This window comes from Fringilla coelebs, assembly GCF_963513975.1.
Source record: "Fringilla coelebs genome assembly, chromosome: 1".
Lineage (NCBI taxonomy): Eukaryota > Metazoa > Chordata > Aves > Passeriformes > Fringillidae > Fringilla > Fringilla coelebs.
In genome coordinates this window covers 6,954,252-7,098,430 of record NC_140028.1, presented here as the reverse complement: position 1 = coordinate 7,098,430, position 144,179 = coordinate 6,954,252, and positions in this window count along the sequence as shown.

The following is a 144,179-nucleotide window of genomic DNA, read 5'->3' as shown; positions in this document are numbered from 1 at the left end:
TCTGTGGCCCCATTGCCTGGTCATGCTCAAGCTGTCACTTTTTAAGTTCAAAATTACTGTGCTGCCATAGCCAGTGTCTTAGTATAATACAGGCATATGTTCTGATCTGTTATAGTTGGTTTTTTTATTCCATTCACTGATTCTTGAGAAAAGCAATCAAGTTTGACTGCTGTGATTTCTTTTCTTACAAGCTCACAGAGCTTGTTACTCAGAGATACCATATCTTGTACATGGTTAAGGATTTGGTTTTGTTTCTCTGTTGTGATTTCTTTTTTTCTTTTTTTTTTTCCTGAAACTCATTCTGTTATGTGGAAGGTAATTAAACTTACAAAGCAATAATTACCAAGGTCAAATGCTAGAAGATTGATACCACGTCTGAATCTCTGGAACTACTCCATAACATTTGCAAATAACTGTCAGTAATTCTCTGCATTTATTAGCTAATTAGACAAAATCTTTGAACACATATCAACTGAGCAGCTGACAAAATTTGTAGTTTTCCTTAAATCTGGGGGTTTTTTTGCTTTTATTCTGGAGTAGTCTGTCCAGTTCTAGGTTTCTCAGTTCAAGAGGGACATGGAACTCCTGTAAAAGGTCCAGCAGAGAGCTACAAAGATGATTCAGGGACTGGAGCATCTCCCTGATTGAGGGAGGTGGGCCAGTTTAGCCTGGAGGAGAGATGGCTGAGGGGGAATAATGCAGACAAGGGTCTGAAGGGAGGGTGACAGGAGGGTGGACCAGGTTCTGCCTGGTGGTGTTGAGGCAATGGACAGAAACTGATGCACAGGAAGCTCTACCTGAACATGAGGAAGAACTTTTCATGTTGTGGGTCACCAAGCACGGGAATAGGTTGTCCAGAGAGGGTGTGTAACTTCCCCCACTGGAAAAATTCCAGAGCCATCTGGACATCATCCCTTGCTGTGTGCTTTGGGATGACCCTGCTTGAGCAGGGAGCTCGGACCCAGCTGGTGCCCATGTTCCAACCTTACCCATTCTGTGATTCTGTTATTCCAAGGCCGTGGTCTGTTTTATTGTCAATGACCAGCGTGAGCCTTTGTGAATGGACATGACTTTCCTCTCTTTCCCTCTCCTTTCTCTCCATACCTGGACATATGGATATATACGCATATTAAAGACGCATACATGTATAGATCTAGTACATTTGGGGGAAGAAGGGCTGAAACTGTATTATAGCCTTTGGGCCATCTGAGGCTCATCTACAGTCTTGCTCCTTAGGCAGCTGTGTACAGATAGATAAGTAAAGCACTTATGAAAATCTAAGGCGACATGTCAGGCAAAAGTATCTTTCTGTTACACTTGGAGTTTTCTCCTCTATTTCACAGCTAACTGCAATTGTCTCAGGGGGCTGTCATGAACTTGTGGGCTTAAACTTATTTGCTATGAAAAGGCAAGCAAAAGAAAGAAGTTACATGTAATAGTCCTTTGAAAAATTTGGAACCAATTAACCAAGCAAAGAAATTCCAGCTGAGGCTGTGCGAACCAGAGGATTTCTGTGGCAAAGGGTTTGGAGGACAGTCTTTTATTACTTCTGGTTTATATTCTATACTTTGGTACTCAAGAGTCTTGGATATCAGCTCCATTCTCAGGGGCTCAAAAATACACCTTATCTGAAACTACTCAATTTCCATTTGCTAAGTTTTGTAAACAGGAAATCAACCAGCTGCTGTGACTTCCAGATGACCTTGAAAAACTTGCATTCCTGCATGAATTTAAGCCAAAATCTGGCATGGGAATATGCTCAGAATATGGGCTAAGTTTGAATGAAAACCAGCCAGAAGTTGGCTCAAGACTACTGAAAGCTTTGCAAATTATTTCTGGTTTGTTAGGAGAATGTTGCCCAGCTGTAGTCATCACAGATGCATTGCAACAATTATTACACAAGTGAAAGAGTGTCCTGGGGCTGTGGAAAGATGGAAGGTACCTTTTCATCTGCTATAAAACAGCAGAAGGGGAATCCAAGTTTCACTTAGCAGAGTTCAAATTAGAGAGACTTACTGTTTTCTCACACAGTAGCCCAAAGAAACCCTTCTTTCTGGTTCAACATCTGGTTCCCTCAGATATTTTCTCCAGATGGGTTGCATTTGTATCCAGTGTGTCAACATCAGTCACGTGGCAAATATGTTTTAGACAGTAAGGAGCCCTATGAGAAGGTGTTTTTTTTTCAAAGGGAATAATAATATTTTGTTTGAGAATTGTAGCCTGAATCACTGCATTTTTCTTTTTGCACCCTCCATTGCATAATGTTGTTTATAAAATTTTCATCACACATCATTGTGAAATAGGATGAGGACACTGTTTATCTGTGTGCCTCTGGTTCAAAATCGTCAAATTCTTTCATATTGCCATCGGATATGAAAGGAATCCTCACGTAATTTATTTAATCTTCCTTTTCTATCGTGTTTTCCATGGTATGTTAAAGTGGAATTCTAGCAGTGCTGGTTGTAAGGAAGCTCTGGAGCCACCTGGTCCAGTAGCCTGCTCGGAGCAGGACTTTTGTCAACATCAATGTATCTGGATCAGGCCAGCTGGGCTTGATACACCCAGGTGTGGAAACCTCCAAGGATGGATAAGCACAGCTGTGCTCTCACCTGCTCTTCTGCTGAGCTGCCCTGCAAGTGCTGTGACTCATCCCATTGCCCAGTTTGAATATCCCATGCCAGGCTGTCACCTATTGATTGTTGTGTTCCTGCCACTGTGGACAAGACCTTGGCTCCATCACCTCTGTGGTTTTTCTCCAAGGAGGTGAAAGCAGAGCTCAGGTTGTCCCTTGGCCTCCTTTTCATGAGTGAGAAGTGTGAGCTCCCTGAAGCTCATCCTGTAGGTTGTGGGTCCTGGACTCCCAAAAATTCTCTGTGCAACCTCTCCAGGTTTTTAACATGATAGTCCTGATGTATGCAGTTCCTGTTAGCAATCTTATTCCATGTTTTTGGTGAAACTCTTCTGTGCTGTACTCTTGTCTCTTTGGTTTGGTTGATCAGCTTTTATTTGGGTGAGAGGAGAAAAATGTAAAATATCAGAAAAATGTTGAGAAACCTTTTGGGAATATTCTTTAAAACCCAAGTAGGTTGAAGTTTGAATACTGAAGAAAAAAATCACCAAAGGCACCAAAGCAACAAACAAAACCCCCCAAGCTTTCCCTGTTACTTCTCATCTCTATCTTGCAGGTAAAATTCTACTATCTGATCTAATATTTTGAAATTATGAAAACTTCTGAGCAGAACTTTTGCTTGTCTGTTTTAACAACATTCCAAATAACTACATTAAGTTCAGCATACTGAGGCTGAGTGCAAAGAAAAGTTTCAGCAGTGAAACTTTTAAAAAGAAGTTTTAAAGGCATTTAGACTACACAAAAGCAAGAATTACTTTTCAGTTTCTGCACATAGCAAAGCTGGATGGCTCAAAAGATTGCTTCCAGCATGGACTGCTTCAGGGAATATATGACATTTATCAACTGACACATACCAAGATTCCTCTTCTGTGATTCCTCTTCTCATCTTACAAATGTGCTATTTCTCTCGTATGTACAGGTGCATGAACAAATCTGTATTTTCATGTTTTCAGCTGTAAAAAATTGCTATGGTCGACATTCTTTTAGCTGATTGTGTTCTGAGATGACCTTGTGTGAAGGTACCCCATGGTGACCCCAAAACTAAAGAGCCCCATGAATCACTTTTCCTGTTCACAGCCATAGGACCTTCATTTCTCTCTGGATTTGACTCTGCTCCAAGGAAGACAAAGAAAATATACTAAATTTTTCTTGATCTCTTTTTGTCAGAAAGAAATTAGTCAGCTGAAGGAGAGAGTGCAGAACATCCTGGGCTGGAATTTCCTGTGCTGTTTGCTGATGAGGCCAACAGAGTTATGTCCATGTACCAGCTGATTTTTTGCTTGCATGGTCTTCCATGAAAGTCAGTATGAAATCCCTGTCAGAATCCTTTTGTTTAGATGATGGGATGGTGGATGCTGGGTCAAAAACCAGGGGGAAAAAAAAACAATTAAAAAGTATTGCTGCAGGAGAATGGAAGAAATGCAAAGACTGAGACTGAGAGTGACAACCAAGGTCCTGTCAAAATTTAGAATGTTAATTTCAGGAAGAAACAGAGGGTCCATTAGTTTGTTTTGAAATAACTTGGGGAAAAATGTCTCTCTCTTGTTCAAGCAAAAGCCAGTGCAAAAGGATTCAAAGAGAGACTAGAAAAGCACCAAGCTAAAATGTCTAACTATCTGAGAATTTTTGACATTTAAGCCTTTGTTTTCATTCTAAGTTAGAGTGGAATCAAACATTCTTTTAAGTTTAATGAATAATAAAATGGTCAAAAATATAATTGAGATTCTAAAACATCTTGACAGATTAATTTTTATTTTGTGCATTTCAATCACTTTCACATCATTTCATGGTATGTGATTAATGCTGTTCTATATGTTAATGTAGGTGACTTCTGGAAGTGACTATGTGGCTGTTGAAATAATTATAATAATTATATTCCAAATTATAAAGGACAACTGCTGTTAGTAAAGGTTGAAATATCCTTTTTCCTTTGATGAATCAGTGTCCTCATATGTGGCTTTATTCATCAAAATGTTCAACATTTTAATACAAATTATTTAATTATACCACAAGCAGAAGAATCTTTAATCTAGATGCTCAAGCATTTCACTACAGGAAACAGGAAAGAAATTGATTATCAGATAGTTTGTTCCAGTCACTGTTAACTAGCAGATGGCTTTACATTTTTTTGCTGAGATAAACTCAAAGACTGGAGTAGAGGATGCTGAGGGGATACCTTGGATCTGTCCACAGCTCTCTGACCAGGGGAAGGGGAGGGGCAGGGACTGATCTCTGGTGACAGTGACAGGACCCAAGGGAATGGTTTGAAGTCGTGTCAGGGGAGGTTTAAGTTGAGTATCAGGAAAATGTTCTTCCCCCAGAGGGTGGCTGGGCACTGGAACAGGCTCCCCAGGGCAGTGGTCCCAGCCCCAGAGTTCCAGAAGCACCTGGACAATGCTCTCAGACACATGTGAGATCCTTGGGGTGTCCTGTGCAGGGCCAGGAGCTGGACTTTGATGATCCTGATGGATCCCTTCCAAATCAGGACATTCTATGATTCTGGGATTCTATCTTATATTGCACTGTAGTATGTCAGCAATGATAGATGGCATTATTTCATTATTTTGTGATTCTATAAAATAAGGTAAGAATAAAAAAAAAAAAAAAACATTGAATATGTAGATAAAAATCTGTTATCATTACTCAGAAAGTTATGGTTGCTTTGTTTTCCCCCAGACAACAAATCCCCCAAATAAATATATTAATTATGCTTTCTGAACCTTTTCTCTCCCCCAAATCTTCCAGTAGCTGTATTGGTACATTTTCCTCTGAAAGCAGTAGCAGTCCTGTGAGCATTTCTATGTTGTCCTAAAGGCAGGAAAGGCACATTTAACTAATTCCATTAGAAATTTCTTAAAGTTCATTAAAAAGAAGAGCCCAGAGCCTGCTTAAAATATCAGGGTCCTTCTGCAGAGTAAAATGCAGTGATATATGCAAATCAGCTGACCTTGCAAGGCTGAAGCTGTTGAATGTGCAGTCTCCAATATCTTTGCCTCCTTTTACAACAGTGTAACTTATGCCTAAGGGAACATTTAAAGGGAATGTAAAAATCTGGTTCCCACCAGAGAGAAGAAAAGATGCTCAAAGTAAAATTAGGAGTGTAGAGCTTGCAGAGAGAAAATGGCATTGTTAGGGAAATCATGGCACATTTTAAATAGAAATCAATTCTCAAAAAGAGATTGAAAGATGCTTTAATTTTACTTCAATTTAAAGTTACAAGCACAACATGAAAATGTCTTGCCTATATGTAACAGTTTGAATTCCTGTGGATAGCTCAGGATGATCTGGCCTTTTCAAAACAACCTACCTACAAGTTTTATGACAAATATTATCATTACTGAGATTATGAAGAGATCTTTTCCTATTCTGCTATATTCCACCAGATGAAAGATTTTATTCCCAAAGAATGACAAATGTATAACTATTTCAGTTTTAAATCAATAAGTTCTTTCTTGTTTATCAGAACCCCAGGCAGGCATTTTTTATTTTTACTTCATCCTCAAAGCAGATAAATGGTGAGAAATAAATGTAATACATCTCAGGCTTTTTTTTTTTTTTATTGCTTTACACTTGTTCTTTTTCCTTTTCCACTTCTTCATTCCTTCTTATATTTTACACTGGAGCAGAAACAATCTTCTGAATAATAAAGCAGAATATAATTATGTGAGAACAATTGGTAACCCTACTCTTTTTAAAATAATATATTTATTTTTGAGCCTCTGAAAATGATAGAAGATTCTGTGATGGACATCAGAACTCTTCTACTACTAGTGTTCAGAAGATAAGACTGGAAATCTGTTTATCTTAGGTGGTCTTCCTTGAGCAAAGAGGTTGGGCCAGATGACCTCTGGTGGTCTCTTTCCCAACTCAACCATTCTGTGATTCCATGAATGGACATCCATGGACTGCTTTATTATTGAAGGAAAAAATATTTCAGTGAAGAATGAAAAATCCCATTGCAATATATCCTAACTAGCAGAACTTTAGAGCAAGGATCTAGGATGAAAAATGTCTTAATACAAACCAACACTTTAAATCTCTGCTTTCTTTCAGCTCTAACTAAAACCTTTAGGAACAACTCAAGATTGCTCTGTATTTTTAGGAGAAATTGATTTATGTAACATCGAGTTTTGGAAGTATTTTGTCAATCCTACTTTCTAACCTTTTCCCTCCTCCTCCCTCAATCCTTTCTTCTCAGCAGAAAGTAACTACAATTAGTTGAGTAATATTTTCTCATAGGCATCAACTAAAACCAGGTTAATATCAATTATGGTTTGTATGCTTTTCTGGTAGTTACTATACATGAAAATTAAAATAAGAATCATCTGTAAATTCAGTTTGCTTGGTTTTTCTTGGGGTTTTGGTTTGGTTTAACTAATTCAAAAAAGCAAATGGTCGCTTTTAACAATGGTCATTTCCCTTTGTACTCCCTATGATCAGCAAATTAGGGAGACAACTTTTTACACAGAATCATAGAATGTTTCAGATTGGTAGGGACCTTAGAGATCATCCAGATCCCACTGCCATGCTGTGGTCAGGGATGCCACCCACTGTGAAATCTTTCCCGGGGCCCCATCAAATCTGGCCTTGAGCACTTCCAGGGATGGGGCATCCACAGCTTCTCTGGTGAGCCAGTGCCTCACCAGCCTCACAGTAAAGAACTTATTCCTAACATCTAAGTGAAATATCTCCTCTTTTAGCTCTGAAACCATTTCCCCTTGTCCTATCACTATCTCACTCTAGAAAAAGTCTTCCTCCCTCTTTTTTTGCCACCCAGCCCAATACAGGGGGGTCACTGAGTGCAAACAACTGTCCTAGTGTTTTACCAAAACAAGGTTGGAAAAAATAGAGACCAATAATTTTTCTTAAAAGTTGTGGATGAACCTGAGACACCTCCTGCCAAAAATGCTGATTAGTGGTTTTGTTCTTTTGAGAAACAACTTTCTAAATGCACTTTCACTTCAGCAGTAGCTGTCAGCTCAATTGTGCATCTGAAAAAGAAATTGTCATCCTGCTTTACCCAGATAACTGCGGGATGAAAGAATCAAAAAATGTGAGCATATAATTTAATTTAATTTGCTAGCGTCATGTATTTCACCTCTTTAGAAACTCGTGACTCTATTGTTAATAATCAAGTCATGGGTCTCGACACATCAATAAAATTGAATTAGATAACAAATATTGTAAAACATGGTAAAAACATTAATGTTGAAGTCCAGGGATTCAAAATTATAAGAACTGACCCCTTAACAAAGGCAGTCCTAGACAGAGGCAAACCAGACAATTACAAATAACTAAATTATAATAATTATTGTCCCCTAAAAGTCATGGAATTGCTGCTAAAACCTTGGAGAAAGGATGTGAAAGGAAACAAATTCAATCCTGATTCCAGTCTTTGCTGTTAGTTTTAGTGCAAATTTAAGTATTATAATCCTCAGGAAAAGGATATTTTAATAAAATGTAGGAAGGAGTTGAAAAGCAAGAACAGCATTCCAATAAATAGTAATGAACTGCGGATTTAGATATGCTTTTGTTTTCAGGTGCTTATGCAATTTTCAGGCAATAATTGGAAAACAATGCTATTAAAATTTTTGCAATTTGATGTTTATTTAAAAAAGCTAGAACCAAGCATCTTTCTCTCCTCCCTTGCAAGAAAAATAATTTGGTTCAGATTCTTTACTGCCTTACATAATGTATTTTTCATATTCCTACCTTTCATACTTGCAAAACAAGTGATGCTGGTGTAGCAATGTTATATATTCTTGATGCTAATTTCTTCTGTCTATCAAAAATATTTGAAAAAGTTAAATACCAAATCAATTTGTATCAGAAATTCAGACCTGAATAGCATAGTATAAATGAAAAAAAGTATTTTCATTTCTAAATATCACCTTAGCACAGGATTGAAAGTTTATAATCAACTCAGTCATCTACTGCAATAGGTAGTCTTCTGCCTTCCACAGAATTTGTGCCTTCTTTTACTTCCCGTCTGTGGTGTGTCAGGAGAAATGGAATGAAGGGAAATGGGATGAATTTGGAAGAGAAAATCTTTGAAGAGCATCTGTGAAAGTTTTATTGAGAGAAATATTTTGGCCTAGAATAGTTGATCAGAATCAATCTAATATTCAATAAAAAATTTAAAATATAATTTCAGTGAGAAGAAAAATGCCCCAGAAAGCAGCTATCATTCTTCTAAATCTTTGTACCTGACCTTCCAAACAGTTGATGAAGAGTGCATGTAGAATGAAATCTATGTCTAGCAGCACCAAAACAGAGCACCATTAGGCAGAGATTATATCCATCCTGGTAGCAAACAACATCACTAGATTAATCTTTCCCAAGTATTCAATGACCAAAATGATATTTATGTAACTTACATAGTGCCCTTGCAAAGGGGTTTATAAGTATTCAAATTCTAGATGTTGTCACACAATCCCAGGCCTTTGAGGGCTATAGTGAATATTGATTTGTGTTATGGTGGGTGTGTGGGTGCTGCTTGAGTCACCAGCTGTCCCCATCTGCCCTGAGCACCCCCTTCCCTCTCTCAGAGTGGAACACTCAGTGTCAGGAGACCAAAAGTTCATGGCTTTATCACAACCCCCTTCTTGCTCTGAGTCATGTGTCCACCTGGAAAACTCTGGCTCTCAATCTCCATCTGGGCTTTTAATGAAAAAAAAAAAACTAAAATAATCACTTGCACAGCAGTGTCTCAAATGCCATTATGCATTGTCACAGTCTCCTGCATGTTAAAACAACATTTGCAAGCCCAGCAGGAGCCACTCTGGCAAAATTGCTGAACAGGGCACTTAGGGCCAACCTTGTCCAATCCAGGGCTGCTCCAGTTCCCATGGAAAAGTGCAGGCTGTGACACACTCACTCCTGCCTCACAAAGAGACATGTAAACTCTGAGCATGACTCACACTGACTGGGGTTACACTGTATTTTCCCTCATGGTACATCCCAAAACTATCCTCTTACCTTTTCTCCTCACCTGTGCAGTTCCTTTATTATAAACTCAGTGTGTGACCACAGAACATTTTGTATCACACTCATTCAGAAAGTCTTCCCTACAAAGCTCAAAGACATTCTTTTAAAGAATGAAGTTTCTCTATAAATGCTCTCCCCTTCCTTGCACTTGCTGGCCACCAGGCCATCTCTTTACTCTTTTTTTAAATGTTATTCCTATACTCTTGCTTCTTTTTACTCACATAATTACCTTGTTTTTTAACTCTGTTTATCTTTGTGGCAGCATCCCAGAAGAAATTAGCATGTTTGCATTTGGTACAATTTATCTCATTTGTGTTTGAAGACATTAGAGGCATTCTGTCTAGTTCTTGTCTCTGCTAGTCTCCCAAGGAGCTTCATTTTCCTCCACCCCTTTCTTCTGCTGCAAGGTGAGCCCTCACATCAGCACCAGGAGATGACTTGTATGAGTGCTAGCATAACTCCCAGCACCATCCAAGGTCTGTTCCTGCCTGTGGGGACACATTGGTGTTTAATGACTTGACCTCACCATCATGTGGAGCGAGGGAAAAGAGCCAACAGTGCACCTGGACACTGCATGGCAAGATGCTTTGCTGACTGCATCTGCCCAGCCACCAACTGGGCATCTCGGGGTGCTGCCCACAGCCAGTCCACGTCCCTGAATCCTGTGCATGCCCCTGTTTTCCTGTCAGGAAGACAGAGATGACCTGACCTCAGCTAAGCACAGGTCATGAGCAAACACTGGCAGTGACCCCAGACTCAGTCTTGAGCATCACAATGGTGAGGGCAGCCTCTGGGTTATAATTTAGATTTGTCAAAAACCAGATGAGCCTTTAATGGGAATAGTGCCTGGGCCACCTGTGATGGATTATCACCTTCCTGGCTCGCTCCTGTAGGCTGTGCCTCTGCTGGCAGAGAGAGCCAGCAGGGATTGTCCCTGTGACAGTACTTACAGTGAGGATTGGCTCAGGGGGGTGGTGAGAAGGGCAAGGAAAGACATAAATCTGGATTGTGGAGTGTACCATGCTTTGAACAAACAAAATAACATCTTGGGCTCCAAGAACTGGTGGCTCCAGAGGAGAGCAGATGAGGTGTTGGTGAAAGGGCCAGCACACCTCCAGCAGTGGCCAGTGTTTGGATGATTTGTGGTGGCCTGAAAAGCAGCAGCTGCCAGATGCAGCTGTATTCCCATTTCCTTCGGTCTGCTGGTTTGGGCTGCAGGGTTTCCATTCACAGGGTTCTTTTTTTTTCCTTTCTCCGAGCCACAGGGGAGCTTATCAGATAAAAGAACTTGGTGGAGTGACAAAGATTGATTAACACTGAGGTGGAATGGGATTTTTATTGCTGCCTTCATAAACACCTGAGTGACAGTCAGATGTGTGTGACTGTGGTCTTATCAATAACAGTTTATGTGAGATGGGCTTGAACTGAAACATTTTGCATTTAAACATCTAAATCTCTGGGGACTTGAATCCCAACAATATTAGGTAAAGGAATCAAATGCTGCTGTATTTCAGCACCAGGGAACAGCTGTAATAAACAGGAAGTGTTTCAGAGAGAGATGACAAAAGCTGTGCAACAAGATTTGGGGGCATTCCAAGACATAATTCCCCTTAAATTACAGTCAATATGTGAAATTTTGACTGAGAAAATTAAGGAGGTAGAAGACATACTTCAGATCCTTGGCCCAGTTCTCTTCATCATCTACATTAACATTGGATCTGGGTCTCCAAGGAATACTAAATGAGTTTGCTGACAACCCAAGTTCAGAGGAGCTGTTGAGTCCCTTGAGGGCAGGGAGGCCCTGCAGAGAGAGCTTGACAAATCAGAGAAATGGGGAATCACCAACAGTATGGAGATTAACAAGGGCAACTGTTGGACCCTGCACGTGGGATGGGGAACCTGGATGTACAGACTGACTGGGGAAAGAGGCTGGACAGCAGCTGTGGGACAGGAGCTGGGCAAATTGAACCTGAGCCAGCAGGGCCCTGGCAGCCAGGAGGGCCAACCTTGTCCTGGGGGCATCAGCACAGCAACATCAGCCTGGCAAGGGAGGGGACTGTCCCACTCTGCTCTGCACTGGGGCAGCCTCACCTTGAGTCCTGGGGGCAGTTTTGGGTGCCACAACATAAAGACCTTAAGCCATTAGAGATTGTCTAAAGGAGGACCTCGAGGATGGTGAAGGGTCAGGAGGAGAAGCCATATGAGATGTGATTGAAATAATTTTCTGTGGCTGAAATCATCATCTGTTCAGCCTGGAGAAGAGGAGACTGAGAGGAGACCTCATTGCAGTCTGCAGCATCCTCATGAGGGGAAGCAGAGGGGCAGACACTGATCTCTTCACTCTAGTGACAAGCGCCTTGAGAAAACAGCATGGAGTCAGAAGTTTGGGTTAGAAATCAGGGAAACTTTTCCCCAGAGGGTGGTTGGGCCCTGGAAGAGGCTCCTCAGGGATGTGATCACAGCACCAAGCCTGAAAGAGCTCAAGAAGTGTTTGGACACATGGCTGGATTCTTAGGGTGTCCTATGCAGGACCAGGAGCTGGCCTCAATGATCCTAATGGGTCCCTTTCAACTCAGCACATTCTATGATTCTATCATCTGTTTGTTCTTTTTTTCATGCATCACTTTGTAATGGAGGATTAAAAGGGATGTGATGAAATTACTACTGCTTCTAAAATCTGAATAAGAAAATACCTCCCTGGGGTTTTGGGGAGATCTCTTGTTTATACAATCAAGGCTAAATTTTTTTGGATGAAGCAGATTATCTATTATTATTATTACAGAATAACAAGCTGAAGCCTCACTGGGATCCAAATCCTGATTTTTAATCAAAGACTTGGATAACAAGCAGGCTGCAGGTTTTGCAATTTGGGTTAAGTAGGACCTTGAGAGGGTAAGAAACAGTGCCTGTTTTCATTACTATGTGCCATGTATGGATAAAGGGAGCCACAAGAGACAATTTAGAGGAGTGACTGGTGTTTAATCCATTTTCTGCAGACCTTGGTGAGGCTTTCATCCAATATGGCGTGTCAACAATGAAATTCCTTGGTGGAATTTCTCCTCCTGCTTCTGCCAGCAGAGCCTTTTGTTCATGCTTCTGCCAGTTGCTCACAAGCCTAATTGGGAAGCAAGGGCCTATTTATGATGAAACTGATGTCTCAGATAGGGCTAAGGGAAAATTTCAAAGTTCAAAAGCAGCTGATTGGAGTCAGTTCACATCTCCTCTGTGCTGGATGACAAGAGAAGGATGAAATTTGCATGCACTCATATGGGTGCTTGCACCAAATAAAAAAATTATACCTGCCCTGAGTTCTCAATTGGAGCCAGAAGCTTGTATTGACAAATAAATAAATAAATAAATACAAGTTTTTGGTCTTCCAATTTCTGTGTTGTCTTTCAACTCTTCTGAATGACAAAAAACAGGCTTCTTTTTTTTTTTTAATTTGCCTTTTTTTTTCTTTCACCATATCTTCCAGAGATAATCTTACAGACATAATGTATTATGACAACATAGAAAAAGGCATTCAGTATTTTTAAATCTTTCACAATTCTCAGTTATTTTCCAATGGACACTTAACCAGCTCCTCCAGAAGGATTCATTTCTGACCATGAGGTTGCTCAGTGCTCCCTGACAGATGTGACATTGCAATCCCCCTGTGTCATTTCAGGATGCTGCAGCACCACAGCCTAGACTGGCTCTTAACAGAAACTGTGTTGATGGCATTAGGAACTGGAATAAGCACCAATGTCAGAGGTTAGAAGTGTTCAAACACAAAATTTGGTTAAATCTTAGAAAGAATGAGGAAGCTATAATGTCTTTAAGCTGTTAATAGAAATTTAATTTTTTGGCCATCCTTCAGAAAGTGGATGTCTGATGTTAAATACTTTGGCCTAAAGTGAGATAAACCAAAGTATGTATTCTAAACGATCCCTTGCTCCACTCTTACTATTCTTTTTCTGCCATTAATTTCCATGAAATTTGCTTGCCCAATACTGGAAGATAAGATTCAGATATTGTAGGTAAGACAAGAGGAAATATTAATGTGATTTAGCAAATCTGATTGATGGCAGAATTTTCCATCAAATAACTTATTTGCAAATTGGTGACTTCCTATTTACAGCTGAAATCCATCTGTGAGCAAAAGACCTCAGAGAAGCTTTGTGCCACTTCCATCTCAGTTAAAAAAGCATTTTGAGGACTCTTGTGGGACTAGCAAGATGAATAGGCCATGTTCTGACCTGCTGAGCAGGGGTGAGTTTCATCCTTTCTGACTGGCTAAAATGATTCAAACCTTAAATAAAGCACATATTGACATTGTAAGACACTATTAAGGTCCTCAGTGTACCATGGTGATGAACCATGACCAAAGTACTCCCGGGGTTGTAATAATTCATTACTGAAATAGCTTCCTTCTAATGACTAAGGCTGACTGTGTCAGAGAGCTTGGACTTCTAACCCCAAGGCTTGTTATATAGCATTAAATAAATCTCACTTTCTGTTCATTTACCTACTGTATCAAAGGTCATGAATCATAGCTGACAGCAAGATTTGGATAGGTAACTTTTAACAATCTCCCTGATTCTGGGATGAAGCTGCTGTTAGGCAAGCCTGGTCTTGTACTCCCAAAGGGGTGACAGGTACACATGGATAGTACTGAGAAATTCCTTCCCATTCACAACTAAGCCAATTGTCCTCTAAATGTTTTCCTTGCATTTCTAATTCTTATTTTCTTTGGTATTTTTTCCTTTTCATTTTGGACATAGACAAACTGCTGTTCTTTCACGTGAATGCCAGCTACCAGGGAACACAGTTCATTCTTCCTCAATGTGTTTAAATCCATCGATCTTGAACTTTCTCAAGCTCTGCCAGGAAGTGGCATGATAAGAGATGGAGGGCTCATCCTCCCTCAGGCACCACCACTGGGTATTACCTTTGAGTTGAGGGAGGTGGGAATTAGTTCCATTTAACAAAGTAGAAAGTGGAAGGTGGATGTCTCCCACCCCGGGTCAGTGCTCTAACTCCTGCATTACAAGAGAAAAGCACTTCATGGAGCACTCAAGCTGCTCTTCTAAATCAAAAGTGACAGCTAGCACCTTATGAATATCTCAGATTTTTCAGTGTATATTTCATATGCTGCAGAAATAACCTAGTTTAAAAACACTCTTAGCTTTTACAGGACACTGGTCTTGAAAGAATCAAGACTCATGAGTTTTGATCCTGGTCCATAAACTTTTCCTGCCTGCATACAACCCCTCTGATGTCCTTAAAGTCATTGGCAGAAGTGAACTGCATGTAAACCATCACATACACAACAAATGTGAACCTTCTTGACTAAACTGCCACCATTTGCCTTTGAAATAAACAGGCAAATAACTATTAAAGGTCTTAAATGTTTATTTGCATTTTTCAAAATGTAATAATCTTCATGCAGTGAAACAGATGGACCATGGAAATTCATGCATGAAAATAAATAACCCTTTCTCCACCAGTATCCAGCAATCACAAGGCCCAGTGATCATTGAATTTCTCCTTCTTTCTTGAAATAGCCCTTAAATTAGAGATGACCCAAGGGTTAGGGTTTTTTTGTATGTACTTCATTTCACTTTGCATAAAATTAATTTTAATTAATAATTAAAGAGAAATAAGATTTAGAGAAGACTTTCGAAAATATTTGTAACAAAACATTTTAAGATGTGACACTGATAAAGCAATGAACTGGATTAATGAGTGGAAAAACCAGGATAAAAGAGTAATTTTTCAATATAGCAAGGACTTAAAAATTAACTTCCCTGGCTTTTGTTTAGTTTATTTAGTAATTATCATTACAGGTGGCAAGTTAGAGAATAGTGAAGGTGACAGGAAGGTAAAAGAAGAAAAGAAGCACAGGGGAATACATGACAATAAGAGTTACTTTGCCAAAACAATTTCTGATTTTCTTCACAACTGCAGTGTCCAGTGTAGATCAGATCACTCTGGAAAAAATGTCTGAAGAACTAGACCATCAAACAGTTTCTACTCTTCTTTCCAAAAAAACTGCTAGTTAGAACATGCCATAAAGAGATGAAATAATACAATTATTCTATTTCCTTCAGAGAAAGTTCAATTATTTGAATACTCTAACCATTATGCTCTGACAAAATGTGAACTTTGGAACTCTGTTGGTGGACCCCTCCCAGAAGTTTTTGGTAGCTAACACTTTATTGATTTGACTCCTCAAAATATGTGGGCAGTGGAGTATTTCATTTGAGATTCCATGAGAGTATTGTCAACTCCAGTAACCTACTCAAACCCAGGCTTTCATTTTGGAAAGAAACAATGAAACATTTATATGCTTGTTTAAATGCTAATCTGTTTTTGTTTAGCAGCCAGACCAAAATATTAATTATTCCTACAACCTTACTCAAGGACAAAGATCCTGTTGATGAGCTTCAGAGGGACTTCATCTGACATAAATGGGTTATTAAATGGCAAATGAAATTCTGTGCAGAAAAAAAATAATTAAAATAATAAAGCACAAGGACTTCTTAAATCACTTTTCAAACCTTGCAGCATTCTGGAGTAGCAGCAATGGATGAAGAAACAAGCAAAGACTTTTCTAAAAATCTCTCCTCAATGTTCACCAGCAGTGAAAATGTTTATATTGGAGTGCACAAAGAATAAGGTTGCAGTATTTCAGGTTATGTTTTAGTCCCTGTCTGTGCTCTGCATATTGGCCTGTCCTATCTGATCTCATCTAAGGTACTATGTGGCATTGGTGGAACATTTCTCCAGAAGGACCATTCAAAACAAGAAGGAATTAAAGGAATCAGCAGGATTAATAAAGGATATAGAAAGTCCCCTCAGTGAAAAACAAGAAAAATCATATAAGATCAGGAAGGAAACAAATAAGAATCAACTCCTTCAAAGGAAAAAAAAAATAGAATGAATATTGATTAGAAACTAATTTTTCTGTTTTCCCTGACTGATGTTACAAATAAAGGGTATTACTTCAGCCTACAATGCACCTTTATACCTTTTGACAGACCTAGTAAAAACAGTGATTTAGTGATTTATATGATCAGTCATCCTTTTTTCATGTAACAGTTAATTAAGTTTGTGATTTTTTTCCATAGAAAATCTGGTTAAGATACCCAATCTAACAATATTCTCAAAGAAATGTGGCTCCTTAGACTACACATGTACCAACACCTACAATATCCTAGTTTTTGAAGAGAGAGTATGTGTGATAATGACTGTTTGAAATAATGCATTTGTTCGTAATTGTCTACTGCAAATTTTCAAAATTTCCTTACATGTAAACCTCAAAGCTGGATGTAAGGTTTCAACAAAACACTCCTAGATCTCTTTTTCCTGATCTTGCTCAGAATAGGTTTTTCTCTCATATTTGCTTCTGACTTTTACTGCTCTGAGCATATAATCTAATTACACATCTTGCAGAATATCCCAGTTATATTTTGTGAAAGTAATTAACTGCATTCTTAAATTTTCCACATTCAATCTTTAAGAAAACCAGCTATGGCTCATTATCACTCTTTTCTTCCCTCATATTATCTGGAAATCAGAGGGAGCTTTGCTTTCCCTGACACACATTTGCTGGTCACATTGCTAATGAGCAGAAGACAGTCACTGTCTATTAAGTGAAGAGTTAATTTTCACCAAGACCTTGGTATATAAAACATTCACTAGAGCGTGAATAAATTGCACTTTTAACCAACCACATTTAATAGCAAAACAGTGAACAGACCTGAAATATAAATAATGCTATGGAACACTTGGAAACATTTAATAGTCAGTGAACTATCTTTTACTCCTATCATTAGAGATATAAGAATATCATAGCACCACCTTGCTTTAACTCTACCATAAAATTAATTGTGGTAGAGGTAAATTAATTATCTTTCAACAGACCCCATTTAATTGCTTATAAAACTGGTCTGACTTTCCAGCATTTTAGTAACCTGTATGTCATCATCAAAAGTGCTCAGAATAAATTAGCACTCCATCTTTTTTCTATATCCTTCATATAATCACAAAATTAAAACGAAATAGATGCCCCAATGCATTTTGCCACAAGCAGTAAATGTATCTCAAAAATATACTAGAACAATATACACACATAGGCTCTTTCTTTTAGAAAGAACACATGTTCTGGAATATTCTGACAGTGTTGAATCATTAGGATATTACTCCATAAAGACCACTGTTCTGAACTAAATGATGCTGGGGAACTTGGTAGAGTTTTGAGGTTTAAATGGTTTATGGAATTGGACATTCTTAGAAATTGGAAACAGTCACAGTGGAAAATGAGAGAAGAGAATAGAATAGAATAGAATAGAATAGAATAGAATAGAATAGAATAGAATAGAATAGAATAGAATAGAATAGAATAGAATAGAATAGTTGAGATGAGTTGGAAGGGCTTTCAACAATCATCTTCCTGATGAGTCCAGTGGCCTGATCTATTCAGGACTGATCAAAAGATAAGGCAGGTGGATAAGGCAATTGTCCAAATGCTTCTAAACACTGACAGGCCTTGGGCATTGACCACATCTCTAGGAAACTTTCTTCAGTGCTTTCACCTTCTCTGTGAATAAAAGCTTCCTAATGTCAAGACTGACTCTGCCCTGATGCAGCTTTGAGCTGTTCCCATACATCTTGTCCTGGGACACCAGTGGGGATAGCAGCTGTTCTGCCAGCTATATAGAATAATAAATTCACCAAAATGTATTATTACACAAATAATTGTTCACATTGAGTAGACCTACAAACCCCCTGCCCTTCGTCACCCCCCAGAAAATGAATAATGTGCATAAAATTGTTCTGGATAAACATTTTGTGACCCAAAATCTGGGGGAAAAAATTCTTTTGGAAGACAAAATTTTTGTTTAAGCCCAGTGTAAAACACTAGATGTTGTTTTAGCTTTCTACAACTTTTGGATATTTAAAAATGAAGTCAAAATCTCTTCAAATTACTTTTTTCAAAAACAGGCAAAATTGCCAAATTTCTTTTTTAGATTTCTTTTTTGAGATTTTTTTTTAATTTTTCTGAAAGAACTAATTGAAACTTCTATGACTCTTAAAACTGCCTATTGACTTTCCATAATTACCTCACCATTTCCCTTCTAAGGATTACATAAGTAGGATTAGTCTTTGACCTACATATTTACATAGAGCATGTCTCTGGTTCTAAAGTACTTGAGCCCAAAACCAGAGAGTCTATTTTAATCCAAACTACCTCCTCATTAGGAAATGCAGTACAGGCATTTTGTCTAAAAGCACCTCTATTTAAATGCATTATTCTGATGCTTGTGATTCACTTCTGCCCTCAGTAAATTGTCATATCAACATGAAGTTTTATGACAGGAAACTGCCAAATGCATTATTTAAGGGAGTAACAGAGCTGGCTTTACTGGATTTGCATGGCCAGGTTTTGGATGACTGCAAGGGTGCCTAGTAGCTAAAAACAAACAGCTTTTTTAAAAAGTAGGGAATTGCAACAAATTTTGGACATGAGGCTAAATTTTCATTCTTTTGACAGTAGTAACCTTTAATCAGCGATGCTGCTGCAGCTTTTGAAGCATGGTCAAAAAGAAATGAGGGCACCCTAGCCCTGGCCCTCACCATGCTCCTCATTTCCTTTCTGAAGGCAGCTGGAAGACTAGAATTGCTCAAGCTGACTGTGACAGAATTGCAGAACAGTCTCAGTGGAAGGGACCCATCAAGCCCAACTCTTACGCCCAAGTGAATGGTCAATACAGAGATCAAACCTGTGACCTTAGCACCATGCTCTGACAATGTGATCTAATGTCAGAATACAACCAACCTATTTTCCTTCATCCTTCTGCCTTGATTTTTGAAAACTCAGGAACAAGCTGCTGATCCCTTCTGGTCATCATCAGGATACTCATGTTGTTTCAAATTTCCAGCAATCCCAGGCATAACTCTAGTTATTGTAAGAATGAGGCCACAGCCAACCCTCCTCTAGTCACAACAGAACTCTTACACCCACCTTGCTTTGGCTTCCAGAAACCAGGTGCTCACTTCAGGTGGCACCAGCTCTGGCACTGCAAGTCAAGGAGATAGGCCTGAGTTGCTGAGTGGTTTAAGTGTGCCAGGAGACCAGCCAAGCTGTCTCCTGAGGGGTAGCACTGATATAATTCCATGGAAATCAGCAGTATAATAAGTCCTGGAAACTGGTGCTCATGACCATTGCTGGTGCCAAGTGCACATTTTTCTTACTCCAAAGAGTAGCCACATAATTTTGGAGCAGGTGTTGTTGCAAACCACTACACACAGATAATAGGAAAGCAAAGGAATTCTGTTTATTTAATGTAGGGTATGAGGACCTCACTCTTTGTCCTGTCCATCTCACCCCTGGACTGCCCCTTCCCACTCCCCAGTCTGATAGTGCCTGATGGCACTTTGCAGGCACAGGACCCCAAGGTAACAGAGAAAGAATTTAGCAGGTGCCAAAGATCCTGTCAGGAGAGGGGTGGATTGCTCTGGAATGGTTCAGTCTGACCCGTAAAGAACAATGACAAGAGAATTTCCTACTCCCATCTGTGTGCACAGACAAGGGAACACAAATGCAAACTTGCTCCAGTCATGCCCTATCCACTTCTCAGTGACAGGATATCACTGCGCTGACCCTGTCATATTTCCCTAGAAACCAGACTGACTTTTGTCTGACTCAGTTTATTTGAAGTCTTCCTAAGGAATGGGATTGGCACATGGTAAAGTGCTTGGGACATCTCTGGAAAAACATATCATCACACTAACATAGGTGTCAGGATGAATCATCTCCCACAGAAGGCTTTCCACAGCCCACACACGGCTCAGGTGATGAGCCATGCTCCTCCTTCACTCCGAGTCAGTGCCTCGGCACATGCTCATGGTAACTGCAGGGGCAGAAAGCAGCACAGACAGAGCTGACAGAGCTCTGGGAATGCTGATCAGCTAGGCCTGGGCCTGGCAGCCTCCCCTCTGAGGTTCCACTGCGTCTCTGCTTCTCATCCTGGGGACACAGCTAAGCCATTGTTAATTCCTTTGACTTGTCCTTAGACTCATTCTTTGCACTGCTGTGCTGGAGGCAGAGAAGCTCCTGCCTGTGCCTCACTGATCCTGACTTCCAGCTAAAGTGCTTCCACAGGAGAGCAGGGACTGAGTTCTGAGGATCTGAAGTTGGGTCCCTTCTCTGCAGCATCAGTTTCTGAAGAGTTCATTTTATTCAGCAGAGGTCTTGATGACTTTCACTGTGTGCTCATCACAAAGCAGAGATGGAACACCTAATATTAAGCAAAATTCAATATTAGGGAAGCCACATGAATTTCAACAGAACTAGTAAATCAAATTTGCCTGGCAAGATTTTACTGTGATTTAGTTCCCTTAAGTAAAAAGCATACAACTTCTTCCCACTCCAATTACTTCATTCTCTTTAATTACACGGAGAAAAAACTAAATTCCTTAAATTTTCTTTTAATAAATTGATACTCTAATTTTTTTGGTTTCCAGTTTCTTTTTACATAGTAAAGAAAAAAACACCCTTATATTTTGCTTGTTTTCCTGCCATTTTCCATATCATGTTTTTATTGTCTTTGTTGTTCAGAAATAATCTTGCTATTTTTAATTTTGATTTTTTAATACTTTTTGTTACATGTCTTTTAAAATCTTTTTTTTAATATTATTTTTTTATCAGAAGATGTCTACACAGCATTCAGGATAAGGATTTCTCATTGACTTATGTAGTGACCAGGGTTAAAGAAAGAGAGGACACTTGTATTTTCAGAAGTTATATGTTAGCTGTTGCCAATTGGCTTCAGCTGAACAAGCCAGGAGCCATGGGGGCAGATTTTGAGATATCACCAGGTTCCACTACTGAGAATCTGGACTCCTTTGTGCCCTCTAATTATTTCACAGCACATGTGAAGCTTCACAATGTGATTTGAAATCAAAGCTTTAGTTGTCATGCTAGTACCATCACTGTTTTTTCTTTCCTTTTCCCCCCAGTGGATTTTCACCTCACAGACAGGAAAGTGGGGAGGGGAGCAGGGGAAGAAAAAGGAAAAAAAGATCCTTTTTAATTCTCCATCTGTATGGGGCCACAGAAATGCCTTAAGCTGAACACAACAGCCTGAAAAACGAGTGGGAAGAGATTATCAGAAGTCTGGCAAGAGGAGAATGCAGTTGGTGGTCAGGTGAAGGCTGCTTTGGCGGATAAGCAATTTGTGTGTTATCAGTGCAGGAGAGAGAACAGTAGCTCCCTACACTGAAAGGAGATTAAAAGTAACAATAATCTTTTCTGTACACCATAGGCCAATCTGTTAAATGCAAGGGAAGCTGAGAAGCTGCTTAGAGCTGATGTTTGTTTAATTTTCACCTGCACCCACTTGAACTGTGTAAATGACATGGTGCTTTCCAGAACATATGCACATTTCCATGTGGCACTGGTTTGTGAAACTGTGCCCAGCTAATCTAGCAGTGCAAGATCTGCTGTGAGTATAAAAGAAATCGCCCTTCTCTCACTCTAGGAAGTCTGGTGGTTCCAGAAAAGAATAAGGAAAAGTTATTTGGCTTTTTATTTTGTTGTTGTTGTTGCTCAGGTTTTTTTCCTTTTAAAATCAATAGGAATGGGTAGCTGATAGTAAAAAGGGAGGTGTACTACAGAATAAAGGACAAAGTAAAGGTGACCTCATTTGCCAGAGGAAAAGTTAAGAAACTCAAGCATTGGCTTAGGTTAGACCAAGATAATTAACACCCTTGATGAATCAGTACATCACATGAGCTATTTAGGAAAAAAGAGAATGCTGAAGGAGCACTACAGTCAGGTAGCCAAGACAAGAGTTAGGACACAGGGATACAGGATGGGGTCTTTTTGCTGCTACTGATTTTATATCAGTATATATGTGAATGATTTTATATTAAAAATGTTACTTCCTCTGGCTTGAAAGGTACTAAGTACATATTATTGATATTATTGTACAGAGGTGATGGAATTTTGTTATTCCACTTGCAAGCCATGCAAGCCAGCTTCAAAAACGTGTCTGGATAGGCATCTTAGCTGTGTAAGCAGAACGCTCTCTTCTCTCTGAGGGTCTTTTGTTTGCTAAACAATAGCACAGGGCAGACCCAGGAAACCTTTCTGTTGCTTTCTTTGCCGAGTCACAGCATTTCTCAAAATGCAGGCATGTAAAATGTAAGCCAGCATATACTAATTACTCATAATTTAATAATTACACATTGTCTTTTCTAGCTGAATAATTGATTTCTCATTCCAGCTGTTCTGCTGACTGTGGTCTATGTTACAGTTACTGTTCATAGGCTGCTCACTGTTTTTATCCTGTGGTTATGATGGATGTTGCATGATGGCTTCAGCTCTGTTAATTTTTTTCTTTCTATTTTTGTGTGGGGTTTTTTTTACAACTACTTTTGAATCAAAAGAAATTTTAAGGATTGCACAGTGAAACAGTTGCATGAAGCAGAATTTAACCATCATCCATTAACACAGGATCTGGCATTCATTTCCTCTACAGTATCCAGGTCCCCTTTCTGTCAGTAAATCCTGGTGCAGCTCTGAAGAGGAAATATGTTCCCTGTCACACACATATAGGCAAACATGAATTCTCCTTCCTTTTAAATTAGAAATACATCTTTCTTTATAATCAGCTTAATATACAAGTTTTGTTTCAAATGGAGTCACCAAACACATAATGCTGGATATATTTTCAGTTATAATTTTCCCTCTTTTTCAACATTGTCTCATTAAGAAAAATCTGTGGTTGTTGTCTGGATTTGGATTTTTTTTATTAATAAATCTAGTAAGGCATTCTCTCTGCTTTATGCAAGTTAAACATCTGATACCTGATATATCCTCTTCTTATCTGTGAGTCAAACTCCATGACAATTCCTTTTGTTCATGGTATTCTGACACTTCTTTTCATCCAGGCTGTCATCATCTATTAAATTATCATCTCTATATTCTGGGTATTTTAGTCAAACAGGAAATTCATTCCATGACATGATGAGCTGGAGTCCAGTGGACTGGCTGGCTCATGAGCTCACTTAAAGCATTTCTAAATGGAAATTTTCTGATCTTCTGGCAATTTTTTTTTTCAATTTTCTGTTGTTCCTGTTTTTCAGGAATAAAAAAAAAAAGAAAGTTTCACTCATAAAAATACTTTCTTTTTACAAACCCCAAAAACATTATCTACTTTAAGAAAAGGGAAAAAATGTCAATTTAAGAAATGTGTTTTTAAAATTATGGCTTATTTAAGACAATGGGAAATTTGGATTTACACCTAACACATCAATGACAATAGGAAACTGTTTCTTTAATTATATAGCTGATAGACTTTCTTGTAAAGGAATAACAGAGAATGTGAACTTTATCCTGCTGATTTACACTACAACCACCTTCAGAAATAATTACATTTAACTGTTTTCTGGAATTGCTTGGCTCTTGTCTTGACTCTGCAAAGTAAGCAATGCTGCTCATAGAGAACTTATCAGAGATGTTGGAATTAAACCAGAAGCACTCTGATTCCATCTAACCTTCAGAAAATGCAGGTGCCTGCAGAGTCTGATTTTATATCAACCTTTTAAAACAAGAAATGTGTCTCTTTTTAAAACTAAGAGATCTGAGAGAAAGCTTTTGCTATGGGGCACTATTGCTGAAACCACAGCAAACCAGGGTTAATAAAATGAAGGCACCAAACACAAAAACAAACACACTTGTCACGGTTTGCTCACAATCTCTCCACAGCACTGAAGCCGGGTTGGCCACATGGCCACATTAGCCATTCCATCAAGGTCAAGAATCCCAAATGAGTTGCTATGGGAAACAAATTACTGAGGTGTCAGCTGGAGCTGAAGGTTTAGATATGAGGGAACTTTACCCATTATATGCTTGAAAGATTTCCGTAACAACAGAAGCTGGGCAAGAGCACACTGGTAATAACAAGACTGGGAAAGCAGATGTTTCACTGACCTTTGCTCCGAGCATTTGGACTTCCCATTTGCCAGCGCGCCTGAGTGGACCAGAAAGGAATTGCAAATAAGATGGACTCTCCTGAGGCACAAGTAAATAATTATTTTAAAAATCAGGTATCAAGTCTTGTTTTTAGGGAGACAGGTAAAAGAAACTCAAAAGCTCCTGGAACTACCTGGGACTCATGCCATCCTCTTAAGGATGAGGAGAGACAGCTCACTTTACTACAGCATTAATTTCAGGGGAAGCATTTCAAAGCCAAACACGGGGCAACCTGCCATGGAGTTATACCACCCACCAGTTTAACCCAGTTTTATTTACTCTGCTCTGCTCATTCGCTAAATGGTCACTGTGAACTTGACCTTGGCTGGAATTGTCTACAGAAAGAGAATTGCAAGGACTGGACCTATCCAACGCTGACATTGATCTTTGTGAAGGCAATTTGATAACCTTGACCCCAGGAAGCTTACCTCCAGATCTGCAGGAACTGGAATATTTTCAGTTTCCACCTAGCATTAATTTTGACAAAATAAAAAATATATTCTTAGTTTCATGTAGGTTTGTTCAGAAAAGTTCAGGTAAATCTTTCTCTCCTAGTTTGAGAATGCTGATCCAGCTGTTCACTAAGCAGCTATGGGATGGTTTGCAGACAGTGGTGCTCTCACCAAAAATAAAATCGAGAATCTTGTCTTTATCACATATTTGCCTAAATGTTCTCATCCATTTACCTTTTTTTCCATTGAAGATCTTTACATTATCTATCCAGGAACAGGAAAGGGACTTCTTTTTCTCTAGTGAAATAGAGGAAGAAACATCTGCTCTTGAGGCTCACATTGGATGTGACTAGGCATAATTAATTTCTATTAATGAAGGCATTTTACTACACACACAACAGATAAAAATCTGGCCTACTATTTTCTTGACTTCAGGATATTTTTCCCAGGGACTGTTTTTTCTTCAGACAATTGTTCCTACTAAGGTTTTACATTTGAGGGCTGCTTTTTAAATTTGTTAGAGATGGAGCTGGGAGAAAGAGTTAGGCACAGACTTCTGTTTGTTAATAGTTTGCATCATTTCTACACCCTTAGAATCTTGAAAAGATACATGTTTGGGTAAAATTTCATAAAAGTATTAAAAAAAAAAAAAACCAACAAAAACTAAAGACCTGTGTAGGAGGTCTTCACTTTCCCATAGTACTTGTATCTGTATTTATACATTATAGCTAACACCTCAGTGTTCAGATGACTCTCAATATAAATGTATAACATCAGGATCAGGAGATATATTTTTATAAAGGACAAAGGAACAGGCAGAGAAAATCTTTCCACTTCTGTAATAAGGCATTATTTCTCTCCAAATATTTGTCTCTCTGGCTTTTTCCCTGTGTTATTTGTTGGATTGTAATGATCTAGAGTGAGTTAAAGCTGGATATTACATTTTATCATGGCAGTGACAAAGCTTTGATGTCCTTTTTTTTTGCCTTTGGATTAGATTTTATTGCACTTAAGTATTGTGCAGGAATAACTGAAGGTAATGCCACTGACAGAACTGTGCCAGCAAGATCTGTAAATCAAACCAGAATTTATACACTGTCTGATAGCTCTCTTCAAAACATCTGCCCTGACCTCTAATTTCAAAGAAGGGGTAGTAGGGATTTTTTTTTTTTTTTGGTGCAATTGCAGGTGTGAGTGGCTTTCACATTCTCAGGCAGCATGAAATGAAGCTACACTAATGAGAACAAGGGGATTTCTAAATGGAGAGATGCAGCCTCTGCCTGCAGTAGAAGTTGTTGCCAGTGGGTTTCTTTTTAAGCTTTCTCTAGTTAGTCTGGTGGAGTAAACACAGATATTTCTGGGAATGCTCTGTAGAAGAACTTGAGAATAATCCCCATCTATTTCAGCTGCTGTCCTCAGAGCTAAAGTGCAAGAGCTTCTGCATTAAGGAGCTCTATGCAACTGGAGATTGCTTTGCCAGTCCCTGAAATGCAAATGTCTGGGGGAAATGGAACAGGTGTTCAACTCCACACTCAGCCAGGGCAAAAGTAGAAAAATACCTTAATTGGTGGACCCAGAGAAATAACAGGAAACCAGGAAGCCTAAGCAGAGCAAAGTTTTATTGTTTCTTAGGTGAAGGTGGGTTAGAAATGAATGGTCAATTAAGGTAAAAGAACAAAGATAAGATGCTCTTGAGAGCTGGGATGCTAAGTGAAAATACCTAGAATGTAGGTAACTAATTTTAACAAGAAATGCTACACTAGGCCAGTGTCATTGTAAGAAATCTTGGAACTGCTATCAAAATTACATTTCCTGAATGATTAAATCTATTCTAAGAAAAGTGAGTGCCTTTCTCTCCTAGAAGACAGGAAACTGCTTGATTTATTGAGTCATGTTCAATGCTAATTCAGCACTGGATTTATCAAAAGACATGTCCATCCTGTAGATTATGCCTGTGTTAGATGACCCAATGGCCCAAAATGAGGCAATGTGGGCTTTATGGTCCTGACTTAGAGGTATGAGTAGCTAGAATGGGGTGCCCTTATCTGTGCTGCCCTGGGAAGGGACAAAAGTGGTTTCTTGAAGTGCAGGAGAATAGGACAAAAAAATTAGACACCCTCTCTAATTTTTTCTTATTCCTTTTTTTTTTTTTTTTTTTTTTTACAAAAAAAGATGTGTTTTTTTAACACACCTTGAGTGTGTTAGGCAGCAGATGAGAAAAGAGAAGAAAGTGATGGACAGAAATAAAGAAAAATCACCACCAAAGCAATGAACTGGGTAGATAGGTGAGCAAAAAGAAGTAGAGGAAATGTAGAGAACAAGAGCAGATCCAATCTCACCACATGGCTGGACTGGAGCTAGAAGAAGAATATATGTGTTGTGGATGGTGTATACTTAGAGTGACTGAAGTATGAAAGCATTAAATCATTTGTGCAAAGCCAGATCAACATCAGCACTCAGGAAGATTGTCTCAACCTCAGCAATTTAGGAATCATTCAAGTCTATGATGATAAATCTTGGTCACTCTTAATGTTCCTGTTGTCTTTACATCCATTCTCCTGTAATAAGATGTCTGTTACATTCTGCTTCCCCCCCTTACCTTCTGGCCAATGGACACCCCTTAGCCAGGACTGCTGCCATCCCTCCACTGCATCTTTACCAGCCATGTTACTGAGCAGGGGAAGATCAAAAAATATCATGTAAACATGAGGCTTTCTGTGCTGGAGGAGCCTGGACAGGGTCCATTAAGATCATATCTAACCTCTGTCAGTGTTGAACACCAACATCAGTATTCACAAAGCATAAGAAGTGTTGACAAAGATGAAGCAACTGAACCATAGAGGAACTTTTCCCTTAGCTCCATTAGTCTGTGATTGCCTTTGCAGGCTGTAAGAGTAATGTTTATTATACACATCAAAAGATGAGAGGTTTATTTAGTTGGTTTTGAAGGTCTGATTTTTTTGAACCCATGTAACGGTAATTTGTGACAATTATCATGTATATAAAGACTGTGAAGTTTGTTTTACTTTGAAAAGTACTACCTTACACATTTTGTAGCAAACATACTCCAAGAGAAGATGCAAAATTTTAACAGGGAGAGCTTCTGTGGACTGCAACCTCTGTATATGCCAGGTTTTATGTTTTATTTATTTGGTTATTTATTCTGATAGATTAAATAAAACCTCACTTTTTCTTTTAATAACAGTCAGAAATTGGTTTTTGTCATCACATATATCCCTGCTTCCTTATGATCCATATCCTCTTCCATGTTATTAGTTGTTCTCTTTCAGCCTACTCTTGGTTATCTCAAAATCTGTTTTTGGGGTTAAGGGCATATTTTTCAAAGCTGTTTAGGCTCCTGATTATGCAAATAGGTACTTGCCAGGCTTTTCAGGGACATCTTAAATGTTGAGGAGACTTGCAATTGATCTTAATAATACTTCAGTACTCACCTAATTTGTAAATTTAATTGGGTGCCAAATATCTTTCATAGACTGACCCAAAGTAATCAGAGCTGAGCACAGAAGACCAGAAGTGACATACTTTTTGGACTAGAATATTACAAGACTCAAAGTACTATTTTCTATGTTACTATTTTCTCTTTCCTCCTCCTCACCCTCTTTGAATTCCATCATATGTTTGTGGGGGATTATCTACATCAGATAAAAATGAAAACATAGAAATACAGTTCAAACTGTCCATTCCATTGTGCCTACACTCCCCATGTGTTGAAGCAACACATCATAGAATTGTCTAGATGATAAAAGACCTTTAAATTTCATCCAGTCCAACCACCTTGACATGGGTAGGGACACTCTTGACTAGATCAGGTTGTTTAAAGCCCCACCTGACCTTGAAGACTTCCAGCAATAGAATATTCACAACTTATCTGGGAAACCTCTTCCAGTGTCTCACTACCCCTTTTTGTCTTTTTGTACGTCCAGTCTGGATCTACTCTCTTTCAGTTTAAAACCCCTGCCTCTCCTCTGGTCACTACAGGACCTTGTAAAAGTCTCTCTTGGTCTTTCTTACAGGCCCAGTTTAAGTCTTGAAAGGCTGCAATAAAGTCTAACTGCAGCCTTCTTTTTCCAAACTGAATAATCCCAAATCTTTCAGCCTGTCTTCATAGGAGAGGAGCTTTAGTCCTCTAATGCTGAGTTCTCTGCAGATGCCCCAACAGGTCCATGCTTTTCTTGAGCTGGATGCAGTGCTCCAGGTGAGGTATTATGAGAGCAGAGGAGAATCACCTCCCTCAACCTGCTGTCACACTTGTTTTTATGCAACTCAAGGTATTATTGGTTTTCTGCCTACAAGTGCACATTGTCAGTTTATGTCCAAGCTTCTATCTACCAACATCCCAAGTCCCTTTGCAACCTCTCTATCCATTCATCACCCAGTTTGAACTGGTGCTGATAACTGCCTTGGCCCAGATGCAGGACCTTGCCTTTAGGTTTTTTGAACTTCATGGGGGTCATATGAGCCCACTCTTTAAAAGTAATTCTGGGTGCCATTCTTTCTCAAACCAACCAATTGCACCCCTCAGTGTGAGGGTATCAGCAGAGTTTCTGAGGCTGTACTCAGTCCCACTGTAAGTGTTGTTTGATTTGAAATGTTATTAAATTGTATTGGTCCCAATTCAGTCCCTTGAGTGGTAACATCACTTCTCACCGGTTTCCATTTGGGCATTGAGCAATTGACCACAACTCTTTGAATGCAGCCACTCTGACAATTCCTTATTTACTGAATAGTCCAATCCTGAAATCTGTATTTCTCCTATTTAGCAGAAAGAACGATTTGGGGAACTGTATCAAAAGCCTTACAAAATTCCAGGCAGATAATATCCATAACTCTTCCCTTGTCTACCAATGCAGCCACTCCTTCATAGAAGGCCACTAGATTAGTAAAGCACAATTTGTCCATGCTGTTTCTAATCACCTCCCTGTCTTCCATGTTTCAAAATTTCTTCCAGTGGGCTGACTTCCATACCTCCAGCTGAGCTTGCTTACTTTGAATTTCTTCAGTAGACAAATGAGTAAGACACTATAATTCAGACATAAAAAACACAGTGAAGCCCTTCAGAGTTCTCTTAGGTGGTAAAGTTCCATCTGATCTGTTGCTTTCTATCTTTGCTGAGGAAACTGACAGTACTGAACTTAATTAGATGGGGTACTTTATGTTGCTTGCCAGAGATATCTGCAGGAGTTACACCACACATCAATGGAAAGCAGCCTAGTTTTCTTCCTCCAAACCCCTTAGGTACAGGGAATTTAGTGAAATGATATCTTTCAAGATGAAAGAAGGATTTTCACTGGGGTCATCTCTGCTTTTTGAGAGTTTATTTGGAGATTTGGAAATCACCAGAGGGTTAACCTCATCCTCACCAGGACAAACTGAAAGTGGTAGAGGTTTTTTTGATTGTTTGGTTTGGTATTCTTTTTTTCCTTATCCTACTATAGAGAGGATTATTTGATCATTATGAATGACATTTGCATAAGTATTGTGTTTGGGGTTTTTTTGCCTCTCCTACTGACACAGATCCATGAATTCATAAGCAACTATTTGTTAGAAGACTAACAGGGAGCACTGTTCCCAATTGAGCAAAACAACCTGGAGGTGTGACCAACATGGAGCTCTCTCATGCTTGGTACAAAAATACCAGAATGACCATTCACAAGATTCCTACTACCAAGAAGTATCATGATCAGCCCCTATTAAGAGCTGTGGCTCTCTGAGTTGTCTCCATTAGGATGACTCATGGCCAGCTGTACATTCTTCATTTGTGTTCTGATTGAATGCTGGTCTAGGGGGAAGGAGGGGACGACTCAGAATAAGCACAATCATGATGAGGTCAAACATCCACATTCGGGAATAATTATCTGGTCATTTAGGATGTTACATAAATTATTTGTGGAATTGATACTACACTGACCTCCTGGAAGATTCTTATAAAGTAGCTGATTCAGTTCAAAATCACATTTAAGGTACTTTAATGCATTGTTGACCAAGCATTTTCTTGTTTAGTCAGGTTGATGACAATTTTGCTATACATAATGTACAGAAATATATGATATAAAGGCAAAGTCTACCATCAGTCACCTCTAATCTCAATAAATTACAATGGCTAAGAGTCATAAGTAATGTAGGTGTACATACTATAGTATATATTTGTACATATTGTATATATTCGTTCAGTAAACTATCCTAAACTATCTGTTGTTCTCTTCCTTTTGCAAAAATATAAGGATCTTTCATAGGAGAGTCTGGCAAATAGCAAAACTGATGAATAACCGATAAATTTTCTAATTCATATTTCAAAGGCTGGAAGAAAGGACTTATGTCTCTTAACCCTCTGGCATAATAGCCTTTTCGGCATCTTGACTCAGTTTCCATTCTAACGTATTTGTTAACACAGGACTTACAGCCTGTTTTAAGGAAGCTTGGAAAACGGCTCGCTGTTCCTTGGACCCGGTGTTTCTCTTTTGTTTGTCTAACAGCGCAGACAAAGAGCGCTCGCCGCCCGCCGCCCGGCCGGGGGACAGAGGCGCGATGCGGGCACACCCGCGCTCGGGCCGTGCCGCTGCTCTCGGCGGATCTCGGGTCTCTCTAAAACAAAACTCGTTACTGTGGAAACTGCGGTGGAGTCGTCCCCGCCTACAGAGGCGGCATCAGCTTCCTCGTGCCGCTCAACTCTGCCTGTTCTCCCGTCCCCCGCAGCAGCAAAATCGCTACGGCCCAGGGGAGTGAGGCTCCGAAGCTCCCGCCCGCAGATTTCACACTCGGGGGGCCCAGGGGCGGGGGCCCAGCGGGGGCCGAACCGGGCCGTGGCTGCGCAGCGGAGCCGCCCCACACCGGAGCGGGAGAGGCGGCGCAGCCCCATGCCCTGGCTGTTACCGAGAATGGCAGGACTCACTTCGGCTCCTGTCAGAGCGGCCGGTCCCTCTCTTCTGTCACGGGTGGCGTGACCTCCTCGCTCGCGGAACGGTCTCGGGAGTCCGGGAGCCGCTCCTGCCCTAAAATCTTGGGAAAATCCTGCCACAGATGGAACACAGGAATTGGGAGCGCTTACCCCCTTCCGCTGCAATGGCGCGAGTCCGGCTTTTCTCGGCCGCTCTGTGAAACCTCCGGGAAGTGGGGGCTCCTTTCCCGCCTTCTGCCAGCCTGTGGGAAAGTGGGGATCTCTGCCCCTCATCCTTCAGCCTCTGGGAAGTGGGGATCTCTGCCCCTCATCCTTCAGCCTCTGGGAAGTGGGGATCTCTGCCCCTCATCCTAACAGCCTGTGGGAAGTGGGGATCTCTGCCCCTCATCCTTCCAGCCTGTGGGAAGTGGGGATCTCTGCCCCTCATCCTAACAGCCTGTGGGAAGTGGGGATCTCTGCCCCTCATCCTTCCAGCCTGTGGGAAGTGGGGATCTCTGCCCCTCATCCTTCAGCCTGTGGGAAGTGGGGATCTCTGCCCCTCATCCTTCAGCCTGTGGGGAGTGGGGATCTCTGCCCCTCATCCTTTAGCCTGTGGGAAGTGGGGATCTCTGCCCCTCATCCTTCCAGCCTTTGCGAAGTGAGGATCTCTGCCCCTCATCCTAATAGTCTGTGGGAAGTGAGGATCTCTGCCCCTCATCCTTCCAGCCTTTGGGAAGTGGGGATCTCTGCCCCTCATCCTTCCAGCCTTTGGGAAGTGGGGATCTCTGCCCCTCATCCTTCCAGCCTTTAGGAAGTGGGGCTCTCTCCCTCTCCACCTGCCAGCCTGTGGGAGGTAGAGGCCCTTTTCCCACCAAGGAGCAGGCCAGGCCTCCCCAGGCCAGGCCTCCCCTGGCTGCTCCGTGCCCAGCCTTCCCCAGACCTACTTTCTATTAAAAACTCGTGCGTGTTAAACACGAAATAAACTTTTGTGTTGTAGTTTTGCCCAACCTGGAAATGAAACTCGAGATAATTTTAGTGAGGAGGTGATATAAAAGGGGATCTTCAATGAAGGCCTTCAGGGGTAGTTATGGAAAGATGCCAACAAAAGCCCACACCCCCAGGGGTGAGTACATTTTTATAGGTTTTAAGAAATTAGCATAATTGATAAAAGGCACCAATTAGCAGGACAAGTGGTGATGCAATTCCCCCCAGGTCAAGTCCCTTCTCTGGAGTCAGCACTAGCTGTACTTAGTCCATGAGAAGGGATCTCGAAGTCCATGAGTTGTTCTTGGTCTTGGTTCCCAGGAAGAGCCAAGATAGTAGAGGGCCTTGAACTTACTGGGGCTTGGAGCTCTGGAATTTTTTTTTGTCTTTCTGCTTAGGGAAAGACCATGGAAAAGTACTGGTAAAAAGTAGCTACTAATACAACAGGAGACAGAATTACAAATATATGTATGAAGAATGCAGAGAATGTAATAAAAGAAAAAAAATCAAAACCCAAATGGCATCACTATAAGCCATGTCATTTCTCCATTCCTGGTTGTGGGAACTGGCTTCATAATGAATTAAGATCTTCCAGGTTGTCAAGAGGTTTCTTGTCTTTTCTCTGTGGTTTTTCAATGTTTCTTTTTTTTTTATTTTTCATATTTAAAAAAACCAAAAAAAAACGGTCATAAATGGAGATTAAAATGTGTATAACAGCTGTTTTTCCAGCAGAAAGAAGTAAACTATATTCAGTGCTAGGTCTTATAGTGCAAGTGGTTTAATAAAGAAGACCAGGAAGGGTGAACAGTGTCATACATAAGTCTTGAACTCTTGGAGAAATAAAAATAGGATAGAAAATGAGATCTTAAACAAGAGAGGTTCCTATTGTCTAAATAAAGCAAGACCGGTATAGCAAGCACCAAGTGCAGGAGTAAGTGGGAAGATTATATGTCACATTATTCAAGTGTTAAGGCAATAGACCCTGAAAATTCAGAATGACTAAAGAAGAAGGGAAGTGTTCTAGGAGAAGCTGGTAATTTTGGATCTTAAAAATATTCCTCACAAATAGAAGAATATTAATGGAAAATTATCTTCTCTCTTGGGAAATGTGATCATAAACTGCTGCAGCAAGGGCAAGTAGTTTCTCCCTCTGTTCTGTGGCTAATGACAGAAATATCTGAAAAGTTCACTGAATTGCATAATACGTCATTCGAAATAATTATTTAAACTCTACAATCATTTTAAAAACAAGACTGTCACAGGTTTGTTATATTAGGGGTTTCTTATTGAGTGGAAGAAGTGTATTTGTATTTGAAAAGGTTGCAGAATTTGACTTTTGGATTAATGGAAGGAGTTGTTACCTGCTTTGAAGTGCTTGATCTTTTCGGTGTACTGCAAAATTCAGCTGGAATAAGGCACCAAATCATTCACAAATCTTGAAATATAATATCTTTATTGGCAACAACCACTGAGGGTGACTTTGAGAGTATGATTCTGATTTCATTTGGGCACATCTGTCCTTTAATTACTGTAAAATAACTGCACATAGGTCAGTGAGATTATGTAGAAATATGTGACTTCTGAAAAAGTCATCTTTCAGTTACACTGGAAGTTTCAAATTTTCTAGGATGTTAACTGATGTTAACATTTTATTCTTATTCTAACACCACATACACTGAATAAGTCAAACTTGGGGCTAATTAGCTAGAGGGGGAAAGAGAAGACAGTGTTACTTCATTCTAATTATCTATTTACAGCTCAGCTAATAATTTTTTTTTCCAGAAGGACACAGGCAAACCATTTCCCTCCGTATTTATAAATACAGCAAAAGAAACTCAGGATGAAAGTTATATTGCTATTTTTTTACCTCTATTGTTCTGTAGGCTGATTTAAAACAAAACAAAGCAAAAAGCACACCACAACCTTAATTAGTATATTTATACAGATAACAAACCTATCTTCTTTCAAGAGATTATATAAACAACTTTTTCCTCTAATCTTTGCCTCCTTCTCACAATATCATAAACTATTTATTTATTTTTTAGAGGAAAAAAAGGAGAATAGATCCAGCTAAGGAAACAGATTCATGTTAGGGCAAAAAGAAGCTTAGGAAGTAATTTCTTCTTTGCATTCCTGCAAGCCAGTATTGACATTATACTCCCAAAACCTCACTTTCAAAGCTGTGACTAAAATCCTTGATTACAGTACCCTCTTCTATCAGGAAATTATTTCATTTTTCACATTTCCATTTCCGTGCAGTCAAGCAGGACTACTTATATCTTCCTTCCTGAATTAAGTGTCTTGAAGGTCTCAGGTTAAGGTCCTGTTATATGAACACCATTTAGAATTTGCACTGTGATGAGCTGATTCAAATCACTCCAGTATTCTCCATTCCACCTTTTCTAAGGCGTGCTTAAAACCACAAAAAATTTGCATGAGCAGTTATGCCAATTGATAGTCTGGAAAAAAATGCTGTCCATAATTTCTTTTGAAAGTTGAGTGGTCTTATTTTGAGCTCTGTATTCCTGTGAAGCTAAATGCAATGGTTATTTATTTTTTTGTTTAGTTGATTATAATAATTTCTTTTTTAACTGTTAAACACAGCTATTTCAGCTTAGGGCAAAAATGTGAAAAAAGGTAAAATGGGATCTAGTATCATGACTAAAAGCCAATTCCACCTTTACTTTCCTAAAATACCCCTTGAAATTCAAACATATTTAAATAGAAGAACTGCAATAAAAAGAAGACATGATAATCAGAAAACTGGGCACCTTTTATTAAAGAAATGGGCATGTATTCACTAGTGACGGCTTGTAAATTGAATGATCACAAAACATTTGAACACTGTTTCCTAGTACTGCCTGGATTAATAATGCATTTTCCTTACTCCTCAATGTCTCTTTCAGTAATGGCAGCAAAAATTGAGCCTGACTAGAAACATAATTCAATAAACATATTTTCTTGAAATGGGCAGACTGCTTTTTGGTTTCATTAATGGATTTTTTATTTTATTTTACTGAAGCAATGCATTGGGTTTGAAGAGCACTAATTAAAGAGACAAATGTGAGACTTCTTTTGTACAGAATCACCAGACTAAAGACAGGACAAGAACAATTTCTTCCCTCCAAGTAACAGTTATTAAGTAGTAGAGAATGGAAGGACTGGCAGCACCACTGTGGTTCCCTCATTATGGCTGTTAAGTTAAATATACTTTGAAATCAGATTAGAGTTCATATTTATGTCTTTCATTTAATGCCTTGAGTTGAGATTAATTTTTGTTCTACACATATGCAAACAAAATAATATTACTTATATTTTTTATTGTCCATTTGTTCTTATTATAGTTGTGATTTGCATGGACTTTGGAAAAAGGGCAAAACTTCTCCCTGTGTTCTTGCTTCTGCAAAGAGAAAGCTGGGGAGAAAATGGACAGAGTGAGAGGTGGCTTAATGGTTGGGATGGCTCTTGATCCTGACTCAGGGGAATGGTTTCCTCTGGCTGCCTGTGCTTTGTACAATTCAAAGCTGAAGAGATGCATAAAAATTACCTAAATGGATTAGATCATTATTTGGGTTCGTAGGGTGGTTAGTAAGAATGCTAAGACACAGTTGAAGATAACTTCAGCAGTCATTTTCTATATTCTTTGATTTTCCAGACAAGTTCAACCCCCTATTTAGTGAGTATAATCAACAGGAGAACTGTGTAAAGGAGCTTTTCATGGCTCCTTTAAAGGGTTTCTTATGGTCCTGATGAATTTGTACATCATCACAGAGCTGGAAAATAATTAGCCCACAGGAGGAGTAGTTTCACTGCAGAAGTCGTGGTAATTGAGGCTCCTCCTAGATTTTTACTAGGTTGGTTTTTTGTTGTTGGGTTTTTTTTCCCTTTCCTTCTCTTGTCTCCAGCATACATTGGGAGTTCCAAGTATTTCCTGTCCCAAATTTTAATCCCAGCTGTCTGCTTTCCTCTCTGGCTTTTGCGATATGATTCCATCAATCTCACATTGCCTGCTCTTTGTTTTAGAGATCTCCAGTTATTAAAAAAAAAAATCAGTCTTCTTGTTACCATCTTGTCATATACTATATAAAAGAAGAGAGGGCTTTTAAGGCAAAGTTGCTTCCATGCCTTAACTTTTTTTTCCCTTTTACATGCATTTATTTTTTCACTTCCCGTTAATCCTTCTCACATGGGTTAAAATTTAAAAAAAATTAAAAAAAAAACAAAATTAAAAAACAAAACAATACAAACAAAAACCCCACCAACAACAAAAACAAACAAACAAACAAAACAAAACCCAACCAAACAAAAAGTACTTCTAAACATTTGGGAGAGGTTCTCTACATATTTCATGGCATCTACCAATTCATAAGTCAGATCTCTGGATCACCATGTCTGTAGTTACCAATGTTTTCAGTTACGCATTCCTCAATGACACTCACAACTATTTATTTATTTAGTTAGTTGCTTGAAATAGTCTGTGTCATCTGCTACAATGTTCACCCTTGTATTTGAAAATTCTCCCTCTTCCATGGGGAAAATCCATCTCTGGGTTGCCAAGCCCTTCAATCTCACCTTGATGGTTTGCCAACAAATGGCGCACTGAAAAGCAGCACTGCTGAAGTGGTGCAGCTCTCCAGAGCCCCTAAATACCTCTATGTGATGCATTAAATGTAGCTCAACATCCCTCTGACCCAGAGTTCAGTTCTGCTTCCCTGTCTGGGATCAGGCTGCTCCACAGGGAAGGTGGCCTGGGAGCTGACCTTGGCATGGCAGGCACTGCTGAGGTGGCAGCAATCTTTTATCCTTATCAATTTAGATTCCTTGTGGTCACAGGGAATTCTCATAGAGGAGAAGGAAGGAAAAGCTGTAATTTTATATTCACAGCCAGGGCTTTTCCCAGATCCTGTGCCACTCTGTTGGCTCAGAGACAGATTCTGTTCAGGTAGCCTGGGGTTTGTTCAGAGCACAGCACATCTAACATACCCTTGATTCCTTACAAGCTCAGTCAAACCCCAACATTTTCCCATCTACTTCTATCGAAAATACGTTATAAGATGGATGTGACTCAAAGTTTGCAGCTGCAGAATTTATATCAGATGCTTTGTTTTGGTTTTCTACCAATTCTCTGTGTTTGTACTGATGCAGAGCTTCAGGTGAATACTTGTATCTCTTCTGCATGCTTCTTCTCTTGAATGGATCTTGGTCCTAGACTACACCATATGAATTATGATGTACTATTGTTAAGCCCTGCTACAGTACTGGAAGCTTGCATTATATAAAAAGTCAGGATATTTCTTTGCTTTTTTTAATTAGATACTTTTAACAATATCTATCTTTACTCTGCTGTAAAAGTTCTTTGTTAAAATTTCAGGTCAACAAAAGTGTTTTAAAATAAAGGGGATTAGAAAAAGCATATGTTACTGATGTTTGGAGAAATTTTCCTGTGAAGTTGTTTTTATTTTTATTTTAATAGTCTTCATATAAACCTTTTCTTTAAGCCTCATATTAAAAAAATAGATCTTGCTCTTAGGACTTAGGTTATATGAAAATCAAACCAAATCTTTTGGTGAAATCTATTTTATTGGGCTAAAGAGAGAGACATTGAATTAAAGGGGTTATCTTCAGCCTTGGTAGCAAGGTGTGCAGTGTTGGTTTGGCTTGTTTGTCTCTTTCCCCAGCACACCTGGGTAGGTGGGTACACCACTGGCATTGAGGCAAAGGAGACAATTCCTGCCCTGAGCAAGTGTTCATTCATTCTGTCCCTACACTGCCCCTGCTCCCTCACTACAAGGAAGACATTGAGAGACTGGAGCATGTCCAGGGAAGGGAACAGAGCTGGGGAAGTGTTTGGAGCACAAGTCTGATGAGGAGCTGCTGAGAGAACTGACTGGGCTTAGCCTGAAGAAAGGGATGCTCAGGGGAAAGCTTACCACTCTCTCCAGCTCCATGAGAGGAGAGTGTAGCAGGACTGATTATCAGGTTTCCTTTCCATTATTTCTGTGTAGCCTCAGTATGCTTCAACGGCAGCGTTTCCCACAGTTATTTGGAGCTTCTTCTTCAAATCTCAGCTGGCATCAGAAAAAGTAGAGAAAGGAGGACAGATTTCAAAAGCAAAGCTTCTGTAGCTATAATAGTTTTGTTCCAGTTCTAGAATAGATGAAGTAAAGCCTAGAACAGATCATCATCTATTTGTAGCCTCAACTTTAAGTATCACACAATCTCTTGATAAACTCTTTCCTTTTTTTTCATATTTGAGAAAAAGTAGAGCTGCTTCAGTTTTTTGGGTGCAAGATTTTGTTTTTCTTTTTTTTTTTTTTTTTTTTTTGGTAAAACTCTGACTCCCAAAGCTCAATAAGGTTTCAAACAGAGTCGCCTTTAGGACCCAGACAAAATCTAGGATAAAGAAAGATGTCAGTGACATTTTGCCACTTGCTCATTAGTTTTCATGGTCTTTCACAGTATTTTCTTGAAATTTCTAAAACGAGGACCTAAAACTGCTGCTAACACCTCCAGTCAATTCACTCTGATCTTGTAATCAAACAAGGCTGCAGAGAACCTGCCAGGCAATTTTTCTGTAAAGTGTTTGAACCTTGCAGGCATATTTCTAGTGCCAAAAATCATTACAGGATTGAAAACCTCTTAGTCAGGTACAATCAAGTGTGAATCTTAGTCTCTGGGTATATAAATTTTTACATTTAAGGCATGTTAGTGTTAACAACTTGACAGCTTGTCTGAAACAATTAATTTTTTAAACCAAAGGATCTCTCCTGTCATAACTTTTTACCATTATCATAGAAGTGTTTGAGTAGAGCTTGACAGCAAACCATCCATTTTCTTTAAAGTAAATGGCACAATGATGATGATGATGATGATTGCAATTATATTATTCACTGTGTGAAACAGGCACCGAATTTTGACTAACTTCTTCCAGATTTACTTCCTTTTAGTAATAACATGTTTAAAAATTATTTTTCTACACTTTAGTATTTTCCTGTTGAAAAAATCCTGCTGATACTTTATATGTGTGTAATCAATGTGCACATATTTATTCCAAATTTAACAGATAATCAACACTTTTCTAGAATGAAATTGTGCCATCTTGCTAAAAACTTTTCCCATCACTGTCTGGTTAAATATCAATAATAATAAGAATAAATACATCTGGAGCTATTGTGAGGTAGCCCTTTGCAACCTTCACTATTCTAGAAATGAGAGTGACACTTTGAGGCACTATCAGCTGGCTGGACATCTGTTGGGATCTAATAGGAAACTGATAGAAAGAAATAAATATAAAATCAGTTTTCATTTATTAAGATATGTAAGGTTTCACTTTATTTTAGATTTGCCCAATGTTGTTAACCTGAATTCAGAGGTCACTGGAGATTCTGTAAGACAACACCCCCCTAAAAGTGGACAATTAATTCCACTGACTTACTGGATTTAAAGTGGATGGAGCACAGAGATGCTGATGCTGTGCATTCCTGTGCCACTGTGCCAGTCTACAGCTGTTTTCTGTGAATATCTTTGTACCCATTTCTGTAAAGTCCATTCAGTCCCATTTTCCCTTTGCCAATTTACTCCCTGTTGCACCCCAAAGTCTTTTTCTGACTGTTCCCGTTCTCCAGTCTTCCTGTCATATCTGTATTGACAGTCCTTTGGGCTGTTCTTGCCTCCTTCAAAATCTGGCTTGAGAGGAAGAAACAGCTTGAATTAATTAAATGCTCACATCCTTTTTTTTGGCTGGATTGACTTTCAGTCATATTAAATTAATTAACATCTGTGGACTCCCACTGTCTCTTACACACACAATTCTTTTAGGGTGCCCAATATGCCGTGATTGGAATCACTGTGCCCATTTTTTGTGGGTCAGAAGTTTCTTTCATGACTGACAACTAAAAGTTAGAGAGGGCTTTGGTGACAAACACAAGCTAAGAGCTTCTCTCTTCTCCTCTATCACTCTATCTCTCTTACTGATGGCTGTAACTATTGGTTCAGGATGATTTCAGTGGCCTTGAGATCAGCAAAATTTATCTCTGACAGCACTGAGATGTGAATTATTATTGATGCTAAGGCAGACCATGTGTTTGTAGGGAGCTTGTTTCAGGCTTTCACCACTGTAACGATGAAAGAGATGTCAGACAGTATGATTTCTGCTGCATCCTAAGTTCCCTAATTGTTTATCATATTAACCTTGGGTGATCTTGCAATCTTCTGTCTGCACCATTAATCAGCTGACATCATCCTTTGTTCTGAAAGGACATTATCAAATCCAAAGACCAGAATACAACTCCAATGAGAAGGGCAGTGGGGCTTGGTGACCTGAGAAAGGAGATTAAAAAGACCTTTACTTTTTATCTTTGCCATATAACCTCAGATGAGTCACTCCCATCTTTGGATTGTTCAGTCTTTTGTCTGATGGAGAATTTTCTGAGCTGCTCTGCATGCTTGGCACCCAGGCTGTGGTTGCTCTGGATTTACTACTGTTAAAACCAGGAGCTTGCCCAGGCTGGGTCCATTCCAGCTCCAAGTTATCACCAGAAGGCACCTGTGGACAGGCAGACACTCAAATTACACTGCAGACCTAAACAACATCCACGTCATCTCAATGTATTTTAGGAAATATTGTTAGCCAACAACTAATCCTAAATGATTTTCAGTGGGAGGATTGCAAAAAACAGGTTGCTCAAAGGTTTACGGAATTTTAGTTTAGGCAATTTGGGCTGTATTTTTGACTGTTAGGTGGGGCTTTTGTGTTGTGTTTGGGTTTTTTTGGTTTTTTGTTTGTTTGGTTGGGTTTTTTTGGTTTTGTTTTGTTTTGTTTTGTTTTGGGGTTTTTTTTGTTTGGTTTTTGTTTTGGTTTGTTTTTTGTGTGGTTTGCATTCCTTTCCCCCTCACCCCCAGCTGAAAATGGTCACGTTTGTAATATCAGCTCATATTTGATGGGAAGTAAAGTTGAAGTTCAGTGAAGTCAGGCTAATGAAATACTTTTGCCATGGACTGTTCTGCAGAATGATAAACATATAAGAGGGAAAATTGCACTGGAATGACAAAAGCATTGTACTTATGAAATGCAAATGATTTATGTAATACTCAAAGCAATATTTCAATAATCCTCACTTGGTGAATGAACTGGTTTTATTGTGGGATGAACTTAATGAAAGGTGAAACAGATGTATACCTAGACAGAGATCAATTATTTGATTTCAGCTGCAAATACAATACCTTTCATAAATGGTTTGAATTCACTGGATCCCTGGGTTAAACTGATGGATGTTTACTTTGTGTATCAGTAACACAATCTTTTCCAGACAATGATGGATATGATTAAATGGCCTAGGGCTCTATTGGAACCAGACACAAAATATTCCTCCAAATTCTCTTTAGGGGATGAAGCAGTGGGGCTCAGAATATTTGATATGGCCACTGACTGTTACTCAGCACTGCTCTGTCAGATATAAAATGGGTCTTTGTGCTCCCCAAACTGTCGCTTTGGATACATCAGGAATGCTGAAACTTGTGCCAAAAATCACTCCTGGGGGCTGCATCTGAGAGCCTTCCAGAGAGGGTCAGCCTAGGTAATTGTATGCCTGCACACGGCCCAGGCTTTGTGTAGGGGTTTGGCTGAGTCTGACCTGAGTTTGGGGAATTTGGGACCATCAGCAGCAGGTCTGTAGGGTGTTTGGGATCATCTCAGAGCTATGCTTGAGCTACTCAGCAGTATGAACAGCAAGAAATGTCTCTTGAGGTATAAGATTTAAAAAAAAACGAAAAACAAATGCCTAAAAAACCTAAAAAAAAAAAAAAAATTCTGAAATCATACCAAAACTGCTGACATAAGAGAATAAATGCAAAAAATTCCTTATGTTGACTTCAAAATTACCAATTTATCTGACAATTGGTTTAATTTGGGGTGATTTGAGTCTATTACAGATGCTAATTTATGCTCTGGGCCTGAGCTCAGCACTGTGCCCAGCGAGAGCCCTGCAGCTCAGATTTTGTGCAGCCGTAAGCTCCTCACTGCCCGAGTACAAGAGGACTCGTGCTGTCAGCACCTCCTAAGCAGCTGCTTTTCAAACTGAGCTGTTTGCTACCAATGACCTTCAGTCCTTCAAAAACACAAACACCTGTCCCCTGCTCAGAGTGGAAAAAAAAAAAAAAAAGGAAAAAAAGGGAGAAAAAAGGAAACCAAGAGAAGGTAGACAGAAGACTATGCACATCTTGATGGAAATCTTTTATTTATTTATATTTTTCAATTAATACATTCCTAACTACTGCTACAGGTCTGAACCTCTATTCAGGCAGAGTGAGGCTAGCAAGATATTCATAAGATAATGCTTACTGAGGAAAAACTCTATTAGAAAACTATTCAGCTATGTTGATGTGGTGAATGGAAGAGTTTTATTCCATTAGCATGCATTCAACAAAGAGAAGTTAATTAGTTTTGAGAACTTCTGATATTTCAGTAAAACTTTGGACTAATTTTCAGTTGGATTTTTTTGCCTTCTGGGGATCCTGTCAGTATTTTCAATTAACAGATTTCCCCACACAATCTCTGCAAAGAAATGGTGTTAGAAATAGAGGAGAGCAAGGACTGCATTTTTCATTTCATAGGAAATACACAATTCCTTTCTTGTTATAAAAAGCAGGAAAAAAAAAAGAAAACAGTCAAGTTTTGGATATAAATTAATTAAAATAATTCTGAACCAAGTTATACAAATAAATTCTCTGTAGTAGTTTTTGTATTAGAACTGAAATGGGGAATCACTGCAACTGCCCCATTCTACCCCATAGTAAACAACATTCAAAGATATCTCTCATTCCTTCTTCTACCAAACAAGTGTTTCCATATAACTCTTAAAAAATCACAAGAATTATCAATATTTCTGGGAAAATCCTTCATCCTTTGGTTTTTAAGTACTTGTAAGGGTGTACGTGACCTTTAGGCTTTGCTCTAGTATTAATTAAACAGATTTTTTTGAAAACATGAAGACTTTTTACTGTAGTATGTGTAACCAGAACCTACAGTCCACAGTGAAAAAATGTGTTTTGTCTTTCTTTGCAGGAGAAACGTGATGTTCTGTTTAAGATGGTATGTGAGTAATAGATGCTTATGTTCTATTTCAGCATTATACATTTATCTACAGTAAACATGAATTTGGTCTGTTATATTAAATGATGGCACACAAATGCATCAAAGAAATGGATTTTTGTCAGCCCTGTGCCTAATGTCAGGATTGTTAGTGATGTGTAAGGACTGGCTGAATGATCCCCAGGTCTGGTACACAGGAATTCTTGGTGCAGAGAAAAAATACGTGTTCAGATTGCTTTTATTTGTGTTTACAGTCAGCTAACAGTACTCAGAGGCTGCAGCTATACTGGGCTGTTTCTGTATTGTTTTATCTATCCTGCAACATTGAGTCATCTCTTGAGAAGAATCTGTTATTCTCAAGACATGGCTTTCATTTAATTATGATTGTGCCACCATAAAAATCTTGATTTGTTCACAAAAATCACTTTCTCTATCCTTGTTTCCTCTTCCTCAATGACCACGAGCTTGCTTCAGCTCTAAGATTTGTGAATCTCATTTTCTTTTTTTCTTCTTTCTTTGATTTTTTCTTCTGCAGACAATTATCTCAACCTTCTCTCTTCTTGCCTTCAGGGCTTAAATTCACTAAAATCTTCCTCCCTTTCAACTGAGTGCTTGCAGCAATGATCAAACCAATCATAGCTCCCAGTTTTCTGTACTCTACTGTACTCTAAAATTAGTGTGTTGGGTCTTATGATTTTTTTTTAATGTCCTTTGTATTTCTATGCAGTCAAAAAAATGCTGGCCAGTTCTTCTGAATTTCTTCTATCATATGCACATCACTCTGAGGTCTCACTTTTTCCAGGACTGTGCTTTAAAAGGATTCTAAAATGCATATTTGTAAAGATTTTTACCTATGGTATTGTCTAATTTCAGGTTATGGAAACTTTAGAACAGTCAAGGAAGGACTGTAGTTTCTATTTGAGATCTGAGCCTCCATAAAACAATTATTTACTGGGTATCTGAAATCGTCCTTGAGTTCTCTTGGGCACTTCTCAGCTGCTCTGTTTCAGCTTCCTTCCTCCAGGGATGAACTGTTCCTGGCTTTTTACAGAATCTAATGAATCCAGGCATTACCTTGAAAGAAAATATATAGGCTTTCTTCAGTGGAAAGCACAGACAGCTTTTAGTGTGGGTTCAAGATTTAAAAAAAATAACCTTTTGCATAATTGTTATGGTTTTTAAACATCCCACACTAATATTATCTCAATCAGTAGAAATAATAGAGTTTATTTATTTCATTTGGAATAATCTATTAGAGCTATAATGTTTCTTTTCATAATTAATACTAGCTTCTCAGTTAAATATTATGGTAAACAGCTGTAGATTAAGCTGCTTTATATATATTTTATATTCTCTTACCATTTTTGAAGAAAAATTCTGCTGTTGACAGCAACAACAATAAAAGAAGATAGGAGTCACACTGTATATAGCAATTGTTTTATTTTGATCTGCAGGTTTGTGTGGTGTGTGGTGGAAGACAGCAATGGAGGAATAGATATTAAAAGAGAAAATATTTATAGGATTGTTAGCAAAAAAAATTAAATAAACTCCAATATCAGATCAAGCAACATAATGCAAAGTCAGTTTGGGGGATTATCATGCGAAATGTCAAATCTGATATTCCAATAATAGGAATCCTTCAGTTAAAGCAGATCAAAAAGTCTGCAACAAATCTTTTTTGACAGAGTTTTAAACAGATCTTTAATAAAAATTGTCTTGTACAGAACTTTTTAATTTTCTGGGACAAATCTCACACATAGAAGCTGGCAACAGAATCTTGCAGCAGCTTTGTTTAAGTTCTCTCATACTGGTGTGATTCCCTGCAAGGGCACAAAGACACCATTCCCAGGGTGCTTTCAGAGAATGAAACACACAGGATGCAACATCTCCCTTCACAGAGCACAGACACATTATATGAGTCAAATTCACACTGAAAAACAAACAAAAAATTGGTCTAAGGCACCTATTACAGTAAATATCATGTGCCTTTAATTGCATTTAAATTAAATAGATAATAATTTTAAAAGCTTTCAAGTTATCTCTGATAAAAATTATTGCCAATTATTTATATTTTTTTAAAAACCCAAACTTTTGCATCCTATACTAGAATTTGTTGTCAAATAAATAGACAAAGAAAGAGAACACACAAGATTTTTTGCACCAACTCTGAATGACTTTTGGTTGGTATAATAATATTATAGAAGGCTTTAGAAGAAGAAGGGAGGATAATTTCTATTTCTATTTCTATGAGGTGATTGGTATAGATTTCTTTTTTTAACCAACTTTTCTTTAATGCTGGATATTATGATAAATGAGCTAGAATAATTGTCTAATTAAATTCCATTCTCAATACAGTGCTTGTATCTATTTCTGTTGAGAACATATCTGTCTTCCTAGAGGACAGGCTTGGAATTGTTACTCAAAATATCTTGGTTTGGGCTAGAATTTATTTTTAATTTCTCCTCATCCTTAACAATGAGAAATATCTAGTTGCCTGTAGTTATATTTTATAAATGTTTAAGTCTTTACATTTCTAAATGTAGGTATTTATATTCATATTTAGAAACTTAAGGTTTAGGCTTCCAAGTCTGGAACTTTTGGCAATGAAGGTTTCAGTCAATTCAAAATACAAACCATGCCAGGAGCAGCTTGTTTCTACCAGACAGGTTGCCACCTGGAAATAAGAAGATAAATCCATAGATTTTGATGTGATTCTTGTTGATCATTTGATATTATTGCAAGAAATTTTGTGGTCTGTAATTACACACATTCATCAAACAGCAAAATTATGGAGGAAACTGAAGGTGGTTTTATGTCAACAAGTTCAAATCCAGAATTGTTACCATGATGGTGTGGGGTTATAGTCACACTACTGCCATCACAAGAGGGTCTGTATGCAAGCATTCATGGTTCTTACACACTGCACTGAGATTTCTCTGCTCTTATGGGTGTAACAAGTTGATCCCTATTACTGAGGGCAACTCCATGTCCCTTCTTACTTGGTCCTTCTTCCTCTGCTAATTGGGAAGCATGAGAAATCCTTCAGACCTGTGTGTGTGGTGGGGTGAGAGAAAGTGAGATTGGATTACTCCCAAAATGTCAGGTGTTTTAATTCAGGTTTAACTCAGAGTCACATACCCGTACTAGTAATATTTCAGAAATGTTTTGTGCTGTGATTTTGGCCCAGTGCAGCAGCACCTTCCCAAAGGGTTACTGGATGAGATTTAGCAATTAGACTATTCCAGGGATCCCAGCAGGCAGGTTTCAAGTGTTGAGCTCTTTTGGGTGACTGACAGGTCATTAACATGGATGCAGGACTCCTTGCCAGCTTACCTCAGTGTCTGGGAATGCTTCAGGGTACACATAGGTTATTGATGTAGATGTATCTACAGCATGCAGAGATTTCTCCCTGGATTTCAGATACCTTCCCACCAATAATTTTAGTGAAATGTATGTGTTTCAGTGGAATACAGCAATAACTAATTAAATAAGTTTAAAAAAAGAAGGAGAGAGGGAAAGAAAAGAGAAAAATAGTAACTTCTTCGAATATCAAATATTCTTCAACAATGGTAAAATCATTAACTAGACCCATTTTTAATATTAAAACAGAAATTACACTTTTAAAAAATTAATAATTTTTTTGCAGACTTCTGATTAAGGTGGATATTAGGGAGTTATTATGCCCCCAAATGCTGTGAAAATTGGAACCAGTTACACATCTTTGGTAAACTGGGAAAACAGAGACCTAGTGACTGTCTTTGAGAAATGAGATAATTCTCTTGTGTTACTTTACTTTTCAGGATTTTTTTTTTTTGTTTACTCTAATCCTTTGGGTACATGAGGTAAGGAGACATTTTCTGTGTTGTGGTAGAGGAAAAACCACTTATGTATGACCTACCACAATGTGGAGTCCCAGAAATGTGAAATATGTTTTTGGATTATTGGAATTACTCTATGCAAAGGGATTTCCAGATTTTCAAAAGTTTTTCTCGACAACATTACCAGCTGTCCTGGGATGGCTTTGTGATGCTGAATTGTAACCCCATTTCTCTGTTTATCCCAGAAATAAGTTCTGCACCTTTAAGATTGGTTCTGAGAGTGAAGGGGAGGAGAAGAAGCACCGGTTTGTTTGCAGAAACTGCACTCATTCCCCCCATCCTGCTCCTGGACTGTCTTGTCTGCAGCACAGACAGCAGGAGAGAGCTCTCCTTTGCTTTTAGTTGTTTTTATTTTTTTAGCTAGCTGAGGTAGAGGAGTTCCCCAGACCATGGCTTTTCTTTTTCTTTGGAACTGATTAGCCTTGGCCTGGACCAAAAACCTAGAAAAACACTGGGAGCTCACACCTATGGCCCACCAGGGCCTGGGCTGTGGAATTTTCCAGCCAGAGGGACTGATAAGAGACTGAGTGAGCTGAGCTGCACCCCAAAAAAAGGACTCTCTCTGAATTTGCCATCTCTTCAGAACAGCAAGACGTTCCATTGTTTAGTATTATTCATTTTTCCATGTTTTTGAGCACTTTTCTTGTCAAATAAACAGTTTTTTCCACTTTTCTTGAAGGAGGTTTATCTCCCAAACAGGTGGGGTGAAGGACGGCTGAATTTTGCCCTTTAGGAAAACATATCTCTGGAAGTTCTTTCCAAATTTGTCCCAAAACCAGGACACCAACATATATCAAAAAAGAATATTGGTCAAAACCAGTAAGTATCTGTTTTTTCTGACAATTTCTCACCAGTCTGAGTGGAATTCCAAAAGTCTGAGACTTTTTTCCCAGCTCCCATTGAGAGTCGTCCATTTGGTAGCAGTTATTTAATTTGTTCTGGGCTGCTTTCCTTTCATGTTACCTAAGCTTCTTGGAAACCCTCTGGGCTGAGTAAATCACTATCTTAGTGCTGGCAAATACATATCTCAATATATGGAAACAGACGAGGTATAATTTATTTTAGTTTTTTACTTTCCACCCTAGAAAAAGAATGTGTGAAAAGTACAGTGTGAACAGAAGTTCATGGGTGGAAATAACCTTAAATTGGCAGCTGTTGTTATTTTAATCTGTTGATGCTTCTCTACTGGGGAAAAGGCTACTTGACTGATGCTATGAGCAAAGTAGATAATGATTGTAAAACAAAGCACAAATTAACTGTAATAAAAGTTATTATTTCACTTGTGACAAAATGCAGGATTTCTGGGCATACATCCATTGTTCATTATATTAGGTGCTGTACAAACACAGGCCTACTCACTGGCCTCTATTTTTAAGGTTTCCAGTTCTTAGAAATGTATTTATCTTTTTTCATCTGTGCAAAGGGAAGGCTAACATGAGGCATGAGGCTTTGTCAATACAAAGGAGCAAGTCAAATTAGGAACAGACAGCTCATTGTGCTGAATCGGTGGAGACAGAAGCCACGTGATAAATCTTTATGCTCCAATTTTTACCTCTTGCCCTTGAGATCCTCATTATAATCAGGGGGTGGTAGAGCATCATGCTTTAGGGATACACCAATCTGCCCAGAAATAGCTGAAGGATTCCCATATGACACTTTAATGTCTTCTGCAGGTATCTTTATACCGCTGTAGACATCACTAATGTCTTTAGTATTAGTGTAATGGGTCCCTAGGGGGCTTAGTAAAGACATTACATGGTCCTGTAGCATATTAAGAAATTTGTCAATTGGCACATGTTCTGATAAAGCAAATAACATCTGTAATATATTCCAAAACATCACTGCCAAATATGAGAAAATCAATAATCTCAGGAGTCTTATTCAGTGGCTCTGGAAAGCCTGGGTGTTCCTGTTATGAACTGTGAGGCAGCAGTTAATTTTCAGCAGTGTGCTGGTTGCTGGGTAGTTTTTTTGTCTCCTTAAACACCTCTTCCTCAGCCCCTGCTCTTTCTGTGTGCATTGAACACAGCAGATGCTTCATTACAGTCCTGTGTCACCAAAGGCTCCTTCTCTGTTCAGAAATTTTGTCCCATGTTTGTCAGGGATTTGTTTTAACAGCAGAATAAACTGAATTAAGGCGAAGCTGGGTTTGTTGCTACCTAATCTCCTTCATTTTGTCCTGCTGTCAAGGCCTTTGTTTGTCTGTCTTCCCTCACTCTCTTGCTTTCTGAGGCTGTGAATCTGCTGTGCTTACAAATCATTCCATAGAACACCTCTCCCAGGATAAGGCAACTGAAGTGAAAGTGATGCCTGAAAACCAAGACTTAGAGAAGCATACTCTTCAGTACAGATGCGTTTGTGAGATTGGAGCAAAATAACAGAGAATAGTTGAGCTCAGAAAGGACTTCTGGAGCTCATCTTGTCTAAGTCCTTTATTCCAACAAGTTCAAAAGAGCCATGTCTCTCTTTCTAGACAAGGCTTTCCAAGTCATATATGAATGCAAAATACGTTGACATGGCTGCGATGCGTCAGAAAACTAAAATCCTGCATATACGTAGGGTAAAACCCTCAAGTACTAAGGTAATGCTTCTGAGAAAATAAAGGTTAAAATAGTTACTCGCATTTCTAAGGTAAGAAATCTCCCAACCAATCTTCCAATTTTTTTTCAAAGGCATATAAACATTACTCTCCTGATTTTTCAGGTAGGAATCTAAAGTTATGAACATTTGTGAGAAACATATTCTGGGAGCCTTAATTCACAGAAGAACATGGAATAGGAAAAAATTTAATAGCTCAGCCATCAACCCTCTTCAGGGTATCCCATACATGTATATGTTGTCTACTCTAAAGGAGGAGACCCCTTGGTATCTGCATAGTAGAGTCTCATTTGAGCCTACCAACAATTTTTCTCACTCAGTGGGTTTATTTTCTCATTCCTTCTCCTTTTGTCCTGGCTCTGCACTGTGGCTGAGGTTTCATTAGCATTTTAATAAGTGAGGCTAAATTAATAGCATGAGTTTCTTGTCTCAGAGCTCTCATTGCTTCCAAGTATAGCCCTGACACATGGTTTGGGCTGGTCACTCTTGAGTGCCAGCAGCTGAGAATAGGACTGAGAAGTGAAAGTTCACTCTTTTTCTAAAAGCATCAGTGCAGGTTCCATGTCATTAAACTTCAATCAAAGTCTCAGTCTTATTAGCAACCATGATCAAATTCCTATGATCTCAGCTTGTCTTTTGAGACAGAATATCACTTCACCATTTTTCTGAGAGACATAATGCTCATAACTGTATTTTTTTTTCAAAAATGTGTATTTTCTTGTAGTTTCATTGCTGTTTCTTTCAGAATGTGACTCTCTTCTGGTCCTTTAGAAAGTCTTTTTATTCAAGACTTTAATTTTTTCCTGCCATGGCTTAGGAACAATTTTATTTTCGTTATTACTACAAGGTAGTCTTAAGTGCCATTCTCAAGAAAAGGAAAAACAACATCAAGAAAAAAAAAACAGGGAAGCATTCGCTTTAATGCTGTCCTGAGCAAAGAAACATTGAACTGTTCTGCCAATTTGAGTTGTAAAGAGACGGGCTTGAAAACCTCAGTTTGTATTTTGCGTGTGTCAGACACTGACTGTTGCTTCTTACCTCTAAGCATCTTCTAATCACTGCTTTTTGGTTGCCTTTGCTTCTCTAACCTATGTGAAGAATAAATTGAACAGTATCAGGAAAACTTTCTGTTTAGTCACTCAACTGTTAGAATGGTCCTTGCTATGATTTTAGCTTTGGACAACTGGGACCATCTGAATAAATTTTTGAGCATGGTTTAGTAGCTTTCTTGGATCTGAAAAGTTTCCTAAATACGTTTGGAATTAGCTATACAATTTTAGAGTTTAATGACATGGATGCATCTGACTCTGTGACAGATGGTTTCAGTATCAGAAGATCATCCTGGAAATGTTTAATTTACTAATACTTGCATCTCTTTAGAGATTTATTTTTGTCTCTGGCAATTATGTCTCCAGAGGCCTATGGAGTTTTTTGTTATAATTTTTATCCATTTTGATATAATGCACAAAATTTTACTAACTGATCATTACACAGAAAAAATTAATCAGTTGAAAAGTAAACTAGTATGCCAAGAAACTTTCAGTCCAGAAATCTAAGAAAATTAGAGTGGGAAGAGATGATGGAGAAGAATGATTTGGGACGGTGAAGAACAGGGATATGAAAATAGTACAGCCTAAATTCTTAAGCCTCAGTCATACAGACATTTAATTATGTATCTTTATTACCACTGTGAAGTTTATGTTGTACGACAGAGCCTTATTTGGTGCTCAGAAGACATGAATTCCAGAAAATCAATGGTAGAATAAATCCCTCCTGGATTCTAGGAGGGAGTCACTTTGGATTATTTGCATTTTGTTTGGTATATTTTCACAAAGACAAAGCGTGCTGTAGGTGTTAAGATTATAAACTGAGGTTTGAAATACACAGGTTCTATTTCTTGCTTCACTGTAGATTTTCTTTCTGACCATCAGCATTAGTTACTGTGCAGCATGGAAGAAAATGCAGGTAGGTACTTGGAAAAACAGATAAAGCACTCAAAAGAAGGCATTAAGGTGAATAGTTTCTCCAAATAACCAAAGAAAGAATGTGATTTCTGAGAGATGATGCATCTAAAGCTGTGCAAAAAAAGGTAAGAGAGAGGAGTGTACTTAGTTTTGTTGAGCTTAGGTTCGAAATTAGGTTTGCACAAATGGGGACTTCTGCCTGCTTAGGATTCAGACACATCATCTCCTGAAAACAGACGGTTGAATGGATAAAAGTGTTTCTCCTTAAAAGATGACTGGAGGAAATAGCAGGGAAAATACCTGCTCAACTTATTTCAGAATTTGGAACCAAGGATATTTCTGAGTCCCAAAGCAGGAAGAGGTCCAAGAAGAACTGCTTCATCATCTCTCCAGGGAGTGTGTTAAAGAATGTACCTAAGACATCACCAGTCTGATTGCAGGACACACCTGGAAAAGAGAGTGATACAATCAGAATGGGAATCTGTATCTAAATTCTCTTTAAGTCCCAATTTAGATAGGCTGTGAGGTATCAGAAACCCTTGCTTTGTGTTTCCTGTGTAAATGGGGATGGCAGCCTTTCTCAGGGAGATTGTTTAATATCCACCTCTCAAAAAGTTTTCTGAAGAAATACAGGCCCCATGAAAACCCAAGTCTACTCCTACCTGATCATGCTAAGAACAAGTTTGTCCTCTTTCAGCCTTACTACTTTTCATATCCCACAATTATGTCCACCTTTCTTTGTGGAAGCTTTCATTTTCACTGCTCCATTCATTGTGTCAACTGATGTGTAACAATGCCCTCTCCACTTTTGCTCCACACTTGTTGGCTCTGTGGTTGACTTGAACTATGCTTCTTCCACAGCAACCCAACTTGCATCTATAGAGTTAGACTCAGTCATTAAGTCAAAGAAGCAACAATGAATGAGGCATCAGGACCTATTCCAGGTTTTTTGACTTCTCCAAGGGGCCTTACTCTTGCTTTGGTCAGGCTTACCATTCTCTTTATCACTGAACTCATTTCAGGATATGATCTTTGTGCTCCAATGAAGCACCTAGAAAGTTTTACAGACCAGTGCAGTACCAGAAACAATTTTGACTCCTGCAGACACTTGTTTGAGTACCTACTGTGAAACAAACTTGAAGTGATGAAAACCAAAACCAGCATATAAGGAGTGTCTGATAATCACTTTTTTAGACACATTTCTCAGTCAATAAATTTGTGAGAAGATGTTTATTTGCCTTCAGGTAAGAAGTTCACAATACTCCCAGATCACACCGTGTAAGAATTTGACTAGGAATCCTGCTTTGTTTGTCTGGAAACATCTGCTGAAATGTCATATTTTGCATGAAATGCAAAGCCAAACCAAGATGCACATCTGTAGTTCTCACTACAGAACTTTGCACTCCCAGCAAAAAATACAGCTAGGACTACAACATTATGGCCAGAGTCCAGGTTTTGTTAATACATTGTGGCAATGAAAATTATTTTTTGAGTTCCATTGCTTACAGGATATTATGCAGCATTACTGAAGATTATTAGGTGGAAGCAGGTGAAATTACTCTTATGTTTTGGTACCCTCAAATGAATTATAAGTATATAATGTATACGAAACATTATTTTGATTATTAAATTAACTTAATTGAAGTTTTTATATAAAGATAAGGAAAAAGAAAGTAATCAGAGAAGGAATGTAGAGCTTTTCTCATTAAGATTTGCTGAAAACCAAAAGAACCCCAGTAATGTAGAAAAGTTGTTCCAAAGAAATCAACTTCTTTGATCTATACCTTCACAGTCTTTTTTTATCATTTGGTGGGTATGGTATTGATAACGTCTTTGGTAAGCTGTGCTCAAATTTGATTCTGTCTTGTCCATGGAGGCCAGAGTGGCACTGATGAAATATAGAAAGAAGGCAATGGGGAAAAACAAATAATGGAGGGAGTCCAGTTTCCACTGCACTGATTTTCTCTTAGAGTGCATAAAGGTTAAAATGAAGAGGTAGAATACTGCCCTCCTGAAAAAAACCCCAAAACCTAGAAGTAACTAAAGTTCTGGATGCAATATAAGAAATGGCATCAGGATGCAACTTGTGGTGCAATGCAAGAATTTGTCTCCCACCTTCATCTCTCTCCAGTTTTTTCGTCAGTGGCACATCAAAGGCACCATCAAAGCCTTAGGATTTAATGGGGAGGAACATCAAAAATAGGTAATTTATCACCCTTCTAATTACCAGATGTTATTTTGATTTCACAGAGAGCACAGAGAATTGGTTGCCCAGTTTTCTTATCACTGTTGTTATTGGCTCTGTGGAAAAGCACTTTGGTCTATCGTTTCTTATTTCTTTTTTCTATTTTCTATTTTGAATGTAAAAACATTTTGTATGGTACAACCTATTACTGATTAATCTCTATAAGAAACAAATATGTTCATTTCATATGTAACTGGACATTCCCTTTAAAATCCATCAGCTCCCAGGATGTTCACTTGATAACATTTGGTCAGGAAACCATTCTCCCTGCATAATACCCCCAGCTGAATATCACTGAAACCTCAAGCACAAAAGCGAATGCCTTTGTTAGAAAACTGTACAAACTTTGGCATAAAAACAAGAAAATAACCCCAAAATATTTCATCCAACACTGCAATTCAGAGGGGAGAAAAAAAGAAAAAAAAAAAGCCATTAGCAGGAATGATTGTGTGTTCAGGACCGCTTACTTCATTGGAAAGTAAAATGGGCCATATCCAGCTCACCAAGCGTGTGGAATATATATCAAACATTAGAGCCTGACATCCTCTATTGTCCTGGTTGATGAGAGCATGTGTTTGAACAGAAAGGTCATGCCCAGTCATGTGTGCTGAGTGTTTAGCTGGTAATGCAAAGTCAACACTTTTTTTCCCCTTCCTTCTCTCTTTGTTTAGGTAGTAGAATACTGACACAATACTGAGGGCTGCCTTCATTTAAAATTATCATGTGCAGAATCTTTAAAGTTATTTAGATTCTGCTTCATTGCAAAACTTTTCCTAACAATGTGTAATCTTTAAGTATTCCTTTGTTAGCAGTGTCCATCTGTCAGTAATAGTTTTGCTGATGTACTTCCAGACCCAAAGAAAATCTCTGATGAAGGGCAGAAGATATTTCTAGACTTCATATACATCTGCATGTCTGCTTTTGAATCATCCTTACCTACATGCATTTCTGTCACTTATACAAAGAGAGAAGTGAAAAGCAAGGATGGAAGAAGTGAATAATATTTCCTTCAAGTGATAATAGGTAAGAAGTCAGAGAAACAAATGTTTTTTCTCTTCACCCTAAATATTTCTGTCTCTTTACAAAATACATGACCACTAAACATTGCCAGGCATATAACCCTTTCGGCAGGAGAACTTTTTATCCCAGAAGTAGGGAAAATGGTGAGAGTTGACATTTGAGACACTATGATCAAATTGAGAGACCATTTGATTTCTGATGGAGCAGAAATTCTATTTTCTTCAATAACAAGTGTTAGATTCAATAAGTGATTATGACCTTAAGCAGTTCCAGTTCTGTCACTGATGCTTGAATAATTCCATGTCCTTATTTCCCCTCCTGTGTTTTGATCATCTCTTCTGCTCAAAAGGTGCATCTAGACTCCCCTGTATTAATTATGAGTACAAAATTTAGTATAATAAAGTTTATGACTTCTAAAATCACAATTTCACATAATATTTGTGATTATAAAAATGATAAATATTATAAAAACCTTACCATTATCTTGATGTTGGAGCCCATCAAAGCAATGCAGAATATGGAAAACAAAGCTTTGGCCTTGGCACTTTTAATAAAAGTTAAAATTATAATTCAAATCTTTCTAGAAAATGTTTATTTAATTCATTTACTAAGATATCTTTCCATGCAAAAGTCATTAGGAAACTTGTATCACCCTTCAGCCTGTTTGGGGTAATATAGTGGTCTCTTTATCTTCTAGCAATTGCCATCTGTCACCAGAATGTTTTCCCTAGAAAAACAGGAAAATGAAATTTATTATTTGAAATATCAGATAGCAAAGTACTGTGTTGTGTTCCATACATTCAGTAGCCACAGTTTTGAAAACACTTGAAAGATTCAACACTTGTGGAGGAAATAGGATCTTGTCCAAAGCTTCAGTTAAAAGAAAACAATTAAATCTCATGGTGGTGAACACTGCTGATTAGCTGTTCTTTCTTCAAGTTAGTTTTCAGAAATAAAACGTGTAATGCAGATGTTCTCTGTGTGATGGGACGGGAAAATTACTTATGTATAAATCTGACACAACCATTGACTATCAGATATTTCAAGTGTAAGGTATCACAAAGGAAGGATTAGATATCTTTTTAAGGTACTTGAATAGCATACCTAGTTATTTAAGATAAATATTTCATGGCTTGACCATTCTTTGATATTATGGAATGGTGACCTGTGATCCACAAACCATTTTTACACTGGATTTTTCTGTCTGGAGCACTCTCAGAACCATACATTGAAAATAGGAGCCAAGTGTTGGAGACTAATTACTAATTAGGTCAGTTCCAGAAGGCTCAGATCTAATCCTTATGCTGCTGTATGTGTTTCCTGTTCATGTAGACCACTAAACAAAGGATTTAGCCATATCCTCTCAATCTACTTCTGTACAAGATTTGCTTTGCAGCAATCTCAGAGCCTTTGGCAGGAAATGTAGAGTTGGTATTGCTCCTTTCACCTAACCATTTATCCAGCAAAATTTCCTAAACATTTTTTTCTTTCTGTGAACCAGCAAGGGATTTCCCTTGTTTCCTGCTTCTATACAATTTGTGGTCTTATATGTCCTTTTGGCTTTGTTTTTTTTTTTTTTTTCTCCTCTATTTAATGCTTCTGGGCTGCATGCAGAAATCTGTAACAGAAAGAGTCCTGTTTGAAAGCCTCTGGCCTCTTCTGAGCCACAGGTAGGCTCCTCATGAAGGCATAGGGTAAAAAACTTTTCCTTAAAGAGAAAAATCTGAAATAAAAAACTTTTCCTTAAAGAGAAAAAGCTGAAATATGTTCTTGGCACATTTTTTGTCAACACTAAGTTTTGTGCAACTCTTTAATAAGTGTGCTCAGATGAATATATCTGCCTGTTAGCTGAAAGTTTGTGCACCTTGGAAGCAGAGAACAATCAAGCTACTATAATAGCAAAAATAACACCAGCATATATTTATATTTGCTCCAGAATTCAGTGTATTTTAAAATTCTGCTACTATGATTTCTTTTTGGAAGCAAACAGGACAATCTGTTCATCACTGCAGAATGAATTTACTAGGCATAAAATGATCCAAAATGGCTTCTCAAATCAAGACAAAACCACTTTCATCTTTTTCATCTATAAATATCACTAAGACCCCGTCAGCTCTCGTGCAGGAGACTTATGTCAAAATGAAATATTTAATATCACAGATTTGACTCTAAGATAAAAATAAATGACAAAAAATGTACATAAGCTTTTATTTTTATAACAGGAGGCTGTAAAAGAGTGAAGATTGCTGAAGAAGTAATCGTTCTAGCTTTGACATCTTTTCCATGGTTCCTTTGGTATGTTCTTATTCTTATTGACAAATATTGAAAAAGAATGAAGATATCTGAAGAAGTAAACTTTCTTGTTCTGATAGCTTTTCCATGTTTCCTTTGGTATGTTCTTACTCTTATTGACAAATATTAAAGAAGATCCAATTAGCAGTAGAATATTCCTGAATCAGGAAAGGCCATCTAACAAGCCCACACTTGGCAACAGAAAGGTGAATGTTCATCCAATTCTATAGGAAGAGAATTTTTAAAAGAAAAATTACTCTTCAAACTGCAGTTACTAGGTAGAGGTGCTGGAGTGTGTCCAAAGAAGAGCAATGAGGCTGCTGAAGGGTTTATAGCACAAGTCTGATGAAGAGCAGATGAAGGAGCTGGGGGTATTTAGCCTGGATACTCAGGGGAGACCTTATCACTACCTACAACTCCATGACAGGCAGTACTCGAGTGAAAACAGTCTCATGTTACACCAGCAAAGGTTTAGATTGGACATTCAAAACAAATGTTCACTGAAAGTGTTGTCAAGGACCAGAACAGGCTGCTCAGGAAAGTTGTGCAGTCACCATCCCTGGATATATTTTAAAGATATGTAGATGTGGCACTTAGGGACATGGTGTAGTGGTGACTTAGCAGTGTTAAGTTATTGGTTGAACTCAATTATCCTAGAAGTTTTTTCCAACCTAAACAATTCTATGATTCTGTGATTTATACTGTCTTTGATCAGGTCAAAGTCTAGGGAAAGGTGCTGATCAAAACAGGATATCGTAGGTTTCCAAAATCATCGCTGGAAACCATAGCCCCCATTAAAAGGAAAAATGTATCTCTGTAGGGCAAAAGGAGAGTTTTTTTCTATGTTCCTAATTAAGTTGTACAAACTCCTAATTGAAAACAAAGGAAGGAAAATGAAGAATTCAAGTCCTTAATTTCTATCTATGCCAATTATGGCCGTCTTCTGTTACTCATTTGACTTGTATTAATATTTTCTTATTGAGCTCAGTCATTAAATTCAGTGAGACTACATTACGAGGCACTTCTGTCTGAATAAGGGTGATGTATTTTGTCCAGTGGATTAATTTCCAGAACAGCATACTTCTCTTAAAGGGAAGCAGAATTTACCAGCTGGATTAATAAAGGAATGAGGCCAAAAACTTCAGTTCAAGCAGAGCTATCAACTAAAGCTTCATACAATGACACACATCACAACTCAGGAGGGGTTTTGAAAACAGGCAGTAGAAGGTAAAAAGGGGAACAGCTTTATGGCTTGAGCCTGGAGACTAAGACAGTAACTGAATCAAATCAAATACTGAAATAAATTTTCTCTTGATTAATTGTTCTCATCTAAAGTCCTTAAAGAGCTTCTGGCGATGAACAAATCTCAGCATGCACATAGTCTGCATGAGTGCAGAAAGTGTCTTATACTGAATTGTTGACATGAATCTTCGAACCAAGATGATTCACAAATTAGACAAGGAATTGAAATAGGAATTTGGGCTTTGCAGGGACAATTCACCATGTGTGTGACTCAAACTGTTCTCATATCTGTGTTGCCAAGGGCTATATCTGTCACAGATAGTGAGGCAGGCTTTCTCCAATAGGACAAACTTTGGTCATTTTATATTTTGGTCTATATTTTATATATATATATATATATATATATATATATATATATATATATATATATATATATATATATATATTTATATTATATTTTGGTCTATATATTTATATATATTTATATATATATTTATATATATTTATATATAAATATATTTATATTTATATTTTGGTCTATATTTTATATATATATATATATTGCTGCAGACATAGTTAAGTATTTTAGATGGATGATTTTACAATTACAGAATAATTTATTTATTGAATTCAGCTGTGAAAGGAGCCCCATTTTAAGCATAGTTGCCTGCCACCTGTTCAATGGAAATTCTCCCATTGTCTTTGGTCAATACTGAGTAAAAGTGTCTAGAAATACTATTGCTTTCACATACAGAGGGTTCAAGCTTTCTTTCTTCATAAAAATGACATAAGACCATGGAAGGCAGATTGGGGAAAAAAATATTCATGCTATGCTACATCAATATTCAGGTGATGTAAAGTTACAGACAGTAGAATATCAACTGATATTTTATAGTTAACAGAGAAAAATAAATTCCTTCAGATGTTTGAATTCAATTATCTAGGGTGCATAAAAATTGTTGTTGTTGTTAGCAGTAGTAGTAGTGTTGTAGTAGTAGCAGTAATAGAGGTATTAATTTTCTATAAGTGTCTGTTTCTGTTTAATGACTAGGGAGAGCAGAGGAGTGGTTTAACAGTTTGAGTCAGTGAGATGAATCTTACACTAGTGCTGAAGATGCTGTTGATCAACCAGGGCTCACAGGCAGGAGATGTGCTAACATATTCAAAGATATAATTATTCCTTAATATGATCTAAAATAATTTTAGAACCATGAAAGTTGGAAAAGACCTCCAAGATCATTGAGTCCCACCTTTGATGAAAAACACCTTGTCAGCTAAGCCCTAGCACTGGCTGCCACTTCCAATCATTTCTTGAACACTTCCAGGGATGGTGATTCCATCACTGTGCCAGGCAGCCTGTTCCAATGCTTAACCACCCTTTCAGTGAAGAAATTCTTCCTGGTGCCCAGCCTGAACCTAGAACCTCCCCTTGAGGTTATGTCCTCTTGTCTCAGTACCAGTTTCCTGACAAAAGAAACCAACACCTACCTGGTTATAATCATCTTCCAGGGAGGTGTAGAGAGCAATAAAGTCTCCCCTGAGCCTCCTTTCCTCCAGACTAAACATCCCCAGCTCCCTCAGCTGCTCCTCATCAGACTTGTGCTTCAGACCCTTCCCCAGCTCTGTTCCTTTTTCTGGACATGCTCCAGCACCTCAGTATCTTCCCCGCAGTGAGTGGGCCAAAACTGAATCCAATCCTTTTTCACTGGGTCACTTTCCAGCCCCTCTGCCCCCAGCCTGGAGCACTGCAGGGGGTTGTTGTGACCCAAGGACATGACCTGGCATTTTGCCTTGTTGAACCTCACACAGTTGGCCTTGGACCATTGACTCAGCCTGTCTAGACCTCTCTGCAGAGCCCTCCTGCCCTCCAGCAGACCAACACTCCTTCTGAACTTAGCGTCATCCATGAACTGATGGAGAGTGCATTGATCCCCTTGTACACTTCATCCACAAAGACATTAATCAAGAGTACCCACTACTGAGCTCTTGGGAACCCCACTGGTGACCAGCCACCAAAAGGATGTAGCACCATTCATCACCACTCTCTGGGCCCGGACCTCCAAATATATAAATAATTAATGGTAAAGAATAAAGCCTTTTAAAAAAATTTGTGCAGAACACATCTCAAAACTGTGACAGTCAAAAAGCACTGCACTTTTTGATGACTGTGATAACTGAATCTTTTCCCCCTAATTCAGCATCTCTAGGAGTGATTGCAAAGGCAATGAACAAAGGTCAGCCAGTCTGATTCCTCCAACTTTAGGGGAAAAAAAAAAAAAGGGAGATCTGTTTCATATTTTCATTTTGTCAAGGAGTAAAATCTGATATCCCTGAGAAGTGGCAGGACCATTATTGATTCATTTACTAAGTAATCTCATATAGCAATGTTACACAGAATAAAGTGCTCTTTGGTGGCCTAAACCCCTATTTTTGAGCAAAACAAACCACAAATCTGATAGTATAAATAGAGGTAGGGAACTACCATATGTTTCTTTGCTTTAAATAGTCCTTTATGTGGATGGTAGTGTTTCATAATAAAGTCAAAGTTTTCTGTGTGGAAAAAAAAAGGAAAAAAATAAAAAGCTTTCAAGGAAGCAACCTCCCTTGACAAAGACCAGTCACAAAGAAGAGAGAAAAAAAAAGACCTGACACAATCTTTTTCTTAGCCTCCTTACTTATATCTGGTTTTAAAAAGATTATTTTAATTACCTACCTCTGTTAACATGAGATATCTTAATACAGGAAGATTCATTTATCCCACATACTATCCATTCATCTAGCCTAAATTTTCCCTTCCCTATAATACCTTCCAAAGGATGCAGAGTAAATGGGTTCTTGGTAATATGATCTAATAAAATAGTGTATATGAGAATATTGTGAGCAGATTATTTTTCAATTAAATTATCTTTCCATTAGAAGCATATCTGCTGAATATTTTTCACCTTGGCTTTAATGTGCTTCATATATTTATTTAATGAAGATATGAATGACAGTGCATTCATTCTAAATTTCAGTTTTCATAATGGAGTGGCCTTTTCAGACCTCAGCAGGACCCATAATTTCCTGTGCTGAGGGCTGTACAAACATGCAAAATGGAGATTGCTCTTGCTCTGATTAATTTATTATCTAAGAGATAAGCCAGACGTAGGATACACCTACATGGGCTCTTGCCCTCTAAGCAGACATGAGCTCATTCTATTTGCATCCAAAGCAGATGGAAATTTTGTCTGCCTGTGCTCCACATTAACTGGAAGCCTTGTGAATACAAATAACATGTGTTGAGCCCCAGCTACTGAGTGCTGATGAAAGATGTTATATCTTAACTTGTGTTTAGGGTTTCCCAGGACACCTCTCGAGCACAGGTAAAGTGAGCTCTAGTCTTCTGAACATTATTGTATAGACAACTCTGAAGAATACAAGATGGCAATGTGGAAGAGAGCAATATGATTTTTGGAGATGTCTGGATGGGTAAGAAAAAGGACAGGAATGGCAGTTGCTTGGAGAAGGACTGAGTAACTGCAGATTCAGATACAAAACCAGTCCAAGGCAGAATCAGTGTGCCTGTGTCTGCTAGAGTTAGTTATGACTGAGAGTCATTTAACTCTTGGAGTGATCATTTAACTGTCTAATAATTAGCTTTATTAACTCAGCTACTCATTTATATTCCCTCTGGAGAGAATGAACAAAGGCAGACACTCCCAGAGAAGTTACCTGTCCACTCACCTCAGACACTTAAATAACAATGGACTGAGTGGGTGTGGCTTTTCTCTCCCCTCCTGACTACTGATAAAAAGACTGCACTTTCATTTTTACATTACAGAACTGCTTCCCCTTGATTTTGAAATGCTTAACGTTACCTTGGATTGGCTAAGTCTCTGTTCTGACCTGAAACTGCCTTCAGCTGATACAGGACATTGTTTTCATTCTCCTTCAATAACCTTATTTTCTGGATTTTTTTCCTTATTTTCTGCTGCTCTGCTCTGTAGATTTCCAGTCACCAACCCCACTCCTAAGGAAATATAAAAAGAGGGAAGAAAAAATAAAAAAAGAATGAGAGAAAAATAGAAGTGATTACAAATCCATTTTACACTCACCCTCACCCAAGCTGAAATTATCCTGTTCACTGAGGCACAGGTGGTGATTTTCCTAACTTGATTTGGTCATTAAAAATCCTCTAGCTGCTTCAATACTTTCTCCCTGAGGCCCCTATCAGCACTCTCTTCTCCAGTGATTAGAACAGAGCCGATTGGCCTTCTGAACTTATTACAACCCTTTTTCTAATGATCTCATAATGACTGCAAACCTGAGCCCAGCAACCTGACAGATAATGATGTCAATTATGCAAAACAGAAATGAAGGCTTTGAATCTAATAGACTGTATCAGGGGGAGTAGGGGGAGGAAGCTTATTTATAGTTTCACTGAATAACTGTCATATTTCAAATATGTCAGTAAAAGTTAATAAAGGGGAGGTTGGAAACACACAAAGAGATGCTGGTTACAAGACCTTTGATAGATTTTAAAAAGGGGGTAAGTTCTTCTTTCCTTTTTCTCTAAGTCTTATGATTGTTTTTGACTCTTGTGCTAATCCAGTGAGATTTTACCATTTTAGTCCTCTCTTACTTTTTTCCAGTGGAATTCCTTTGGAGAATCCCAAAGGTCTCTAGGTATGTCTACAGTAAATGTCAGTGAATTTGGTTTTAGTTAACACTTATCAGTAAAATCACACTCTAATAATTTAACAATGAGGAATTATCTTATTTAAATTATTTGTAAGTATCTGCTATTATTGTTATTGTTATGTGTTTATTTGTTTTTTATTCTTTATTATGCTCTAATCACACACAAGGTTTCCCATTCCTCTTTGTGGTGAAAAACAACCTCAGCTCTGTGGCATGTTGCTTTAAAAAGTCACCACTCATGGATTAAAATATGAGAAAGAATTTTGGACACAACTAAGAACAATTTAGCTTTCATCCTTAAATAACAAAAATTTGTTTTGCTGTCTTGGAAAGCTCCTGTATCTGTGTGAGAGCAGTGCTTATATGAGGTATGCCATGGAGCTCAGTTTGTGTTAGGACATCTCATCACACAGCCAATGAAATAAATGGATTCCATGTCCCAGCCCAGATTTCTCCTTACTAATTGGCATTGTCCTGTTCCAGTTATTCCCACCTTTCCATGATCCTCAGGCAACAGTAACCTCCTAACTCATAATTGTAATGGTATTTTGACACCCCCTAGTGAGCTGTTCTTTTCAGAGCTCAAAGATTAAAACACCACAGAATCATAGAACCTCTGAGACCATCAAGTCCGATGAACAAACACTAAGCCAAGTCCCCAGATGCCAAATCCACAGGGGTTTTGAACACTTCCAGGGAAGATGATTCCACCACTTCCCTGTCCAATCTGTTCCAATGCCACCACTCTTTTTTCAGTGAAGATTTTTTTTCCTAAGATCCAGTCTAAACTCCTGGTGCAGGTTGCGGCTGTTTCCTCTCATCCTCTCACTTTTTACTTCGGAGAAGAGACTGACGCTCCACAGTTCTAAAATGTAATTATTGTTTTGAAAATATGAATCTGTCCCAGAGTAGGTAAAAATTTGTAGGTTCAGGACATTCTGTGTGATTTCTTGGGTGAGAAACCAGGGTCTGCACAAAGAAGTTTTAGAGACACAAAGAAATCAGTGATATGGAGCGTGGCATTGTGTGGTGGGAATAATGGCATTACAGAAGAAGGAATGTGCTTTGTAGTGGTGTTTCAGTATGAGGCTGGACCTGAGAAATGTGGAAATTACATCTTTTTTTTCCCTACTTTAATATGACCAGAGGCAGCAATCTTTCAAACTGACATGCTACATTGCCCTTTCTAAAAAGCAGTGATAATACTGCAGTCAGTTCCAGGAGTGGGAATAAAAAGTGTCTGTAATCAATGCAAATAGATGCATAATATTCTGCAGGTCTGATACAGTACATAATGCAATTGACAAGAGAGCTCTTATTGATTTCCACAATGTTAGCCCAAACCTTGGCTGGCAGAGATGTATCCCAAAAAATCATTCAAACTTGGTTATTTTTCTCACATTAGGAAAAAAAATAAACACATGGATTTTTCAAAATCAGATACTTTCCATAAGGCTCTAGGATCCAATAATTTGTAGTGAATCATGAGTAGTCTTTATATAATTTATTGCAACATGTTTGCAGATGAATATTTAGATGGTGTTATTTATAGTAGCATAGGAAATGTGCTTGCAATGATCTCAGTATTTACCGGTAGAGAGAGATGGTGAGAAATCCTGCACAGGGGCAAACTCAGAAATTGGAACCGAAAAAAAGTTCTACAAACTTCAAGTTGAAATAAATATCATCTCACCATAAATGTCAGATTTTTCTTTACAGTGGTGCTACTCTGCCATCCAGGATTTAGCAGGAAATGTGACAGTCTCCATCACTGACACACCACTCTCAGGAGGTATTTATTACCTGGAGAGAAGCCTCTCTTTACTCTGACTGATCACAATTCTACTCTGTGCCAGCCCCACCTTGTGACACTGAGGAGAATGTCCAAGTCACGTGACTTCCAGAATCAATCACCAAAAGAAAAGCAATAAACAAACAAAAAAAAAAACCCCAAACCCCAAAACATCGAAGAGAAGGAAGAGATGAAAAATGCCAACCCTGAGATTTTAAGTTGTATTTTGATGCTGGAACAAGAATACCATGAGTCATGGCTATTTCTCTCCTGCATTGTCAGTAAAATGGAAATTTAATGTTTCTTTCTCTGGATTTTTCCCAGAGATTAATGGGTGTTGTAAATCCTTAGATCATTTCACTGAGCTGATGGATTTTTGCATATGCTGCCCACAAGTCATCCATTAATAAAACAAACAAACAAGCAAAATGTAATTCATTTTTCTGTTACACAACTTGTATGTACATACAGGTAATAACAAAGCATTTTTTTTATCCAAAAAATATTTCCTTACTATTAGATCTCTTTAAACTAAGAATATTTTTATTCTCTGCTTGATCTCTGAAGTTATCCCATGCTCCCTACGTGATACCTCCCCCAAGACTTGGGCATTGGTAGGATGTCCCATGATCAAGGGAGATAATTTACCCCTTATTAGTGTCAGCAGTGGGACAGATTATAAATATTGAAGAACTTATTTTTAGAGACCACTTCTAGAGTAAATAACTGAATGGGGCATCATAGATATAATATTTAGCTTCTGTTGTGATTTTTTTTTTTTTCACAAATAGAAAACCATTTCATTTTCTTTTGATTTTTTTTCCTTTTTTTGGTACTTGTAAATAGGGCTAAGATTCCAGAGATATTCTTGGTTAGAAACCATCAAATTACTGCTCAGATTTGCACTCCAGCACAGTGGTACAAATGTTTTGTGCTCTTGTAGTGCATGTTCCTGTCTGATTTGCCCTTCACTACAGCTTCTTAGTGTAATAAGCACACTGATCCAGAAGACACTTGGTTGGATTGTAGTGCTTTGGATTTGATAACAATTTTATTTTCTGCAAGAGATACTGTGGAGCAGTCCCACATTAAAAAAACTTTCCATTGAATGCCCCAGTGAAATGACAAATTATGGCACACAAAATACCCATTGTAGTGCTTCAAATTCAAAGATATTTAATTTCCATCCTACATTTAATTGATTATTTAATATTAGCACTTTATGCTGGGGATATGTTGAGAATGGTATTGACAGTGAAGAAACAAAAGATACATCTGTAATACCAATACTTTTATTTTCTCTGCATGCGGTTACATATTATGTGATGGGCAGGAATATTACTCTTTCTGTCCAGAGAAAAGCTATATAGCAATAGTTATTAAAGAGCAACAGGGCAAATAGATATCACCTACTGAACGTGTCTGGCATTTTCATATTGTTGTAAAAGAAAAGCAAACTCTTAGGTACCAGGTATAAGTAACACTCTAGTTCAGCTTCTGTGCCTACTCCACTTAAAGTTTTATTTCCTGCTGTAAGAGTTTTTCCTTTGGAAAATTACACAGAATTATTTGTTTTCTTACAAGCTAAAAATTCTATCTATGAGTGTGTGACTAACCCAGATGTGGTTTTCTTACCATTTAAAAAAAACCCCAGAGTTGATTATTATTTTTTTTCTCTTTATGCCCATGACTCTTAAAGTAAAAGCCTACTTTTTTCTGCACTTTAGAAATACATGTCAAAATAAAAACAACCCTGAAGAGTTTACAATGCGAAGATAAAACAAAACACAGCAGGCAAATATGACAGACAGATGGTGGGAACACAAGGTTTCAAGAGGACAATCACTCCCCGTGTCATATGCAACAGTCGTGACCCACCAGCTGCCTACCTGCTGTCAGGATTTTCATAGATACCCTCAGAGAGACCAGAAAAGGAAAAGAAGTGAGGTGGATATTGGCTGGAATTACAAAAACACTTCAGGTGGAATTCTGGAATGTTATCATATCTCATGGTTTGGCAAAGCCCTTGGATGTATGAATAAGTAGGGTTGTGCATTCACCTTTCATCCTGCTGATCATCCATGGACTGCCTGACCTCATGGCTTTTGTTTTTCTTGCCCCCCAATAACACGACAGGATGAAGGATGTAAGCATTGCAAATATAACTCCCTGAAATTTCTTATTTGTCATTCATATAAAAGACATCTGGACATGGAAAATTGGAGCCTTTTAAGCAGCAGCTGACACAACCGTGAAACTTGGGGAGGTAAAATACACCACATTCAGTGCTGCTCAATCACCACGTGGTCCTTGTTATTTCCCACCCATGGCAAATCCAGGCTTTCTTGTGTGTAAAAAAAACCCCAAAACACCTAAAGGTTCATAGATGTGAATGCACTTCAGGGCCTAGGTGTTTGTACAGCTGCTTGTGCAGTGCCAGCACAGCCCCAACCCTGGCTGGGCAACCTCAGTGGCACCCCAGCACTCAGGTCGTCACCCAGTCCTCCAGGATGACCTTTGAGACTTGGACAAAATGTGTGGGACTTAAAACAATTTGTGGTTGAGAGTGTCTCCCTCCATTTGTCAATGATGACAATGAATTTCCTTTCCACATGCTTGCCAGCAGCTAATTATTTCCTCCCTCTTCCAGACCACAGTGAGAAATTATACCTTAAGCCACAAATAACAGCAAATCTTTAAAACAAAAGGGAAGCTGGTGACCACAAGTTCTGGTGTGGCTTTGCCTAGTGAGGTGATAACTTTCTGAGACAGGATGCCCTCTGAGGGCTGATTTTCATGACAGTTGATTACTTACTGATGCAATGGAAGTGAAAAAAAGGATCAGAACAGGCACATGAAAATGTCCTGTGTCTGCTCGTGCAGCTTTCTCACACACCCTGAGGTTACAAAGGAAACTGTCACTTGCACAACCCTCCTGTTGGGAAATATTCTAGCAGTATAAAGCAAAGATTTGAGAAAAGTATTTTGAAAACCATGAAAAAACAGTGAAGGAGGAACTGGAGAATTCTGTTATTTCCACCACCATTTAAAAGTTCAAAGATCAGATAATCTAATCCTAAATTTGCCCTGGAAAGCATTTGTTTGGGTTTTTGTTGTTGTTGTTGTTGGTTTTGGGTTTTTTTGTTTGTTTGTTTTTTCCTGGGAGATAAATACCATATTTTATGTCATCTAAAAAACTGAGGGGAAAAAAGTCACTATTGACAGGATAATAAATAAAAAATGTCATGTCTCAAGTCTTCCTGGATCTACAAAAAAAGAGTGAAGGGAAGGACAAAACACTGAAGAGAATATCATGATAGTGAAGAAAAAGCAAAGATGGTTTGGTGGGATCTCTGGAGGTCCTTTAATCCAACTTCCTACTTCATGTGGGACTGCTGTTCTTCACAGATTGGCAAAGGCTTGCTTAGACAAATCTGGAAGACTGCTAGGGAGAAAGATTCCACAAGGATGGCTGTTTGATCTGAGAAGCTGACGTGTGTTATGTTCTTCATTTCATGAGCATGGCCACCGTTTCCAAAGGGAAGGTGGGGCTGTGTGGAGCTGCTCCAGGCGCCAGAGCTGAGGTGCCCCTGCAGCCCCTGGGGGTCCGTGGGGCAGCAGGGAAGGATCAGGGGGATGCCTGAAGGAAGCTGTGCCCCTGTGGGAAGCCTGTGCCAGAGCAGGCTCCTGGCAGGACCTGTGGCCCATGGGAGGATCCCACACGGGATTTTCTGGCAGGACACCCACAGTAGGGCAGGGTGCTCCCGAGGGACCCACACCAGGGCAGTAAAGAACTGCAGCCCATGGAAAGACTCGTGTTGGAGCAGTTTGTGAGGGACTCTATCCTGCGAAAAACTCCGTGATGAAGCTGGGCAAGAGTGTGAAGGAGAGGCAGAGCTGAGGCGTTATGAGTGACCACAACCCCATTCCTAGTTCCACTGTGCCATTCCAGGAAAGGAGGTAGGAGCCTTGGGAATAAAGGTGAACCTGGGAAGAAGGGAGAGATTGAGGAGAGGTGTTCTTAAATTTGTTCTTATTTCTCATTATCCTACTCTGATTTCGATTGGCAGTAAATTGAATTAATCTTCCCCGATTCAAGTCTCTTTTTTCCATGATGGTAACTGGTTAACAATCTCCCTGTCCTTGTCTCAACCCATGAGCTTTTTATTGTGTTCTCTGCCCCTGTTCTGTTGCTGGAAGGAGAAAAATAGAGCAGCTGGTTGGATATCTGATGTTCAACCAAGGTTAGCCCAAAACAGAACCAAAGTGCAGATAAATAACCAAAGTACTGTCCAGAAATAACCAGTAATCTGAATTCTTTATTTTTAAAATAATTTAATCTCTAATTTTTGTAAAAGACTATAGTCTTCAAAGAAAAACAAAATTTAAAAAAAAGGAAACAAACAAATCCTCCTTTAACAATAATAAGGGAGCATTTCCTATGCTGTGCATATTTGGCAGTGGGACTGGGATAAATGGATCCTTCAGTTAAATGAAATAATACATGGTTTGCTGCATCTGTGAATTAGCTGCATAAAGATAACTGAGGCAGGTAAATGCTGAATAAAACTGGATGGTGTACATTAGAGAGCCAATTGCATCTGTTAGAAAATAGCCTTTCTATTAGGCTGCCCACTAGGCACTGGTGCCAAGACAGCACTTGAAATGAATGGTTGCAGATCCTAATTTGTTAACTGATATGGATATGGATATGCTGGAAGCAATGGAAATATGTTGATTTGGAGTAGTTAGCAAGGAATAACCAATGCCTTAAAACAGAAACATTATTCTGGAAATGCTGAACATCTGTGTTCTCCCTGTGACTACCACAGTCAAGATGAAATTTTCTTAATCTAATTCCCAGGATGTATTTAAATTGGAAAATTAGACCTTCCATCTACTCCATATGTGCCTAAATGTCAAACTTTGAAACCTACAGCTTTTTAGATAGTTAAGGGTATGACACACTCTGGTTTGAGCCAGGATCTCAGCACAAGAATTTGTCCAAATTAATGGAGATTTAAGGAAATTCCTTTGCCATTTTCACTCAGATGTCCTTAGTGAAACTCATCCTAGGTGAGTCATCCAGGGTGATTGACCTGTACCCTCTAAAGAAATTTGGTTTGCTATCAATAGCATTTTTTCATTCACAATTTCACTATGAGACACAGCGTGGCCATTCCTGTCGCAACCTTGCTTGCAAACCCTCATTTTTCTCTTTTATGAAGCATCAGGTTCCTACAGCAACTTTTGTTCCTAAATAGAACTGACTTAGATTGCTAAGGTGGAACAGAAAGTCACAGAGAACAAGTACCTGGGAATTATTAGATGTCTCTTAAAATTAAAAGTTGAGCAAAGTCATTTTCTGGCCGTAGGGGAGAGGCCCTGATACAAACATATATGTATCCTTACCTTTAAATTAATTCCACTGCAAGGCTGTGAGAAGCCTGGCTCCATTCTCCTGATCACCTCCTCATAATCTCCTGGTTGTCAGGTCCTTTTCAGCTGTCGCTTCTCCAGAATGAGCAGCCTCCAGTCCCTCAGCCTCACTGGCCAATCCTCCAATCCTGACCATCTCAGCTCTCCCCACTGAACTTTTCCCAGTTTGTAGATGTTTTTCTTGTCTGAGGGAAGACAAAAGTAGACACAGCGTTGTAGATGCAGGCTAAAATGTGAGCTGATTCCATGTTCTTTATTAGTCAAAACGGTGATCCTAGCCTACACCTCAATAGAGTTCAAGTTTGGGTTGCTCTAGCTTGCTGGGGAAAGATGTAAACTGGCAAATAACAGATCACCTGTGCTGGATACCTCTGCTAAAGACTTCTCTCTACATGGACTGCAGAGAGCAGTAGAGACTGTAAAGTCTGGCAGTTTGGTTTAGTTTAGTAGTGGTGGCAAAATATTCAATGGTTAAGGACAAGGAAGATGAATATCATACTTGTAGACTGCTCTGTAATTTCCAGTCAAAATTGATTCTTCAAGTACAAAGTTGAGCCAGCAACTGAAGGCTCCTAATGGCACATTTTGTGCTTGGTCTATTGCAAGAATGAGGAGACCATTAGTTTGCAGTGTTGTCAAGACAGGAACCTTTCACTGAGATGAAGTTGATGTGGAAACAAAAAGAATATTTTCTCTTTTTCCTTCAACCAAGGAACTTTGACTTTCAATTGATGATTCACAAAGGACTTTGTGTGTCCAATGAGAGGGAGGGACAGAAGGAAAACCCAGATTAGCAGAGTATCACTTATAATTTATGAGATATTTTTCAAAACTGAGGCTACAGGTTTAAAGATCTGAAAAAAGAAAACTCACAGAAATAAAATTAAAGAAAGAAAATGAAAGCTAGCGTTTCCTGAAGTAAGATAGATCTTTGCAGAAGGTGGGCATCATGTACTGCTAACCTGTAGATGTGGAGTACCCCAGTCTAAATCCCTAATACAATCTCTTGCCACTACATTTTTTTCTTCCATTCTGTGTGTTTTAAAATTTTCTGCTCTAGTCCAAGGATGCATATTCATCCACCTCCTGAATATGGTCACCACCAGCTCTTAAGGCTCAGAGAACACTGTCAGCTCTCAAAACACTACAATTTTCTGTAATGAAAAGGTTCCATGAACCACCTGGGAACCATTTACCATGGCTCCATGAACCATAAACACCACTTGGATTTCAGTCAGAGAATCAATAATCTGTATCATTGTATCTTCTGATATATCTGGCCCTGATTCAGAAATATTTCTAAATTTATGATTTGTTAGACATCAGTGGTCTTGAAGATTGTTTTTAAGGTGGAGTGATTTGCTTAATAATGGTCCCTTTTTTTGTGTGTAATTGAAGGGGGTTTTTTAAAATTTTTTTTTATTTTTTTTAAGATTCACTCTGCTGGTTTCATTTTGCTTCAATTTTCTTTTTGATATAATTTCTTCCACTTTTTGTGAGTAGACTTAAAGAATAAATTTATATGTCTAAAGTTAATAAAGACTTGATTCTGCAGTTGACAGGAAAAAAAAGTTCAAACTTGTGTTACAACTTCATTTTGTTAAAAATCACAATTAAACATGTGGAGACCTCTAAACATTCAGTCATTTTATGGAACAAAGGACCTCAAAATCTTTTGAAATAAAATCCTACCCATCCATTTAGTGTTTAAAAATAGGAATTAACCTCTCATTTTATTTAGATGTGTTTTGAAATACACATTACCTATTTATCAAAACAATATGACCTACAAACTTTGCTTAAGAGACCTCTCTTCTCATCCACTCTTTCTGTGTAAAGTCTTTTCTATCCCTATGTTTCACTCATTTACTCTTCAGTCCAGCCTTCAGTCTTCACTGTCTTGTTTCATCTTTGCAATTGTTTTCACTCCAAATCAGAAAATAAGCCAGCCACCCAGCAAGTCTTGGATTTCTAGCTGAATGCTTCCATTCCTGGAGCCAGATTTGTTCACTCTCAAGACAATCAAACTCACTCGGCTCTAAAAATCATCAGTCTGAAGTAGCAAGGGTGTTAATTACTTTCAGTATTTGTTGGAGGCTATTAAGAAATTAATAAATTAAACTTGATCATGTTTCCAGGAAATGCTACAGTGCTGATTAAGTACTTGTTAAAATAAGAAACGTAGATGAGGCATTTCCATATAATTAATCTTTACTACTCCTCATTTCTTCCTTATATATTGACCAAGATATGTTTTCTGAAAGCAGGATTCAAGCCTAGGAAGAGTAATGGCACAATATCTGGAACTGAGCTAAGCACTTTGCCTGTAGAAATGTTGTATGTGTATCTTTGTGACACACTGTAGGCAGAGACTTGGGGAACACAGGATTAATCATTTTTTATTCTCAAGTCTGCACCTTGATGAGAGATATTCAGCCTAGCAATACAAGAGCCAATCAGTTTTGCCTAAAGTCAGATTTCCACCTACACAAACCCCCTTCACTGAACCTGTGCTGCACTTCAGCATCTCACCACACGTGTAAGCGAAGACCTGCACACTTATCTCAGCTATATCCTTAACTCAGGAAAATGACTTTGTTCCCACAAAAACCTTGATATTAACAGATAAGAATACAAATTCCTTTCTGAAATAAACTAGAATTTTGGGTTTTACCTAGCTCTGATTAAGTCTTGGTGAAAGGTTTGTTTCTAGCTATGAAGTCATGGATTTGTTTCCAGTCCTGCTGCGATCCTATTCAACCTGTCAGATAAAAGCAGCATCAGAATACTTAGTGGAAAGCTTTGCTACCAGCAAATAACAGCCTGGTTATGGCCTAGTGATTCACACTGATGTATTGAGAGGTCTTAGATCTTCTGTCAAGCTTCATTTACAGTGAAAATGAGCCAATGACTCTTGTCTATTTTCCTTCCCAGGCTATCAGAGCAGTCATCTCCTGACCATGTTTGTTATCCCTAGGGAAGGGCACAATTACGCTGATAATCACTTTCTTGATTCAGTCTGACATGCAATTTCTCTTCTTCTCCAAATCCAACAAGTCCTTTTTTAAATACACTTCTTCCAAAACAAGCTTAAGGATTATATCTCCCACACAGAGACAGGCATTGCCTGACTGATCCTGGACCTAATGAACATGCCTTTGAACCAACTGAAAAAAATGAAAATTGATCCTTTCCAAGATGGTGGCATTACCTTCATTGTGGTAATTTCTCTTATTTCCATCTCCTTGCCTTTCCTGGGATTTGCCTGTTAGAAAGAGAAGTGCCTCACGTCAAGGATGACTCACTTCCTGTAGGGCACCTCGACAGCTGTAGTGACAAAAATAATAGTTAAGCAATAACTGCTAATGAGCACTGCTGGTGTGGGAGTTTTATTATTGTGTTAACTTTAATAAATAGAAACCGTTTAAATTAGTTCCACAGAAATTATTTTGATAGAAAGTTTTTTTTTTTTGACTGAAGGCCCTTTCATGGAATGGGACTTCTTCCTTTGGGGTGAAAAATAGAAACACAAGCAGAATCTGTTTAGTTCCTGAAGAAAGGAACCTCAGAAGCTCTGTCTGACATAATTGCATTTGCAATCAAAAGAAAATTGATTTGTAAACATAGAGGCATATGTACTGCACATGCATACATGTTATTCATTCATTCATTTGTTCATTCTTCCTGTCTGTCTGTCTGGTTCTGGGGGTTGGGGTAGAGAGTGAACAAAATTTGAGAGTCTGAGTTCCCTTTATTTTTAATTAAACAATTTACTACAAAAATTTTAAATATCTGACTCAGCTGAGGTACTGAATGTTGTTGCATTGCTTTGTATAATCAATAACATGCATATCTATATATATGTGTGTGTGTGTGTGTCTATATTTGTACTTAGTGAAGTCAAATTTGGTTGGTTTTCCTCTAATACAGAGGTTTTCCTCTAATGTGCAGATATGATACCAGCTTTTATGTCCCTCTGAACAACCTGTTCTAGGCAGGGTTGTCCTTGCCCATTGAAGAGGGCCTGGAACTGGATGATCTTTAAGATCCTTTCCAATGGATCTAGGTTTCTGTATCCATTCTGCCATAATTTCCTGTACTGGACTGGAGTGAAGAAAATTATTTAGCTGTAACAGATTCAGCTTGTTCAAAATGTTGGTGGCAGCCTGCACAGTCAGTTCTGAACTTCATAAACCCTCACCCTGCAAGCATAACTTAATTTTAAAGCCCCAAAGAAAGACTTGGTTGACACCATGGGGATTTCACTTCGTTTTTGAGCTGAAACTACACAAAATATCCATGAAGAGATATTCATCTTTGCATTAATTTAAAACTTCCTCCATGTTCCATTATGACTCCACAAAGACTCATTATTTCCAAGGTGACCCTACTTTTAATTTGGGTTTTTCAATCCAAATAGAAAACCTGGAAAAACTTTAGTGATTAATGGTTGGCTTAACTGTAAGAAGACATAAATGTCCCAAACCTATTAATTCCTCTTTTTCTTTTATTTGCAGTCACTGGATCACGCGTACATGAACTAAGCACATTTTGATTTTTCCCTCTTTCTGCTTTTCTGCACCAAACCAGCAGCTGTATTGAGGGGGATTGCTGTCTCTCTAATATAAGTTGTTTATGAAGCACATATCAGACCTCAATTTCTACCTCTGTAGTTTGTAGAAAACCTATTTTATGGAGATGACAGTTTATTTGAAGACTTAAAGGTAGTGTGTGGGATACACTGAGCTTTGAAGTCCAGACCCTGAAGGACAGACTTATAAATGGTTTGTAACCAGCAGTTTTGCTCACAATTCAGACCATTTAACAGCTCAGCACGAGAAGGGCCATGTAGTAAGGCCGGGGTAATTTGTTGCAGACGCCCGAGATTAAAGTTTTGATTTATGAAATATGTCCTTCCTTCAGTTGCTCCTAGAAGACTTCTAGCTATTGTAAATGTGCCTTACTGGATTAGGCTGTAATGATTAAAATTCTGTCTTCCACTGAAAGTAAGTGCTTAAAACTGAATATGAAATGATGTACTTAAAATTTTTGGTATGAAAATTCAATGATAATCACACTTTACAGCATAAAACTACAGGGCCCGATTAAGTTTGACATTAGCACCAACTCTAACAAGACATTACCAAGGAAAATAACACACTCAAATCAGATGATTCAGCTCTTGCCACGTTAAAGAAGTAATAAGCTTCTAATATCTTTACTGCAAGACATAGCAAAAAATAGAAAAGTGTCTTTCCTGTCAGATGTTTTAATATAAAATCAAAACAGATAAAAAAGAGTGGAAATGTAGCTTAAGCAGAAGCAAAGCAAGAGTAGCCAGAGGCTGACCTACATTTGAAAAGTGAAAGAACCCAACAGCAATGCTCACTGTGGCTCCAAGAACGCAATTTCAAGTATTTTCCATGGTATCCTACGAAGTGCTGATGATCCAGCCTGAATCTGTGCAGCAGCTGCTGCAGTGGTCTATGGGAATTATCTGCAATAAGTCCAAGGGGAGGTTGAGAATGTGCCCTCTGAGGAGCTGAATCCTTCTCACCTCCCAGTGGACAGCAAATCCTTCTTACTCTGCTCCCTACGCCCAGTGTACCACGGGGCAATGGAGTTGCCTTGTTATTTTCCCACTCTCTGAGCAGCATTACTTTGTAATGAACCTCAATCAGACTTCATGATTTTTGCAAGTCTATTAGTCAGAGAACCTGCTTTATCTTTCCCCCTTGTAATGGGATTTGCAAAGCAATTATACATCGCCGTCTCAGTTGATGTGCCTTGGACTAAAACCTTACACATGACTAAATTAGTTTATCACAGTAACACACACACTCTATAACACACCTCTGCTATCTGTCACAACAGACAAAGAAATTAAAGAAAAAGAAAAAACTGGGAAGTTCCTAACTGTTGCTGCTGTAGCCATTTCCTAAGTCATTTGCAATTAATTCTTTTAAGGGTGAGAATAACCTCTGCTCTCATCCACAAATCTCCAAGTACATTTGAAAGGTTGGCAATGTGTTGATGATTCTTCTTTATGAAATAACTGAGGAAAATTGAATTATTTTCTACATAAAGGAAGAAATTCTAAGTTCTGGGCAAGCATTGGGGCCAGCTCCACGCTCAGTAATTGACTGCACCTGCAGTGCAGGGGAGAGATGGGACAAAGACGACCTGCAGAGCCAGTGTTTGTGCCAGAGTGACTTTACACACTAAAAATGTCAAGAAAGATGCTTTGTAGAGCAGTTACTGGGTTTAAATGGAACTAAAAGGGCTGCTGACTAAACTGATAATGGGTTTTATGAGTGCACATGAAAATATATACATGCAGTTAAAGAGTAGTTTAAAGATTTTTTTACTACTCCTTGTTCCTGTCAGTGAGAAAACAAAAAAAACCCAAACAGTTACTGTCAAAAAAAAATGAAATTCATCTTATGCTGTTATCCAGTTCAGTGAAATGTCTGCAGAGCAGGTTGCTGAGGTCCACAGGGATCAGGAATGCAGAAGGGAATATATCCATGAATGATCGACAGATCAGAGATGTTGAGTCCCAGCTAGAAACCTCAGAATTACAGAAGAGCCAAACCAGATAGAACTTTGATCCTCACTTTGTTATTACTCAGAGACTCTAAATGTCTACTGCAAAATGCAAAGCTTTTTAAAATTATGGTTTTTTCCTCTTTTTTTTTTGGGGGGGGGAGGGGGGGTTTGGTCAGTTGCTTGGATTTGAAGAGGCAAAGAGGATGAGAATGGCTTTAATTTTATACTGTTTGAAGGTCCAGATGTGGTAACTTCCCAATCAGTGTATTTTCCCCAGTATTTTGCCCTGCTCTCTCTGTTGATCTTATCTAATGCTACTGTACATCTGTTCTCTTTGGTTTTTTTCACTCCAAGCTGGCAGGATTTGTTTCTCTTCCAGCATGCCAAGTTAAAAAAATAATCCTGCATTGGGTATAAAATGCACTCCCATGAGATCAACCCTTTTCTAATGAAGTCAGATGTTTTAGTTTTTTCATATACCAGATCATTTACTCTGAGATAATATAAATTTACAACTGGAATCACAGTTGACACCTGGCAGTGCACTAAACAACACGGGGCTTCCAATCTACATCATTAGTTGCTCATGCTTTGCTGAATCTCTCCTCATTAAACTCCAAATCCTGTCTCCAGCGAAGTCTCAGCAGCTTGTTGGTCACTGGGGAGTTCCTTCTGAAATAAAGAAGTAGGGACACCACAAATGCCACAAAAATCGAAGGCTGCAGCAGCTGTGCCTCTAGTTTCCTCTATTCCTGGCAGAAAAAGCTTGATGATGTGCATGATGGTGGATTCATCATTTACACTTTCCATTTCCCTTATTTGCAGCAAATCCCTGATGCACGTTGGCAGACTCGGGCTCTGAAGATGAGTTGGAGATGCTCATTACACACACAGCCTCCTCCAATCAGCAGAGATATGTTAGCTGTGGTTCTGGAACAGCTATCAGTTCCCACAGAGATAAGGACCAAAGGGATATACTTCCAAAGCTATAAAACCAAAGTAATTTGATAGTGAGCCATAGAAAAAGAGTTCTGGAATCAAGCTGCAGAAATCTGCTTTCCTGCCTCACTGCCTTACAAATTACCTGTGGACATTATACATCTACAACTCAACCATGGGACAAATCTGGGGGACATTCCTAGAGGCTTGGTACTGTTTTGGTACATGTTTCGTGGCCATGGAAAGAAACAGATGATATTTTATTTGAATTTAGCCCCATGCTGGGTAGGCCTAGTTAGCTTTGTGGTCTCGTATTTGTCACTGGTGACTGTTTCTCAGAGCAGACCTTGCAGTAGCATTGAATCATTTCTTGCATCTGAGACAAGTTATTGGCTTAGATGGGAGGTAGCTGTGCCATGACACATCCAGCAGAACTTTTCACTGTGCACAGTGTGTTGCTAGATGAGGTTTACATAAAGGAATATTAAGGAACTGCTTATGAAGGGATATAAAAGAACTACTTATGTCAGTATCAACTACAGGCTAAGAAGCATCTTTCCAGCTCAAGCTCTCTCTGGTGTTTTGTACCCCTGGGCAGATACAAGAGAAATAACAGCAGAAATTAAATTTGATGAGATTTATTTAATATATCCAAGTAATTCATGTTCACAGTGAAAAAGGTATTTGTATAGAAATATAAAACCAACAAAAATTATTAGGCAGTGATTCCTAAAGAAAGAATCGGGTCTGGAGTGCATAGAGGGGAAAATCTGAAAGTGTTTTCAGTAGCAATGGAGCTGCTCGAGGACTAAAACTCTCACTTGTTACCCTGGTCACCTTCAACCTTGAAAAACTCATCTTTGCAGCAGGAAAAATTGGAGATGTTAAGTGTAGACAGATTTTAAAAGTGAAGAGAATGGTACTTTGGATTTAGCAAGGAACCCATGAAGTGTAGGAGAGATGTTTTATGTATATGTTAGTGTATTGAAGTACAGGTTGTGAGGAATTAACACACTCTTGTAACATTCAGCAATGGCATTCAACATAAAAAAATCAACATTCCTATACTTATAAAGGCTGAATTAAATCTCTCTGGACTTGTTTTCACTTCTAAAAGAATAGTGTGAGTACTAAATTAGTTTGTGGTGGGGAAAAAAAAGCAACAGATAAGGAAAAAGAGTAGTTGGAAAGCTAATATTACTTCTGATACTAAAAGAAACAGACTGGGTTTCAATCAGTGTTCTGCAAGTTCCCTGGGAATAAAATAAGTACATCTATCAGACCCATGAATGCTAAGAAAATGAAGATTTGCACATGAGTTCATTGAAATTTTTTAGGAATCTGTGTACTGAGAAAATGTGGATGAAGTTGGTAGGTCAGCTTGACTGCTGGAAAAAAAATGGTTGCAGACAAAAATCCTTTTTTTTTTACCCCTTATATTTATTGGTTTTAGAATCAAAATATTATCTGCTAAGAAGAAGAAAGGAAGGCTGTTCTCGGAGTTTGATGCAAGTTTTGCTTTTGTTACGTCTTAAGAATTCTTGAAATTGTTGCGTAAGATGAATTTCATTTTTTGTCTACCTGAGATACCTGTATTATTGCTCCTGACAGGAAAAAGCAGGTTTTCATCACTTTGGGAATGAAAATAAGGCCTTGGACTGAGCATGGCAATGGCATGTCCATGGAAATGTCATAGTCTTATCTTTGTTCACATTTGCTCTGTCTTCTGTTTCTCTTTGTTGTGAAAACAACCAAAAATATTAAGACCTTTGTTTAATGGGCTTTACACAGAATAGTTTGAATGGGAATATTTTGCTTTGCAAGAGGATGAAAACAACATGGAATGAGAGCTGCCTGAGAAAATCTAACAGACATGATTTTATTGGTGAATAGCTGTGAGCTATTGATGACTGGGTAATAAATAAGGCAGACAATGTAAGTAATTGTACTTGTTTTGGCTGGCATAATGTTGATTTTTTCACTGTAGCTCATATGGTGCCGTGTTTTGGGTTTGTGACCAAAACAGTGGGGCTGAGCTGCCTACTGGGTTATATGACAACAGTAAACCATTAAGATACCAAACAAAAACAGTGGAGCAGAACTGCTGCAAGGACTGAGCAGGGAGCTTTGCTTGCATGGTACCCTTTCAGTCATCTTTTGTTCCCATCAGTTTTCTATTCAGCATTTTCCACCCAACTTTGTGGAGTACTCAGTGTCTTGTGGCTGGTTCCAGCCCAGCTCTTGATGAATAGCAGAGCCATCTGAAATGCTCATTACACACAAAGTGACAAAGATTATAGTTTTGAAAACCTGTGGTGGCAACTGATGCATTCTCTTTCAGCTATTTCTATTGTTGCTGTTCCTGTCAATAAAATGGACTCCTATTGTGACATTTCTTTCCTTTTTCCATCCATCTTTGTCTTAAAAATGGCAGTTAGAGTCCTTACATGTCACAGTCTCTACTAAGAAGTTGAAATAACCTCCTATGGATACTGAGATTTAACTGCCTACTATGGCAGGCTTTTAAAATAAAAAGAACCCCAGATAGAAGCACAGGTTTCTGAAGAGAAGCTTTGTTCAAAGTAAAGTTATGCAAGACTTCAAGTTTTATACTTTGGATCAGATTTGAAAACAAACGCTAACAAGGGAAACTGAAGAAAGTGAAGCATCATGAGGTCTTTGTAATCGTAACCAAAGGAGTATGCAAGGAATGAATTTGTCTCTTGCTTTCTGTAGAAAATGTCTCTCTTGAAATTGATACATCCTCGAGAGACTTTTCCATAAAATTTAGGAGCTACTTTGTAGTTAAATTACTGGTGCAAACTTTCAATAAGGAAATACAAGTATCCAGTATGAATAGCAACCTGACACTCTCCAGACTCGTAGTGTCTGTAATAATGGTGTAAATAAAGCTTAAACCTTTTTTTGCTGAGGCCTGTCACAGCCTGAATGATGGTATCATGCTAATGCAATCAAAATTGCTATTTTGACTTTTTTTAACTTTCCAGGACAGAAAATATTGATTCAGTTCCATACATACTGAAGAGTTATAACTGTACCCACATGAGGTCCCCATTCCTTGGCTCCAGGAACCAGTGTAAGTGGATGCAGGAACAAGGAAGAAATAACTTTTTCTTGAACGAAATGGGAAGGAGGAAGATCTAGAGCTTCACAAGATGGTTCTCTAACCCTTAAATCTCTTCCAACTTCTAGAGAAGTCAGTATAGTTTTTGCTTTTGGTTTCCTCATAAGGTTTTCTTGTCCTGTGTTATTAAATTATAACTTTAGGACGTATTTTAGGTCTTCATATTCTTGACCCTGGTAATAGATTCTGAGTGCAACCATTCAAAATTGTTATCAATAACAGTCTCTGGTGACTGTAGAGCACGGTCAGTATGAAACTGCTTTAGTAAAGAGAGTTACACCATCTGTTCTCATCTCCCAGAGGATAATGTTTTCCACAGAAGAACTTTCTCTGCATAAATGGTGTGTCAGAAACATAAAGTAACAGCCAGTCCAAGTCAGTTAATTCAGACTATATTCCAGTGGAACTGGGATTAGAGATGTGATTGTCTGATTGAAAATGTCGGGACATTATCACAGTTTTTAGGTAAAGGGTGAGTAAGGGTCACAACCTACAGCTCACTAATGGCAGCACTATGGATAAAATATCTAGAATACAGAAGCCATGTAGAAACAAGATGTTGACATAGTCAAAGACACAAACCAAACCTTCAGTCTGAGTTAATTAGGATTTCTGTTTACATAATTTCATGGGACTAGCAGTACTGTGCTCGCCTCAGATTTGGAGAGTGCATATGAGCCAGAACCTTTCATTTCTGTGTGTCCTTTTTACTGTAATCAGATTTTTTCTTCTATGTCTGAGAAAGGTGTTTCCTTTTAAATAACCTATTTGAATCAGAGAAAGGGAGAAAAAGTCACACCAGGCATGTGAAGAACACATGTTAGGTGTTAAAGGTATGTTAAATAAAACAATAATGAGGAAAGAAAAGTATAGTTCACTAAAGCACTTGGCTGATTTCTTTCTCTATCCAACTTTGAAAACTGTTGTAGATAACAGTTCTGCATTTGAAAAATATTTTTGAAAATAATTTGAAAATAATTTTGCTACTGATTCTGGTGGTTTGGGCTCTATGGTCTGCTCACTGCTAACAGTATCTTTTGTGATTTTGTTATCTCTGCCTTGCCCTGTGTGCAGTTGCATGAAAGACCTTTAAAGCTCTGCCGTGGAGCTTGGGCTCAGTAATGAATAAGTGAGGTTTTGACATTTGTGTGCCAATATGACAGACAAAACTGCAGCCATTGGATGTGAAGGCTTCCTCCACCTGTGAGCTGCTCTTGCTCCTGAGCACATACCCTTTATTCATACACTTCTTACTGAACCCCCTATCTAGAGTTTTTAGGAACCCTCTTACAAATAATCTCTGCTTCAAGGACTCATCTTTGTTTTCACTAATGTCCCTCATTATTCATTCTTCTTCAACTTATCTTACCTTCAAATGCATTCTTAGTGTAGTTTCGTATTTCCTTGCTTCTTTATAATGGTGGCTTAGCTAATAATAGCTGGGCTGAGTAGTTGGACACCCTCCCCAGTATTAACTTGGTTTTAGTTTTAGGTGACTCTTCAGGACCATTCTCTTTCTTATACCTGTTTCATCTGTTGACATCATTGCAACCTAAGAACCTTAAGTGGTGATAGTAAGAAGGGAGAAATAAAATTGTTTATTCTGTATAATCAGATTTCTGATATTCTTGTTCATTCATTAGAAGTACCCAGAGTCCCAAAAATGACAGCAAAGTTTTTGTGGTTTTTACCTTGTACAAACGTATAACTCCTAAATTCTTTTTCATGTGGCTGGTTGGCTGCAGTGCTGGGGTGTGCCTGTTTGTTTTGGGTTTGGCTTGGTTTGGGTGTTTTTTGTGGTTTGAAACAGCTGAAGAAAAAAGTAAGGAAAGTGACAGAATAAGTAAGGAAGTGACAAAAATTTGCATTTAAATGCAAGTTTTGTCATATGGCTGCTAAGGCCCAAAGTCCTCTTACTTCACTCTTCATAAGCCTAACAAGGGAGAGATGAATTTATGGACCATGGAAACACAACAGCAGCTTCCTTATGGTTTCCTTACATATTCTTTATCCATTGTGCAATCAAAATACCTTCTTGCCTTCCACGAGCATCAAAATGTTTTGCCATTGTTTACCTAGGACTGTTCATCTGGAAAAATTCCTTGGTTATCTGAAAAAATGTGATTCTTTCCTCAACGTTATCTTTCCCCAGAAACATCTGACACTCATGTCACAGCATTTTTATAGGTCAAGAATCAACAAATTACCTTAACCATGGAATTAAATTGACTCTAATTAACTATTTGGCTCAGTCCCTACAAAGCCAATGAACCACAAGTATGTACTTTACAGTTAAGGACACACTCAAAAACTTCTCTCAATCAGGGACAGAGTTAATGATGCTTTTTTTACTCTCACAGTAAAAAAAAATGCTGTTTCCATAAATCATGTGATTAGACAGCACCTTTATTCCTTCTTTAATAACTAGAAAAAACAGGAATGCTTCCTTTTTTTTTTTTTTTTTAAATTTCCGTATACTTTAACATGTGGAACGCTCTTTTTGTAACTGAAGAGATGAATTACTGTAGAGACATTGATCCTGCTTAATTTCCCTGCAGATTCAACACACTTTGTTCTTTAAACAAATATCTCCTTTGAGCTGAGAAATGGCACATGCATTGTTATTAAACTGCCACTGCTCGTGCAGTCACTGCAGTATTTTTCAGGTCCTTGGCCTTGGGACATCTCTATGGATAACACATTTGGTTATCATTTTAACATTTGAGCTACTTACCCCATAAGAGGATATCTGCTGCAGCATCATGATCTAGGAACAGGGAACATTTTCACAGTTCATAAACAATTATATGTGTCTCTTGCTAAGCATTATCACCTTAGGGTATTTGGATACCTAATTTTTTATTATTCTTGCTGTTGTTTTCTTCTCAGAAAGGCAATCACCATGCTTAAAAGGCATAATTAAAAAATAATAATAATGCAACTCTTCTGCCAGAACTTGACTGGCAACAAGAACTAGGTTCTAATGTGAAGAAATATTAACACACTCATTAGAGTCTCCACACAGAAAAATGAGAGCTAAAATAACATTTCTGATGCTCAGTGACCTAGTTTTCCCCAGTCTCAAAATTAATTAGTATAAGAAACAATATTTGTATTAAATGAAGAAAACATACCACAACCAAGATAGCTAAGCAAGGCAAGCTCTAATCATAAAATAAAAGAATTTTAAGGGTTGGAAAGGATGTTAAGGATCATCTTGTCCTAACCCCTCCATGACAGACATCTCCCACTAGACCAGCTTGCTCAAGGCTTTATCCAGCCTGGTCTTGAACCCTGCTGTGGCTGGGATTCATAAAGTCCAAGTGCACCATTTTTCAGTCTTTATCCCTTGGGAAGCAACACTTCTGAAGCCTTCTGTTTTTGCACCAAACAGTAAGTCTATAGTGATCTTCTGAAGCCACATTTAAAAACACCACAGCTGCAAAACTGGCAGAATCCTGTGGGAGAGAGTCATGGATGGAAGAAGGGTCCCAGGAGAGTTGATTGATTTTTAGGTATCACCCTCCAATCTCAAGGACAAAAATCATAATATAAAGGAAGGCAAGCAAAGGCAGCAGGAATTCTGTGTGGATGAAGAAGGAGTTCCTAAAAATGCATCATATAAAAAGGAACCATAAAAGAGGTGGGAAAGGAGACAGGTTATCCTGGAGGAATGTAAGGGGCATTGGCAGCAGTTGGGAAAGCCAAAGCTCAGGTGGAGAGATGTAATAAAAAGATTAGAGAAAAGGTGGATCTGCTGCTAAGGGAGCAGGATACCCAATGACAAAGAACAAGGAATTCAGTGGCTTTTCTAACCAATCCTGTACTGATAAGACAGATTCAGGAAACCCCAGACACTGAGAGCAGCAGAAACATCTGGAATAAGGAAAACCAGCACCTGGTGGAAGAAGATCAAGTCATGTCAGGGAAATAGCCATACAATAGCTCACACTATTCACTAGGTAACAGGACACAGCTGTTGGTGCTGGGGCAGGTCAGTGATGTCAGTGAGATACCACTGTTGGCCATATTTGAAAGCCTGTCAGAAAAAAAAAGCTATGGGAAAAAGAAAATGTCAGTCCTAACCTCAGTAACAGAAAATTAGTATCCAAGGAACTGCAGGCTGGTCTCCTCACTTCGTTTCCTGGAAAGGTGATGGAGTGACTGATTCTGGAAGCCATTTCCAAACGTGTGAAGGACAAGGAGGTGACTGGGAGGAGTCATGGAGGATGTATGGTAGGGAAATCATGCTGCTACAGGGAACAATACCATTTAACCTCTCCATGGCTTACATGATGGGATAGAACACACCTGGAGTGGATCTGCAGAAGGTACAAAGCAGGAGCAGATGATCCACGAGGCAGCTGTGCAGATGGTCAGAGGGACCTTGACAGGCTGGAGAGAGAGCCTTATGGAGTACAATAACAGAAAATGCAGGTTCCTGAACCTAGGAATACCTACACAGGCTTCCTTGTAAGTGGTATAGGGAGGTTTCTGGAAGGTGTGGAGTTTTGTAAGGGACTTGGACTTCTTTAGCATTAAAGGAACCTGAGACTTCAGTTGCTACAGTTGGTTTGCCCAAACACCTGGGTTCTATTTGTGAAACTAGCAGATTTTAAATTGGATCAGAAATGAAGGAAAAGAGAGAAGGATTCGCTGCTTTAGGACTTTGTGCAACAGAATTCTCCACGTTGTTTAATTTGTACTAAATCTCACAGCTTTATAAGTGACTTTAAATTAGCCAGCTGTTGTTTCCTGTTGAGCACTATCAGAAAGTGTCTGATGGCTTAATAAATCCAAATTTTCTCTGAATCGGTTTAAGGAGATAGAGATATTCATTTGCAAAGTTTGCTGTATATTTGTCAAGTAATTGGTAGAACTTATTGAGCAATGGGGTGTTTTTTTCCTATCAGCGGAAGAAAAACTCCTCCTCCATATCTGGTTGTGCCACAATTTCCTTGCACTATTTCTTTGTCACCCTAAAGAGGAAAAGCAAAAAGAAAGCACAGGATTCTGTCCAAAACCAGAAAGACAAAGCACTGAAGCCCTTCATAGAATCAGGGAGATGCTGTTCCAAGGTTAACTTTCTGATATATACAGATCTGAACATGTGTGTGTATCTATAAATTGTACATTGCAGAAAATTTAGTAAGAGAGTTTAGACATATCATAGCTTTCAGTTATACTTTAACGATGTTGAAGCTGGCAGCAGAATTTCTATTGGCTTCTGTGGTGCCATAATGTTATTCATAAACAGGAAAATAATTTTCCTGGAAAGGGAGGGAAACAAATTTTTTTCTCATTTCTTCATAAGGATGAATATGTGAAAAGATATGTGAAGGTATTAAATTTTATTTAACATTTTCTTTCATTTTGGGATTTCCTGAACCAAGAACAATCCCTTCCCACCCCAAATCTATTGTATTGATGTCTCCTAGTCTTAATGAATCTTAAAGTAGTACAGATTAGTGCATGAGAGTGTAAAAACCTTGAGCTATATCCAATAAAAATGCAAATATGATAAAAAGAACTTACTAAGAATTTAGGCACCTACTTACTTGCATCAAAGAATCATTTGCACATCTGGCCTTTTCTCCTTATCCTACACATTTCTCTTGTTTGGACCATTTTTTAGTTTTCACTAAAAATTCCCAAACTCGTTTCCTGAGCTAGTTTGGAGGTGGCATGCACAGTAAACTCTTTAGATAGATGCCTAAGCTGCCCCTTGAAGGTACTATATTCCAAGGCAATGCAGTTGTCGTAGAATAAATTATTAGGGTTTGGTTGTTTGGGTTTGATTTCTTTTTTTTTTGTTTGGTTGATGTAATTATTGATGGTTGCTTTTTCTTGGTAAATTTTTTTTCTTGACCAGTTGATTAGCTCAAACGTAAAAATTCTAGCTCAAATTTAAAAATAGAGGGAGTGAAAGTCAATCTGGATGTTTAAGTTTGCTTATCATTCTAGTCTCTGTCAACAGCACTCAGAATTAATTATTATTGATATTCTGAAAATTTCAAAACCTCTAAATCACCAAAAATGCAAATGATAATTCACATTTAGAAACATTTTTGTGTCCTTTCTGTACTTCAGTGTCTTACACTTCAATGAGAGTCACAATCTCCTCATTCTGAACTGAAATTTGCTAAAACATGATTAAGCCTCAAGTCTCTTCCCACCATTCTTTACCAGGAAGTTCATTGAAAGGTATTATTAATCCTCCTTTCTGATTCTTGTTATGTACCTGAGATTCTTGCCCCTTCTTTTCTCTCTGTATGGGTTTTTCTTCATCTAACCATATTGCAAACACTACTTAAATTAGTATTTTACACATTAACTTCTTTACCAAACAATTTGTATATTCCTTCTATATTCCTGAAGTTTTGTAAAAGTAGATTTCTGATATCTGTAGCCTTCTGGCTCTGTGTTTCAAGTCTGTCTCTAATAAAATTCCTGTCTCTAATAAAGTGCCCATTGCAGCTGATGCTTTTCCTGTACCTTTTGCTGGTATGGATTGTCTGAAGTGTTTTAATTCTGTTGTTAATCAAAACCTCTTGACATTTCCACAGGAGGTTCACTATTTTACATCACTTCCCTTTTAATGAAACTTCTTTGTCCTTTATAGCTGTGAGATATTATCCCTCTAGATGTTTGAAATTGAAAATTAAGTTTTAAAGATATTTGCAGGGATAAAAAAAAGAATGACAGGCACATAATGCACAGGCTGATCATATAGACATCCTTTGCCAAAGAAACAGGTTGACAAATGTCTGTTTTGAAAATGAAAAGATAAAAAATTCATATCAACATCATAACTTTTTCAATAAACCTGAATTAATATTTTCAATACAGCTTAAAATGTGCATAAACAGTAGCTGGCATTTCATTGGAAAACTTGAGACATGTAAATTATTATGTGAATTTTATATATATAGTTGAATTTCCTTTTTTTTCCTTTTTTAACTCATCTTAAGGTAGACATTTAAAATGAGTTGGATACATTGCATTCTAGAAGTGGGCATTTAAAACTTCACATAAGCAGTTTTGGTTGCTGAAACATCAGTTTCTTGTGTCATTTGATATTCTTATGGGTATCCAAAAGATTTGTGTGGGGATGACAGACGTGCACAGGACTCAGGACAATCCCTTGTGTTTTTCTGGTGCAATGTATGGAAGTTGGGCATTTCTAAGGGGACACTGGATGCCCATGTTCAGTCAATGAAATCCTGCTGCAGGGGGAGGGGTTGAGCTTGAGGCTCAGACATCTCAATGAGGTGTCTTCAATTCAGGTGTCTGATGTGAGCCAAGCACCTCAACTCCCACCATCCTCAGCAGAGATTTAACAAGTGCAGTCACTGAAGCCTTAGAGATAAATGTAGCTGTAATTGGGGGATATCTCAATTTTTCTATCTGATTTCTGTCCCAAGCGTCTCTGTTTGCATGACAGATGCTTAAAGTTTGATCAGATGAATTTTCAGTTGCACCACAGAGCTGTTGTATACTTCTCATGATCTAGGTGAGGTTGTTTTTCCCCTGTGTCCTCACAAAGGAAGCCAGTTGAAAGGCTGGACAAGAGGTAATGGTAACCTAGAAAAGGGTCAATTTAGATTAGATGTAAGAGAGAATTTTTTTTACAATGAAGGGGGTGAAACAATGGAAGAGATTGCCTAGAAAGGTGAGGGGTGGCCTGTCTCTGGAAACATTCAAGGTCAGTTTGGATGGGGCTTTGAGCAATCTGATTGAGTTGAAGGTGTCCATTCTCATTGCAGGGACCTTGGACTAGATAACCTTTAAATATCCCTTTCAATACAATCTACTCTACATTTCTATCAACACTTCTCAAGTCTTTATATATGTTTATTTATATATATATATGTTTATATGTTTTGATTATTGAAGTTACCTTCGCTATGATGCCTTCAACACAGCTGTCAAGGGCTACAATTCTATTGCCTAGAGACTTAATGAGGAGACAATACTTGTGTTCTCTCTCTTGGAAGGTGCTTCATACCTTGTGTCTTAGATATCAAACTTTTCAGGGCAGGGCTGCCTCCTTGTGCAGCACTGGTTGGCAGGAGGGGCTATTTGAATAACACTGAATATTGGTTTGAGTATTGTTAACCTTCAGTGTTGTTAAAAAAAGTGGTTTAAATTAAAAGGTTTTTGCTTTCATCAAGGTTCTTTAAACTATAGAAAAAAGTTCAGCTGTTTGGTAGTAGTAATGAATTATCATACCTTACAAGTAGAGAAAACAAAAAAGAATATAGAATAGCTGTGCTGGCAAATCCAATAATGAACATGTATTTATTGAGAATTATTGCATATTGTTTTTCCCAAGGAGTCTACAGAAATCTCACAGAACCTACAGCTGTAATCCATTTTCTGTTGATCCTTCTGTTTTTGGTGCTCTGTATTCCCACCTTTCCTTTCATGGATGCCTAATGATGCCTCTTGCTGGCTGCTGGCTTTGAAGTGGAATACATTTGTTCAGCAGCTTTGCTATTCACCTCCTCTGTAATGCAATAGGATACTTTGGTGTGGGATACTTTTAGCTTTCCACCTTTATGAGATCTGTGGCTTGGCTGATAAACTGCAAGCAATGACTTCATTACATGCCTTTTCATCTTGTGTGTGCTTTTTCATCAGGGTGCCCTGGCATTCAGCTGGGCTGGAGCTTGTTTAGCCTCATTGTGCTTGTTGGGGTTCCCTCCTCCCTCTTCCTCCATTTCACTTTTTAATTTAATAGTCATATTTATTGTTATGTTTATGCTTCATGGAGGCTTTTGATGCAGTTCAGCAGGAGGTGATGCTATTTTTGCACAGTGTTTTTCTGCTAGTGTAGCTTGTCTAGACTCCAAAGTCATGTGAAGTTTTCCCCTTACTGAGGACTGTTCTACATTTGCAAAGGCACAGGCTGGCTGAGGTTCTGAAATATGAGAGCCCTTCTTTGTCTCATTACTCCCCTGTGATCCTCATTTCTGCTATTCTTGTGCTGATTGTTTTTTTTTTTTTTTGCAGTGCATTTATTTATTCTGTGGCTTATAAATAAGTCATATTTTTTTAAAGTATGGATGACAAGCTTTTGCCATGGCCTGATTTTGATCTAAAATGAATCATAACGCTGTGTAAAAGTTGCTTTGCAAGTGATAATGCTGCTTGAAAAATGAGCAAAACACACTTTAAAAATGTCTTCCACCTTAATGTCCATGTAGAGCAGACACTCAAGGGTACAACCCAGAGAATTTGGGACTGTGTGAGATCAGCTGTAATGTACAAACCTGCCACTTGTGGACTGGGAGAAATGATGTCCTAAACAGCTCACTGCCCAGAGCTGTGTATAAATATTAGATTCAGGTCAATAGTATCTGCAGCTGTTATTTTACATGGCATGGTGAATCTGAGGGAGTAGAGGATAAGAAAATTAGAGCTGATAAAAGGAAATGTCTGACTAGCCTATGAAATTCATGGTCACAAGGGACCAAAGCAAATGTTTGCAATTAAAATTAAGGAGCCTAATTTTCAGTCAGAAAGGAGACTGACCCAGAAGATGCAATGTGTTCTTTTCCATAACACAGACAGAAGAGACTTTTTAACTATTTGGCCTGTTTCTTTTGCCAGCTTTCCTAGACTAGGGTAGATTTCTGTCTGCTTTCCAAAATCCTTTTGGCAGAGCTTTGCAGAATTTTTTCTAGGTTTGCATTTGAATTCAGGTTTCCAAGCACTGCATCTTTCTCTCTTTCTTGAATTCCCACCCTATAAGCACTAAATCTTGCACAACCCTCAGATTCAGTAAAGATATATTATTACACATAAAAATGTAATTAAATCAATGCTCTCAGAATGTCCATGCTGAACAAAATTTAATAACAAGCATTTGAGGAATGACATTACCCCTGTAGAGTATAATGGTGTGTAAGATTGGTGGGTTGCTGCACAGTACTCCAGGTGAGAGCTCATTTACAGGGCCATAAATGTCCTTCTGCTGTCTGCTTTGCAATGAGCCTTTTCCTTGTGCTGAAAGGAGATTGGGGAATGTATTTCCATAAGATGGGGAGATGAGATATGGCAGAGCCCACTGGCAGCCCTTCAAAGGAATGTACCATGAATGATAATTCTTAATGTCAAGAATGGCTCTCCAGCTGATATTGCCAGATGGACAAGGGATCAAAAATAGACAAGACCAAACTTCTAATTCCTCAATGACATATTTTGATATTTTGTGCACTTGACTTAATATTTTGCATGTTTTTTCCACTAATAATTATATATACATGCACATATATATACAAGAAAATTTCTACTTGTGAAAAAAATATATGCAATGCAATGAACTTTTATTGATTATTCTGACACATCATTCCCAAATGAAGAAATTGTCTTTTGTCTTCTGCTTGTCATGTTTTTTGTTGAAATGTGTTGAAACATTTATCATTTCTGCTTTATGTAGTAATTATTTTATACCATTGCATCATAACTTTTGAATTTATGTTCTTCTATTAAAATCTACTATTTTTCAGCTCAAAATTTATTGATAGTCTATTTTTTGCTTTTTTTAATTTAAAAAATCTCTGTGTATATCTTAAATTCAAACTATAAAGAGCTTTAAAAGAATGTGATTTGATGAGATAGTTTAGGATATTTTGAAAGCAGTAGATTTACTTTAAACATGAGTTATGGTTTTTGTTCTATTTCTTGTGTCTGTATCTCTAAGGTAGCTGTCACTACATCAGGAGGAGAATTTGATATAACAGATTAGTTTTCTTCCAGAAGTTTTCTCCTAGTCCCTTCCCTTCATGGCAAAAAAAGGGAGAGATGACACACTGTGAGTGTCCTACACTTCTTTTTATTCTGTTTGATATGGAGAGTAAATATCTACAGCACGAACCCAGCTGTTGTGTTAAGGCAAATTAGACTGAGAGGAAGAAACCATTTCTTGGTGATTTCCATAATCTGTTTGGGTCACAGAGCATGTACTGCCCCAGCACAGAGAGCCTGTCAGGTCAGTGGGAAGCCAAATTCACTGAGCCTGTCCAGACAGCCAGTCGAGAAGACAAGAAAACATGGAAAAGGTTTGCATTCTGGCACTTCAGGAAAGGTGGATCAGATGGCTGAAAATGTTGCATTTACTCCTTGGCAGTTTCTAGAGGGTGTCCACATGTCCCTGAAAAGGTGGAAGCTGGTACTTGCAAGCTCTGGAAAGGGAGACAGGTTTTACAAATGCCAAAGAAAGTAGAAAAAGTAAGAGAAGGAGTTTGGAGCACATAAATAATAAATAAAAAAAAAAATCACATGAAGAAGGACAAGATTCCATATGCTCATACCATTCCTGACCCACTTTTTTTTAGCCTACTCTTAAAAATCCCTAGCAATGATGATTTCAAAAAAGTATTCCAGTGCCTCACCATCTCTACCCTTCATCAGCTTTCTAATGTCCAGTGTTTGAACTCTGAACCAGAGCAGATAGGATTGAGGGTTATGTCCTTTATATTTTCTCTTATATGCCATGTGTGTTTATGCCTCCTGTCAGTCTTAGTCCATCTAAACAAAGCAGTAATGATTTCTTCAATCTTTCCTCTCAGATCATATCCTCAAGGCCTCTAAACTCATGCTGCTCACCTCAGACCATTCTCCATCTGTCCCCCAACCTTCCTGAGCTGTTTTGCACAAAGCAGAACTCATAAATGAAGACTCATCATTTGAATTTGATTTCACAGATAGAGAGGTGATCATCAAAGCCCCATGAAAAGCAGCAGTGCTGATTTCACAGGATGTTTAGAACCAGGCTGACCAACCTAACTTAAATCAGGAAGAGTTCAGATCATGCCAGATGGAAACTCTCAGCAGTACCATAAGAACAAGTCTTTGCCTAATGTAAATTAACATTGTGCCAATAAAACAATTTCTTCAGTGAAATCATTTTGATTTATAGCAAAGAGCTTTCTCACAACTATTTTTGTCACCAAAAATGCTTACAATCATTTGGAAATGTAGATAGGCCGCATGAACTATATCCCATACGAGAGAAATTTGGAAAAAGGGTTCAAAATGACAAGGATCTTACCTTTATTATGGCAGTATCCTTCAAACTATTCAAAGAAATGCTGCATGTCAGAATGCCATTATGAGCTCCAGTTTCTGGGTTTAACACCAAGTCTGTTTCAAATTGCCTGGGTGTGAAATGGAAATATATGTGTCAGTCCATGTGAAATTTTCTTTAAAGAAACGCTGTTTAAATCAGTCTTTGAAGAGTGCAGGGACTCTTTTTGTTTGCTTTAAGTGGGTTTAAGGTTTTCTTGTCATATCCTAGATGGGTAATAGTCTAATAGTCTTCCACTGCTAGGTAAACTACAGGGGAAGAGAGCCCTTAATCCCTTTCAAGTCCTCGCATTCTCTTCCAGATAGTGACACAGCAAAAAAAGACAAAAGGGCAAAAATAACATTTTTTGACAGTGCTCAGAGAGTTGATAACAGCTGTACTTTTGTGCATCATTACTGCAACATCAGAGCAGCACAGGCTGTAACTTCAGCTGCAGAGCCCTTGGTGCTTGGGGAATGCACAGGGAGCTGTGCTGTGAGTTCCTCACCACATAGCAGCAACTTGAGATGCTTTTGACACATGGATACATTGCACCTGAGGCATGCAAGATGTCATTTCTGTAATATTGGAATCAGGGAGCAAAGCATGGTCGTTGGCCCAAGAAAACTAACTAGTTTTCTCTTCTTGAGGTATTTTATTGATGTGCAGGTGATGAGTAGAGCAGGAAAACTGGGTGAAATGGGTCCCTTTTGTGATAGAATTTTGACTTTCTGTTGTGCAAACTGACTCGTCCTACTGTAGCTGGCAGAAGTTATGTGGTTTTACAGAAGATAAATAGCTACCCCCAAACATGGGCACTTACTAGTATTTATTATTTATGACTGTTATCTTTTATCTCTCTAGCCAAGTGTTTCCTGTGCATTTTCCCAGAACAGGCCACAGTGCTTGATCCCTGCCCTGAGGAACTTGCTATCTGATCTGTAATTGCTGAGAAATGGCTAAGTCTGGCAATTACTAATTTTATTCAAGAGGCAATGTAGTCTCCAAAGGTCTTCACAAAGGAAGGCAACAGAGAGTGGAAAATGTCTAATCCTGAACCTTTAAGTATTTAATTCCTGTAGTGAAGTTGTGTATGTTGCAAAAAAGACAAAGTGATTTCTCTATATATTTGGTAATTAAATCTTTTATGGATTTTTTTTTTCCATGGCTAGGTATACTTTACTCCTCATTTGGAAGAGTTAGACATGTTGTGACTGCCAGCATATATGTCAATAATGCACAATCTCTCTTATTTTAAGCTTCAGAAAACAAAATGAGAGAAGTGTCTGGCCCCAGACACCTCACAGTGATCCCTTAACTGAACAATAAAGCACCTCTGCTCTTCACTGCACTGTTAGATTTGCAAAGACCTGTTGAAATACCCATGGCATTTCCCAAACTATATTACAGTGGGAAAAAATGTAATTAAATATTTCAGCTTTTTTGAAGTCAGCCTCACCCTTTTGTGTGTGTTCTGGGTAAAGAAACACAGAACGTGTGTTAACATCTCAATCTTTTCTAAGTCACCTGCTTTTGAAAACAGCAAATGTACATAGGCTTAAAGACTTTTTTTTTTTTTTTGCAATAAAAAGAAAACTCTTTTTTCAAATCTATGGCCTAACCCTTCAAATAATGCAGGAATATGCTGAAGTATGAGAACAAAACCATAGCAGTATAGACAAACACAGATGTCTAAAATCTGCTAAATTATGTTTTAAAACAATTGATTATTCCAGAATTTTTAGAGATTGGGTCTCATTGTCTTTCCACTGTTCAAATGTATAAATGTAGGAGACTGCCCATTGCCACAAACAATGTCATTAGGAAAGACTAAGAAAACAGTAATTTTTTTGGGTGTGAATGAGAACAAAGGAACATCATTCTCTGCAAGTAAACTCTGTTTTGTTTAAATACTGAAGTCACACACTGCCTCCTCTCTCTTTCCCTCTTTCTTACTGGTTTTCTTTTCCTTACACATAAATGCAAAGGCATGTAAATCAAGTCAAAGTCTTGATTGCCATGGGAGGAAAATTTTAAACAAAGATATGGGACACTGTAATACAAAGGCAAGAATGACACTGTGACCCAGAAAAGAGACATCACAGATGGAGGAATTTCAAGGAAAAAGTTAAAACTTGACAGAGGATTTCTCCATTACAAGAACATGGAGTCAACTATGTGTTAGCAATATTGCAATTTGTGAAGTGAAAAGACAGTATCAGGCTCAACACAAGCAAGGTGGAAACTGATGACTGGAGAAACATTAAGATAATTACAAGATTCCACCTTATGTAACATGGAGCTTGGCCACTGAAGTCATGAGCAATTTACTCATCCCATATGCAATGTATATTGATTTCTCACTTTGTTTTACTTAATCTGACAATTAATTAATGTATCTCATATAACTGGAACAGACTAGGATCTCACTACTAATTGTCCATATAAAACTGCTGGTTTAACAAACAGAGCAAGTTTATCTTCGTCATATATATAAGGAATTTGGGTACAAAAGCTGAAATATGAGCTTAAATTTCAGCCAAAGGTCTGGCAGAAGCTTAGGTAGTTATATTTGATCTCATTTTGGTGTAGCAGTGTACTACTTTTGTTATGTTTACACAGCTTTTGACTGCAGCACAAACCAATCTTTTGTGATTTATGACAGAAGCTGCCCGTAAAACTTCAGTCATCGAAAATTCAGACATTCATTGTAAGTTTATTATCAATGAAGAGGGAGATTAGCATGTCCCAAGTTTAGTCAGTTCAATCTAAATCATCATAAGCTTGTACTTCAGCTACTGAGTCACCTACCTTTTGATGCCTTAAATTAGTTTTCTCCCCTCCCTTAGGAATTTCACTAATCTTTTCCAAGTGCTTTCCTGAGCAAACAGGGTCTTTGTTTCTGGTGGCAAGGTTTCCAACACTGTCATTCTCCATACTGAGGAGCTGAATGAGATCTGGGGGAGAGAGCTGATGTACAGTGCTGCTGTGTCTTCCCTCTCGCCCTAACACAGCATCTGTCAAGTGGCCATATCAAAGAGGCTTTTCTGACCTTGGCTCCTGTCTTTTCCACATTAAAACAGCCTCTTCAGCTTTCAGCAAGATGAAAGGAAGACTGTGTTGTGTTCTGTAAAGTGTGAGTTTAATAATTCAATAACCAACGATGCCTGCCCCTTGACCTCTCTGACTTCAGTGTCTTGATGACACCACGTGAATTCTCAAATGTACAAGACTCCATTCCCAGTTCAATCACAGTACTTTTCAGGTGTTAAATACAAAGAAAGCTTCCAAGAATTTATTTTCATTTGAAGCTACGCTTGGGAAATAGCACTGCTTTCCTCTGCAGCCCAGTTCCTATCACATGGACATTCCTTCCCTGGCCACTACCAAAGCACGTAAGGCAAAGCAAGGCTCTCTTCTAAGAGATATTTTGGACACCCACACTTATATCTGGGCATTTAGCCCATCAAATGTCTTAGCAATTTATGCATCAGAATTCCAGATGTGAGAAGGAATATTCTTTGGTCAAAAGGCAGAAGCTCAAAACACTAAACCCCATGGAAGAAAAAAGGAGAAATATGTCTGTGAGTGTGGTGCTCTGAGGACATAGCTCACTATGTATTTTTATTTCTCAGTTTTATTTCCTTCAAATGTCAGTGGAATTTCACTGGATGTGACTCTTGAATGTGTCTAGGCATCTACTTTCCTATACAGACACATAATTCCCTTTTAGTGCTGTAAGTAAACAAAATTTTGCAGTACAGGGTTTGGTGCCTACCTGCTCTTCAACCTAACAGTCTGTGGTGACCTGTTCTTTACAGGTGCTGTTCCTTTCCTTGGAAGTATTAATTTCCTTGTTTTTGCAGGGTCCCCATGAAAGACAAAATACATTGGGCAAACACAAAATTAATGGGATCCTTTCAGTGGACTGCACTGGTGAATTGATGAGGTATATCTGATAGATGCAGGGCGTTTGCTGAGCAGAGTTTTAGTGGAGGCATCAGCATGCAGCTCCATTCCATTAAACATTGGTGTCTTGACAGCAGATAGCAAGAAAAGCACTTCTAGCCCAGTAACCTAAAGAAGGCAGAGTGATGTCATTACATGTTTGTGTCCAGTATCTACAAGGCAGACAGACAGGAGTCTTATTTTGCATGAGTAGCAAATATCCAGCTCCCCTCTTGCCAATCAGAGCAGTCAGGCAGAAGTTAACACAGAGTAGCCAGAGTCTCTGAAGATGAGAGTGGAGTGCTGCAGCTGTAAACAGGGGTCACTGAGGGTAGAACCTGGTACAAAACTTCTGCTATTTAATATTCAGTGTTTATACTGTTAGGAGAAAAAAAAAAAAGTTTGAGTTGAAAGGGACCTAAAAGATTGCTTTGTTCCAACCCCCTGCCATAGGCAGAGACACCTTCCACCTTCCACTGGAACAAAAGCCTTGGACACTTCCAGGGATGGGGCATTCATGATTTCTCAGGGAAACAAGTTTAATGTATTCATTAATAAGTTTGTGATACAGCTACCAGAGGAGGTCAGTGAGGCATGAACATGTCTAATGTGCATAATTTTATACACACACACACACACACACACACACACACACACACACACACATATATATAATTATAATAATTTTCTCAAATATCTGTTTTTAAGACAACACAATTAAGCTCCTGATTACCAAACCTCACAACAGTTCTCCTTCCATATACTTTGTAGAAGCTGCCTCTAAACAGCATTATATTTTAAATAATAAACAGTAACTTTCCCCTTGACTAGCTAAAACACATTAATTTTTACACAATCTATTTTAAGCAAGTGGGCATATGCAATTCACACTTTTTTAATAGCTTAGGATTTTGTCTGAGAAGTGTTAGGCAAAGATTGCTCTGTGACAGATCATCTGTGTTTATGGTATAAATTAGTGAGAGTGTTACATTAGCTGTTGTAATTATACCTTTGAAAAAGAAAATCGTTACAGATAAAATTGGGTACATTGTAAAAAATGGGTTTAAATTCCTGATACAGTTGCATATTGCTTACACTTTTTTTTTTTTTTTTCAGCAAGGAACTTTTTGAAATAGAAAGCAGGGATTTAGGACGTGGTTTAAAATTATGCCTGCTATTAAGAATAATTGAAGGTAGTAATATTCTTTACTGTGGGGGTTGTCAGGCACTGGCACAGGTTGCCCAGAGAAGTTGTGGGTGCCACATCCCTGGAAGGTTTCAAGGCCAGCTGAATGTGTCCTTGAGCAATCTGGTCTGATGGAAGTTGCCCCTGGTCATGGCAGGAGGTTAGAAATAGATGATCTTTAAGGTCTCTTCCAACCCAAATCATTCTATGATTCTATAATTATTCTCTCTTTGCTCAAACCTCATAATTTTTTTCATGGAACAAATGATTCTTCTAATTGAGATAGAAATTAAATTGTATTGATTAAGTTCTCTAAGATGCTATGGGCTGCATGATATTACACAGAATTGTAATTTACTCTGAGAGTAAGGTTGTTGATTTTGTTGTAACTTCTCAAATATCAAAGGGATATGTTGTGTGAACTGCACTCTGCCATTAGTTGATGATTTAGTTGTTACTGTAGGACTTCTGCTACAGGCTGGGTATAGAACAGCTTCAAATCCCAAACAGCTGTTGAGAGAATGAAGGAGTGTCTTGCACTTCCAGGATATGATCCAGAAGGAAAAGAAGACAATAAAAATGTTTGATGAGCACAGCAGTGATCTCATTTATCATCATGGGCATTTTTCCATTTCATGTATTGAGGAAACTTCAAAACTTCTTTCTGCTTTACTTTTTTTTTTGCTCCCCCCCCAAGAATTAACAGAAAATAAATTACCTGCAACTGAAACAACTTTGAGGGCACAGCCAGTTCTGGAAAGTCCTGAGTGAAGCTGTCATTTTGTTAACAGCAATGTGTTTGGCTTACCCCCAGTAGCATTTACAGGCTGATCCAAGGATCAGGGAGAGGTTTTGTACAAGTTTTTGTTGACTGACTGCCTTGGGTTCATTAAACTCTTCAAGAGAAGAAAAACACAGTTGAAGCTCAGGTAGATTTTCGAAGTATTTTTGTTCCTTTTATACACTAAATCCTGTTTTTCTTGAAAAACTGTCTCCCTTTCACTCTTCTGTACAGAAATCTGAAATGAAAATTATTATTTGCCCTACAGGATTTTCTATTACAAAATTTAAACACTTTTTTTTTTTACTGGTCTATATTATGGCCTCTATTTTTATAAAAGCCTTTAATAATCAGATTTGAGTTAAAAAATTTTGCATTGTTCTCTGCAAATATCTTTTCATCTCTCAGACTGTACCTGAGCCATCTTTAAGGGGCCTGTTGGCAGAAATGAGTGGACATCTTGCTATGATTTTGTGGATAACAGTGGAGGTGCTAAACACTGTACTGCAAAAACAAGTAAAAAGAACATATCAACCTGCCCATGTGATTAACCAGAACAGCACATTTTAAGGAATTTGCAAGAAAATGCTAATAAGCTATTTCTCTTCTATATCAAGAACTAATAATAGGTATATTAGATATTAACTTGAGTTCCTGTGGCTGGAATTATTATGCAACAAATTCCATTAAATGTATATGCATTTATGCCATGATCTTCAGAAAATCTGAATAACATTAGGACACCTCCACAAAAAGTCCTTTCCTGAGCTGTAAACCTTGACTGCAGTCTCCTGTTTCTAAAAACATTGATAATTTTAAATGATCTGTTAAACAATATGTTTAAACACACTTGATGAGGACTCAGCATATCTGTTACACATTTTTCAAATGGACCTGAAGAATAAAAAATGCAGATGACAGCGTTTCAGACCTACCAGCAGCTGAAAGTTATTTAACTAAGGGCTTAGCATTAAGTCCTGATTCCATTGAAGCTAATAGCAAAATCCCATTGGCATTAGGAAAGCTAATTTCTACCTTAGTGTGAATTCTCCATAAATAAAAATGCATTTTGATACCTATTTCTTAGCTTTCTCTACATCTTATATATAGTAATTCAGAGATCTGGAAGATTTGACTGTTTTTTCTTTGAAGCAAAAGGTCTGCAAAACATTGATTGTGTTCAAAACATGAGACATTTTGAGGGACTTGAGGGAACACACACAGTGGCTTCCTAGAGGAGCACCTTTTAGACTAATTTGAGAGGGAGCCAGCTGTGTTGGAAGAGGGATACCCTAAGGTAGCCTTCAACCTGCTCAAGTATATATTTCCCTATGTAGACCCTACAGTACAGTGGCTGACCAGTCTCATACATCCTGTTTTTGAGAATAAAGGGGACAAGCAATTGCACTCAAACACCATGATGCCAAACACTGAGGAATACTGTCTTTTTTGTAATTGCATGAGCCAGCACACTAAACTCATACACCTTTATGTCATGATTAGACTGAAAGGCTTTGTCATATCATAAGCAAAATTCTACTTCCCGGTGGAATTCCACAAAAAATTCCACAGTTGAATAGTGTTGTCTTAAAAATCAGATTTGATTAAAAATAAAATATGGTATTTCTACTGTTTTGCTGAATTTGCCAATGCAGCAACATCTGTTGAAGCTGAGTAAAGCCAGAATTGGAGCTCTATAGAACAGAGATGTAAAGTATTCTAACTACTTTTAATAAGTTTCCATCTCTGAAATATGCTGCCCAGGAGGTACTACTAATCAGGATTTCCTCTGGGAATCAAGAAAATAGGGCTGCTATTACTAAAGAAACTGGATTTTTCTGAGATTCTGTCCTGAGGGTAGATCAAGGCTACATTTTCTCTTTTTTCAGATATTTTCTGTCTGATTTGAAGGTAGGCCAGGAAAGTTTGCAGGGAGAGAAAACACAAAGACATGTGCATAGACATGGATGTTGTCATGGAAAAAGCCTGTGGCAGAAATTGGTACATGCCCTGGTCAGTACCTTTACTTACATTGCTTGATTTTGTATCAGTGAACTGCTAATGTCAATATTCCCTTAGGATTACTTTGGAAAGCAACACTAGAAATCTCAGCTTGAAATTTTTATACCTGTTTTTCAGGATATCACATGAAAATGCAGAATTAGAAAAGGTCTATAATGTTCACAAGAAATTAATTTTCAGTAATCGTAGAGTTTGTTATTAATACTTGCCATTAATCAGCATATGTATTTTTGTAACACTTATGACCAATAATCTCTTCAGAATGCATGCTAACAGTGGTCAATAGCACTCTTAATTAGGTTTTGCTCACCAACAGTCATGAGCTGAATTGCATAATCTGTTTTCCCCTCTTATCCTTGAATAATCCCTGTTTCTAGTAACTGTGATGAACTTTGCTGCTACTGAGTGTGTTTTGATAGCTGCAGCTGGAAATGATGTTGGGAAGTGGAGGAGGCAGAGTTAATGCACTAATGCAGGCTGGAGGACATGGAGATGAGCACACTGGCAAGTGAGATCAGATTTAAGGATGACAGGAAAAGACTGGGATGTACACAGCCTGTGACTGGGACTATCCAGGTATTTTTGTTTGCTACTGACAAATAATAAGCTGAAAAAGCTGGTTCATATTGCAGAGCTGGCACCACTTAAAGCAAATAGTGTACTGCTGGGAGACTGTACTTGACGTTTTTTTTGCTTTTTATTCCTCTGAAGCATTGTAAGATGCCAGGAAATTTACTGAAAACTAACAGATAAGCTTCTCTTGCAAGTCACAGGATATTCTTCACTTCCTCTAAAGATTACATGTAAATAGGGTTACTGAGATGTCCAAGGAATTTTTTTAATTGGTAATTGTTCCACTTTGTGTCACTATAACAAAAAGCCATTTTCAAGTTGCTATTTTCTGAGATCTGTCATTTATCTGAGATGACATTTATCTAAAGAAAACTCCCCAAAGAAACCCACAAAAGCCTAACACACCAAATAACAAAACAAAACATGAAATTTAAAACTAGAATTTAAATATCAGAGATTATGCTGTTGCCTGATAGTCTCAGGAAAGAAAAAAAGACGAAAGAAAAGTGTCTTCTAAATCAATCCACTCTAGGAGTTCCCTGATTCACCATAAATTAAAAAGCTGCTTCTGCCCATAAGTGACTGTTTCAAAAAGGTGGTCTGAGTTTGGGAAACATGTTTATTCCCTATAAGCCCCTTCTCCAGCCAAAAGCTGTTCTTTCTAACAGCATGTTTGTGGTGGTTTCTTCATCACTCAATTGGGATCACCAATCGTGATGGTGTTCGCAGGGGTCCCAGGATGAGGGAAGAGATTAGAATGTTGACTCCATGTTTCAGAAGGCTTGATTTATTATTTTATTATATATATTACATTAAAACTATAGTAAAAGAATAGAAGAAAGGATTTAATCAGAAGGCTGGCTAAGAATAGAAAAGGAATGATAACAAAGGCTTGTGCAACAGACAGAGTCCGAGCCAGCTGACTGTGATTGGCCATTAATGAGAAACAACCACAGGAGACCAATCACAGATCCACCTGTTGCATTCCACAGCAGCAGATAATCATTGGTTACATTTTGTTCCCAAGGCCTCTCAGCTTCTCAGGAGGAAAAAATCCTAAGGAAAGGATTTTTCAGAAAATATCACATGTTCTTACCAGCAAACCTTGTTCAGCTCCACAGCCATCCAGTTGTCATTGTTTGGGACATCCACGTGGCCCCCCTCACATCCCAGGCTTCTGCAGTGAGATAAAAGTCTCTCCAGCTGGTTTGACTTCAAGGCATCCAGGATGTTTTTGATAGGAATCACCATCTTTACTGTTGTAGGTACTTCTGTGGACAGTCACCTTTAGGCTCTAGGCAGGTCTGGCATTCACATGCTTGGCCAAGGCTCCAGTGCCAAAACCAGCCAAATTCCATTTTCAGTCTGTCTTGTTCTTACCTTAGAGCCTTACTAAAATTTTGACAAATGTCTTCAAAGAGAGAATGCCAGTTGCTTTGTCTTTTCTTTAACACTATTAATAGATACCTATTTCACCCTTCATGTCCTAGCCTTATTTTGGAAAGTTTTATAATTTACAAGGAAAAATGGGGCAATGGAATAGAGTCATACATGCAAATTATTATAGGGATCAGACTCCTGAGTTTGAGAACAAGTAAATGAGGCACTTGGTGGTTACCTCTCAAAAGTTATTAAGAGCATTGAGAACAAGCATAATGTAGATATCACTTACAGAGACAAAAATATAGATGTTTGTTTTAAAATGGGGTTTTTGAAGAGTGATATTTAAAAGAGGTAATTTGAAAATGGAGGAGTCAATATGTTTCTTTAAAAGCAGAAAATATTTTAATTTTCATTTAGGAGGTAGATTATGCAGACGGGTTAATTTAAAAAGACAATTTGTCAAATTCCTCAACATCTGGGCTGTAAATGAAAGGAGAAGAGAATTTCAGGAAGGGAAATGAAGACTAATATTTGGGCTGCTGTATTAGGATTTTTGGTAGCTATATGCCATATCTTCAGGACAGTTATTCTCTGAAAAATAGCAGTCAAAATAAAAATCCTTGACATTTCAAGTGCATGGAAAACGTGGAAAGCATATTCTGGGGGTTGGATTCAGAAGAAGTGATAGCACATAAATTCAATCTGAAAAAGTATCTTGGCTCTCAATCAAAGTCAAAGAATGGGTTGGAAAGGACCTTAAAGGCCCTCTGGTTCCATATAGTCCAATTAAAGATTATCTATTATTAAGGAGAAGGGTGGCCCCATGCTTACAGTCCAGGTGTAGACAGCAGGGGTTACAGGTATGGTATTGGGGTTTGCAGAACTCCAGCAGCATTTTGTGCTGCTTTCCTTCCTGCTTCCAGAACATGCTCTGCTCTGGCTCACCAGCTGCCACTTGCTGATAGTCTGAGGATTTTTTGCATTGTAAGGAGCTCAGTGCTAAGTGCCATGATTTGAGATTTGTCGTTGTATCTGTCTCAGATCTAACCCCACTAATAACACAGTCCTCAAATGTGAGTTTTAAAAACTGAGGTCAATTAAGAAAGCTACATTTTAAGTCCTTTTTTTCCTGTTGTTTTATTCCCAGTGAGAGGCTGTTGAATTGAAGCTTATTGCTTGCAGAGAAATCCTACCAAAGCAGAATTACAGTACTGTTCACTTTTAAATTTCACAGTAAAGTAGCACTTAAGGCTTATTGCAGTGCATTAGATTTAAGACTAATTAAGTACAATGCTAAATCAGTGTAAACCACATTTCTGAATTTATCTACAACATAATGAATAACATCTGCAAAGAAAAGATTTACACTGAGCAGCAAAACAAAATGTGTTGACAATTTGAGCAGTTTTCATTCCCCTATGTCATATATCTTCATTATTTGGTAAATTTTCACTACAATCCTTTGTTGTTAGAGCAGTAGAAGGGGAAAACACCCAAATGGCAATACATTGAGGTGGAATCTTCCTAAAGTCATTTCCTCTTCTCAGCAAAGGTACAAGAGCTTCTCAGCAAAGCCTCAAGAGCTTTTCCAAATTTGAAATCTATTCAGGGTTTGACAAGGATCACCATTCTTTAGGTGTGTTGGAGGATCAAGGGTTGTCTTCTGACTTCCAATGGACATTTGCAGAACTGTCCTCTCCAGGAAACAGACTTACAGTAAAGCCAGCCCACTCCATTCCCCCTCCCTGGGTGATAACTGGCAGAACATACAAAAAAGGGAACCATAATTCTCCAGTGCTCTTTAAGGAGCCAAATAACATCTTAAACAGAAATGAGCTTTACTGCTAAGTCTGCCTGAAATTTCTTGTGTGACCTTTGACAAGTAACTTATATACTACTCCGGACACAGTTTGCACAAATCTGTTTTGCAGGCTTGGCTGTTAAAACTTTCCTTCTTCTTACTCTCCACTCATAAAAGGAAATAGGAATATTGGTCTATTTTACCTTCTTGGCTTGTAATTTTTTTACCTCTATGTGCCTCCTTCTTATTGCAGACAGACAGCACTTGAATCAAAGGAAGGGAGCTTGGTCTGGGTGTCTTAGTCATATGATGCAGGAGATATTATTTCATTGTTTTGACTTTTTAATAATGTCCTGAGATCTAAAGAGGCTACCTGGAACAGAGGCTAGACAGAGTTAAAGGCATAAAGTGGGTATTTATTAAAAGGCCTTCAAAGGATACACCTTGGGCAGTACAAGAGCCCAGCCATGGCTACACCCAAGATGGACCCAAGATAGACACAAGATGGATGCACAGTCACGAGTTTTCACACTTTTATAAGTTTTGGCTCATTTACATATGGGGTCAATTGTCCAATTACAGCTTCAGGTTATGGAGTCCCATCCTCTCAGTTTGCTCTCCTCAATTTGCTGTTATGCTTTTTGGGCCTTAAGCTGCAACAGTGTCCTTGGTTTTGGGGCTGGAAAAGAATTGTTTTGTCTAGCTAAGCTGTGAAGAGAACTTGCTGACACTTTATATGAAATTCAGAGTAACACACCAAGTCAGTACAGAATCTCAAAAATATGAAAGCTAAAACTTAAGGCATCAGTCCTGACAATGCCACTGTTTGTTGGTAGTGGACATATTATAATACACAGCAAATCAGCAAGAGCTCCCACTGCTGCTGCACTTCAGCTTTTTGCAACATATTGCTTTGGGTAAAAGAGAAATTTTTCTGCCTTTTAATTTTTAGTGTCTCTTATTTTAGAGAACAAAGGAGAGCTTTTCTTATTTGTGAGAGTTTTGGTGAGAGAAAACTGTTGTCCACAGTGAGGTTACTAGAAAGAAAGTATTCATAAGGCTGTATTTTAAGGATTAGCCTTTTGTGTTCATAAAGCTGAGTCTCAATCTCAAAGAGGATTTTTGTTAATAGTGCCCTTATTTCTTTTCCCAATTGAATCCTGCTCCTGTTGTTATGGGCCTGTAAATCCTCTCATGCTTCTCAAAAATAGAGTGCTTGCTGGTGATAATTAAGCTGCGTGAAGATTGACAAAAATTGATGTGGAATTATGTTGTCAAGCTGGAGTCCTTCATCCATGATACTCTTACACCTGGAATTTCTAATCTTCAGGGTTTGGATGTAGCTCAGATTACACAGTGGGAGTTTGTGTTGTCTTGGCATGAAACAGAGGATGTAATGTCAACAGAGCCTTCATTTAGTAGTCTATTCCTCCTGGATGGTGTCTTGTACTGAAAATACATACCCTAATAAAAACAGTGATTATGGCACACCTGAAACCTCAGGGGGTCTCTAAACATGTAGGGTAAGGGGTAGCATGGTGGGGGGGTTGGGGTGGAGGGGAAGATTAACAAAACTGCAAAGTCAAACAATGGAAGCAGCAGAAATTGAATTAAACCCCCCGTAAAAGAGTGTGTTACCTACAGCCTGGCAATAGTGTTAGAGCTGCAAGGAATGCTCTTCTCTACCTTTGAGCGATGGGAGATGGGGCTTTCAGCATTAGTCTACAATACCCAGCACAGCACTGGGCAGACACCCCTGTGTTGTCTACAAAAACCATTTCTGAACACTTTGGATGCCCACAGAGGGAATGGCTCTGCAGCTTCCCGAGCTTCAGCTGCTATTTCTACCCCATGCCATTTTGTGCTACACAAATGTAACAGGATATTCACTTGCCCATCTGACACTGAATGCAATAACCCAACCTTTCTATTCCAAACCATTCTGGACCAGCCATGAAACAGCCTAAGAGAAGAAAGCTCAGCCTACACCAGTACAACCCTTGTTCTTGTTCCCACATATCCCAGGAGCTCACTGATATTAAGGAATTTATCCTGCAGAATATGAGGGAGTTAAACTACATTTCACTAGCGAAAAAAATGAGGCAAGTAAGGTTTCAGAATCAGTGCTAAAGTTTTTGTCTATGTTGGAAGTAACATTCCTCCAAAAAAGTCAACCTAATATTTTCTTCTGCTGGAAAATCTGTCACAAGTATTTTGACTGACATGGCTGAAATGTGAACATTAGTGACCTGAATCCCAGTCTGTAGACTGATTTATGCCAGAATATACAAAATACCTGCCTGAGACACTGGCTTTGATAACAGTCCTCAAGGGTGCCTGTGTTCTCCTGGAACTGAAGCAAGGTGTCAGGAATGTATTTCATAGAATCTAAAATGACACTGAATGCCATAATTTGGCCAACAGGTTCTGTCTGTGGTATCCTAATTGAGAAACCCCCCTGAGGAAGAAAATGAAGAAAATTATACTCAACAAGCTAAACAACAAAATTTATCAATGAAACTCACAAGGCACTTTTCTCACAAGACTCTGCCACAGGAAGAAAAGCAGCCTCCCTTTTGAAGGCACTGCCTAAAGTGTTAACCCTGCTATGGTGGTTTGTGAAATCTTGTTTGCAAAATACACAAGGGCTCTCATGAAAAGACTTATACTTCGTGCTTCTCCTCTGCAAATGGGCAGTCAGGCCATTGGCCAAAAAATCTGGTTTTTTCTGTGCCCAGAAGGGTCCCCTGAGGCCTGTTAACAGGCCTGGGTCTCTCTGCTAATCCATTTTAAGTTTTATTGATTCTTCCTTAGGTTTGAATGGGGACCAGAAATTTACTTTTTCTAGTGACTTTTCTTGAATTACATTGTGTTTTTTACCTCTGGGGCTTAAGAATTGCTTCATTTACCAATATCAGGTAATTGCTACTGCAGCAATTTGGTACCATAGAAATGAGCAGCTGGAAGGTATTGATGTCTTGATAAAAGGTTGTTATTTGTGTTAATTTTCCCTCCCTCATTTTAATTTTTGGCCAGCCAAACTTGGTATCATTTGCCATTGTTAATGATTATGTTACCTGAAGCTGTTACAAAAGTCCATGCCAAGTGCATCCCAATGAATTGAGGAGTAATGTAGTTTTAATTTTAACTCCAATTATTTCCAGGAAGATTAATTGTTGGGGGCAAATCCTTGCATGGGGCCAAAAGGGAGTTATAAATCATTCAGTTAGATTATCAGATAATTTTCAAGCTCCTGTGGGTTTCAGAAAATGGACAAGAATAGCTTAAACCTGTCTCTTTCACAAAGAACTAGTAGCTTTTGATAAATTAGAATCTGTCTTTTTCCCCTCTCCAGTGATCTTTTTGGATGTGGGTGAAATGTCCACTAGTGCTAATTTAATTGCAAGTGGAACCCTCTGCTGCCTGCAAGTAATTCACATTTTTCAGAAGCAGATAATGGCAATAGCAAAAGTGTCTCCTTGCTATCAGGTCATTTTATTTTTAAGTCAATGACAATGGAACTATTATGTACCAGCTGATGAGAGCTTAATTTGTTTAAGCATAGAAGAGGATTTATTAGCAGTAATATGTTAGTATTATGGTGGCCCTCTACTCATAGCTCTTACATATGCATTAGACAATTTCACCTAATCTAAGAAAATGTAAACTAATCTAGCTGGATGCATAAGTATGGACCTCATTTTCCTTTCATGGAGACAAGAGATAATTAGAAGACACTTACCAGACCTAAAGCAGAGTAACTTTGCAGAGAATAAGATCTCATATCTTTTGTGTAATCTGAATATTTCATTATATGATCATGATTCCAAGCATAATTTGGGTCATGAAAAATGACTAATTGCATCCATGAAAGTGAACTCTCCCCCTTTAGCAAGGCGTGCATCTGCATCAGCTGCTAAACAGCAGCACTGCAGAGCATCTGTGCCTCAGCCCCTCTCTGGTACTGCACAAAGGACTCATTTTCCCTCACCTAAATGGATATGAACTAGAGAGAACCCAGAAAAACCTGGAAAAATCAGGATGGGGCTGTGGTCAGTCCCTTCCTTCCCTTCTGGGCTCCTCCTCCCTGTCCCTCTGTCCCAGAGTGGGCTTTTCCCTGGGCTGCAGTCCTCTAGGGAGAACTTGCTGCAGTTGGGATCAGGCTGTGTCCAGCATTTGGAAAAAATTGAATGCTTTTGCAGTGGTGAAAACCTGTTGTCTCTTCTTGTTCACACAAGAGGTATTTAGAAGGATTGGCTTTTTTATCCCCTGTCAAAAATTTTATGACTGAGACTAGAGTTCCTCTAACCTTTCCTGAGGTTTTGGTTTTTTTTTTTACTTGTTTGTTTTTTGGTTTTGGTTTTGTTTTTGGGTTTTTGGGGGTTTTTTGGGGATTTTTGTGGGTTTTGATTTGTTTTGGTTTGGGATTTTTTTTGTGGTTTGATTTCGTTTGGTTTGGTTTGGTTTGTTTGGGTTTTTTTTTAAGGGTGAATGATGAGTGGGGAAAATGTAAATCTGTGAGCACAGAAAAATTTGAAAGGAAATTCTGGGCAGGTGAACAGTTCTCAATGTCATAGAAGTACTGAAAAATTTCATGGACTTTTCTAGGCAAAAGCCAAGTTTGACAGGATATTGTGAAACTCATTGTCTGTTTTGATTTCAGTTCTCTATTAAGAAATTCTGAGCAGTTATAGCAATCACTAAAGCACATATATGCATTTATATAGCCATAATACACTGATCCTATGCAACTGTACATAAACATACACTTTTTTTTATGAACATTTTATCCTATGCTTTTCACCTCAGAAGATTTGTTTCAAGTGTTAAAAGCCAGGTTATGTTGGAACTGTTTTTGTTGAAAATAAACCTAGAAAGGCTACTGAGAAATTTCTGTGGCTGTTTTCTCTTTCAGCCACAGATGGCTGCTGCAGAATTGGTGGCCACTTTGTGATATAATTTGCTGTACACCAAAGGTACTGGATTTACATTTATTCTTGCAAAAACGAGATCAGAATCTTTACCCAAATCCTCTTGTCAACTAATATTTTAGCCTTTTCAAAGATGCTTTTGAAGTTACACTGTTGTGTCTATTCAGTAAATAAAAGAGAAATTCTTTATTCCTTGTTGTCATTTCTCTCTTTCACACACAAGTAATTTAAAAGAAAGGAAAGAAAACAAGAAGAGTCTTTCCAGGCGACATTCCTAATCCTTTTTTTTTGGTCATACAATGGATTTTAAAGAACAACATATTTATTCTGATGGAAAAAGGAGCAAAAATTACTAAGTGATTTTTCTAGGTTTTCAAACTTTTGAATATTGGAACAAGATGCATAAAAATTGGTTATTTCTATAGAAATTATCAATTCAAAAAGTAAATGGTATGAATCAGTGTAGTAAGGTTCTAGTTTTCAGTTTTATTTAAAAGGTTCAAGTGAGAAAGCAAAGCAGTTTAGTACAGCATAAGTCAAGCAATTTATTTTCAGAGGACAATTTGTTTGTAAGCAAACAAGTGGATCTAAATGAATAGATCTTTCTCCTCCAAATCATCTTGATAATGATTTAAATAATCTTCATTTAAATGTGTTCTCAGTTATAGATGAGTATGGATGAATAACTGCATGAGAACCAAACATGATACTTTTTATGGAAAGGCCAATATTCCATATTCATTTGAGAGACAGCTTTTCTTGTTCTTTTTGCCTTTGCCAATGATTTCCTTATTCTGTCATGTAGTCTTTGAAGTATCCAATTTCAAGTAAAGAGAATAAAATTTGTACCTTTTAGAGATAAAATTAACATCAAAATCACTATTCAAGAGTAGTCAAATAGACTTTTTTGGGAGCTGAGCTTCATATTTACACTAAAGCCCTTGACTGAGAAGGTGTCCTTTGTATTTAGCATTATTATTTGTTTAAGTCCTTGAATATTAAGCATTTTGGGAATGAGTATGTGGATGTGTGACTTCTACTTCCCCCCACAGTCACCAAGCACAGATCTCCCTTCTTTTTGAAAGGAACCAAATGGAAATCAATTTTAAAAGCTAATGGATCTTTTGTCTATAATGAGACATTACAGAACAGTTCAAAGCAAGTCCACAGGCAGCAAAGACAAATTTGCAGAATTTCAAAGTTTTTAATTGTTGAGGAACAAGTTAGAAAAATAATGCTTTGCATACAGCTCCCTTTCTTAAAGCAGACTGGCCAGAGAAAAATAACAGTTCTGATACACCAAAGAATGACACAGTTCCCTGAGTGATGGTGACAGTTGGTAGCTCTTTGGGAAAACAAAGTCCATGAGCCCCAAATCCAAGTTCAATTTCCTTTTCTTTTAATATGTTAATATAAACTCCAGGCTAGATTGTAATTTCTCAAACTTCATTTTTTATTTCCTTTGCTTCCCAATTCTAAACCACAACTAACTACCTAAAATACAACAACAACAAAAAAAGTCTTGAACTGACTTTTTTTAGTTATGGAACTAAAAGCCTGTGGGTCATTTTTGCACTGCATTCATTCACATTGACATTTTTTAGATATCAAATAAGAAAAAGGGGTCTGAGCTGTTAGTACTTGATGTGGGCTTTTTCTTTCTGTGTGTATATACATGTTCACATATATATGTGGACCACCCTTTGTCAGGGCTCCAGGAATAAACCAGTGACAAACCTGAAGTAGGTTGTAACCCTTGAAACCTCCTCTCGTGAATATTGCTCTGAATTGCTGCAATGAAATACGCTGCCTAAAGATGCGAATTTGTTTTTAAATGTCTATTCTATTCTAAAGAGCACTGAAACAGGTAAAAATAAATCAGCTTAAGGGTTTCATTCAGGTCCTTTGAATGTCTCAATGCAGATGACAGATGTGTCACAGCTGACACAAAAGCTTGGCTTGAATTCTTGAATTTTGATTTTGTGTGTTATGCATTGTGTCAGTTGGACAGTATTAGCTTTGTCTTAACTCCAACATTCATTTTTTGCCTTTTTTTGTCTTTCCTGGGCTGTTTCAGGGTCAGTCTTGGGTCAAAGTTGGTATTTTTTCCAAGAATGAGTTGCAAATAAGTGCAACTGGGAGAAATTTTATTGCTTCCTCTTAGTGAAATGCAGTCTGCAAATCCCAGTGTGACAAAGTGCATAGGGGTAGAATAAAAAATTCAGAGCTCTCTGTTTGGGACAGCATTCTTTGTCTTGATTTATATATTCATAATCCTCTTTGGAACTGGGTGAAGTGTGGCATATGTCTAATAGAGGAAGATAGAATATGAAAGCTTTTTAAAGGGATTAAAATGATGCACTAAAATGCTAGGAATTGCCACCAGCATAACTCATATTTGCAAGCATTAGAATTTCACACTCAAGTTCATATTTCCTTGTGGGTGAAGGGAGTCATCCCTGATCCTGCTCAGGAAGCTCTGATAAATGTTTAGGACACCACTGAGTCATGATAGGACAGAAATGGTTCAGAAGCAATATTTTCTGAGCCAATTGGAAAGTCCAGATTTCAAAAGCACTGGGCCACTGTATGAATATTTTTTGGCCAATAAAAAGATCATCTTTGTTTGAGTACTTCTGCTTCATTAGTTTTAATGTGCACTGTCTCCTAGTCATATCAACGTTTGTAATCATTTGAACCTGGTACAAATGACGTGTACATCAAGGTGAGAGTTAAATATTGGAAGGATGTATCATTTTCTTTTGAAAATATACTGCTTAGATCTTTCTTCTTGAGAAGCTTTAAATACTTAACTAATGATGTTTACATAATTTTCTTTGGAAAACAAACACATGAACAGAACAGACTTTTAATCTTCCCCCCCCTCCCCCCTGCCCCACACACACTGCTCTTGATCCTGAATGAAATAGTTCTGCTTTCTCATTAGTAAGATGATACTTTTAAGCTATCCTCTTACCAATGCTTCTTAGTCTTCATTTATCCTCTTTATGAACATTTAATCCTAAGTTTAAAATAACAACAAACCGTGAAATTAATGGACATCATAGAAAACCTGTGCTTTTCCAAAATCCATCTATTTTGCATGATAGAGTGTATCATAGGTCCTATGATTTGAAGCAGGCAAATTCAAAATGTTATGGTTCTGGCTTCAATTTCATTTTTTTTCAGTTCATTTCCATTCCACAAATCTCCTACTGGTTTAATTACTTGTTTTCTTCCTAAATTCTGGTTTGTCTGGTTTGTCCATTATCTTTTTTTCCCTTTTTTCTTTCTTAGAGAATAAAAGACAAAGTATGGAGAGGAAGCAGGATGCAATGTGAAGATTCATTTTCAGTACAATTTAGATCTTTGGACATCTCCTAGTAACCAGCAAGAGTAAAATGTGTTAATGAGCATTCCATGTGCAGACTGAGAAGTTTAAACTGATTTAAAAATAGCTAATAGAGCTTAGTCCCAAACAGAGCATTTGGATTTGATTCATTGGAATGGGCAGAAAGAGTCCCTTATCATATATGCATATATGCCAAAAGCAAAATTGGGCAGGTTGTTTTGTGGGCAGTTTCTCTATGGAAGGTGCCTGCTGGCTTGTCTCACCAAGTAGGAACAACTCTTTTTTTTCTTTCTGGTCTGTGCTGTTCTTATCTCACCATTCACCTAAAATCAGTGATGGAGTTTGAAGTTTAAGCCTGTTCATGAAGATTATTTAGAAAAAGGAGCAAATTCACTCTTGAGGTTTGTCCAGATCTTCAAAATATAAGAGACTTCCAGGCTGTGGCTTAAAAATTAGCTGTAGGCTATCAGTCTGGGAGCTGTGGTTAATCAGCTTTATTAATTCCATTGTGTGTTCATTGATGCCAGAAAAAACCCAGCTGACCAAACTTTCATTACTGCTTTGTGTTGTGGATGTGTGTGCCACAGAGAGAAATGCAAAGTACAGAGCTGCCTCAGGGAGGGGGGAGCCACCATGGCAGGATTCTTGTGTAAAGAATCTTGAAGTATTTTTTGGCCTTCAGCTGTGGCACCAGCAGGGTACAGTCTTCCATGAGCTTTCCCAGTGTCCTGCAGCTGTCATTAAAAGCCACCAATTTTAGTCCAGTGGATTGATCTTGGTAGTGTCCATGGTCTATACTGAAACTGAAGGTTAAGATGGAAGTCAGGCCAGTAAATCTCACCCTGAGTTCTACACCATGCTCACATTCAGATATAGTGAGAGCTAAAATAGTAGTATGGAAAATACATGTTTATTCTTTTTACTACAGAAAGTGACTTTGAACTGTGAATTGTTTCAGGATCTGTTTCAGGAGGCACAGGCAATATTTCTCTGTCTGCTCTGAAGGGTCCTGACCCCCAAGGAGACATTAACTTTGGCCCTCATTCATAGAGAAAGCTTCCAAGACTCCAAGATAGACTAGAATCCTCAAAAGTGTGAAATAGATTATAGAGAGTAGTGCAGTATGTCACTTGAGTGAGAAGTTCAGGTTTTGAGATTTTTAGTATGTTGTAGATGAGGAAAAGATGGAGGGCATAAGGAGTTGTCCTAAGCTTCTTCTTCTTGTTGCTTCTTCCTTCTTCTTCATGGCTTTGGGTCAGGTTCTATAATTAGACAAAAAGTCCACATTGCAGGCTTTGAGAGATCAGGTATTGAGTTAAAAGATAAAATAATCTAGATATAATTTCTTAATTAGATAGTTTAGTGTTAAAAGACCTTGTAACAAGAAAATTTTAGCCATTTTTGCAGTGCTTTTCCAACGCACTGAGCCTAGTGTAGACAGCAGGCAAGACTTTTAATAAGATAATAATAAACAAAAAGCTAAAGACCAGAAAAGTCCTGTACTTCTCCTTTTCCTGGCACAAAACCACTCCAAGAAAGATTTCCCTGACAAGGGACCCCCAAATAGCCCAAGATAAAACCCAGAAATCAATAAACTAATAAGGAGCTTTAACATTGTGTGAAACACAAACCAGCAGAATGTCTGAATGCCCTGGGGTCCCCAGCACCTTCCCATGGAGGACATGGACCTGTTGGAGTGAATCCAGAGCAGCTCCATGGAGATGGTTAGGGGGAGACAACAACTCCTCCTTGAGGAAAGACCAAGAGATTGGGATTGTTCAGCTAGGAAGAGAAATCTTTGGGGTAACCTAGTTGTGGCCTTTCAGTAGCTAAAGGAGCCTACAAGAAAAATGGGGAGATACTACAAGGAAAAGGGGCAATGACTCCAAACTGAAAGAGGACAGGTTTAGTTATGATAGTAGGATGAAATCCTTCATTTCAGGGAATTTAGGCACTGGAATAAGTTTCCAAGAGAAGTTGTGGATCCGACCCCTGGAACTGTTCAAGACCAGGTTGGACGGGGCTCTGAGCAACTTGGTCTAATGGAAGATATTCCTGTACAAAGCAGGGAGTTTCAGCTAGAAGATGTTTAAGGTCCTTTCCAATCCAAGGAAACCATTGCCTAATTCTATTATTCTGATTCTATATGGGAGTAAGAACTAGTGGAGCCAAGAAATACTTCCATGAGAAATACTTCCATGAGAAATACTTCTTAGCTTTTGGGAAAAGTTTTCAGGACCTTCACTTATTTTTTTCAATTCCTTAACAAAAAATACACAGAAAAAAAAAGCCAAATATCCAAGCTATATTAAATACCCACATGTTGCTTGAAGACAAAAGGGAAAAGGAATTAAGAAGAAGTGAAAATTACTGCACTTTTTTTCCTCCAAACAAACAAACAATAAATAAAGAAATATTATGCTTTAAACAACATTTATATTGATAGTTCTTCTTAAAAACTAAAACATTCAGCTTTAGGGATAGCATATGGATTTGTAGCTGGAAATTCACAGCAAGAATATGACCTTTTTGTATCTACTGTGTTTGATGATTTTATCATCTTTAAACATAGTTCATAGAAGCAACACAGCAGGAGATTTCTGTGAAATCTCTGAGAGTATTTGTCAAGGAACTTAAATAATATCTATTATCATTTGAATTTTAGCTCATGAATTTCAAACTTAAATAACCTTACTCTAGGAAGTATTTTGCTTGCTTATTTTAGTCATAAAAATAAGCCTAGGAAGGAACTCAACACTTTGTCAAATTCCTACTTCTTCCCTAGGGCAGGATGAACATTATAAGTGCTATTCCTGACAGATGTTGTCTAACTTGTTCTTTGAGATGTGTAAGGAGAACTCCACAGTAACCTCAGGGAGTTTGTTTCAGCATTTTATACTTCCTCTTAAAAGCTTTCCCCATGTATATTCCTGAATCACTCCTTCTTCAATTTAACCTCAGATTTTTTATTTGCCATAGGCACATGAACAAGGATTTTTCTTCCTTCTCTGGCAGCAGACATTTTGAGAGTGTTTACATAGCCTCTATCCAGTTTTCTTTCCCTTAAGTTGAACAGCTCCATCTGTTTCAGTCTTTCCTGGTTGGGAATGATTAATAGTCCTTTGCTCCCCCAAACTAATTCACACCTGACTTGAAAAGTGAGGTTCAAAGTGGAAAACCTACCTCAGCTGAGAGCTAATAACATACCATTAGTGGGACTTGTGGCTCTCTTGCTGACTGTGTTGTCCTTTGTATCATCCAGGATTCAGTTCATGGACTGTTCACTGGTTAGAACCAAATTTATGCGTGTTCATATGTTTATAAGATAAATTAACTGAGTTTTTGTTTATATAATAGCTCTAAGGAAAGAAAACTGGTTTTATTTTTAACCAGAGAGATGTTTTTGAAGAACTTTAGTATCAAAATTTTTGAGATCCTTTTTATTCAAAGTTTCTGAATACACAAATATGAAATATAAGAGGTCATACATTTTTGTATATCAGTCTCCACCCTTTAAAAGGCTACAGATTTTCATTTGTTGCATCACTTTTGATGACACTGATGGAATGTTTGGCTTGCTGTAGTTTTGCATTCCCTTTGGGAATCTCTTGCTATAAACTCATGTACCTAGGAACATTGCCTTGCCTTACTTAGCAATGTTCTGTAATAAAAACTAAGGAGTTAAATGTGTTTCATCTTTACATTCTTATTATATGGATCACACATGTTCACCTCATAGTTCTGGGGAAATCCTCTCAACTATAAAATACTAAAATCTCCCTCTCTGTAATGCTGGTGTAACAGAATTCTAAAGATAATTCTGTCATATTCACAACTGTGGAAAAGTTTCCATTCTTCCTTTGCTGTCCTACATGTGCAGAAAAAGTTGTACAGCATCCATCTTATCTTTTCAATAACTGTATTTTAAATTATGGTTATTTGTCAAAGAGTCTTAAACCTGTAGCTGCAGATCTATAAGTACCATGACCTGTCTCCACTGGAAGGGGCTGATGTAATTAGAAAAAGGCCTATATCAATCATTGAGATAATGGGTGTTCTCTCTCTGTCCCTCTCTCCTTCTCTCTCTTTCATCATCAATTACCCTGGCTATTTTAGACAAAATATCAGACAAACCTACTTTCTTTTAGCTACAGTGCTGCCATTGCTATTAATGGAATTTAAATTCTTCTGTTAGGGAAAATGTTCCTATGCAGACTATTCAGTAACTACCAGCCAAGGAACATCTGATCTGTGTAATCTCACAGTATTAGCAATGGATTTAACAAGTGTGGTAAAGGTTGTCGTGTCTGGTATGGAGGGATTCTGCTCGAAATAGCTATCTGAGGTAACTGTTTCCCTTTTAGTCTTGCTGTTGCTGATATTAAAAACCATGAGTCAAAATGCTGATGCAAGGTTTAAAATAGCCTTTACTATTACTATTATTTCTAAAAATGTTTTTAAATATGTTGAAAACACCAGTTCTAGATAGGTATTCAATATCTCCTACTACCAACAGGAGACATCCAACTATCAGTAGTTGCCAGAAATGACTCTTCAACATCTTTCATAAATTGGTCCTTAGAAGCTAATTAAAAAAAAAAAAAAAGTGGCAGCATAAGAAAAGCATGTAGAACTAAAGCTTTGACATGCTTAAATCAAAACATTGTCTTAAGCATGCCTAAATTTAAGCATGTTTGTCCACACTTGTGGAGAAACTTGTTTGCCTTTTCAAATTTTAGCTTTCAGATTGTACCTCTGATAACGAGTGAGAGCAAACAGGACTGTGCCAAGCAACTTTGATTATGCACATCTTTCATTTCTTTGAGACCTGGGCCTTGCTGCAGGATGAAAAAGGAAAACTACTGTAGGAAATTATCAGTTCTTCAGTGTATCAAAGGCCAAAAAATTTCACTCTGGGTTTCCTTCATCAAGCCTAACCACTTACAGATGTCTTACCATTTTTAAAAGAACATAAAACAAATGCCAGTTTCTGTAATGATTGTAGCACAATGAAAAATGCTTTTCCTAAAAGTTAACATGACTATAGCCTGATGAAATAAAAATCCTTCTCTAGTCTTGCTTTTAAATGTGAGAACATTTGAATATATGAGTACCAAAACAGACTTATACTCTAATATATTCTGTGGGTTAAACCCCAGCAGAGTGGCCATGGCAGGAGAGGCAGCTTGCATAGAGGTAGCCCAGAAGATGAAGGAAGAATTGCACTCAAGGGTTCTTCAGACAGAAATGGTGTCTCCCAGGTGGATGAGAAGAGGCTTCAATTTACCAGCTTCTCTCTGAATTCGAAGTACTGCCAGCAGTCAGACATTTGCAGGGGAGGAAACAAAACAGTTGATTTCTCACTCTCCCAACACATATTTGTTTTATTTCACACAAATGCTCGTATGATTTGTATTGATTCTGGGATTATGTTCATACAATGGCATTATTTAAACAAAGGCACAACACTTTATTCAGATAGATTTTCTTTTTGCAGAGACCAGGTAAATAAATTAAAGTTTCCCTACAATTCTTTGGCTTGAGCTGTCAGCTCTTCAACAGCAGTCAGGTGACAGATCCCTTTAGGCTGTTGGCCTATATTGGTTCCAATGGTGAGCCAAAATAATGCTTTGACAATGGTTATAGGTTTATTCTTCAGTCTCTTAGAGCAAGTGTCCTACAGATGCATCATTTTTCTAGAGTGATTTACTCATTGGGGGAGCAGTGCTTGACTTTGCTGCAATTCGTATCCTTCGAAATGTTCTGCATTGCTAGAAGCCTTTCCAAGTATACAGAAAAATGTAAAAGGTTAGAAAAGGTTTGCAGCAGAAATTTCTGAACCTCAACATTTCAACCTTTACCAGAAAACTTCTGCTTATCTCTTCCTGATAATGAGCACTTTTGTTATCAAACTGCACAAAGGCCACCTTATAAAACATGCTGAAGATGTGTCAGAAATTTGCAATTTGTGGCTTGGCCTATTGACCTTATCTCACTTGGATGTTCTAAACATTTTCTCCAAGTTCAGTGTCATTGCTGGTAAATGGATTAATACAACACTCTTTCTCATTTTGTTACTGCTAAATGTTAACTTTATTCATATGACATATAATTACCTTCAAAAAGAATTCAAAACTGATAAAGAATTGGAAGTTCTGTGTCTCTCTCTTAAAATCTGTGTGTATATGTGTCTATATATGTCTGCATGTGTTTCTGCAGCATCTGTTGCCATTTAATAGGCTATAAAAACTCCAGCTTTCTGCAATGAACAGAAATAAGCCAAAGGGAAGCATTCAGTGATTTCAACTTAGCTGATACTGATATTTTTCATTGAAAAAGATATTAATGGCAGTTTCTCAGGACTGCAGCACAACTGGAGTTTGGATTAATTTAGCAGTGAATCTGAAATTCCCAGCTTGTCTTCATCTTACAAACAAGAAAACTTTGATTTGAACATCCTCTGGCAGAATTCAGTGATTTTATGAGTGTTGAGAACAGAATTGACTATTACCTTAAGTCTTGAAATTAGAAGACATCTGCCTGGTGAAGTCATTCACTGCTTACTGGAAAAGGGCATTTCTGATAAATTCCACTTCTTGATCAGTCTCAGCATAGAAAGTGTTCTTGCCTACATTTTTGTAATGGTTTATTAATGCACTTTGACTCTGGATATTGGAGTGTTTTAATATTGCTTGATTTGAGTGCTGCTCTTTATACTTTTGATTATAATATTATCCTACTTGATCGTGTCTAATGTTCTCTGAGATTAATGGATCTACATTTTGAGTTCATTTCCATCTTACTTGTTCAACACATCAGTTTTTTTTGGTTTTGGGTTATTTTTTTTGTGTTGTTTTGATTCTTTTTGGTTTTATTTTCTTTTCCATTAGGAGAGTTTTTCAGTCTCTCTACTCAGAAGATATTTATGGGAAGGTTCTTCCACCAATTCAGTTCTGATAACTTTGTTTATGCACAACAGCAGCTGAAAGAAGAATATATGTCCCTTTTTTACATTATTCCCTCTTCATATCTCACTTTGAGCACACTAACTTCAACAACCACATGGTTTTATTTTGCATAGTAATATGATACATCAGCACAACTGTTACTTTATGTGTCATGACTACTTGACTATATTTTTGTGAAATGCAAGCATCAAGAACCACAACACACTAAAGGTATAAAAAATTTCCCAGGAATTTCTAAGAAAAAAAACCAAACTACCTTCACCAAAAAATCCTAAGAACCAGGAAATAAAAGAGAGCTGAAAAAAAAAGGAATCTTGCCAAGACTGAGGATTATTATGAATGAGGCATCAAAAAATAAAGGTTTCAGAAGGCAAGGAGGGCAGAATGAGAGCTCATGTTTGTGCTTCAACTCAGGCCAAAAGACAAAGGGAGAGAAATCTGGACACTCCTATTGTCAGGCAAAGAGATGGCTTATTTCAGTCCAGAGCCTTGTAGGGTAAGTCCAAGCCCTCTAGCCTGATTGTCTATGTCAAAGCATCATGGAGTGATTTGAGCTCAAAAAGACTTTAAACTCATCTCGTTCCAGCCCTCCTGCCATGGACAGGGACCTGTTCCACTGGGCCAGGCTGCTCAAAGCCACATCCAGCCTTGAACACTCCAGGGATGAGGCAAGAACCTGATTCAGTGCCCCATCAGTCTCATAGCAAGGAATTTCTGCCTAACATCTATTCTAACCCCATCTTTCACTCTAAGGACATTTCCCTTTGTTCCACCACTACATACACCTGCCCAATGTCCCTCTCCAGCTGTCCTGCAGGCCCTTCAGGCACTAGAAAGTGCTAGAAGGTCTCTCCAGAGCCATCTCTTTTTCAGGCTAAACAATCCAAACACTTTCAGCCTGGTATCATGAGGGAAATGCTCCAGTCCTCTGACCATCTTCATGAAGGAAGGAAGGAATCATCTTCATGATTCCTCTGGACTAGTTCCAGTTCCATATCCTTATCCTCAGAGCTGGATGCAGTTTCTGGCTTTGTGGAACTCTCCCTGAGGTTCACACAGCCCCACCTCCCAAGCCTGTCAAGGTCCCTGTGGATGGCATCCCTTTCCTCCAGACTGCACCACACAATTTATTGTTACCAGCAAACTTGCTGAGGGCACAGTCGATCCCACTGCCCATGTCACCAGCAAAAATACCAAACAGCACCAGTCCCCACTGGTCCCCAAGGAATGCCACTTGTCACTGGTCTCCACTTGGACACTGACACCTTAACAGCACCTCTTTGAGTAAAACCATCCCCCAACTCCTAATCCACCGAGTGCTCCATCTGTCTCTCCAGTTTAGAGACAAGAATGTCACGTAGGACAATGTCAAATAGTTTGAACAAATCCAGGCAGTTGTCCTTATGTATCTATGCTGTAACCTTATAATATGATTTTCTCCAGAAATAATTTGGATAGGATAAGGAAAAAGAAATTAATGACTTCCAAAGGGGTGTAAAAATAGAGTATACTTTGGTTTGGGTTTTAAATAAAGAAGGAAGCAAAAAATTTTAATAAAAGGAGTATGAAATTAATCAAATATCATATAGTAGAAAATTAAAATTATGCCCTTTAAGCATGTGAAAATAATCTAGAAGTGTCAAGTTCCTTTAAAAGTTATCCTATGAAACAACTTTTATTTCACAAAATGGAACAATAGACAAAAGTAAAGCAAGTGTTATGATCCTATTATAAGAGATGCCTGTGCCAAAATTAAAGGGCAAATGAAACAATGTGCCAAAGTCAATAGTACAAATTTTATTTAACAGTAAATGTGAGGTAGAGAGATAGAAAGAAATGGGGGAAAGAGGGAGGAGGAGAGAGAGTGAGAGCAAGAAAGACATCAAGTAGAAAAATATCACCACCATGAGGATTCCTGTGATGTCCCTCTGACCCCTCTTCACCCTGGTCTTCTTGGAGGTGGGGGTCCATGAGTCATTCTTCTGGAAATGCCACTTTTGCACAGTCCACGTCCTGGATATCCACAGGACATAGGTGCCATTCCCTAACTTGGGATAGCACATGTGTAAGTCCATTTGAATATGTGAGGAGAGGTGACTATGGAAAGTAGGAGATGATAAAAACCAGCTTTGGGACAGACATTTAATTGCACTTGGCCACCCATAGGGGCTCACACACAGTGCTCAATACAAGAATTGTGGAGCTGAGGGTCTGAGGGGCTTTGATGCATCTGTGTGGAACAATGGGATCTTCCCCATGGCAAGTGAGTGAAGAGGTCAAAGAATGTGTCTAAATGTCTCCTGGTTTTTGAAAGCTATTCTGATTTTGTTTCCCCAGGCTTCCCAGTTAAACCTGCTTGATCAGAGCAGTCATGCATGAGGTTTTCCACAGATTACTCTTGTGACTGTTTCTCCCTCAGGATTTCCAATTCAAAGATGAACTGAAATTAGGAGATTAAATAACAGTAAATTTTCCTTTAGCTGGAAGTTGTGATTAATAGCCTGCTAATTAATTAGATTTGCTCTTAAACACCTCTGATCTCCACTGTCCTCTTCAGTTTCTAGGTGGCCCAGAAAACAATGCTTGTCTTAGGCTGCATTTGCTGAGTGAGAAAGGCTTTTGGCACCACAATAGCAAATTAATTTACTGCAGAATTTTCTAGCTTTGCTATTTGGAAGAATAATGTCCAAGGAAATAGTACAATATTCAGCAGCCTGTGTCCTTTGGAGACATTACTTAGTTAGTTCCACTAATGATTTGTACTACTTCCTAATGAATGTTAAGTCTCCTGGATGCATTCATTGGATAAAATACATCACCCTGGGTTGTTTTTTTTTTTTGGCAAGGTTGACTCTGAAAGATGGACATTGTTTTAGCAATTAGCTGAAGTTTTGCAAGACCTGGTTTCTTTTCATTTTATGTTTACTCTGTGTCTGATAAGCTTTTTTTCAAAATGGGAATTCTTATTTTCTTCCTTTCATAAGGGTTCTATACAGAGTGGAACAAAGCTGAAGTACATCTAAGACTTTCCCCAGGAAAAGTGTGAATTTGAGTCTCCTCTCCACACCAGTTTATTTTCATAAGGTATGTAGGAATACAGCATGTTAGAGGCTGCTTTCTCTGATTGCATTAAACAGAAATTGGACAAGGGAATCAGAAGCTGAGAGGAACTGATGGAAAAAGAGAGTTGGTCTGGTTTCCTTAAGAAAACAGTTTAAAATTTTCTCTTAATTGCCTTTTAATCAAAGCTGTATGTTAGACTACCCTAGCAAGGGAATGAACTAGATTATTTTCAGAAATTCTTGTAGAGCAATGTTTTCAAACAGAATACATGATCTGCCTCGTGGTCCCCTTTACTCTCTGGTTTAGGATAACTGCAGCTAAATCTCTTGGGTCTGGCTGAGATGGATGTAACTTTCCCCATGGCATCCTCCACGGGGCTGTGCTGGGCAGTGGTGGCCACAAAGGTGTTGATGTCCCTCCAGTGTTGTGGCTCCTGCAGAGCAGAGCTGGCACAGCACCAGCTCTGTCTCTCCAAAATTTCTCCCTTCACCCATTTGGCTGGGAGTGGGAAAGGTCTGGGGCAGAGACACAGCCAGGACATCTGACCCAAAGGATATCTCATATCATATGGTGTCTGCTGAGCAATAAAACCTAAGAGAAAGTAGGTAGAGTGTAGAATTCATTCCTGTGTTTGTCTTCTGAAGAAATCACAGTGAGTGCTGAAGCCCTGCTGCCCAGGAAGTGGCTGGACTTTACTTGCTGATGGGAAGTAGAGAACAAATCTTTTGTTTTTCTTTGCTTCCATGCATGACCTTTGCTTTTGCTTCATTAAAATGCCTTTATCTTGACCCATGAAACTGTTTTTGCTGATAATAAAGTGGGTAATAAAGTGGCTTGGTAGGTACATGGTGTCCAGCCAAGGTCAGCCCACCACAGTGAATGAAAAGTAAGGGAGATGAAAAGCAACCCTTACAGAGCTCACTAAGAACTGGCCTCCCCCTACTCCCATTTTATTTCAGAGGAAGGTCAAGTTATGTGTTAAATTGGGATATAACTGTGGATTTGTCATATATCAGAAGAAACATGACAAGAAAAATAATATCATTATTATTCTATTCCTCAGAATATTATGCCTCTCATACAAATAGTTGTATATCTTAAGTATAATATATAGAAACACAATTCAAAGACTTATAATCTGCATGTAAACTTACAGGGTTCAAGATTTGACCAAACAAATAAACTTGTTAGAAATTGCAGTCTCATGGAGGTCTTGACTTTGAAACTTAGTAGCTTCTGACAAATAAAACCACTTGGAATAGTTTTCTTACTTCAACTGGGCATTTCAAAGTAGAAACACTAAGATTCTTTCATTTCAGGTAAAAATATCAAGTACCTGAATTACTACTGGCCTGTAGGAATTGCCCCTTCCCTTCCCTTCCCTTCCCTTCCCTTCCCTTCCCTTCCCTTCCCTTCCCTTCCCTTCCCTTCCCTTCCCTTCCCTTCCCTTCCCTTCCCTTCCCTTCCCTTCCCTTCCCTTCCCTTCCCTTCCCTTCCCTTCCCTTCCCTTCCCTTCCCTTCCCTTCCCTTCCCTTCCCTTCCCTTCCCTTCCCTTCCCTTCCCTTCCCTTCCCTTCCCTTCCCTTCCCTTCCCTTCCCTTCCCTTCCCTTCCCTTCCCTTCCCTTCCCTTCCCTTCCCTTCCCTTCCCTTCCCTTCCCTTCCCTTCCCTTCCCTTCCCTTCCCTTCCCTTCCCTTCCCTTCCCAATAAAAACAGCTTGGAAGATTTTTTAAGAATCTTGGAAGGAAATAAATATGAAGAACACAAATTACTTAATAATATAATTAAGTGAGTAAAAACAGCAGAGAAGAGTTCAGCAGATGAACATTCTCCTTGATCATATTATTACAGGATTTTGCAAAGGCCCTTAATTACCCCATACCAAAAATACATAGTAAAGACTTTTACTCTCTAAATATAAATTTTAAAAAGACATTTTTAATTTATATTTTAAATTATATAGGAAATATAATGTAATTCAGAACTTACACAGTTAAAAGACCTTGAAAATCTTATTTTTATTCAAATTTCTCAGTGATATATGAGCCAGAATGGTATCCTTTCTCTCCTCCCTGTGTAATGACTTTGGAACTTGGGCATAGTCTCCAGTACTTCCTTGTAAGTCCATGTCTGATGTGCCCAGGGCAGAGAACACAACCAAGCTGTGCCCCAAACCCAGCAGACCTGTCTCACCCATGTAGATCACATGGGCAGGTTTGCTTGCTTACATTGCACCTAAAAACTTCAAGCAAAACCAGATTAAAGCAAGATAAAGCATCAAGGAAACTGAAAATCAGAAGAGACACAACATCACCCCCATTTTACAGTCTGAAGACAGAGAAATTAAATTGTTTGTGGTCAAATGAGGGCAGACAGGACACCTTTGGCAGAGGTGGAAGTAAAATCACAGATCACTCTCTTAAGCATTAGATTAGCCTTTCCTCCTGGCTTTTACTTAAATCCATTTGACAGCAACTGACTCAATTATTCCTTGTGATTAATTTCCTGAAGATTTTGGCTTTTGTTCATTTATTTTGTTCTTCTTGTATTGTTTTCACACCAATCCCAGGTCCTATAAATGCATTTTTATCAGCACTACACGAATATTTTATTCAATAATGCTGAGGCAGTAGGTGGCAATTTAGTGTGTGACAATTAATAAAAGGCAGGAGCTATCAGCCAAGAATGAGATACAGTGATGTCTTCTCTACAGTGCAGGTTTGCTGTCTAATGACAAAACTAAATCAAAGACAAAGAATAAAGACTTCTACAGAAGCCTTTATGTTCTTTGCATATGTCTTTTGCTTGGTGCATGTGTATGTAATCCCAGTCTATTCATCAGAAAGGAGAGAGTCCATGTCTTTATTGTGTCAGCAGCTCAAAACCTGTGGCTAACAGCTTCTCATTTAAAAAAGGTCATATTGCAGAGTTGTACAACAAATCAGCCAGTGCTGGTGGAACAGTTTACACCAGCCCATGTATTGCCTCGCACTTGAGAGGCTCAAGTTTCCCACAATAACCTGCAGTAATATTTTGTTCTCTCTGGGAGTCTTTGAAAAAGACAAAAGGGCACCTAGCTGGGATTAGTGTCTTGCACATTTCTTAAGATTCCTGCCAGATGAGGGTGTATGCATGGAATATTTGATGATCAAACACGAAGCTCAATTGACAAAATTATTCACATTCTTTATTCTCCAAATAAGAAAAAAACCCCACTATTAAAGGGGAAAAAGTACTCTGATTGTGGCTGTAATACCTTAGACTTCTAATTAATTGCTTTAATTTGTAGACTGAGAGCACTGGTTTTTTTTAGTTGACTGTGAGGTTACAAGGATTGTGTACACACCATTGCAAGGAGTCACCCTACTCTTATAAAGTCCTTTTTATCATTTCCAGTACAAAACTTTCCTTCCTGTCTTCCTCTTTTCCTGCATGATATTCAGCTTTTTGTTTCCTTCCTTCCTTCCTTCCTTCCTTCCTTCCTTCCTTCCTTCCTTCCTTCCTTCCTTCCTTCCTTCCTTCCTTCCTTCCTTCCTTCCTTCCTTCCTTCCTTCCTTCCTTCCTTCCTTCCTTCCTTCCTTCCTTCCTTCCTTCCTTCCTTCCTTCCTTCCTTCCTTCCTTCCTTCCTTCCTTCCTTCCTTCCTTCCTTCCTTCCTTCCTTCCTTCCTTCCTTCCTTCCTTCCTTCCTTCCTTCCTTCCTTCCTTCCTTCCTTCCTTCCTTCCTTCCTTCCTTCCTTCCTTCCTTCCTTCCTTCCTTCCTTCCTTCCTTCCTCCCTCCCTCCCTCCCTCCCTCCCTCCCTCCCTCCCTCCCTCCCTCCCTCCCTCCCTCCCTCCCTTCCTCCCTCCCTCCCTCCCTCCCTCCCTCCCTTCCTCCCTTCCTCCCTTCCTCCCTTCTTCCTCCCTCCCTCCCAGCAGGGAATTTCATCCTCCTCAGGAGTTCCTGGTGCCAGAATTATCTGTATATGAACTCTTCCCCAGCAGAACATGCCCGTCACACCTGTGAGCAGAGGAGTGCACCCGACCCACGCAGCCCAGCTCCACAGAGAAGGAGAACTCCACAGCGTGGGAAGGTGATTGCTCTGGACTCCCACACAGAGCCTCAATTACCTACCAGCAGCTCCAGGACATTAAATTTACTCATCACCTACAACAAAAAAAGCAAAGCTGCAGTGGGCAAGACTGAGCAGTTTTCTTGCACGTCACAGCCGAGGAGTTTGGGTTCTGGCGCTGTTTCCTTGGTAGGTGGGTACAGATCCCAGTGTTGTGCTATTCCTTGACATTTTTAGTGCAAGACCTTCCCATGTCTTCATAAGTTCCTGGATGTAGTGCAGGACCAATCTCTGCCATCTCCTGTAGGCTGCTGTGGACAATATATCCTGCTCCAGCTCTCCTCCTACTGCAGTTTTCATCTGCTCCACTCTAGGTAGTGATAACTCAAAAGAAAATATTTCATCACTTGTTATAATGACTTGCTTTCTTTTTCCTCAGTTTGCTGCGTGGAATCTCTCCTGGAAGGTTTTTGAGGATCAACTGTGCAGCAGCTGTGCCTCTCACCGGTTCTCCAAAATACTGTAATGCAATAGAAAGCAATTTACTTCATGCTCACACTCTTCTGCAAAGGATGTGGGATGTGGGATGTGGGGTAATTTCCATCTACGATAGGGAAAAAAAAAAAAAAAGAGAGATTCTGGGAAGGAAAAAGGAGCCACCATAGACACTGCTTATCAGCAGTTCTATATAAAATACCTAAACCCCAAAACTGCCTCGTTTTTAATAGGCAGGATTTTTACTTGGGGAATCATGTGAGAATAAAACAGATGAACCCACTTAAAAAAAACCTTTTTTTTATGGTCACTGCCAAGTATCTTAGTGTTTGAGTGTTTGTACTATTTTTGACTATGTGATAGAAAATTAATTCTAGTTATATATAGCATTGTCAACCACTTTGATGTCAACCTCCCAAAATATGAAGTGGATTTCAGAACCAGCAGCTGGTATAAAACTGCATCACAATGGAAGGAAATTGAAAAAAAGTCCTTAGGCATTTTTGTTTTATTTTATTAAATTTCTTTTGTATATCTTCAGGGGAAAAAAATAATATTCCTTTTATATAATAAACTACTGGTAAAGCTGCTTAGGACAAAAATAGCCACTTCATTGATGAGAGGAACCAGAATACATAAATGATGCTGTATTTAATTTTAAAAGTGATTATACGACCTGGATCTACTTATGCAGAGGAAAATATTTAGGGGCAAGTTATTGCTGTTTCCCCATTTGATATCTTTCCCAGAATAGCTAACAGCTTCTGAAACAAAATTCCATTTGCCAAATAATTGCAAACTTTAGAGATGGTTACGTTAAATAACCAAAGAGCAATTCAGACCATTCTAATTCAGGAAACTGAAGCTGCCTTTAAAGAATTGCCTTCTCCTATGGGGAGAAGGTAGTAATGAAGTTATGTGATTAGTGCAAAGATTAATACAATTTCAAGAAGACATTTTTGGTCATCAGCTTAATATGAAGACATAGAACTGGGAAATAATCAACTGACTCCAGAAATAACTACTGGCCCTGTGAGGAACTATAACATGTCAGACATGAAACGAAATGACAAAGTCTTGGAGAAAGCTAAATGCATAAACAAAAAAGCCTTCTTATTTTGTTGTGGGTGATGGCTGCTCTCCGTGGTCAGAATAGATACACATGACAAAAATCTGATGTAGAAAAAGCTTGTTTTGAAGGTATTTCTAAAGTATATTTCTCTCAGCTTACCAGGTGAATTTGTTTCAGTTAAATGTTTACAGTTTATTTCAGAAGTGTTCTCAAAATTACCACAGTAATATTCAGTCAAAGACTGGGGCAGTTACCTCCCAAGCACCAGCAAATACACAGGCACAAGTCTTCCTGTTTATACATGAACCAGCTCATTACATAATTATTGCAAATCCTGGAGAATATGCATTCCTAAATTCTATTCCACTGTACAGATTAAACACTCTTTGTTCATCATTATAGATCCAGGAAATAGGAAGAGGATAGGGGAAAGCAGGAATTTAACTCTTCAACACATTTCAGAGAAGTCAAACAGAAAGTTATTAAAAGACAAATAATCACTTGTTTTTAAGTAAAACTCCATATGGGTGCTGCTTCCACCTATGAAGTTAAAATAAATGGCTAAATTTTTCAAAAACAAAAGTCCTTTCCCAGGGTGATGTTGTCCAACAGGCATAGTGAGGGGTGAAAGAAAAATTGTTTGTTCATCCTGAGAGACGAGCACTAATGAGATCATATTCTAGGAATATGTGAAATACTAACCATGTGATTACTGAGATTTTGGTGGTTATGTCTGAGGAAATTTTTATTGGTTATATCTAAGGAACATTTGGGAAATGGTATGCTACATCAGAAAGCTTAATTATGGCTTTATATCTTACATATGTTGTACTTGTAGATGATTGAGCTCTATAAAACCAAATGCCTGGGAGAATTTATTTACTTCCTGATATCTTTGAACATTCCTGAAATATTTTAAAGTGCCTTCTTTTTTTATTTTTTTCCTTAAATTTTATTTCATGTGAAGAGAAATGTGGAAGCCACTGTTCTGCATTCAGAGCAAGATATTATTTTGCTATTTTATTATGTCACTGCTCTGCTTATTGGAAAACTGTAATGCTATGTAGACTAACTTACTGTTGTTTATGACATCTTGGGCTTGTTGTTAATTCAATCAGCAGAGAGGTTGGTAAATAAGCACTTAGCAGTCTGCCCTCCTTATGGATTTATCAGCTTTATTTAAGGCAATTGAGCTGCAAAGCTGGGGGTTGTTTCTACAGACACCTGCTCTGATCAAAAGGAGACATTCAAGCTAAAATTCACAAAGCAGCCAACTTGTGGGTTTGAAATGCATGGCACTCATGAACTTTATGGGAAGACACACAGCTAAACTATAAATTTTTTTTGAAAGGTGAAAGCAGAAACTTGTGCATATGATAAGATAGCGTTAGAAAAGCCCTCATATTAGATTTTTGTCTGGGCCTTTGAAGGCAAATGCAGTCTGATCTTTACCTCTGAGTCAGATTTATATTTACCTCTTACATGCCCATTTTTCCCCTGCTGTTTTTCAAATGTCATCACTTGCCTTTACCCCATGCAAGAGGGATGTGTGTGTGAGACAAATTATTAGTCAGAACCACAAAGACAGGTAACTCTGGAGTGAAGTAAAAAGAAAAAAATAACAGTTTCATTTGTTCTGAGTGATTTTCTCTTCGTTTCTTTGAGCATGTTAACACTGATTCTCTTGTAATGAGTTCAGGTGTTCCCTTTATTTTATTGCTGCCAAACAAGCTGGTTTTGAGAAATTTAAGAGTCCTGCAAAGAAGAAGAGGAACATATAAAATTAAAACAAACAAACAAAAAAAGCCCAACCATAACACAAATAACTTTTCCAAGTTTATAGTATTATCTGTTTGAGAAACAGAGAATTTTGGGAAAGAAGTTTAATGGCCTCTGAGAACTTGTAGATGACTATGAATTGCTATGGGCATCCTAGAGATAGAGAGAATAAATGCTTTTAACAGACATCCCTTATGCTACTTAGTTCTCATTAGCAGGTGAAGCTGTTCCTGAAGATGCTCTAATGAAAAACACAGCCAACATGACATCATATAAAAGAGAATCCTTCTCTCTCTCTTTCTTTCTTATTTAAAAAAAAAATTAACTCAAATATAAAAAACATTTTTCTGTATGAAGAAAAGAAATTATTTCTCTTGTCCTCTGATTTGTTTGTCTTAAAAGCTTTTTTCCCCCTCTTCTTAGAAATGACATTATTTTCTTGTAAAATTGCCAAATTAAGATCGTTCATACAATTTGAAAAGCACAGGATGTAATCTTATCTCGTGAAATCACTTTCATTTTACAAGCTCTCCCTGAGCTGTAAGCAAAGAAGGCAACCATGACACTTCAGTTCTGAGACCATCCTGGAAATCAGGGAAAATCACAAAGGATGTGGTTGCTCTAGAGCCTCAACTGAAGTTTTTAAAAGTTGCAACACTTTCTGTGAGGCATCAAAGTCTGATGTTGCATAGCTTTTATGCAGTACAATATTCTATCTCTTATTTAAAATGTCATTTTCAGGGCTCAATTAAAGAAAATCACGGTGTCTAGACAGTGAGTATGTGTCCCAGAAAAATGTGTTTTGGCAGAGGAAAACTCATTGTTTTTACATGTTGATGAAAGAGCTGTTAAATGTGGCTGCAACCTCTTACAGGTTATAAGGCTCTCAGGCATGGAATTCCACGATTCAAATTTCAAAAACCACTGTGCTAGAGCTAGAGAATAAACAGAATTAAAAAAAAAAAAATCCCTGTGTGCATGTGTTCACATCATAGTGACTAAACCACTTCTTTAGAAAGTAGAAGAACTGAATTACAACCAACCCACTGGGTCCAACTCTGACCAGCAGGGTAAGAAATGCCAGCCTTGAAATAACCTTGTTTCAGCATAGGTAAAAGCAAAAGACTTATAAAGAAAGTGAATAATGAAAAAAAAAGGAACTTCAACCTGAAGGTCAAAAATAGAAGAATGTAATGGCTTGGACTTTATAGGAGACTATTCTGCTGTTTTGAGGAATAACAAAATCTTTGTTCTGAAGAACCATACACAATGAAATGGAATCTTCCTGAAGCACAGAAACAAGGTCAGCAGTTAGACAAGTTTTTGTCTAAACAAACTGCATGAAGAAATGTCCTTCAGTACCAACTGTCCATCAAGAAAGGAAAAAATGAATACAGGAGGAACATGCAATACTAAATCTGTGCTGTTCTCTTTGCACTGCAGGGACAAAAGCTGTTGCTGGCTGCTCTGTTCTACAAGCCCCAGAAAAAGCAAGTGATCTTAAGTGGGGGAATGTAACATATTTATCTGGTTTCCTCCTTAAAAACATTAAAGATGAGGGTGGGTAGTATGTGTACAGACTAGGTATGTGACAATATGATGCCTGTGTGGGTGATTGCAAACAGTCACTGAGGCAACAAGAACAGACCTCTCATCAAGAAATCGCACAAGAAGGGGTTGCAGCCTCTTTTACTGAACTGAGTGAGCCTAGAATACATGTGATTGATAAGAATTTTGGATAAAAAACACAGTTTCCATGTTGCATGTTTTAATATGTCTTTGTAGCTCTGCATTGTGCTACATATGTTCTGGTACAACATAGATTAGAAGAAAATAGGTTGTGCTCTGTGAGCACACTCAAAACAGGTTCATTAGGTCTTACATCTCCTTCACTTGCAAATATTTTTAAGACTTCCAAAAAATCCACTTTGCATTTGTTCAATATTCCTACCCCTGTTGTGCTTGACTGCAGTGCACTCATACCATGGCATTTTAAAAGCCAGAGACTAAGCTATAGCTCAGTCAAACCAACATGGTCAGGAAGATATTCCAAATTTAGAGGTACATTCTTATGGCTAAGGGAGCACAAATCTGGTGGATATTAATTCACAGAATTCACAGAATGACTAGGTTGGAAGAGACCTTAAAGATCATCGAGTCCAGTCCAAGACCCATGGGGTTCTGGTTGCACCCTCTTGTTGCTTGAGAGGTTCCCTCAGGAATCCCTGTCATGGGGTTAACCTTGGCTGACTTCTTAGTGTCCACCAAACTGTTCCCTTGGTCCCACTCCTCAGAAAGACAGGGAAAAACAAGACCAAAAATCTTATGGGTGAATATAAGGACTGGAAAATCACCAATCAAATACTCAAAACACTCAAATGCCATCAATCAAATGGTCAAAATAGACTCAGGAAAGATTAATTTAACTGGTGATGGCCTGTGACAGGTCTGTCAGAGCTGATTGAAACTGATTCTCTCCGATATTGGGGGCAGCTCCTTGTGTCTTCTCGCAAAAGCCCCATGTGTAGCCCTAAACTATCAAAACCTTGTCAAAAAACCCAGTAGAGTCTTTCAACCTGTGATCTGAGACCCTGGTATCTCCTGACTGGGTCAGTAAGTGTTTCTAGGTGTGATTCATTATTTTTCTCAATTTCTTTAATTTTATGTTAAATAAACAATAATCAGATACATTTACAGACCATTACTTCCATTCAAAGAATTACAAAATTATTAAAATGAGAAGGGACTTCTGGAGATTTTCCAGTCTAATCCCCTGTCCAAAGCAGTGACAATTTAAACAGGTTGTTTGTAACAATGTACTGCCTGGCTTTGAATATAAAAAGGATGCAAGGCTCCACAACTTCTCTTGGCTGAGCAGCTCTAGTGTTCAACTATCCTCACAGTAAAAATATGTTTTCTTATATAACTTACTGTATTTCAATTTTCCCCGTTGCTTGTTATCCTTTCACTGAGAGGAATTGTGTTTCAAAGCACTCTTTTCAGATCATACTAATCCAGTTCAGGTGGAGATTCCTCAATGCTCCTGCACTGCAGGGCTATTTCTCTTTCTTGTTCTGTTTTTCTGCCTTCCTTTTCTTTAATTATGAAGCTGTCACAGAGGGTGTCATGCACTTCACTCATAAGAGAGAGGCAACAATGTACTTTACTGATATCAACCAGTGAGTTAACAAATTCAGTGGTAAATGCCACATTGGTTTAAGAAGATTTGACATCAGGGTACGCTTGATTCTTTACTGCATAGAAGATGGGGTCTGATGAGGCTGTCAGGGAGAGCCTCCCACTGAGATCCAAAAGCACCCCCTTGCCTCCTGAAGCCTTTCCTTGAGAGGAGTCCAGGTGCAGCAGGGAATCTCTCAGCCTTGAGGAGAAACTCAGGGAGGTGTCACCACTGGAGGGGAGGTCCTGGTGTGCAGCCCAGTGCCCTGCAGAGGAGCTCAGTGGGCCCTGGGCTGTCCAGTGTTTAGAAGGTAAGGTGATTGTCATAAAGTCGTATTTGCACACCTGAGCTGGGTCATCATTCCAGACAGCCCTTGGCTACCATGTCACCATCTGTCCCCCAAAACCCAGAGTACACTGGGTGCAGCCACCACATGGTCACACTCATGGGAACCACTCATAACCCGCTCATGGTTATGGACAAAGCTGGTGGTGGGAGCACGCACTGCCATAGAGGTGAGGGAAGTTCTCCCTCCATCCAACCTTTTCAGGACAGATTCTACCTCTAAAAGATTGTCCAGCTATCTTTGGCAGGCCAACTGCAAGCTCTTGAGTTTTCTTTGAGATTTAACTGTTGGGTACAATTTTATCACCTGTGTTACATGGGTCAGACTGGATGAGTACCATGAGGTTTTTTAGCCACTGTAGCTATGATTCTCTTCTGCCTTGGTCTTGTATTCTTTTCTCTCCCACTCTTGCATATTTCCCTCTCCTTTGGAACCTGACACAGCACAAAATTATTTGGCTGTGATCCTTTTCTCTAACATTTCCCTGTGTTTTAATTTCCAACAGCAGGGTCAGCTTTTCCCATTTATCTCAGTAGGAGACTGGAGAGACACAATAGAAACTGCACCATGAGAGGAGGAATGAGGGAGGGGCAGTATGGCAAAACTCATAGAATCTGTTATTTTAGTTTGACTAATAATTAGCAAAACAATTTGTGAAAGCAGAACTGTGATAAATGTCACATGTTGGCTCTGCCTCCTGATACCTATGAGCTGCTTGACCCATTGTGCTTTTTTCCCCTCCTTTTTTTTCCCCTCCTGCTGTGTGAGCACCAGCTCACCAGAGCCTGTGGCTATTAAGACATTTCCTTGGGGAGAGTGGAGCCATAATCTGGAGTCTGACATGTGCTGCTCTTCTGGGGATATTTGTGTACATTTGTATTTGTGGCTCACGGTGTCAGGAGGTTGTTCAGCACTTCAGCTGTATTTGATTCAACACTGTCTGCATTGCTGACCTTCATGAGTTCTGTCCAGATGTCTTTTTGACTGGAAGGATCCTTTCTTCTGCAGTCTGACTGCACAGAATACACTCCTTGCTTACTGGCAACCTTAGGCAGACACAGGAATCACCCTGTGTGAACCAGTTTACAGCACAGACAGCCCTGGGACATTGTCAGAGCTCACTGATGTCAGGAGGATCCTTGGACTTTCTGCTTCTTTAGGCAGATTAATAAAGGCCAAGGGAATTGATGTGAAACCCAGTGGGACATGCACAGTTATCTGTGCTGCACTCAAGTAACACCCAAATGTAACCTCTGTATATACAACACCTTGTGGGACTGGTTGATCATTTGAAATATTCTACAACGGATAACTCACTTTTCAAAGATAAAAATCTTATTTTGCTGGTTTATCCTCCCTTCCCTCTTCCCCCCTCCTATTAGGAAATCATTCAATATATCAGAATCTGCTTGATCCATTCCTAGATTTACCTTAAATTCCCTATTAAAATAAAGAAAAATCTGGTTCTGTTCTCTTCTCTTTCCTAAAGTCAGATCTGCAATTTAGGCAAGAGACCCTCATAATCACTTGGATTTTGTAATTTTCAGTACTGATTTCATATTTCTTTTCTGCTTTGTTTCTTTTATACATCTGTTTCTATCCTACTCTCTCAGTCTGTCTTGCTTTATCAATAGATTAGGTCAAAGGCAGATGAAACCTGCTGATTGCTAGGCCAGCCTGCCTAAGGTCCTTTCTTGGTAACTTATTTTGTTAGGTGGGTCCTGGGATCTCCAACACTTGGCACTAGGCCTGTAAAACACATTTATAACTTCTGGGGTGTGTATGGTGTGTGTCTCTTACCTGCACTGACAACTCACTCAATCCAAGCAAATAATGCCAGTATCTTTAACTCACTTTATCTTTCAGATGGTTTTGGGTAAACAACACAGCTCTGCTGTTCCTGGCACCATGATAGGTCATACCAGGGCCTTCCCCAGGATTTCTGATGAGCATTCTTGAAATAAGCCACGTATTAACTCCAACAACAATGAACCTTCTTTTTGAGGTGTGCATGCAACTTCCACTTGAATAAACCCTATGATGAGAAGGAATCAATCCCCCAGCTATTTCCTCACCCCAATACCCCTGCTAGTTCCTCTACCACTTTCTGTCCATCAAAATAAGTCTTTTTCTTGTGTGTCCTTGGGTTTTTATCCATAACCAACTTGTGACAGATATTCCTCTGTAAAATTGCTAAATTTCTTGGACCAGTCCTTAAGACACAAAACTTCCCAAGTCACCAGATTTGTAGTCTCTAATGTCAGCAGATTAAAACAAGCAATACTTTTATATGATTACTCCAAATGCCAAGTAGTTGTTGAAAATAATTAAAATGAAAATCCAGTCAATGATAGAACTTCATAATAGAGTCACACTACCAAACAAATGCACATAAACACACTCATTTGCATGTATATGCAAATAAGGGGTCCAAAGCATCTGTCCATCTTTATGTTTCTGAAAAACTGAATTCATATGAGCCAAAACTGCATTCAAATCAAAGGCCTTGGGACAAAGACCACCGAAAAAGGTAATAGGAGGCAAAAATCACCACTTGCCAAAATTCCTAGTCTCAAAGAGTGCAATGTGTGGCAGCAGAGACAAAAGAAGAAATAATGAACCAGTGCAAAGTGTAAATTCATTTACAATAAATATGTAGCATTCATTTCTATCAATAAAGAAGTATACAGAGTTAAGAAATAGCCTCTGAGATTTCAAATAAATTCTCTTTCTAGGATGAACTTGCTTTTGCAAATAGTTTTAATCATATTCATACTTTCTTTCATTTTCAAGGAAGACATTTATTTCAGTCTTGAGTCTCCCATCTTTATTCTCATGAAGAATTTCAATTACCTTCACAGGTAATTGCCTTCATTGTATGAGTCGTGGAACCTCATTGGAATCCAACTACTTCTGAGGTTAGATTCATTGCTTTTGGATTTTTTATGTTTTTGTGAAATTCTCAGCCAGGGCAGCTTCTTCTCATTCAGCTGAAGTTCTACAACCCAGCAGCACTATGGAGTAGACTTCCAAAAAATATGAATAGCAGAGGCAGGAAACGGTTTCTCCATTGTGGAGAAGTAAATGCAAGATAAAAATGAGAGATTGCTCCATGGAAACAAGTATCTAAATGTGCAGGCAGTTTGAAGGGAGATAGAGCACCTAAAAACAATGGTGTAATTCAGCCTAGAAGCTTTGATGGAAATAATGCTCCAAGTGTTGCTCGTAGCTGTATATTTGAAGCTATCTGCTCATAAAACACTTATGAAAGGTAATTAGCACTTCAATTAATGGTCTATCATTGTTCTGTAACGCTTACACATAAACTATCATTCTTTTCTCTCTTTCATAATTGCCCAATTATAGGTATTTAGAAGCTGTAATATTTGAAATGAAGTAGAATCTGTGTAAAATATGCTCAATATCCATCTCGAGTTTGCATCCAAATTACTATTTTGGTGCTTTCCATTCAGTTTTATTTTATAAATTCAACTTCTGCTTCAACTTCGTGGACTTAAACCATCTGGAGGACTGGACTAAGAGCCAGGCATAACTTCAATAATATATTCTTGTTTCAGGTTCACTTCAAGCACACTGGGAGTCAGTGTTTTGTGTTAGTGATGGCCACACTACCATAATCAGTCACATACCATGATCTCTCTAAGACTCATGATACACTTCATTCCACCAAAGGGAGGATGACATTATCTTGGAAGTAGGTAGTATAGCTGTGTTCCTGTAAAGCTGAACACACCATCACTTCCAGAGTTGATAACTGTTTTTGAAGGTTATTGATAACCTTCAATAGAATTTCTGGAGCTGACTTCCTCCTTTTTACCCAGAGAACCTCATGCTTTTATTTCCACCATGTCACGACATCTCATCCTGGTCCAGCTACACACCATGAGCCACAATTCAGTTGCCCATGCATCATCCCATCTCTTTTCCTTTACTGTCAATTCTACTGCAAGTGGTTTATTAGTCTGCAAGAGACTTGTACAGATTCTGGATGTGTTACCTTTATTTACACTGAATAATCAGCCAGGTCTACCCTATTTCTCTCAGTAGTTCGAATGTTTTCTCAGCAGCGTTGCAAAGCGCATATTTATTACTGAAAACATACATCACAAAAGAAAAACTGTAAAGTACACTCTTGATGTCTTTTTCTGTGTCTGTCAGAAATGAAATGTTCTGTGTGAATCCAAGAGAATGGGGAAAATGGGAAAGTTTTGCAAGCAGTGAAAAACAGCCAGTGTAGGCAAAAATTAAAATATCTACACTACACAATATTACACTGTGACAATACATCACACCACAGTAGTGCAGGTGTCTCTGGTCCTGATCTGTACTGTTGGATACACTTGGCTTTGGAGAGGTGACGTCACATCAGGTGTTATGGTAATTTCACAAGCTTTGCAGAACAAGAGGCTTTGCTTACTCAGTGTGGATTTGTTGTTTCAGCAAGTTTAGGCTGAAATAACATTTGGCTGCTGAGGATTTCATAATGGTGCTTATGGGGAACATCTGTTCCTAAGTTGTGCTTTGGAAGTGATCTGGAGTTCAGCACACACGTGGATTTCTCCCTCCCATCCAGGGACTGCCAGCAGCCACAGCGTGTGGGGTTACTTTGGGACTGCAGGGTTGTCTCAGGTAGCACTTAGGATGATGGGTTTATGGCCTCAGTGCCCAGGAAACCACGGTGGAAATCAACAAATAATTGTAAACCATGTTTGGTTGGTGTGCTGCAGGCACCCTGTCAGGTTTAAGTGGCTTTCTGCAATAGATGAAAGAACTCCTGGATTAGGAGCTTTTGTCAGAGATAATTCCCTGTGTTTTGGGATTTTTGTTGTGCGCATATTGGTTGTCAGGTTATGAAAAGATTATTTGCCATGGCAAGCAAGGATTCCCCCCCTGTCCCTCAGTGCATAAGTGTTTAGGAAGGTTAGACAGGTCATAGGGACTACTCATAGGACAGGATTTTCCATGTTATCAAGGTCATAAAAGAAATTAATTGTTTCTCCCCTGTGACCTTCCTAAGAGCCTTCCAAAATACTACAGATATATTGCTGTAAAAGGTACTGGTGGTAAGAAACCTTAGGAAAACATGAATGGTTAAGCATGTCTTTGGGAGGACTCCACCAAATGAAGTAAAGTTGAGACCAGCCAGGTATTCTGCCTCATGCTCTGAAACTTCATTTCTCAATAAATTGGCTCCTCAGTGCATGCAAAGGATACCATTTTAATTGATTTATCATAGGTACTTACAATTTAAGCTTTCAGTGTAAGCAAATTCCATGGGCAAATTCCTTAATGAGGTTGCAGAAATATTTTTAAAATAATAATTGACTCCTGCAACAGATGCCTAAAGTGAGCAAGGTGCCTTTGAAGCAAGTTCTTTCCATCTTTTTAGGTACAAAGTCAGCAGCAGTAGTTTAGATCAGCCTTTAGGCTGACATTCTGAGACAAACAGTGTGTGTCCTTCCAGCATGGCAAAGTCTGTGTTAACTCCTTCCTGTGATGTCTCCTGGCCATGTGTTCCTGACCAGAGACTGGACAGACCTTGCTCGATTTCTTGTGGTTTATCCACCTCTGTGGTATAATTCTTCCTTCAGTGGAATAATCCCTCTGCACAAATATCTGGAGAAGTTTTGTTTTCACTAAACAAAATAATTCACAAACCTTGGAAAGAAAATAAAAATAAAAAAACCCACCCAAAAGAACCTCTTTCTAAACAGTGTTTTGAAATTCTGTGTTTTCTTCCTGGCATTTTAACTTCAGATAAAATGTTTTTCCTGTAGTCTTTGAATTTATTTCTCACTCTTTTTGCTATGGTTTACATTGTGCATTTTAGCAGTTTGTCTCTGCTATAAATAAGTCTTATAATTGTGAATATAATTAGATTTGTTCCACACAATTGCATATAAATGTAATTCCAAGGTGTTTTTAGAACTCAGTTCTTTATTGATGGATTAGAAGCAAAGTCTGTTTCGAAATGGTGCTTTTCTCTGAGGTAATGCTATTCATGAATCCTACTTCCCCTTTTTGCTACAGTTTCTGCCCAGCATTTTGCTAAAACTGGGAGCATTGGCAAGTGGCTGCCTTGGCAACTGATAGCAAATTAACTTTTGGTTAGCCTACAAGGCATATTTATTCTGGGCCTTTCAACTTTAAATGAAAGCATGGATCATCTGAAATGTGTTTCTTGGAAATGGAAGAATGAACAGCTGTTTCATGCTCCTTCTTTTAAATCTCTGAGACTTGGAGCTCCAGTCATAGGCAGCTTTAAATAACATTTAAAGATGGAGCAAATAACAGCCTGCAACTCAACTGTGATTCCTGTGCAGAGCTGATCTAAGATATTGGAGGTTTAAATGAGCTGGCAGCCTTTTAACTCAGTGGTGTGAATTTTGTTTGTTTTTTTTTTTTCCTTCTTCATAAAAATGATATGTGAAAGCCTATCCTTGGGTTGTTTTCTTCCTTTCTTTGTTTTCATAGTATCATAGGTGATTCATTATAAAACATTTTTTTTTCCTTTTTGGACAGTTACTGTTTATTTTTAACCACAAACAAAATCTTAAGTTTTAGAAAATAAAAAAAAAAACAGATATGTCTCTGGGAAAACAAATCTTGTGTGGATAGGGAATGACTTGTGAACTAAATGGTTAATAGTATGATGAATGTTAAATTAAGCAGGCTGAAAAATTAAATATGCTGTTAGCTTTCAATTTATATCTTCCCCCTAAAAGCAGTCCTGCCTATACAGCAAAATTTTAACTTTCATGGTTTTATCTATTTATGATGCCACAGAAGAACATTCAAGAGAAAGCACAGGAGAGCAGCCCAGACAGCTCAATGAAAGTATAATATTTCAGACCTGCTGGGCTTGTTGTGGCTTCTCTTTGTTGGACCTTTAATGAAGATTGTGATGCATTACTTTGAATAAGTACCAAGAAGTCTGCTCTGTTCAGTGTTTCATGGATACCTGACCTCTGCCAGCAATTTTCCCAGTGATGCTCTCAGATAAACTGAGACTTGAATCCCTTTTGAGCCTCTTGCTCAACCCAGGCCATAGCAAAGCCAGATTTGTTCAAATTTTCAAGGACTTACAGGCCAAACTGTGAAGCCTGGTGTGTATAAAACTCATCTGAGGAAGACTGACATTTCATTCTTTTCTACTCAATGTTTAATACATTGAGAAGCTAATTTTAAAACATAATCAGAAATCTCTGTAATGTTTCATAATTAATTCATATTCTTTTTTGGACATCCTTACTTGAAGAAGCTCTTGCCTACCTCTTCATCACCCATATCCTTAACATTTTATTCCTTATTATTCAGCAGTCTAGTTCTGGGTAAGCTTGGGAAGCAAGCCATCAGTAAGACATTTTTTCAGGCTTTTCTAATGTGTTGAGATGTGAAAATCAGTGTGAGACTGTTGTAGAACCTAAATGTCTCACTCTCTAGAAATAAAAAATCTAGTTTCTTATTTAATTGCGTTTTAACATAAATCATCTTCACAAGTGATACATTTAGAAAATAAATTGGACTTGTCAAGAGCCCTTGTTTCAGGCATGATTGGTTTGGACATTCTGAAATTTATAGATAATGTGTCTCAGTGTTAGCTCAGCAAAGACAGAGGACAAAGAACTTCTGTGTTGGATCTGAAGGAAGATTTCACTTGATGTCATAAGACCTGTTTCAGATAAATATTAGGATGACTTTGTTTGTTTTCCCCCTCTTTTTTTTTCTTTCCCAGAAAAGATTTCTCCCTAAGCAATATTTTGACCTCAGCATTAATTGGCTCTAGCCCTTATTTATTGGAGACACAGACAGATTTCAGTGCTACATGCAGGGCTCTTTTTGAAAGAAGGTTTTGTGTGCAGATCCAAAGAAGAGCTGATTTGACTCTGTCTTCTCCAAGAGTCAGAAAATTCCAGAGCTTGCCATGAAATGGAACCACAGGGAGTGTGTGTGTGCAGCCTCAGGATGGAATACAACCAGCCCCTATTTGACATTCACACCATGTTCATTGATGCAGTCTGGGAGTACCACACAAGAAGATGAAATTGCTTGTCTTCTGTTTTCTGTTCCTTATCTTAACTGTATTTTTCACTCAGTGGGGCACAATTACCTGACCACTGTGAAGTAATACAATGACAGTGTTGGTCACCAATAATTAAACTTCTGCGCAATTGCTACTGAATACAAATGGAATTTTTCTTTTCAAGTAACTTTTTTTTCCTTAAAAGCTCATATTTAATGACATCCAAACCATTTAATGAAATCCAAATCATATTTAATGAAATTTATATATAATAATATTTTTATTTAATAATATTAAATGAAAGAAAATGTTTCATGTTGACTTCTTATATCATCACCCACAACAGAGAACACTTTTCCATTATTATGAAAATGTTGTTCTTTCCTTATTTGTGACTATGTATTACAGTATAAGAATGTTCAAAATAAAATTCTGAAGCTGTGCAGAAATTTAATTACAAGATAAGAACTGAAATTCTGATTTTTTGGTCTCCGTTTGCTATGATCAAACCCAATAATAACAATTATAAATTAACAAAAATATCTCAATTATTTAATATCTCATGTCAGTATTACACACTGTACAATCTAATATGTTTGGTGTTCATCTTCTTTTGTATCAATTCAATCTTCTAGGTGACTGGAAGAAGTCTCACACGTTTAGGCCCTGGTCCTCCTGGGGGATTTTGACTCCTCTACTATCTGTGGGTAGACCAAAACAGCAGAGCACAACAAACCCAGAAATTTTCTTGGAGAATGAAAATTTCTTGGTACAGACAATCGAGGAGGTGATGAGGGAAGAAACACTGCCTGGCCTCATACTTGCAAACAATGGCCATTACATGGTTGAGCTCAGTATCTGGAGAGGAGAAAACTGGGAAATAAAAAAAAAAGTCCCAGACATGAGGACCATGGTCCTGGACTTTAGAGAAGCAGACTTTGGCAGCTGCAGTCTTCTGCTCGGAAGAATCCCATCAAAAACAGTCCTGAAGAGGAGCAGGTCCAGGAGAGTTGGTTGATTTTCAAACATCACCACCAAATGCAGGACTGGATCATGGGAAACAGAAAATCAGGCAAATATGGCAGGAAACCTGCATGGGTGAACAAGAATCTCCAAGCAAACTCAAGGAATAAATAGGAGCATGCAAGTAACAGAAACAGGGAACTACCTAAGAGCAAAATGCAGAGATTGTCCAAGGATGATGTATGGGAGGGATTAGAAAAGCCAAAACCCACCTGGAGCTGAATCTGATCAGGGGAGTGAAAGGAAGTCAGAAGAAGCATGGGAGGATCA